We start from the raw sequence: 142276 nt of genomic DNA, 5'->3' as shown, positions 1-142276 counted from the left end.
GTCCAATAAACACCTCCCCAGGAAGAAATCCATCCCTATTCTCAAAGCTGGAGATAAGCCCCATTCACTACCACAAGCAAGACAGAGCCTACCTTCCACAACCCCTAAACTGGAGGTGCAGCCCATGCATCCAAGAGATGTGTCTTGCAACCTATCTAGTAGATGTTAAGATCATTCTTTCAATAACTGAAAGTCAAAGGTTCACCTAAGCCAGATGGCTTTATCCTCTGGAGACCATAAATGTCTGTAAAAAATGTTATAACAATCCGTTCTGTATTTGTTGAGATGTTTAATTCTGGACCAAAGTGGTGGACCGACATCTCCATGACATGTACATCTCTAATGCCACTAGCATGGCTAAAAACTTCTTGGCCAAGGTTAGACATAACATACTATATATACATAACATATTGTGGTTTGGGTTAGAAAACATACTGTGGTTAAGTTTAGGGAAGGATTGTGGTCATAAAACAATGTTGACAGCTGGTAGTAAAAGGGTGACGCAAAAGCAGTTGCTGGTGTCACCCAACCATCCATTCAGACCTCTTCCCTAACAGCTTTTGCGGTACCTTAACGACATCACTCTGCTACCACCGTTGCTTCTGACAGACAACAGTCATAATTCGCATGGCCACATGAGGTCCTTCTCAGAAAATTGTTAACTTTTAAGGCATTTGAACAAACAACCAGTGCTGTTTTTTGTGGGGACTGGTCTCCAAATTTAGCCAATGTCTTCCAGGTCAGGAATGTTAGATTGCCTGCTACCAGCTTTCAGGCCATGCCTGAGTGTTTGTGTTTGTATCCGTATGTGTGAACATTCCTTGCACGGCCTAGCATCAGAGCTGAGTGCACAGAGGGGGGTCAGTGGAGTGCTTGTAGACCAACTCAGTGAACCCTGGAAGTCATCATTACCTTGTGCTGAAAGATCACAGTGGGAGAGAGGGAGCAGGCTGCCTTCTGCCGTTTGTACACACACAGAACACACTTTAATCCAGTTCACAATGCCTGATCTATCCCATAAACTCTTACTTATCCATTGCGTCTTGGTACATTTTATTGAGTCATGTAATAAATCTGTTCTGTGTGGTTGGTTGGATTTTCAAGGCATACATTTAAGTGATTTGCTATGTCTGAATCCTAATTTCTTAAACTTTTGAATAGATGAATGAATTGAAAGTCCCCAAATTCTATGTGTTATAATTCTGTTTTAAAGATCATTGAGGAAGCTCCAAATAGATCAAATAGTCATTGTGATATATTCAAAGCTTCTTATATCTTACTATAAAGCAATGAGTCTCTGTCTGTCTGTTTGTATGCAGTATTGCAGAAACAAGTGGAGACAAATAAGCTCCTACAGAAGAAAAACAGCACCCTGCACAAAGAAGTGAGGAAGCTCAAAGCGGCTCAAGCAATCAGTCAAGAAAAGTTCTTAGCAGAGATCCAGGTTGAGAACGATAAATGTGAAGCTCTCCAACAAGAACTTGAGAAGCTGAAACTTTCAAATACGATCAATCTGTGGTATGAAACTGAGCTTGAGGCTGAAAGAGTAAAGAGCGACAGCCTTCAGGAACAGCTTGAGAAAGAGACACAGTCCAAAGCTGAAAAGGCCAAAGAAGACCTGGAGGCCATAAAGCAGCTGATGGCAGAGAAGAAAAGTCTGGACGAGGATATCAGGACCCTGAAGGACAACGCTTCTGAGAAAGAAAAGACGTATTTGAAAGACTTGGAGGACCTGAAAGAAAAACAGGTCACTAAGCTCCAGGCTGAGGAGGTCAGTCAAGGCCTCCAAACTGACATTGACAAGTTCAAGGAGAGAAGCAAGACAAGACCAGGAAGCAGGACAGGTACACCCTCCCTGATTTACCAAATGTTGAGGTGCTGACAGACTCTGAGGGAAGAACAAAAAGAAACTCTCAGCCTGGAAAAAAAGAAAATGTTCTATTTTTGATATAATTTAATAAAATAGAATCTATATTTAATATAATATAATATAATCTATATTTGATATAATATAATAAAATATAATCTATATTTGATATAATACAATACAATCTATATAAAAAGAATAACCAAAAAAGAATAATAATAACCAAATATTAAAATTTAAAATGCTTGCCTGTTCTGTTGTATTGTTTTTCATACAGGTGTGTTGGGTCTATACTGGACTCGTTTTTAAAGAATCTGCTATTTTATATATTTATTCACTTTTTCTATCAGCTTAAAACCTAAAACTGCTTAGCTAAAGTTTGCAAAAGATTTACGTCACGGTTAAAGAAAAAAGGCAGGATCGATGAGCAGCTGTGCAACATGTATGAAGCTCGAACCAGCAGTGGGAAACCTAAAACATATGCCTACCAGCACCTCGAAAGCAACAGCAGTATACTGTGTGTGTGTTTGTTGAGCCTAAAGCCAGTTTTCGATGTTATGAAGGCGGCTCTCTTTTAACCTGGCTATATTGCCATGCCAACTTGCTGCTGCAGACCTGACGAGAGCCCTGTATTACGGAGCAATTCTTCGGGCCCAGACCTCCCTGAGATGACTGGCATTCATTGGTACCATAAAAGCAGTGACGAAGCGATAAATCAAATGTTTAGAGTTTGGCTGTGAGAGAAGTAAATCATAAAAAATGTGGCACTTTGGTTTGCTTGTGAAATCTGGGATACACTCCCACACGAAATGCCTGACTCGAAGGTAGTGGTAAAAATGTGATCGAGGAAGGTGATATTTAGTTTGGAGCTGAAGGAATGAGGCAAATTATATATATATATATACATTTATATATAATTAACAATATCTCCAATTGTCACAGTCCAGAAACACTCATTGGACACTCATTGTCCATCAGCGCTGGTTTGAACAAGTGATTGTATGTTGGTGTGTACAAAGACAATTGGCAGTTCAAGGGATTTTTTGATTTGATTCGAAATCTTCAGGGAATTTGAGGATGAAGTTCTAACCAAGTAATTTGTAGGAAGGCTGTGTTCGAGAAAAAAACAGCACTGGAAGAGAGGTTCTTGAGACTGACATGAATTTGATTTTAAACCAGAGTGGGTACACAGCAGACCAGTCATCACCAGTGGAACCGCATTGCCAGAAAGGGAGAGCCCTCCCATTTGCAGCCCAGTAATAATGCCTAAATACAGGAAGGCCGAGGCCAACCCTGTTTACATTCTTCTGTAAGTGGGCTTAAGAGATGCGAGGGGGTTTATTTGCCCAGACAAACGAGAGGATAGTTGAATCTAGTCGTTTAAAGAAAGGCAGTGGTAGATAGATTTTGGAAAAGGTACAGGGACCTTTGAAGTGCAACCATTTTTATAGCATTGACGCGGCCAATAATGGAGAGGGAAGCAACTTCCAGTTCCTGATGGTAGCTTTTAGTTTTTCTACCATGTCCAAAAAATGTAATTTCAGTAACAGTTGGGGTTTTTTGGAAATGTTAAATCCAAGGTTGATAAAGGTTACCAATTTAAATGTCAGAGATTTCAAGAAGGGCTCAGATTATTCATCAAAGCCATACACTTGCTTTTATCTTGGCTAATTGTATATTCTGACAGTCTATTACTGATTTAATGTAGTTCAGTAGATTGGGAACGGAAACTACTGGGTTAGCTAAACAAATCAATAAATCGTCAGCACATACATTTTATTCATTTCATTATCAAATGTTATACCATGGATACACAGGTGACTCCTAATTCCTATTGCAAGAGGACCTAAAGCAATATCAAAAAGGAGGGGAGAGAGAGGGTTGCCCTGCTTTACGCCACAGTGCAAATCAAAAGGTTGGGATTTTTCTGTATTAGTGAGAATAGAAGATACATACTGGACTGGAATAAGTTATTTTGACCCACTCTAAAAAGTTCTCCCCAAACCCTATCTATCTGTCTATCTATGTCATCGTCTGTTGGAGAAAATCTAGGTTAATAAAAAAAAATACAAAAATCAGCTTCAGTGGCCTTTACTTTACTGGAATATAGTTCTGTATAAGTCCTTGAAGTCAGCATTTATCTCTTTTGGGTTAGTAACCACTTTACCTGATTTAGATTTGATCTCATGGATGGCTGGTACTCCGTTCTCCTCTGAGTATACTTGCTAATCATTTCTCTTCTCTATCCCCAAGTTCAAAATGTTTCTGTTTGAGTTTTAGTAGAAGGCTGATACATTTAGTATAGTATTATATTCATATTTCAGTTTTAAAATATGATTGTAATCAGACTGTAAGAGGAGGATCTATACGCTTCTTCAAGTACTGGGAGCAATTTTTCAATATCCATAAGATGATTTAAATGAGATGATACGGCCCCTTATCACAACCGCCCACAGAGTAGAATCAGAGACCTCCCCATTGTCATTCGTGGCAAGAAACTCATCTATACGTGTCATGTGAATGAAAGAGAGAATGAAAGAGAGGTCTTCAAGCAAGAGAGGGTTGAAGCTCCAGCTGTACTTTTGTTTAGACAGGATATTTTGAAATTGAAGTGAGACTGGGCTATGATCAGATATCAAAATATTGTGATAAGTCGAGTTGGTAATGCTGGGCAGTAATTCAGAAGATATGAGGAAATAGTCACTCCTAGTGTAAGACTTATGGACATGAGAGGAAAAAGAAATGTCTTTGTCAGAAGGATGCTGCAGTCGGCAGCTGTCAACCATGTTCCTTGTTTTAATTAAATCGTTCAAAATGTGGACCGAGGCCATGGCAGGAGGCGATTTCGTTGAGAGTCTCTCTAAGAACAGATCCAGATAACAATTAAAGTCACCTCCAATAATAACATTGGGGCTGGGCTGGAAGCTGGCATCATATCAAAAGCCTTAAGAAAGGAATCAGTATTATCAATATTTGGGCCATAAATAATATGACATTATTATTGGAAGAGAAATGATATGACCTGAAATCATTAGGTACCTGCCATATGGGTCAAAAGGCAAAATGGGATATTTTTTATAAAAAAAGAATAGCAACACTTCTGGCCTGGCGTGTAAAAGGCACTTGGAAAACCTGAAAAAATCCAGTGTGCTCTCATTCTGCGCAGTTCATTTGCACCGATATGCGTTTCCTGGAGAAAAATTAAGTCTGACTTCAACGATTTGAGATGCGAGAATAAGCGACCCCTTTTAATTACACGATCAAGACCCTGCACATTCCACGAGACCAATGACACTTTATTATTAATGCTGCTATGTGCAATGTTGTCAGATACTGACATAGACCCTGAGATGTTAACAGTCTGGCATCCACCCTATATAACACAGAACATAATAAAACACAACACATAAAAACCACACGCTACAGTCTAAAATAACACATTTAAACAAACCGTTGCCTACCCACCCGCACAGTACCTCCCCAAACGAAGAACAGATGACCCTCTAAGCACGGGACCGCTAAACGCACTAACTAAAGAAAGCTACAAGCAGCTAGCTCAACTCCACTGCCAATCATGGCTGAATGGAGTACATAAAGTAAATTAGTTACAGTCTCTCATAATGTCAAACAGAAATATCTGAACAAAAAACAATGTATCTGACTGTGAGTAAGAAAACCTTTTCAGGGCCATATTTATAGTGATTGGGGCCACCTGGCAATTACCGTCTTGCTTTACTTTTCACCTTTTTCTAACTGGGAATATTGGTATTGGCAGTGGAAGAAGAACTACTCAAAATATTTCTCATTTATAACTATTAATAATAAAACTATTAATACCGCTCAGTAAAAGTCCTGCATTCAAATGTTTATTTCAAGTGGAGATTAATAGAGCGGCATTGTCAGCACATTGTACTTAAATTTACTTAACATCTGTTCAAGGTGGAGCTTTCAATTCTAATATGATGCCTGACAGTTTAATGAATAATAATGCATTCATTCAATTGTTTTTCTTTTAGTCAAATCTGCAACATAACCAGTAACAATTCTCTGTAAATGTAGTACTACAGTGTTTTCCCCCGAAGTAAAAGTACACCGTAAGTAGTAGGCTATACAGCTGTGTTATATATTTTTTAAGTATACTTTGGGGGCTGTTTTGTAAGATATTTCAGGGTACAATGAGTTAGAAAAGTAACATAATTCAATATTTCTCATATCTAAACATCATTATAAAGTTACCGCTGTTTGGGGCACAAGGCCCAGGTTGCCTACCGTGCCTAACTACAAAGTCTGCCTCTGGTGTTTTTCCCCCTGGAACCACAATGTGTTTCTCCAGGGTTTCTGACCATGCATAGCCATGACTTCGGTGCGTGATGCAACTGTGTCATGGCAGGTGTAAAGCCCAAGACCGAAGAAAGCAAATTGTTGAGTGTGAAGTTTGTACGAGTGGTTCCAGAGAAAGCTGCAAGCAGAAACACCACAGGCGAAGCGTTTGTCTGAACAGGCATGTTTTGAACGGGTTCACTAGTTCTATCTACATATAATATATAACATTCACGTACGAGTTTGACGAATCTCCTGTGATTCTGTTTGCATATTAAGCAACCACAAATAGCATCTTGACAACTCTGGTGTAAACCTTTTTAGCCCTGCTGCTCTTGTGTAACAAGTTGAAATAAACTGTACCAGTACTTGTTGCAATGTTGATGTCTTCCTCCAGTGTGAACCTCTTGTTTGGCTCTAAACTCTCTATCAAGGGAGACCACATTGCATAGCGAGACATTTTTAAGGTCCAGGGAGCCTCAGCGCAGCGAGCTGCAGCTTAGTTTTCATGACATTGCGATGGTGGGCGCCACTCATCTTCATGGTTGCGGATTCCAACCCCCAATCTGCTGATTACGCTGTCTTGGCCATCCTAGCGTGCGTAGTCATACCTGTGGGTTGGATGGGAGCTGCAGGCAGCTAGTGAATTGAAGTTGAGCATTTCTAGTGTGAGAAGCAGCCCCGGGGTCTGAATATGGTCTTAGTGGAGTCTGTCACGGTAGGTTTGGTGAGAGGGGCAGACAATGGCTCCTCTGGTGCGTCTGTGGTTGTAAGCCTCTGTGGTTGGAGCTGATCTAGGCTGCGATATCACATGAATTGAGTTATCTTAAACCTGTGTGTCAGTGGGCTAATCTTTTTGTTGAACAGCTAGCCAGCCAATTTGTGTTGTGAGTTAGATTTAGCTGTAAACCCAAAGCCGGGCTTCTTTGCGAGACCTTGATGAAGTTGCTGTTTGGGCTCTTTGCACGGTTGCTTTGGGTTAGAGGGAGTTGGCCTGAGGAGCTGAAGATGTAGCAGACATGCACTGTGGTGGGAAGTATGTGGTAATTATTGTGTTCAGGACTGCCATCTGTCAACTCTCCCCGTTTAGATATTTACAGGGCCCGCATTCGTCCTGCTGGTTTGGTGGATGGGATTCAGTGTGTGTGTGTCTGATAAATGCATGCATGCAGTACACAAAGTGGTGCATATGGTGTGTACACCAGATTTTATGCCAGCTTCCATCCTATTATCTTATTGTCCAATTCTCCCCCCCCACCTCCCTTTCTTATTTTCTCATGGTTTATATCTCCTCTACAGATTCAGTTTGTCTTTTTCAGTTATTTACATTTTTCAGAGACTCAGTTATTCATTGAATATACAAATATAACTTGGTCTGTTTATGTGTGTGTGTTGTATGTTAGATTCCAAACATTCTCCATGTAACGATGTGCAAAGAATTAGATGCATTAGTATGTCTGTTTGAGGAAAGAGGGGATGAATACCCCTTTCCGCATTTTTGGTTTGTATAGTTAGTCTTTCCAAGAAAAACAAATAAGAAAATCTGTGGGGTTGAGTTTGTCTTCACTGTTGGTTTTAAGTGTACCTGTCATGGTGTGAGCTGGGTTCACCTCCACAACCTCCTACACAGTTTGTGTTAGAACTGATTTTAATATTTCTGTCCGTTATGAGCACCAGACTTTAGTAAATGGAAACAAGCTGACCAGCATTGTTAAGAAGGCAGGGAAGATATAGGTCGCCAATAAAAGCCATCAGATGACCTCTACTGCACAGCTGTATACAGGAAAGCCCTGCCAATCATAAATGTTCAAATACATCCCGTCCCCCCTGAGTTTGGGTTGCCTCCCTAAGTGTGACACTATAGAATACCCCCGGCAAGAATATCCCAAATGCAATTACCTGGTCAACAGATTCAATCAACTTCAATATGAGATCGTAGGCTTTACATCATTGGTATGAATGCGATGACTGTTGTCTTTGTTTTTGTCTTTGTTCTGTTAATGTGACGTTCTTATTTTGTGGACATACTTTGTGTTTATATTTTCCTGGGTGTGACCAAAAACAATTTTACTGCCTCGACTGAACAGTTTGTTCTGTTTTACTTCACTCTGCAGGGAACAATAAATAAATGAAGAAGGATTAATGATGACGTGTGTTTCTCTTTCTCTTTCCTGGTGGTTCTGGTTTCAGGAGGGAGCAGCTTTAGTTGCAACATCTTATTTATGGGATTATTACAATCCATTTAGCTAACAAAGATCTTATTTTACCAAGAGCTCAAGAAGCCTGTGAAACGGTTATGACGCAAATGAAAACAATGCACAAGAGAGACATAAGGGACAAGAAGAAAGGCAGATGGACACATTAGGCCAGTTTTACCAAACTTCTCTTTCTGGATGCCCTGCCTCTCTAGAGACTGGAGGGTAGCTACTTTGGTCTGAGATGGAATTTTTTTTAGCTCCACACAAGTCTGCCTACCATCCCCTCGCAGGCTGAGATGTACAGTGATGTCAGGGGAACGACTTGTGTCTCAGAGCTGCTCTTGGCAACAGGCCAGACAGGTTGGTCAGTAAACACGGCACGTAGCATGCTCAATGTTTGAAGTATATACAGCAGGCAAGGCGCGAGCAGTGGTCTTGGCTGTCATGGTGGGACCCTTGAAGGAGTGTTGTTATAGGAAGGGTCCCAAGCCACGGCATTAGCTCTTATTCCCCACAGCCACTCATGACAAACCAGGAGGCTTCAGATGTGGCTTTTCCACACACACAAGAGCAGAGTGGTTCAGACTAATATTTTATAGACCTGTAAAAACAGCACCATAAACACAGGCTTCACTGAGTTACACGTGGGGGTCTTGTCCTGTAAACCAACAACTCAAAGAGGCAATGATTTATGTGTTTGTGTATGCAGCCGTTAAAATTCTGTCATCATGATGTTGAGTGTTTAACCCCCATCTGTAAAATGAGGTGTTTGATTATTTTTAAGTGAACTCAGAAATTCATAAAATTCTGGCAGTAGGTTTTGCACGTTCATTGCGTTCAGCCTGGATGTAGTCTCCTTAGAACCGTGGCAGCGACGACTTTACTGACATGTCGGCAATGGTATATTTCCTTGAATGTCTGGTTTTCTCATGGCCATAAACTTTATTTGTTTGCTGCATCCCCCACTGGCCGACGTTCAAAATCACACTTTCTTAAATCAAAAATTCCAATTAAAGATAATTCCTGGAAATACTTTATAGTCGAGTGTTCCAAGAATATGCTGTTCCTAGAAAACTGGGTGCTGAATCTCAGGAACGCATCTAAAACCAAAATGTTGGCCAAATGGTTTCCACAGAAGCCAAATTTGCAAACAGATTGACACCGAGTCTTTTTGGACTATCAATAGAGAGCATTGTAGTGTGTGACGGGATGGTGAGATGCACAAGGGGAGGAGGACGAGGTGGGTGTCCTATAATGATCGCGTGGCTCATGATTCAAGTGCTAAGATGATTGATCCCGATTGAGCGAGCACTCTCCCTCGGCAACCTTTATGGACTAGGCGTTGGGCACTGAGGCTGGCATTGTTTTGTGTTTTGTGGCACACAAAAACAAGCATGAGAGCCACACCACATGAACAGAGATAAATGCAGTGAGTGCCTGAGGTTTCCAACGTGGCTGTGTTATATGAGTAAATGATTAATTTGCATAGTTGGACCCTGTCTCCTGTCCGCAACAGCACACTCCAAGGCCACACAGCTGGTTACAATTTGCATGCCCCCGCCACATTGTGATCCAACGGCATGTGTAGGAATCATGGCTTATCGCGGCAGTAATTCACTCCTTCCTCTCATGCCAAGGCTATTCTTGGCCTTTCTGCCACGTTATTTTTAGTCACGGCTGCTTCACTGGGTCATTGAAGTGGTCTTGACTTGGTGCGTCAGCTCAAAGCAATGTACTCTCGGTACCTTTGGTATGCATGCTACAGTGCAGTCACAACCTCTCTGGCCGACACAAAAACTGCTTTGTGTTGCTTTGTTCCTCATAAAAGCTACAGATGTTACCACTCACCCAGATGAGGTGGGACCAAGGATGCATCTGTGTTTTTTTAACTCTTTTTTAGCTCTTGTGTGACTGTTGGGTCGTGAGTGTATGTTTGCCTCTGGCCCTCAGTTCATCAGGTCTAAATGGTATCTTGTACAAAAAAATCTGGGCCCCATTAAAGCTTTGGTAAATGAGAACAAATAAAAATAGACTGGACAGTCTCTGATAAATCTACGTTTAAGTATGTCTTCTTTAAAATACATCAAAGTGGTAACTTATGGCACATGTGCTGTATTTCCCGGCTGCGACAGACCCTGAGGTGAACTTGCAGAAAGACGGATGGACCCCCGGTTCCTCATTTAAAGACATCATTCACTGTTCGCCGGGAAATGAACAGCGCATCCATGGGTGGACTGAGAACAACAGAGAACATGGAGTGCATCCCAGATTAACATAATGGAATTAATTGATCAAATAAAGTCCCTGAATGAGCTCACTCCTTTTCTGTTTGTTACTCACTGAGGTCCAAGATTACCTCACTCCATTCATCGCTTCATACCTGAATCTGAGCTCTCAGGTCACATCAGATAGTACTGACAGCTGCCTTTGTCTATTTCTGTAGCCTTTTCTTTGTTTAGCTCTCTTATTACTGTTGGGAACGTAGAGGAGCGTGTTTGGGTTATCAGCATCTAAGAAACTAAATTCTTGACATCAATATAATTATTAATGTCAGTAACAATTATTAATGATTATTAATAATAACGGGGCACCACCCTGCGAACAGGGACCAATAACCAAACAATAAAACTAAGTCTCATAATTAGCGTTCACTCATAATGTCAATAGTCTGATTACTATTACACATTCAGAGTGAAAGTGAAGGTTTAAGTTCGAGCACAGGCCACTACATCCAGTTATTATTACACACATATGCACAAGTAATCACAGACGACTGCTCTTTAAAATATAACAGAGTTTATTAAATCAAAATAATAAATGATCAAATCAAGTACTATCAAAATCAACAAACACTATCATACAATTATATATCTAATACCTAAAGTCAAATGAATAAAGTGGGGTAAGGATATGTATATAGATATATGTACATGTGTGAGTGTGTGTGTGTGGAAACAAAGGGGGGGGGGGCCTACTCAAACAGTGATGGTACGTAACCTAAAAAGGGGCGTGTGAGCCTACAAGCAAAGATGGCGGAGTCTATTGACCCGCGACAAGATAGCTGAGAGGTGGCTACGTGTAACCACGTGGGACGGCGCACAATGTGGGTTGGGACAATAGATTACGCGACCACGTGTCTGAGAGGTTCACCCAAAATCAGTGAATCTAACTATGTGTGTGCGGGTTAGTGGGACGAGAGAGAGAGAGGGAGAGAGAGCTCTGAGCGCGGTGCTCGGCGCTGCAGTGAGAATGTGAGGAACAGCTGATCACTCGTAAACTCTGCGGTCGGATTCTGAACCGACCGGTCACGCTTGTACGGTGATAGTTGCGGTTCTAGATCTCACTCACAGAGCCGATTTAAAGAAGAGAGAATAAAACCAAACAAAACAAAATAATCCCCAAAACAAAACACATCTTTATCACTGCGGTGAGATGCGAGTATTGCTCTCTTATCACCCCGAAACTCGGTCGGCGAGACGAGGCTCCGCCACCGTAGTTTTGGGCTTTGAAGTGATAAAATCACAACCTCCACATCCACTAGCAGCAACGGATCTAATGCAAACAGTTACAGCAGGAAATACACAATATAACGGGACTCCGTGGTCCGCGATGCTTGCGCAATAACACGTTATAACACGACAGTAACTTAACGTAACAAGATGCAGGAATAACAACGACATAACGAATAGGCTAAATTAAGCTAATGCTAAGCTAAGCTAGGCCCAGATACCAGTAACTCTTACTTGTAGAAGCTTCGTTCGGTAGGGTACGTTTCCCGTGGTGGGGATCACTCGGTCCTCAAGTAGCCGCTGGCTCTCGGTGGCGCGGCCTCGGGGCTGGCTGGCGCAGACTCGGCCTCCTCGCTGCAGAGAGGGGCTTTTTAACTTCGGCTGAGGGACGAGGTTTGGGTCGTCCTTCCCGGAAATCTTCGGCGAGGAAAGATTGTTACCTTCTGCCGGCGGTGTGTACACAAAAAGGGTGGGAGAACGGGGCATAGGAGTTATCCGTTCTCGCACTACAGGATCCAAAACTCAAAATAAAACACAGTCTGTTCGACCAGCGAATGTTACATGTGACCTGATAGGATTTGATGAGGCCGCGGTTCCTCGTGGATCTTCTTGTCCCCTGGACGAGTCCGGGGTGAAGAGAGCCTTGTGGATCTCCTTACACCAGCGGTGTCTGGACGGAAGAGAAAGAATTCTAGCTGTGCTCAGGCTTATAAACCAGGTGGCACAACCAGTGGGGGGCCCTTTCTTGGCCAATGAGGGACCAGCATCAGGTTTCTGCTGTGCTGGGAGGTGTAGTCATTCATCTTGGAGTTTTCCATCAGACGTTGTATGACAGGAAGGAGCATGGGTGCTTCTAGACTAGGGCCAGATCCCAACATTACTGTTGGGGTCAATGGAAACCAGTGGCAGATGGACAGTTAGTTCCAGGTCTTGAGATTAATGTAGATTAATCATTTCTAAAGATATTGAAGGAATGGTTTGATATTTTGAGAAATTGACTAGTTTGTAAATTAGAAGATTGACACCACTTTCTAATGTCTGTATGCTAAATGTGAAGCTACAGCCAGGACATGGTTAGCATGGTGTAGAAGTAAAGTGCTTGCTTGACACAGAGTCTACGGTATCCACCATTATGGAAATTTCCTTCAGGAAAACAATCAGACAGTCAGAATTTGACTCCAAATAGCTCAGAAAAACCATAGGTTGAGCAAAACCATGTCAAGGTGGGATGTGCTGGTAGTTAAAGACCCCCCCCCCCCCCAGAGCAGTACCACCCACCTGAGGTTCTGGGAAGTTTGGGCATGAACATCATTCATGGTTGTTACATGGTTGGAGCTTTTTAACCAATGTGGCCCTCGATTTGTTTACCCACTCCAGGTGTTCAGCATGCTCCCGAGCCATGGCAGCGAGCCGTCCAGTTGTGTCACCAGGCTGAGATTCAGTCCCCTAGTTCACATGCAGGCCTTGCTATGGTGCATTGTAGGAGCACGTCCGCTCAGTTTGGGTCCTCCGGTGCAGTCTTATTAGAGTCGTTGACCAATGTCATCTACCTGAAGGGTTGTTAATGCCTTCTGCCGTTTGTGTTGCTTTGGGAATAGCCTACATATTGATTGTTAATCGGTTTTTAATCAGTCATGCTTCATCCCCACTGCCCACTCGGGGCTTTTGACAAAGGTAGAGGTAGTTAGCCTACCAATAGAGGTTGATGAGGTTGGGAGTGAGTCAGGACAAGTCAATGTAATGGTTAACTCCCAAGCAGGGAAGGAGAGAGTCAAAGAGAGTAGAAGAGGAGTCCTTTAGTGTACTCTCTAGAGCTCAGTGGTTCTCCATAATGGACTTAGTTAGCCGCTATAACCAGGTACTAGTAGCGGCCAAAGACAAGCCAAAAACTGACTTTTGCACACCTTTTGGGCTATTTGCGTTCAACCGACTGCCATTTGGGTTGAGTAAAACACCAGGTACATTCCAGTGCATAATAGAAAGGATGTTTGAGCTCAGCATCGCCAATCACTCCTGTCGTTCCTAGATAACATAATTGCCCTTTCTTCCATGGTAGATGAGCAATTGAGCCATGGGTGCTGACCCTCACCGGTTACATTTCGTCAATGGCGGTGCGCCACGATCAGGCAAGGAGTGAAGGTGGCTTGACAAGAACACAACATTGTTTACAAGAACACAAAGTTCTTCATAGACCCAGCCTCTTAATTTTGCTCTCAAATTGCACCAGATTGATGCATTTAACTTCAACCTCCCAATACCTGATGCCCTAGTGCCGCCTTTGCCCAAAAACAGCCTAAAACAGACAGAAGCCAAATTACAGCCTAATTTGGGTCTTAAATCATTACACCTGTGTGTGACTGGCTTGGGCCTCTCCGGGCATTAATGTGTGTGAGTGTGTGTGTGTGTGTGTGTGTTTGAAGGGTTGTGTGCTGCCAACACTGTCTGGCCAAGCACAACACTGGCATGGTAGCAAAATGGCCATAGCGAGCACCTGGCAGCGGCATTCGGCAAGAGAATGCCAAGCTGAGGCGGCAAGAATCAAGTCTATGTAAAAAAAGGTCACACCCTCACCTCTGCCCTATACACTCCAGACTACTACACAACACAGGCTTGACAGACAAATTAGCATCTCAGTCTAGTTGCCATTAAAACACCAATGCATTCATTAAGGTACCTCTACAGCAACTGGTGATGTCTAATGACACTAGTTTCATGCTCATAACACCCACTGCACTCTAATCTTTCACGAAAAAAATATGCGGCGATAGAAGCATCTACTAAAGGCAGCTACATGTAAATTAGGAGAAGCAGCGGTCCCAGACAGACTGCTGGCTCTGGCCTCTCACAGGGCTCTGGCACCGATCATTATATCATATCGCAGACATTTTGCATTATTCAAACTGAGGCACTGAAATCCTTCCTGTGTGTCAAAATTACATCTTTACATTTCTTCTGGATGCACAATAACTATTTAACTGTTTTCTGGGAAATAGAATCACTGATGGATATTATTTGTTAAATCCAGTTTTTCCACCATTCATCACGGGGGCAGCAGTAATTGTGGAGGTTACAGCCGATGGAACATTCCTCTAAGGGAGGCATGATGGGGGTGGACAGATTCAGTATCTCTCCTGCGCTTGACAGGGCCTTCGAACTGCCCTCCATTAAAGCATGTGTTCTGATGAGTGATTCAGTGTGTCTATATTGGGCAGGAACTCGAAACAGTGACATGAAAACGCAGTTGGCAGCAGCTTCACAAATCCCACATCAGGCCCAGAGAAACCATAATCACCACTTTCGTTTTTCAGCCTTGTTTATTTCGAAGGCTGGGGTTACAATTAAGACCATTTGCCTTGCAATTACTGTGTTAAAAATAATAAAACAATTTCGGCCTACCTAAAATACCTGCATTTTGTGTAATGATTCAGGGCGTGCAAATTGAAATTGCACTGTTTGGACATTGTCGGGGAGCTGTGCGAAGCTGCCAGAGTGATAGAACTATGTTTATCTGGATGTTTGTCTACTTCTGGAGTGCTAGCACTTTGTCAGAATGCGGCCAAACCCTGGTCACAATTTTTGCCTGACCTTCATCGGATAATTTTAGCTGTGTGGATGTACAATGTCATGATTTACTGCAAGGATTCGATTTTCAACAGCCACAACGTAACTGAGAAATGTCTCCCGAGAGCCAGTAAGTAAATTCCCTTGTCACTATTTTATTATGTTCATTTGTGCACAAAGATGTTTATCGTGTAAACATCTTTGTCCTGTGATTGCCTCTCATCTCAGCCCTTGTGACTTAACTTTATTTCCATGTTTTTCCACAGTCGCAGCATTTTTATCTCCCTGCATCCCCTTACTATTACACTCACACGTCAACCCAAACTGTATCAATCAACCTTTTCCCCACAACGTCTTTTCCCAACAGCCCTCTGTTATCTATTAGAGGCCTTAATCCATCCACTCTTGTAACACTTTTAAGACGTTTGGCACTGGTGAGCGCCACGGCGTGTGTGTGCGAGAGCGGGCACGGATGCGAATGTACGCGTTTTATGTTTTTGATCCAGTTGTTGTGGATTCTTGTTCAGACTGTGACACATGTGCTGTTAAGATGAGAAATAGCGAGCCCACAAATGTTGTGCGTCATATCCCACACAATGCAAGCCATATAGGCACGAGGTCTGGCTGTGCCGTGCGGGGGAGAGCTCGCAGTGCACGGAAAGCTCATGTCTCACACCAAGCTCTGTGCTGCAGGCCCACATGCACTAATTAGACCTGATACACAGCCTGATGTGGGCTGATTGAAAACAGGCTCATCTAACTCAGGACAGGGTCCTGTTGCACAGCTGTGGGACGCCAGAGGGTGTCATTTTGTTTCCAGGCGCTTGTCTAAGGTCAGTCTCATGGTCTCCAGACAAATTTCTTTGGTATGATTTAGAGCGGGTAAACTGATGCAGATCTAGGGGTGTCATGCACCAACTTATTGATGGTGTAAAAGGGTGTGGTGGTTTGTGCTCTCACAGGGCTCTGCAGCTCACAACCAGCTGTCCATGTGGCGACAGCTTGAGCTCCACACAGAAATGAGTGGCATGCACCAGACAGCACAGGCTGCGGAACCATGCCAACCACGCCAGGCACTCCCTCGGTGCCTCTTGCAGCATGTGCCCTGTGTTGGATGTGCAAAGTTATAGTGTCTTGCTTGAGGAATGATAACAGAGAAACTCTAAGCCCTCAACTCTTGTTTTCTATCTCTGTCTCTGAGCAATAAGTACATGCATAAACAGTCTGATTTACCTGCTATACTTTCCATGGCTTCACTCATCACTATCCTCTCCGCCACACTCGCTCATAAAGTGTCAGTGGGGAGGTATGGAGAAGGCAGGACAATTACCCAAAGAAATGTTCAATCAAACATCTGGAAGACTCAGCCATGCACAATCAGGCTTTTTGCCAAAGCTTTACTATTTTCTATTGAGACAGTTTATGTAGGCCTATTCACTGTTGCCCAGCAGATTCTCTGTTTGGATGTGGATTCCAGGAGAATGTTCTCCAGCAGCTTCACTTCAATTACACATGGGAAAAAGAAAATGCCAGCATAGTTAAGCAGCTCAGACCAATAGCATCTAGAGAACAACTATACCCTTGTGATTTTACAGCTGGTTTGCAATTACAGAGTATTTATAGATTAAAAAAACACGACTTGTGTCAATGAAATAATGGCAGCCCATCGACAAATGTGCCTTTAGCAGCCCAACAGCTGGGGAGCGATTAAATGTTGGGTTTAACAGCAAGCCAGCTTGAAAAGAACACAGCGAGCTCATTGGGTTCATTTTTCCAACATATGTCTTTGTAATGAACCAAAATTTCTCTTTGGGATAAGAACGGGGCTTAAGCAAAGTGTGTTCCAATAACTTTCTCAATGAACCAGAGGTGATTTGACTTTCCTTCAACTCGCACACTATTAGTCAAAATATCACATTTCTGTTCGTACTATGAGGACTGTATGTACAATCCCTGTCTAGCAGAGTGGTTGACTTGGCTGATGGTGGTCACAACTTAATAATAGACAGTGGCTTTTATTTGCCAATTGCGCACATGCTAATACTGGCACAACCGATTCCCAAGCGGACACGGGTAGTAAATGAGTGAATACTATACAGGTGGGACAGCCAGCCAACCTGAGTTAAAGAGTCCAAGCTGCGTTCAATTAACTACTGAAACACAATTGTTCATACAATACTTTCACCAATATAACAATCGGTAACATCAGCTCTTGGTAATTGCACTCTTTCTCTCTTTTGAGGTTTTAGGTAATACCAGCCTTTACTGGAGACAGGGGCAAACAGCTGGCCTGGCTCTGTCCAAAAGTAACAGAATCGGACTTTCCGCACCTCTAATGCGAACTAATTAACGCTATGTCTAGTTTTGATTAATCCATACAAAAAAATGAAGTGTAAAAACAATATTTATGCAGTGAGTCACCAACTCATTTTTACACTTTCGTTTTTGTAGGGATTAAACAAATGAGCGACAACGACTTTGAGAGCTTTAGAGACGCCGGTCGGCAGATTTGGTCACTTTCGGACAGAGACATTTCCATCGTGCATTGCATTGTGGGACAATAGTGTTCACCAGTACTGTCTACAGTCATACATTTAGTGGTTTCAACTGCATACTGTACATCTTGTAATCCTTCATGCACAAGCATACAAAGAAATGTAGCCGTCGTAACCGTCTCCACCACAAAGTATGTTTTTATCTCATTATCTCTGCACTTCAAAAATGAAATGATTTTGTACGGAATGACTCACGTATGAGCCAACTTCGAGACGCAAGTCTGGTGTCAGAATGTGCTGATTCAGCCATTCTTCATCATACTGTGTTTGAAAGAGAACAGGCTCTGTTAGTGGCAGAGGATAAATGCGGAGAGATGCATGATGGGGGAAGTCAGTTTGTCCTGTGATTTATAACTACCAGTTGGAACTGCTCACAGCGGCACTGATTCACTTATACAAGTCGTTTCAGTAGCGTCAGCTGAAGCCAACAGTAATGATGAGCTACAGTATGCCGACCACATGGTGGATGCTGCCTCCTCAGACCTCAGACTGTCTGGACAGAGATACACCTTGCTGTTTCAGTGGTTAGGAATACAGGAGTGTGCCAAAAAGCATGAAGCCATTTTCCTCCTTTAATCAACTGACCTTCTTTTCTTTGCCCGCAGGTAATGGGGTTGATTCCGTTTGTGTTGTTTAACATTTCGTTCTCTCTCTCCATCCAACTCTCTTCTTCCCGTCTCTCTCCTCCTCCTCCTCCTCCTCCTCCATCATCCCTTTTCTGTCTCCCACTTAAAGCTGCTTCTCTTCTCTGTTGACAGCTTTGCTCGGCTGAAAAAAAAAAGAAGCAGAATTACTGAGTAAAAGGGAAAAAGAGAGCAAATAACAGCTCTTAGAATGTTTGGATTGTGAAACCAGAACATTAGTACAAACCATAATGGCTGGCCCAGAGAGGCCAGCGCCTCTCCAGAACTTCACTCTCACAAGCAATGATGTAACGCCAGCCATTTCATATACAGCATTCGCTTGTTGCACTCCTCAAAGTCTATATATACCTTCTTCGTCTACTCAAAATAAAGCAGCCTATGTTAGGCTGATGCCCTTTAAATAGCCTGTTTGTTTAAGATGAAGGAATTGGAATACAACTTTATGGTGGTGATAATTTAATGTTGTTTAATGCCAGCAAAGTACAAAAAGATGTGAGCTGTTTATCACAAAAATGATGAAAAGAAGAACATCAGAATGTCTGGGGAACTTGCCTGTTAGTGATGATGTTCTCCGCTCAGATACCCATAAATGACTGAATTCATGGACATTAAATACAAGTGACGCACTCAACTGGCAGGTACAACCTGCTGCGCTGTCCAGGATAGATACTTTTACTACTACAAAGCGATGTGTGTGTGCTTGTGTGTGTGTGTGTGTGTGGCACGTGTGTTTGTGGTGCCAACCAGGCCTCAGTGTATACGACGCAGCAGAATAAACAAGTCTGTCTGTGTTCGCAGTCTGTAATTAAAGCCGTATAAAAGTGCACACGCATGCAGTAACGGCACACGTCATGGCCCACAGCGGCTGTTTCCCTCAGCCCTCAGCATCGGCTTGACAACAGCTGACCTAAACCACCTATGGCTAACGTCTCCGCACAGACGTATATGAAACACAAAAACATGGCATAAAAAAAGCCGCACAGGCGTGGGCCACGCGGCTGGTTTGGACAGGGCTGAGTGTGCAGCGCACACAGTAAACGCTGCGTAATAACATCCACAGCCGCCCTTTACAGTCTTGCTTCAACAAAGCTGGATTCACAGTTTCACCACGGGGAGATTTGATTGTATTGGCTTATTCCAAAGGGTAATCAGACCTCCCAATGGCTCCACCACCACCTCAGCCATAAAAATAACCTAGACATGAGAAAAGACTGCATCATGCCAAACCCTGAAGCCAGATTTTTGGCTTAAACGTAGACCTGCTCCAGTGGGCGATAATCTACAGTGGGCTGAGCTCATAGGGGGAGTCAGCGTCAAGGCCTCCCGGCTCAAAGATGACAGCTACCTGTGCTGAGCGTCGACTTGATCTTTATGGGCATTCAAATGAATTCTGGGGCCAATGCAACACATTTCCCTTGATAGTAGGTTACTCTGTGCTCAGCAAGCCTGCTGTACATCCAGATCTATACACTCGACTAAATGTGTAGTATAAACTGCTCGCACTGTGAGTTGTTTATACTATATGTTACCATTAGTGGAAGAATGTATATGCTGACATAAGGCATGTATGTGTGTCAAAAAGAGGGGAGTGTGTGCACATCTGTGCATGTAGGCACATAAACATGTCTGTGCGCTTGTGTGTGTCCGTGTCACACACAAGCGCACAGACATGTTTATTTGCCTACATACATGCATGTGAGCTTGAGAGACTCTTCATTATTGTTTCTGACCAGATTTTGCCCTCTGGTGGTGCAACTTAGGCAGCAATGTTTTCAGCATCACCACTCGGCAAGTGAAAAGCATCACCAACAGCTGCGGACCACAGATGAATGGTGATTTTTTTTTCCCCGTTCAAACTAAGAAACATGCTTCAAATGAAAACTTTCGTGTACCTTTTAGCTTAAATTTGGGGATTTCGTTGACACACTTAGCAAAAAGCTGCAAGTAAGTAGCTCGGATGACCGCCTGCTGCAGTCAAGCATTACATGAGGGGTTGTTGATAGGGGTGAAGTGAATGAATAGCTCTACGCTCAGTTGTGTGTGTGTGTGTGTGTGTGTGTGTGTGTGTGTGTGTGTGTGTGTACTATGCATACATGTATGTCCGTGTGTGTGTGTGTCCGTCAGTCACCAAACAGATCCCCTCGGAGCCAGTGATGGTCCAAAAGTCCCACGCATTTCCCATGCTCACTCACACCAAGCAGTGAGTTCCACCACACTCTCTCACTCTTCTCTCTCTCTGTCTCTCATTTTCACTCCGTCATGTCCTCTTCCACTCTCCCTTTTCATTCGCTCGCTCCCGTTGTCACCGCTGCCATCATCATCCCACTTTGTTTTCAGCTGGTTTTCAGCCTGACCTCATCTCTGGGGGAGGATAATTACCAAATGGGGACACCGTGTTTTAACAGTGATTTTGAGGTCAGCGACTCACTCACGTTTGCAGGTCTTTTATGCTCTCGGCTGTGAAACTTTCCAATGTTCTTGCCCTCCCCCCCCCTCATTACCCCCTACTTCTCTGACCCCCGGGCATACATCAGTCCATAGTGAGATTGCTTTAGGAGTAATCAGTGTAATTTCTCACTGTCTGAAGAGTTGGCAGGCCTCTGTGCACTGCGTTTTGGAACATTGTGTCCATGCAGTGCTAGATGTTAAAGAGTGGTGATTGCGGAGAATGTGGCATGGTTTTGCAGAATGCCAGCCTATTAAGTTCAGCCATGCCAAAGCTATATTTGTGTTCCAAATGCTCTGCTGAATTACAAAGCAGAATGTACTGTACATTTTTTCGCATGAAAACAAAAGAACTGGCTCCAGTTGGTAAAGATAAAAATAAAAAATAAAAAACAACTACATCTTGCCCTCATAATCATCTGAGTTTTATGTGTGTGTGCAGTCGAAGCGGCTGCTAAGTGGGCCCCATACAGGTTTCATTAGTGTAACCTGGTTAGGGGACAGTGTTGGAGCAGGTGGTCAGTGGTAGATAGGGTAGAGAAATGGGGGGGACCCTGAGCAAGTAAAGCAAGGAGCCAACACGAGCTGCGCTGGTATTCCACTCACCTTGAGCATGTAAAACACTATCCCGGTGGAAGCAGCATGAGGCATGGGGAAAGGGGTCAAACTGTTCTTCCCTGCCTGGACATGGATCACATAACTGAAATCAACAAGAAGGGACAAAGTCAAGATGACCCTCATAGTTACCATCCCATTTTAGCGCAGTTTTAATTAAATCAGACACATCGCATGGACCCACATCCATCACTACCCTATTCATTCTCCACTAACACCCATCACTGCCCCCGAAGTGTCAGTTTGAAGGAGCAGCATTCAGGGAATGTTACTCATGTCGTACGTGCCTCGAGGTTGCCACAGAAATTAAGCACATAGGTGCAAAGAAATGCCAGTCAGCCTCTCCATGGCTCCTTCAGTCCAGCTCCTGGCAGAGCGCTGGCGAGGCCCGGGACCCAGGAATGCTGTGCCCATCTGTCAACACAGAGCTGCCTTCCCTGGCAGATGCCACAGAGAGGATTTTTGTAACCTGGCCCAGGGTGGATTTCATAACCTGCCCTGGCAGTATAGCATAGAGCCTTAGGGCTGCAGGAAGAGTATATGTGCTAGCATGGAGCTGCATACGTGAGTGTATGTGTGTGCGTGTGTGCGTGTGTGTGTGTGTGTGTGTGTGTGTGTGTGTGTGTGTGTGTGTGTGTGTGTATATCCAATGAAGCTGCTTCTCACCAAAGTGAGTTTGACTTCAGGCTGATAAAGACACTGAAAAGTTTACTTCTGCAGAATGTATTGAGCTGTCATCTAACAAATATCCACCATCTCCTCTGCTTATCTCTCTGTCCTGCTTTCTCCTCCTTCACCTCCATCTTCTCCTCCCTCTCTCATATCTCTTCCCACCGTTCCTGCTCTGCTCCCATGATATTTATAATGAATGGTGTTCTCTATGTGGGGCCCGAATGTGTGTGGTGGAGCCGAGGGAGCACCACCTGAGTGATGATTCTGTCTGCCCAAGTCTCTCTCTCTCTCTCTCTCTCTCTCTCTCTCTCACACACACAAGCACATATACACACACACACACGCCTGACCTGCTGGGAACACAGGGTCTTGCTGTATCAGGCCTCTGTGGCAGGGGCAATTAGAAAGGTCCAGACGGAGCACAAGCTCTCTTCTCATACTGTCCCCATTAGAGAGGGAGAGACAGGCAGTGAGGAAAGACAGGAAGAGGACACACATTAACATACTGTCTCTCGCTCTCTCACACACACACACACACACACACACACACACACAGTGCCCGTACAGTAACCTTACGCAGCCCTGCGCTTGCTAAGGTGACTTGGCATAATTTTACCCTTCTTAGTGAGTCAAGCCTCCATGTTTGCCATGTGTGTCTAAGAACTCCACTGTCAAATACTGAGAATAATGGGCTGGAGTTGGGTGAAGCGGCGTCCGATCTATCCAGACACAATCTCTGTGCCAAGATGACAGCACAATGATCGCTGCTCTAAATCTTGCCACACAATTAGAGGTGAAAAAATGGGTTCAGAGTCATTGAATGATGAGTTTTTGCACATGAAGTATGATGCCAACGACTTGGTGGCCTCCCTGGCAATATATGTGCGTCAAGGCTGTGTGTGTGTGTGTGTGTGTGTGTGTGTGTGTGTGTGTGTGTGTGTGTGTCATGTGGCACAGGGCTCACAGTTGAAAAGAGACGTGCACGGAGACCAGTGCTCTTTCCACGCCACCTTTGTCTCCACATGAATTATCCATCAAGGCCAAGAGTGGTAATCAAGCTGCTCCGGCGAGCCTTATTACAATGTTGGTCATTTAGCCTATTAGCAATGCTCTTACCTCATTTCTTGGTCAACTCAGATTGCATGGAAAACAGAGCAGTCAGCATGTTAAATGGGCTCAGGGAAGGCTGGGTGAGTTAAGGGCCATAAAGCGACGGCAGCTGATACAGCACACGCAGGCTCGCGGAGAGACGCTGTAAACCTCAGGGCACATAGTCGGTCCTGGGTCACTGCACAACTCTGGTACGATGAGCTCATGATCATGAAAACTAATATTTAAAGAGGGGACAAGGCAAGACATGGAGCTATACTGTATATTTACAAATAGGCTGAGCATTAGGGAAAATTACATAGCTTGCTAGTGTAATTTAGACTTGGAAAAGCTCAAATGAACAGATCACTTCAACACTTTTAGGAGACAATGCGTAGGTTCGTCTCACCTGCTGTGAAAACAGGAGTACAATTGCAGGAAGTTTCCATCTTCAAAAGGAGTTGCAAATGGGAAAACATCTGTTTTCTAACAATCTGAATATGATATAACGATGTGATAAAATATTCAATGATGGTTCCTTTATCCAAAAAGACATGTTCAGTTTGAGGTACTATTTTTGGAGCAACAGTAAATGACTGTGTTATGCTGCCCTCCTCTGGCCACTTTGTGTACTAAGTGTGCAGTAGATCACATGGCACTTGAAAAGAAAAGTAAAGAAAAGTAGTGACTGTACCGGGAGTTCACAGGTGGAGAAGATCCCCAAAATACCACAATTTCTAGCAACACTCCTACAGTATACAAATACAGTGAAATGAAACGGCAACCGGTTGAACTTAACGTTGCAAATACTGTGCAAGATATGAAACAATATCATTTTGACGATGCTTTAGTTGTATAATCTTTTCGGTTGCTCTCGAGGGAGCTTTCTAAAGTCTGAGGAAGTAACTCAGGTGATGTCATCGGGGTAATCTCGGGTTGGACTCGAGACTTCAATGGTTCTCATATAAATAGATGGACAGCGTTAATATAGTGCTTTTCTACATTAAACAAAGCGATTTAGCAGAGCTGCTTGGGGTTTAGTGTGTGTGCTCAAGGGCACTTCAACATACGGACAGGGGGAGCCGGAAATCCAACCGTCAACCTCGTGGGCTTAATGGATGACCCACTCTACCTCGTGGGCCACCACCGCATGTCTCCTTGCTACTTGTGTGACCCGGAAATTGATCTGCTCCATCATGAAGGATGTCCCGCTGCGGAGGGTTCTCGGAGACGTTTGAAGTGAGAATGGAAATAATCTTTTGAGGAAATATTTTATCAGACACATACAACTCAGGTGTCCTATTACTCAAAATGTTTAGATTTAATACGTGTCTGATTCAGCATCCATTCACCATCTAGTGCAGGGCAGCGACAGGATGAGAAGGTCTGATAAAACGTGCTATTGAATTATAGGAAATAGCACGTAGTGGTTCTGAAGCTTGACTCATACAAATGAGTAAAATTCAGGCCTCGGCCGCTTCCATTTTGAGTGCAATGCTAAATCACTGGAGTACCCCTTTAAAATTCCGGTTTCGTATCCAGTTTGCAAATGTCAACAGGGCACAACCTGTCCCTTAAAATCCATTAATCAGCTCATGAGCTACAACGCAGCAGTATCCTACCACTGACCTCAAACATCAGCTGTAGACAAAACTAAAGCAGCCCCAGAGGAGAAAGCTTCCTCGTATTTCCCCCGGGGGGGCTCTAACATCACCTTGAACTCAGCAGAGGACTGTGTGAAGCCTTGCCAGGCCTATGAACATGACCTGGGGAGTGCTCGTCAGGGGTGGAGGGGTGGGCGGGTGGGCGGGAGGAGGCAGAGGATGGAGCGAAGATGAAGGGGATGCTGCTGCCTCCATCACAGACAAGACAAACGACGCACAGACAGATGGCACTTGACATCGCTGCCACGTTCAGTTAGTTTCCAGTTACAACACGCTGACTCTGGATCAGCGGATGCTTAAGTCACACAATAAATGATACAACGTCCTGACCGCTGAGCGATCTTTGCCACAACAGAACCTCCGCCACAATCATTCGTATGATTAAAAATCCACATTTTCATCATAAACAGCATATGGTTTATGGATTAAGTCACAGTTTGGGTGTGTTCTTTCAACGGCCACATGGTGGTGGTGTAACTCATGAGGGAGTGGTGGACAGGACACAGGGCCAAGGGGCCAAAGATTGAACTCATCAGCTAGTAAACCACATCAGTCACGTCTAAATCAGTCAGTTCATGATATCTCCACCGCAGTTACTAATAGTATATGAAACATCCAGGGTGATGGAGACACAGCGTCAGACTGCAGTTGCCAAGGCCTGACCTTGAACTGAAAGCAAATTGGACAGTATCAACCATTAACTGACACGTGAGGTAATAAGGAGGCATACTGGGAAATATAATATATGATGATCTCTTCAACAAAGGATGGAACAACAGGTGGTGATATGGATTTACAACGTATCAGGGTCACACAAGAGCTGTCTGGTGTTATGACGTGACCGTAAAGGGAATCAGCTACAGCTAAAGGTTTATGTTTAATTTGAAGGGAATGGATTTCAGGTTGAGTCAGTTATGTTGTGTTATGTAAGTATAACTTTTAATTTGTATTATTGTGAGAAGAGGTCAGGCTGGAGCTGATTGCATTACATATAGTTGAAAAAATCAATAGGAAACATCTTTTTTTTATAATTGAATATGTTTACATCAAAACTCAGGATAATTACTGGCAGGAAGAAAACTGACTGATAACCTCAAAATTACATAAATACATATATATACACATGTATGTGTATATATACATACTTTTTTTTTTTTACCAAATTCTCTATAGAAATGCATTTGTCACATCAGACAATTCATCCAAAAATAGATAATATCCCACAATTCAATTTCCAATTGTATTTATTATATATTCATATTCTCTTTTGAAGATTGGTGCATTTCAACATAGTTCCCATTTGGACCCTAACACAGAATATGATCAGTCTGAATCATTGTATTGGTCCACAAGTTTGCATTATTGAATTGTTGGATTCTCCTTCTAACAATCTCATTTTGTTGGTGTTATAGGTTTGTGTTGTATGTTTGTAGTTTTTCTTATGATTTAATGTCGGATTTAGCAAAACAATGTAAGTGTTGTATCAAGATTGGTGCTCTACTTTTTGTCTTCTTAAACTATGAAAGAGTTTCCATTTGACTGAAAATTTGAATGTCTAGAAAATATGACAAATCGATCTGATGCAATTTTTTTTAAATAGAAAGCAATCGTACTGTCCACCAGAGTTTTAAATGCCAATGAAGTTTAGAGATTTTACAGATTTCGACATCACAGATCTTGTAACTCTATATGAACCGGGGTGTGTGGTAAGATCCTCAAACAGGTCCTTCTGGCTGTCCAGAGCTCCAGATTAAAGGCATCGGGAGAGGGCTTTTTCTTTTGGAGCCTGGAGACTTTGGATGAGCCTGTCTGGTCAGGCCAGTTCATTGTGTGTCCTCATTTGAATTCTGAAAACTCACTTTCTCTTTCTTCATTTGTGAAAAGTTTTATTTGATTTCACTTTATTCAAATGTTTTACACATTATTTCACTGGGTTATGAGACGTTTTTCTATTTGTATGTCTGTGTTCATTTATATACATTGGTATGATGCAGTCAAATACAATTACACATAATGTGTATTATTTTTTATTCATGTGTATCTATATGTCAATAGTTATATATATTTTTAAACTTATTTCAGGCTTATTTTCTAATGCTTTCATTGTTTAGTTGTTTTTTAGTTGGATTATTAGCCATGTGTTATTATTTGTATTTATTATTTGTTCTTTTAATCTTCTCCACAGTGTATCAGGGGTTGAAAGTGATTACATGTTCTCATGTAGATACTGTTGTATTGTATGGGGCTATATAGATAAAAGATGAATTGAATGTACTGTAGATAAAGATTTTGAGACACTTGCACGCTATATTTTAACATTTCTTGAGACTTTATTTATTTACTAGTTTTAGGGAAATGTTGGATTTTTTCTCACCTCTGACAGATTAGGTTTACTACTTGCAATTACATAATAAAAAATATTAGTGCACCTCATAAAATATGAGGTAAAACTGTAAAACTGTTAAGCCAATAGAACAAGTCACAACTACAAGGCCAACTGAAGGACCTAAAACATTAACAAGCAGCATACAATGCATCCACAACTCAACACACAGTCATCCTTCAGAACATGAAGTTAAACATTTCCCAATTTATAATTGTATACCTTTTATATATCAAACGTTTTGAAAGCAGGGACTGCATGTTGCTACAAAGTTTTACATAGGCCACTACCTACTGGTATTTTGAAAAGGTAAAGGTTTTTGTGGAGAAAGGGTAAAATCTTTGCTATGCCATTCTTAACCAGATTTACATCCAAATTAGTCTAATCACCAAAGAGTTAATGGATCTAAATCACCAAAAGGCCTCCAGGACAGAGAGCCCTTTTTAAAGAGGCGTTTTGCGCCACCAGGAAGGTTTAGGCAAGAGGCAAACATTTTAATTTAGGTCTCACACACACACACACACACACACACACACACACACACACACACACACACACACACACACACACACGCGCGCGCGCACGCACACACGGAGAGGCTCCCAACTCCGACCCTCAAAATACCCACACGTTCGTGCAGCGGAAGTTTTTAAGCAACCTTATCTGAAGCTTTATCTGAGTTGGAGATGTGCTGCAGAAAGACAGGTCAAAGGGGACCGCGGGGCTGCTGCGGGACGAAGCATTAGGGATATGAAACACATGCCAGACCTGTCATGTTCAATTTACAGTTGACTGAAAAGTTAACTCTCCAGCAGAACTGAGGACGTGTTCAATTTGGTGGATAATTTATCATTCCAGACGATTCATCTTTTTGAATTTCCCTTTAAAATAATAATAGAACACAATCAAACTTTACAGTCAAACCACTCAAAGCAGCGGAAATCAATCACGGTGAACACATTTTCCTCATGTCTTTTGTCCTCCCCCCCCCCCCTCCGACCCCTCCCCTGTGCGTTTACTTTATTTCGCCAATTATTACAGCAAGAGCCGGGCCAGTGTTGACTCTCGCTGCGCCTGAGAAAGATCGTCCAGCCATTCATCAGCTCTCGAGGCGCACAAATAGTCTTTAAAACTATAAACACCATCACTGGGTCGGAGACAGGGGGACCCATTTACCCCGTGGCTGTGCTAAACGCTGTAGATAAAACAAACGATAATACTGTCTGTCTCCTGTGACCGTCTCCACAGGCATTAATAGCAGGTTTAGTGCCAACCGTGCAGGGGGAAACACGTGTCGGCTACGCGTCATTGCGCACAGTTGTCTCCATTGTAATACCGTCCGGGGAAATTAGTTGTACTTTGTCATTTCTAAACCATACTTTATTGATTGCATGTTTAATTTGACATCTCATTTAACTATGAAGAATGCACGAATGCAAGGAGGCGGAAGTGTCTTTTTTTCCCAGTGGAATTTACAGCTGATTGCTGGTCTTGGAATTGAACAAGAAGTCAGTGAAATTTGCGAAATCAAAAGCGTAAAAGCAATAAAATTGGGCTGTTTTATCGGTTAAAAACGTGGGTGTCATATATGACACCGCTTTAGGGCCTGCAGCGTGGGTGGGAGTGTGTGTGCAGGTTTGTTGTCGTCTGTTATCACGTCCTGATAACGCAGACAGTGGCTCCAGAATCTCTTGGAGGCAGACAGCAGAGTGTGTCGCTCCTGGTTTCAGGTTCCGTGTTGAGGGACCCAAAACCTGTTGTCTGCTCCCCTCTTTCTTGGCGCTCGTCTGCTCCGTTTCCCATCGGATGAGGGACGGGCCGACACCCCCCAAACACACGCACGCGCACGACCAAGCTTATCAGACGCATCAAGCCCTTTTATAATTCCTCCCAGTGCCCTAAATGATGCACGTTTTGACTCATTGGTCGCTATTATAGATCGTTGATGTTCACGGAGTTAGATAAATCATTTCTCTTGCTACTTGAATGTGTGTGTAAACATCCGTCTAAATGGCTGGGCTTGTAGAATTTACTGTAAACGCATTTGCATTGTGCGTAATGACTGGGAAACTGAAATATATGAATCTAAAAAGATATTTATTAAGTTTCACTCAATTTATGAAGTTTTTGAAACAAGTCTATCCTCAAACAATGCATGGTTATATTCCCACCAGGATCAAGCTGATTTAGCAAATGCTTCTAACAAGTTAATTTGCTTTGGAAAGAGAGTAATTTGGTCTGGGCTGGTACATTTGGTGATTGAACGCATGTAGACGTACCAGACGTTACTTTACGTCACGAAATGGGAGTAGTACCAGTGGCTCCATGCAGAGTGTCCCACTGGCTCACCCCTCCCTCCCTGCGTCACCAGGAGGAGAGGGAGGCCAAGAAAAAAGTTTGGAGACAGGGTTGACATTCAAAATGCACAGTTCACTCAAGATCAGTCTGCTCCACCAAACTAATACTTAAATCCAGTAAATATTGCCAGGAAGGAGAGGGAGTTTGTTGACGTATTCTTTGTTACGTCCTATGACAGGTTAATAGATTTTTTTTTCCAGTTCTTGGCAATGTTTCCCAGCCCCAGCAGCACGTCCACTCCCTTCTCTGTAAAGGATATATTAAACCTGGAGCAGAGTCATGACGTTACGGTGTCTTCTCTGGACGTTTCTTCTCGTATGGACTGCTGCACTGTGCCGACCTCCTCCTCCTGCATGCTGGCCCGCCTGAAGCAGGAGCCTTTCCGGGACATGTCGTCCGCCGCCGCCTCGCTGTTTGCAGAAGACCTCCACGACTCCAGAGCCGGCAGAGGCAATGCACTCAACTTCGCCACTGCCTTTTATGGGAAAACCCTCATGGAGATGGATATAGTTAAGGATGGGGAATCAGACGCGTTTGAGGCGAAACGTAGAAAAGGTGAGCCGAGGAGGACACAATTTGATTTTGCAGGCGTGTGCAGAAATGAGGCCCACAGGCTCGTGCTCTTTTGATTTGTGCGAAACGCATCAGCAACTCTAAAGCAATACGCATTCATACATGATACACTCTTATATAAAACATGCTTCAAACCGGATGTTTTCAAAGTAAAAAAATATATAAAGTTGAGTTTATGGTTATCATTTTCTTGTAGACTTGCTAGATTTATTTTTCCAAAGCACATTGAATGCATCATGGGAAGCCAAGGGAACTGAATTACTAACATTGGCACAAATTAACAATAGGCTAAGTAATATATTACAACATATTATATAGGCTATTATTATTATTGGTCAGCAGTATAGCAAACATAGCTCTAGGCCAAGTGATGACAATAAATATCCATCCAGCCCCTTTGTTAACACAACTTTTGCAGATATATGTATATATTTTTTTCATCCTTTCTTTCTGTCTGGTGTGATCAGAGGAGTTCAGTCCTCCGACCGAGGCCGCGGAGGACATAAAAACCGACGACCCAGACCGAGCCAAGCCCCGGAGACGCAGGAAACCGCGCGTCCTCTTTTCGCAGGCGCAGGTGTACGAGCTGGAGCGCCGCTTCAAGCAGCAACGATACCTGTCCGCCCCGGAGAGAGACCACCTAGCCGGGGCGCTCAAACTCACCCCGACCCAGGTGAAGATCTGGTTCCAGAACAGGAGGTACAAGTGCAAGCGGCAGAGGCAGGACCAGAGCCTGGAGATGGTGTCCCTGCCGCCGCCCAGGAGAGTGTCGGTGCCGGTGCTGGTGCGGGACGGGAAGCCTTGCCTGGCGGGAGACACAGCCACGTACAACCCCTCCTACAGTATGGGTCACATCAGCCACTTCTCTTATAACAACTATCCAGCCTTCAGTAACTACACCGGCCCCAGCTGCAACACAAACTATGCGTGTAATTATCCTGCAGGCACAATGCAAACAATGCAAGGATCATCCAGCAACGGGAATTACATGAACTTTGGGGTAGGGGACCTGAATAATGTGCAGAACACATTTTCCTCCAGTAATGGGGTGTCTTCGTTACATGGCATTAGGACATGGTAAACTATTAAACACGTGTGTTGTGTTCCCTATTCAGTTTAACGGGATTATTTTATGACTGCATGCTTTTTTTCCCATTGTGCCAAGACTTTGCGGAGTTTGTGTAACTACTCTTATATTTAATTATTTACTTTTTTGTTTTAGTTATCAGCACAGTTGAATGATCTACATTTTTATTTATTTCAGTGACATTAGCAAAAAAAAAAAAAAAAAAAAAAAAAAAAAAACCTAGTTGGCAAACAGTTCTTATGTCAATTTAAAATGTCAAATAAAATCATTTCTTATTCTCATTTTATTAATGCTTTTTTTTCCTTCACACAATGGCTAAATATTTTACTTTTATTAATTCTACAAGGCTATTATTATTATTTGTCAATATTGCTGACATGCAACTATTTAATCCTAATGCTTTAAGTTGTTTAACGTAATAATTTGCCTCTGACTTTCAATCCCTAAATCATAAAAGAAAATATAAAAAATATAAAACAAAAGTATATAATATGTCATAGTGAACTATGGTCACATAATGCTCGAGCTGGACCATAAAACCTGTCGGCCCTCATGTGGTTTGTGTCTGGTTAAAATGTTCAAGTGGCTATTAGGACGCTTCCTTCAATATGCTTAAACAAGGTTAAAAGGTTGTTAAAAGTTTACACTTTTAACAAGCCGCTGTCAGCCGTGTGTTCGCTCTCCACGCATGTTTAAAGCTGCTGGGACAGAGATGGCTGTGAGCCGTGACCTTGACCTGCAATATATGTTATTAAATGAAGCTCTGCTGAGGAAATGCTGTTTTTAACAAACCTTTTGATTTTCATTTACTGTATTTTGTGTACAAGCATTTTATATACAATCTGGCAAAAGCCATCCTGACAGTCAGCGACCTTTTCTCTGTACAAATTCAAGATGTTACCTGATCCAAGATATTAATCTATTGTTGAACAATACTTGATTATTAAAGACTCCTGTTTTGAAAAAAATAAATCTGTCTTTGCTAAATCGTTACTGTGATGTATTTGAGAATTGACCAAGTTTAACGGGGCTCACAGTGAGAACGTACAGATAATGAATAGAACAGATAAATAACTGAACAACTTCAGCTGTAGAAATGACTACACGAACGTGGAGCTGGAGGGATTCTGTCTGGTTGTTTATGGCATCAGTGTGGGGCAGCTTACGCTCCCCCTGAGACCCCAGTCCACTTGTCCAGATACAAACCCAAACACTTGATTGACACTACCACAGTGCTAAATGCAAGAATAGTCCAATTTGCTCGACAGAGAGCCAGAGGCCTCGTCTAAGTGTGCAGTTATAAACAGGCTAGCTCTGCCCAACTGCCACCACTTTACAGGAGTAAGAGACGCTTAGTCATCTCTCAGGTCTCTCCACACACGCTCTGTCGTCCCATCTCTTTTTAAACAACACACGGTCGAGAAACATGTCAAACATCAAGCCAGACGACATTATGTTTATTGATGGTCAATATGGACAACATGAACACATATCAAACTAAATGGCAATGCCATGGCAATTGCAGAGGGTAGCAAGGTCATGTATAGCTCCTCTGGCCACCCTCTCCTCCGAGGTGTTGAAAAGGCAATGTCAGATAACAGCACCACACAGACCTAAAAATATCCCCCCCCCCCCCCCCCCTCACCCTCACCCTCCACCCACACTGGAAAAGGGAGAGGGGAAACGGGTCGGAATAATCTGCTTTTCCGGGTCTTATCTGAAGAAAGGCAGGGATGCATGCTGCTCTATCTCTGCCAGTGTGATGAACACGGCTGCTCCTCTGAGCTCTTCTGCTCCGCTGCAGGCCAGAGCCACGCTGACGCGGGCGGAGATGGAGGGAGGTGTGCACACTCGATTTTTGATTTTTTTTCTTTCTTCTGATATCAGGTGATGAAAAACGGTTCGGTTAAAACATCTGTTAGTAAAGAATATATATATATAGGAATATATCCTAATATCTTTCCCACAATATACGTCCTCAATATTGTGACATTTACCAGTACTGTTGATTAATAGTAATATACTACAATAACGTTGCTTAAATGACATGCAGGCCAATACAAGCTTGTTCAACTGAAATGAACAGCGGCACTTTGTTTTGTGATCATCAGATTCCACTGAAATTCTGTTTGCATTATGTTTCTTAGACATTCTTCTTATGAGATGAGTTTTACTGCATTCAGCACATTATGAGCTGTCACGACAACATCTGAAGTAAGGTAAGAGAATATTTTAGCTGTCTAAGAATTAATTTCAGTACTAACAAACACACACACACACAGTATGGCTATTAAAACAAAACCGTACTGATATCTTCCACAGGAATGTAAAAAATAAATGATTATTATCCGTCGTCCATTCCTCTCACGATTGATTTCATTAAAAGCAATGCACAGCATCACTGTCACACCAACCAAGGATGGATGTCTGACACATTTTGTGTCACCAACACGTACATTTTTTTTCCCCCTCACGAAAATGAATTATTCCCTTTGTATGTTGAACCAAAACATTCTCAATAAAAAAATTAAAAAAACACCGCACGGAACTAGAGGTTTATCTTCACCCTTTGTTGACAATATTTCAAAGTTCAGCAGAGTGAGCAGTCCACATTCCACCGAGCAGACGCTGGTGTGTGTGTGTAATATGACACGCGGCAGTCAGGGTTGTTTAAAATCATTGGCGCTGACCACGGAAAGTACAGTATGTGGTAATGGGAGAGCTCCTCAGAAAGGTACCTGGTCTATAGGAAGGGGAACAGTCTCTTCTTGAGGATGTAGAGAACTGTGGCGAGGAAGAGGGCGATCGCCAGGAAGATGAGCAGTTTATCAGTGAGCTCTCTGCGGTTGTACTTGGTGATGAGTTTCCTCCCGAGCTGGATGGTCCCCGTCATGGTCTTAAACTCCTCATTGGTCTCTTGGATTGTCCTCGAGGAGGTTGCTGCGAAGAAGAGATACACAGTTAACATAAATGATTAGACATTTAAGACGGTGTGCATTAACATCAAATCTGTAAATCCTTTTGAGTCTTCTAAAGTCGGTGGCCATGAGGATTTTAACCCAACCTAGAGTATGTATCCACTGCAGGCGACACAGTGTTAACACAGTCTTTACATCAGGTGTTTCCTTCACCAACCTAGTGACGTCATGGTCTCCTCGCTCTGCTGAACCTGCTGCGCCATCATCCGGCTGATGCTCATGAGATTCTCTGTAATGTCACTGGTGGTCTGGGCCAGGCCCTCTTTGGTCATCTTCCTGAGAACAAGACAGCAGACACAACTATAGAAGTCGGAGAACTAAATTAATGTATTCTATAGAAGGATGTAAAAACAATGCACTTTTCTCAATACAATTTGCCAAGACATTAAGCTGATCCCCGTCTCTGACTGCATCTCATTTAAGAGGAAGTAGCACACATCCGCTCACCTCTGCCTCACACCGCTATCTGCTCCATTAAGAAGTGCCTGCTTTTCCATATTGTCTATGGACAGTTTGCTGGCCAGGTTGGCTTTCCTCCAACCTGTCTGGTTACTGCAAGAACAGACATAAATAATATGTATGAATATTTTCATTAAGTAGACATTATGCAAGTATAAGCTGGCGATTTGCACATGCTTGTACAACAGTTCACATGTATACAAGTCAGGGAGTAGCAACATATTTTAAAATGTATAGACATTACCTCAGCATCTGTTTCCTGTGTCCCTCTACCTGACTGATCAGCGCTTGCTTGTCTGACTCTTTGTCCTGCTCCATAGCTATCTGCTCAAAATCCTGTCAAAGTGGCACAAATGTTTCCTGAGTTATTGATTATCATTGAAAGTGGTTGATGCACAGCCCATAATGGGGTTCTGTCGTGTTTGCCGAGACATTTTAAAAAATAAATAAAAAGAGTATTTCTTACCTGAATCCGCAACCTGAGATTGTGGAAACTCTTTTTGACGTCTGCGTTCAGTTCGGTCAGCTTGCTTTGAGGGCCTGAGCACTCAGTGACGTCCTGGTGAGACATCAAGACGAGGATGAGAAAGACAGGTGCATATACGTTTTTATTGTCACTGTAAGGTGAGGTCAGTGGTATCGACATGCTGCACAGTTACAGTGAACCACCATTGGGACTCTGTAAGCAAGAGGTGCATCATTCTGTTAGGTGGCAATAATCTGTCAACATGGGACACCAAATGTGCTCAGAGAATAAAGCAACTCTAGGCCTGCAATGGTCATTTGCATTATGGTCATTTGCAATCACAATTTCCCACAGTCCAAAGAGGCCTTGTTTTCTCCCCTAAAGAACAGTTCAAAAACGAAAGGTATTTGATTTAAAATGTTATATAATAGAGAAAAGGGTGAATAAATATTTTGTATTTTTGCTTACAATTACTTTTAACCATTAGCTGATTATCAAAATGTGTCTCAATTATTACAAACATACAAAAAAATAAATATAATAATAATTACTGGGAAAAGGCTAATCAAACTTGGTAAATATTAGTGTTATCGTTGATCCTACTGGAAATCAGTTTAAATATGAATCATCTCTCACTGTCAGAATAACGTAAACTTTAATTATAGCCAATTTACGACACTGGTGACGTCAGTCCAGTTGTCTTCTTTTACTGGCAGTTTTGATTTCCCATTTGGTACAATTACCTTATCAGTGAGGACATTAGGCACATTTCAGAGATACGCTGCAGCACTTTTGCTCTGCTGATGGCGGCAGCTCATCCTGAGAGAGCGGCTCGAGCTGCCGGTACACCGGCTGCCTGCAGCTGGGACCGGGTAGCACGAACGCTATCAGACAACAACACGATTCCTTTGAATGACAAGCTAAAACACCAGCGTGTATCAACGTGGCGCTAAGTAGTCTTACCAAATAAATACTCGCACCTGGATGAGAGCTTTGATTTCCAGGTCATATTTGAGTATTTCTTGTTCACATATTCGGACGTTGACATCTGAGGACGCCATTTTGCCAAGGTAGTAGGCTCAAACTACGGAAAGCAGGAAGCCTGTTTTGAACGTCGACTGTCAACTTTGTCCATACAAACCGAACCGTCACATTTTATGCTATTAAAAACAAACCAGCCTGAATAAAAAAACAAAAAACATTCTCTATATAAAACAATAAATAATTAGATGTATTTTATATGCAGTCTGAAATAAATAACTTTCAACAGCCTAATAATGACATATATGGTAATAAAATGCATACATCTTTACATGTCAACATAATGAGGACAAATAATCATATTTACAATGACATTACTGACTAGGAAAATGAAGTCCTAACAGTCAACACTTAAAAAGGTAAACATCATGAGCTCATATAATAGGCAACACAAATGACAAAAGTTACAGGACCAATGGTGCTGATTATTGGTTTATTATTAACAACTACCAAATGTATTACATCCATCACTAATATTATGAGACAAAACGAGATCACATCAAACACACGTCATGAGGCACGGTCATTCATATTAACAGTAAACAGGATATACACAACATATAAACCAAACAACAAGGTCGTTTTAATTTAACGTAAAGCACATTCAGTGAGATCTCCCTTTGGGAAAACATTTTTTGTACAAGGCACCAGTGTGGGCGTCACTCAGTAATCACACAGGGGTCTGAGTTTAAGGCGATTCAGAAGGAATGATCTCTGCATGAAATTAGGAGAAACATCTATTGGTCTGCAGCCATGTCAGGTCCCCCACCTGCTGGCAGAAGTTACAATAAACAAAGATTTAGAAAAACAAACAATAATCATACATTATCTATAGACTACACGTACCGTCTCTATGAGCTGAATAAAAGGCACAACATCAAATGTCTTTCAGAGGAGGAAGTTTACCTGCATGGTCAGGAAGAGGTCCTGGAAGAGTACATTACTGCCAGTGATAGTTCAGGTACCAGATGGTGTCATTGGACAGAGTGGGTCCAAACAGTGGGTTCAGCTGGGCCAGAATCGCTATCAACCAGCTGATGGACAGATAGGATATTAAGATCACGTGTGTCAATACAAAACAACTCTGCAACAAAACTGTGCAATTGAAAACACACCTTTTAAAGCTCAATTTCCTATTCTCTAAAAAAAAAAAAGAAGCTAATTCTGAATTTAGGCCCACATTTTCAACATCAAACTGAGGACCTTCGGGAAAATAACTTCACTTGCCTCCAACACTACTTTGTCTCTGCTGTGCTCTTTTGTCCATCTCACGTGACACCATAGTTCACCATATATTGTGAATATAAATAACTTATCACAAGACAGAACTACTAAATGGATGTACTAACCGCAATGACGAGCTTTGTTGTATGATGACACTAATGCACACATTAATATGGAGTAAAGGAGGAGAAACAATTATCTCCACGGTGTCAGCTATACAAATGTAGGTCCATTTGTGTACTCTGTTTTATTATTAATGATGCACGTTATTAATGTTGCAAACTAAGATTATGTTAGAAAATAATGGCCATTACAATTTTCTAAAGCCCAAGGCAACATCTTCAACAGTCCAAAATGAATCAATAATACAAAGAAAAGCAGCAAGTCTTTACATTTATAAAGTTTATTTATATTCATTTATAAAGCCATTTTTGCTTATCAAACTACTTAAACGATTAATGTTAATTATTATCCAAATAAATGGCCATAAATTGTATATAAATGGATTAATCGTGATCATTTCAGCGATATATATTATAAACCTGATTAAATATGTGTTATTGGTGAACATGTGTCACAACATAGTGTTAAAGAAATCCTGGTACATTTCCAGGATGATGATACTTACAACAGGTAGCAGCAAACTGCAGTCAGCACCAGCATCGTGACAACCACTCTGTGGGAACAGGAGGAACATTTAAAAGTGGTAAACTTAACATCTAGTGACTCTATAAATGGGTTTGAAACACATCACAGGCTGTTAACAGCTTGATCTCGTGATGCGAGTGACCAACAGGCAAATAAGGGAAGTTTCATTCTGCTCATTTTCCAGAGATGGAGTATATTTACTCTTGATCTAAATATATGTGAATAGACAGCATAGATGTGTATCAGCCATGTGTCAATAACCCCAGAATAAAAGAGGTAACAAGTGGCTGTCAAATTGGCTTCAGTTAGCTAACGCTTACTTTTACTTACTAGCGAGTTCAGTTCGCCCACAAGGTTTACATTTCATAAATCGTTCAGGTAACGTTGAGAAACCGTTTGTAAAAAGTATCGCCACTGTGTACACGGCGCAGCTACTTGTATCCAAAGAGTCACGGGACAACATAGCATTACAAACTTTACTTGCTAACTAGCTGAAGTGAAGCTAACAAACTCACCCTCTGTTGGGTCCTTTGGGGATAAACCAGGGCACCACTCCCCCAACAATGCCCCAAAACAGAGTCACCACGGACATAGCGATCACAAAGCCGAGGTCCGCCATGGTGGTGTTTTTCTTAAAAACCAACAATAACTCCGAAGCACAAACTTTAGACGACTTCAGTAGAGTCCAGCTGCCAGACAGGATCCACAGTGCGACAGAGAGCACGTATCACGTGACCATTAACCACAGAGGGCGGAAGTAAAATGAGTCTTTCTGTGTACTAGACATGGAAAACATCTGCTTAAAGATGCAACAAGGACAATCTAACATTATGTCCCCCAGTAGATCAGCGAGGTATTTGATGTATTATGACATTCAACAGTGAAGAGAAAGTAGTAAATTAGCTTGTACTATATCAATATCATTCATATTTTTCTTGGAAAAGTAGCAGAAGTTGTTAAACAAACTTGGTAAGGTATGTTGCTTGGACACTTCACTCGGAAATTTCTGTCACGTAGTATTTCATATCAGAGTTCCTAGAATTTGGGAAGGTTCAGTCTGTGGTAAAAAAGTGCCACCTGTCGTTCATTTTATAGAATTACAGAATGACTCGGACCACACAGGCAACAGGCCCCTGCTGTTAACAACAATGTGGCAAAAGATGACTTAAATCTGATTTACTTCTACTTTTATTAGAACCGTTACCATCAAATGTTAATACCGACAACATTTCAACGAATAATATCACCATGAACTTCCCCAGTTGATTACTTACATTAAGACAGCTACTTGTATGTATTACAAGTTTTCTGAAATGGAATGTTTAAATGTACAGATAAGACAATTGTATTAAATATGTGCTATAGATAGGAATGAAGCTTGAAGGTTTTGTGTTTGTAAGTAATGAAGCGGAGATTTCTCATTTAGAGAAAACGGTCTGTAAACATATGGATTGTAAAATTATATATATTTTGAAAAACACTTCCAAGTGATTTGGGTAAAAAAATGTTAATAGATCTGGAAAATGCAAATGAGGCATTATCTATATTGTTAGTTAATTCATTTTGAGATAATCTAGGAGAAATAGACTATTAAAATAAACACCTAAATATGTATTTTGAATGTTCTTTCCACTAACCTGAAAGTACATATGTTACGGAAGCAAAATAGCCCAAAATCTCAAAATTGATCAGAGCCTGAAAAACCTGTTTTAGATCGATACTCCCTTTTCGTGTGCGACCATAAAAAACGAGCAATTCAGCGACACATTCATGAATCCACCAGGAGCATTTCATTCAGACAACTTCCTTGTTTACCGATTTCTGACAGACTTTAACCAAGAGGCCAATTTCAATGAAATATCATTTCTATGCAAATATCACATCTGGGCCTTTGCATCATCTTGTCAGCTCAGTTTTGACATCTTTACGCCCAGACGGGTCCCGTACACCTCTGCATCTATACATGCACACCTCAGAGGAGCACAATTCATCAGCTTTCAATTAGATTCTCTGTAGAGCAAACTACTGCCGGCAGAAACTCATAAATAAAAACAGTTCCCTACACATGGCTGGTGCAACATTCATTTGAGCACTGGATTAACAGCAGTGCACTACAGTGGGCTACGTACAGACCGTTCATAATGATCAAATCTATTACAGGTGATGAACGTACAATAATCTTGGTGTAAAAAGTACCTCAAACAAGTTGTGCACGTTTTAAATAGAAATTCCTGGACCTACAAATATATATTTGACACCATGCACAACATTCCCACCTCCACAGTTCAAACAAGACAGACAAAGTATGCTCCATTTATACAGTTTATTGATACGAAAGATCATTTTCAGTCCTGCATCTTCTCAATGGTCTCCTCCTTGTATTTGCCCTTCTCCTTTCCATCGGCGCGAGACTTGGCCTTGCGCTCCAGGATCTTCTTGCGGTCCTTGTCCAGCTTTAGCCTGGTGATGACCACCTGCAAAGGAAAACACATAGCAGGTTGTTGAACAAGTCATAGAATGCCTCTTTGGCAGTAGTATCAGCCATAAAGAAAGCCAAAGAATGGCTGAAACTAGTTCTCAGTGGGCATTCTGCAGTCTGTTGATTAACCACTACAAATACACAACTTTAAATCCAATGCAACACAAATGGCACCACAACCTAGACGTGACAAAGGTCTGACATGTTTGATAGTTGTTGGGCTTTAATTATTTGCTCATGGTGTGCATGAACCACAAAGATGTGTATATTTAGATCACAGCATTACATATTGCTGTCAGTGGAGTTACCCACTAATGTCAAGTTCTCTTAAATATTGTCAAGTAAACCTTTTCACTGCAGATAAAGAGGCCACAAACAGGTGTCAATAACAATTATGGCTGAATTCCATTGAATTTCACTCTTTATTACTGGAGCACTTATGGCATATTGCGGAATACACTTAACATCGTACAAGGAAGTGTCTGGATTGAATTTAATATGTGGTCATATGGCTCAACGTAGCCAGACTTAGAGCGGAGTCAAAGGGAGGAGAACCGAGGTGGAAGCTAAGCTAACCCAGCTAGGACCTAAGGCTATTCCGCCACCCAATCTGCTCCTGGCTAATGTTCGTTAGCAGGATAATTCAGGCTAACCCAGCACCGGGAGGTTGGTGACTGTCCAGTGGCACAAGAGAGGGGCGGACTATTTACATCAATGATGCTAGGTGCTCAAACAGTCAAAGCTAACGGACATAATTTCCCTGACGTCCACTTTTTCATCTTAAGATGTCGGATATATTGCCATCTTTCTGACAGCCCAACACTTATTAAATTTGATCATGATTACAAAAATATATGTGCGCTGTACCGAATATAATGTTTTAATTAATTAAATACAAGAAAACATTGTGGTGGGGTCAAAAAAAGCCACAGCAGCACGGTGAAAAATGACAAACTGTAGGACTGGCAGGTTTGCTGCAGTGGGTTGAACAATAAGACTGTCACAGGGCAACAGTTCATCCGGTTAGTCAAGTCAACTTTGTATGAATGACCCAATATACATCTGCCTCAGGGGGCTTTACAATCTGTTAAGCAACCGACACCCTCTGTCCTTAGACCCTTGCATCAAATAAGGAAAAAAACATCCAACAGGCCTTTTGCACAGCCGACATTTAGGAGGAAAAGCACGTTACTAATAATGTGGGCTAAAGTCTGTCCCAGTCTCTCAGTGAGCCAACAGGCATAAGAAGAAGACCTACAACCTGAAGCAACTAAAATGGAATGCAGCCATCAATTGCTTTTATTATATTAAAACCGCTCTATTATTGTATTATCTTTTCAATCTGACCAAGTTAAACACTGCATATTTTGTTTTGTGTCACTGCAAGATCCACTTGGTGCTTCCTTGTTTCTTACCGTCTTTAAGATCTTAAAAAATTAAGTTGGATATTCATTTTAACAAACACTTCCTAGTTACGCACACAAAAATTCAAGGTTGATAACAAGAGAGCTCGAGTCTGGATTATATGATGGACCTATCGAAGGCTGAAAGTGGAGAAATAGTCGACAACCACTGGTAAGAGACGTACCATTTTATCGTTTAAGACAACTTCGTATTGCTGAAGTAGCTGCCTCACATATTATGGATGTAAATGTGGTGGAAAACATCAGAAACACTTCTCAATAATAAGCAGTCCAATACAACTCCACAAATGACTGCCTCACAGAACACCACAAACTTAAATCTGCACCTCTTTCACAGTGTTAAGAACCGAATAATCCCCATTTACTTCAAGCCTTTCACCTGATATACATGGGTTAAAAAATTAAATAACGTGTGGGCCTGCAATTTTTGTCTAATGATGAAATCTACAGCACAATTGTTCTACCGATCCCACCTCTATTGCAGAGTGCTGGTAAGGGCAGCCATACAACTTCTGAAGCATAATAAAAAACATCCGTTACTTCCAGGAACAATAGAAGAAAAGTAGGATACAATTCTCCTCAGGGAAATGGTGTTTATGCTGTAACAGTTTGTGTAACACTTGTTTTTTTACTTCACTCAATGAAATGCCAAACAGGAACAGGGACACATCTCAAAAGTGTGCGTCTTAACACGGCTAAATAGGTTGAGATTCATCGACTTTGAATAATACAACACATTACGCAAATGTCTTGTTCCTCTGAGGAAGGCACACCAATCTGAGGATGTACACGACCGTGTCTCACCTTGCTCGGGTGGATGCCGACATGGACTGTGGTTCCGTTGGCCTTCTCTCTCTGCACACGCTCAATGTAGATGACGTACTTTTTCCTGTAGACCTGCACCACTTTGCCAATCTGCTGGCCTTTGTAGTGTCCACGGACAACCTGTTTGTGAACAACACAATCCAGTCAAGCATGTGCAGCTTACTCTTTTAAGACAACTATGACAAACTTTCAGCGATCCAAAAGTACAATACCTGGACTTCGTCATCTTTGCGGATGGGCATGGACCTCACGTTGTACTTCTGGCGGAGCTCCTTGGAGAGGGGGGAAGACATGATCTTCCTCCTGATGTGTGAGGGGGCATTGAAGTGCCTCTTGCGGTTCTTGCGGCGGGAGGACGTTACAAATGGATTCAGCTTCATGATGCTGAGCACAAACAAGACATACGGGTTATTAAACAGTTGACCACATTTACAGGATTGAAAACATGCAGCCGTTGACAAGTCACTCAAAAACTGCTGAAAACGTTGAGCTACACAACGATATGAAGGCAAGTTAGCAAAAAGATGCTAATCTACAAACGCCAGTATCAACACGTTTGAGTACTTTGGGGAACTTTAGTTTCTCTGCACACCAACTCCCCTGAAACCTATAAAGTACCGTAATGCGACTAGCATTGCAGCTACTCCAACATCTCAGCTAACGATATTAAAACAGTAATTTAGCTGGCTAGCTAGGTCATGGCTCGACTTCAAATGCTAAACTAGCAAGAGGATGCTACTTAGTTAGCATAATATAACAGACGGACTGGAGCGTTAGCATTTCAGTGCCAACAGTAACTCAGAAACATAACCGAGCGAGTTGCAAACAAAACAGAAAACCCATTAACGGTAAAAGAGCCGAACATCAGCCGCTAGCACCGGGAATCAAGCACCTTCACTAACAGTAGCCGACATGCGGAGACTGGCGGACCCAACAGGGGCACTAAACAGTGAGAGGTTTAAACAAGCAATCTATCATCAATATGGGTTTAATATTGGCCGTATTTTAATGGTGACAATGTCTACGAGGTGTTTCGACGTTTATATGGATACACGGTGACACCAAAGGGAGGATGGATGGTGATAACTTTAGTGAAATAATCTGCCAGGAATTCTTACCCTGCCGTTTGCTCCTCTATGGCCGGCGGAAAAGAGAGTTACATAGTACTTCCGCTGGCATTAGTTCACACTCAAGTCTCGCGAGATGCACTTAAAATGGGAATAAAATACACACGAATTACAATAAATATATAAAAAACAAGCACTTACATAATATCATATTAGTATTTAAACGATGTTGCGTGTATTTCAAATTTCCTTATATATGATTATTTTTTGTTTTTACTTTTTTATGTAAAATTATTCTGCATTATTACCGCAAGTGCATTATTACCGCAAGCTAAAGTTTAAAGCATGAATTTCACGAGACCCATTTTTTAAACATCTTTCACTAGTTTTATACTTACTTTATACCTAGTTTTATTTTTGCGTCATTATAACTCTGGTTTGCTGTCCACGCAGATTACCACAAGATGGCGCCAACCCCAATTAATCAATAACCTGGTCAGTTGGAAACAAGTTTTGTCTATGATTCATCAAGTTCTGTCCAATGTTCATCACACACAATAAACTATCGCGTATTTGCTTCTTTACTCTCAGGCATTTTCCTACTACCACTTAGAATAAAGAATTTACTCTACAAACACAAATATACCGGCACATCACAGTGAAACCAGGAAATGTGTAAATCAGGCAGGCTTTTATGGATGATAGATTTAATAGCGGTCCAGATTCACGTGGGAACAACGTAATCATCCCTATAATTGCACTCCAATAAGCTGACACACAAACACGAAGGGGTGGGGGTGTTTACACCGGTAGACCACACATACATTGACCTCCCATCTGAGCGGACAGAAGACGACCCCCCCTGCGCTGCTGTCACTCCAACAACTATATTCACGGAGTAAACTGCCGACACGGATGCGGAGGTGCGCTGACATTGTGCGCTGTTTGCTCCCCGGGCAGCGCGCAGTTTCACCGGAGCCTGCCTGCCTGCCTGGCTGCGCTGTCTGCCTGCGAAAAGTGATGCTGTCATAGCCCCCTGCGCCGCGGACAGAGAGCCTCTTTCCCCTCCCGCACCACCCCCCACCCCCTTGGTTCCTCTCTGGCTTGCTGTCGCGGCGGCAGTGCGGATGTGGAGCCCGCAACGCAACGCTCTTCACCCGTCGGCAAGCATCGGAAAAGAAGATGAAATGTTTTTCCCGTTATCTGCCGTACCTCTTCCGCCCTCCGAGCACCATCCTGTCCTCCACTTGCCACACCGAAGGTAGGGTGGGACGCCGAAGGGGGGGGGGGGGGGGGCTGCTGCCACGGGCTGTGAGTTAATGCTTACTTTGTGCGTGTGACATGAATGTTTAGGCTGCTCCTCCGTCCCTGACACATACAGCGGGCCTTTACGTGTGTGTTGTCAGAAGTTAGATTGTCCAGCTGTGGGGCTGCTAACCCACTGCAGATGTTGTCACAGTGCACGAAGTTGTTGGAGCCATTCACAAATGTAGATGTGAGGAAAAGAAAGACGCAAATGACTGAGAGGATTTGTGTGATTGTGTGTCGGTCTGGGGCAAATAGCCCTCCTCGTTTAACTAATTTTGCTTTCCTCAGAGCTGTCGACACACAGGCTGCAGCACGTCAAGAGAGGCACTCAGTTTGTGGAGTTGCATGACAAGTGTATCACCCTTTCACACTTTGCTTCAAACTCCTATTGGCAACATGGGTGGCAATAGGCCTTTCTGAGACAGGATCAGACTTAATTAATCTGCAATTCACTCAGTTCAGAGGGGTGGAATTTCCTCCAAATGCCAAAAGCCTTACCATGTAAATACACCCAGTGTATACACAGTCATTGTGCTGAAAATGACCAACGTCGTGACAGCAATAAATGAGTTCATAAGAGCGGGTCCATTCATCCTTCTGATTGTGCTGTCAGACTGGGCCCAAGAGGGTCTGAGTGTTTGTATAACCAGCCATTTACTAGGTCATAATGTGGAGACTGAGCCACTGCATTATTTAGCTTTGCATGGTTGCCCTCCTTCCTGTGCACACTCTACCCCTCAGCCCCCTGGCACAGGAGGGAAGATAGTGTACAGTGAAGTATGTGGTGGCCAAAGTCAAGGCCCTTCACAGCCTGTAGAGCTGACCTATATACTGTATATATTTAGTAAACAGAAGGAAGACGTGGAAGTAATTTATGCACCACTTCCACTATCCTCCTGAGCAATTTTACATTAATTAGCCATTTCAAATATGATAACATTGTTCTTGATTTGTAGGAATTGAGGCCTCAAGGATTAAGAGTGAAAGATTATTTATTGACAAAATATTGAATTCAGTGTACGAAAGATAACATGAGCTTTACACAGAACTTGGAATTACAACAAAAGAGAAAATACATTCTGAACGACACTATGAAAATAAATATACAAAGATTTCATGAGGACATTTTGGGGTTGTGGTCTAAAGAAGGAAAGGCAAACTTTTCAGGGATTAACGCATTTTGAGATTCAGCCAACAAAGTGTAAAAAATGACAATGCACTCAAAACAATTATTCTTGAAGCAAAAGTGTAATACATTAAAGAAACTGGTCTTTGTCTTTCGAGTTACTTGTGACAAATTGTCACGATGACATGGTGTAATCATCGTGACAAAAACAAAAAGTGAGATGTGGTTGAAAGTTCTGGAAAACGTGAGTAAGCGCATCTTGAGTTCAAAACATTTTTTTTGTCAAAGTACCTACGTTCTTGTTAAAAAATGTTCCCATGTTAACAGCTGCGTCTGCTTTGTTGAAATGTGATATTTGAACAATGACTACACCACACTTTTTATATACATAGCCAAAAAGATTCTTTGCCAAGTCAAATGTTGAGATATGATCGTCTGAGTCACAAGTGTGAGGTCAACAAACACGATCTTCCTCTCCCGCTCTCTCCTCGTTCTCCCTTAGACTCTCATTCCTTCTGCCTGAGATAAGGGAGTGGTATAATAGAGGAAGTGATAGATCAGTAAACATGGAGCTGCAATGCTCCGCCACAGGGTGATACGTGATCCTGCGTTGCTCTCTGTGTGGAGAAATGCGAAACAGTTGAACTAAGAAAGCGAGTGAGAGACGATGAATCTCATGCGCTGGAGGCCAGCGGGGTGTGGTGACACAGCAGATGACCGTGGAAACATGGTGTAAAAATAACAGAGGCCATCTCATCTGCACGTTATCTACGGTTTGTGTTAAAAAATACGAAAAAGTAGAAGCCAGTAAATGTCGGTTTGTTTACGCTAGCAGTTGCGCTTCCTGTCTTGACCTTGCTACCGGGCTTCGCCTTTCCATAAGACCTCCTGGTCCTTGAGGAAGCTTCTCCGTGGGCCGCTGTAGCCCTCGTCTTTCCTCTCAAGCGGCCCCCTCCTTTCGTCAACATTTCCCAGCATTCATGTCCGGCCCAGCTGAGCCGAGATCCCTCCAGGGAAGAGGAGTATGAAAAATACATTATATAAGCCCCGTACTGGACCATATTGTGTGTGTGTGTGTGTGTTCTCTTTGTTTATCTGGACCATTGTTGAGAGCGGTGTGCCAGCATCAGTCAGATTCACCTGGGTCCAGTCTCTGAGGGATACAGCCAGCTTTTTGCTGCCTGTGTGTTTTATGTGTGTGTGTGTGTTTGGGTCCCTGTGTAAGTTTGAGTCCCAGGGTGGTTTTTTTCTGCTCTTTTCCCCCCCATTTCACATCGATCTGTCAGTTCTTGTGTGATGGATTAAGTCTTAAAGGTTTCTGATAGGGGTGTGATTGTGTGTGTGTCTCCCTTCTGCTGTCAGGGGAAAAAATACGAGTCCCCAACTGACACCTCGCCACATCTCACGCTGCCATCAATCAACGCAGCCAGTCCTGCCTCAGCTTCCTCCTTCCTGTAGTGTCTGAGGGCAATTCTGCGATACATCATTTGTTTGAGTGTGACAGTGAAAAGCAGAACAGAGTTGTGAATATTTAAGATTAGATGTGTGACAAGAAAGTCTCTGATTAAGCGCCATCGTCGACAATTGTCTTGCGGTGTGTATGTCTTTGCATTTTGCAGTTTTACCCGGCTGTATTATTTATAAGAAGAGCAGTGAGCTTGTCATGGCAGCGCCTGAGGGGGACTTCTGTTGGCATTTAGTCAAAGCATAACATTGAGTTGAGGAGGTTTGTGTGTGAGGAACGCAGCGTATGCTGGTGTGTATGTGTGCCGTTATCATACATCCTGCTGTGTTGTTGTTATCCTGACAGACACCCACTTCACAGCTCAGAACACACTCCTCGTAGTCGTCCCGTTCTCACATGCTGCCGGGGACAAACACCCTACACACACACGAGACAGCCACACACTCGTACACGTGACTGTTCTGTTTGGTCAGCTTTTCTCTGCAGAGGGTAGAAAGATGGGAGCACAACGAACAAAAGGATGCTACAAAGTATACCAAAGAGAGAGAGGGAGTGAGAGAAGGTGTCGGTCCAACCCGGTCCTCCTCTTTATATTTTACCACCCTGACAAGCAAAGTAAAACATTGAGAAATAGAATATCCTGAAAGGGGCTGGCTGCTCTTGATGTTGTAGTATTGCACTCCCTAAAGTCAGTGGACTTGCAAGAGAGGGATTATTAAATCGAAGCAGCAGAGGCAGAGATACCCTGACTTTTAATCTCTAGTATGGGACAAGCGCCAAAAAACACTGGACCCTATTTCCCATAATGCAACTCAATGTCTTTTTTTTATTTATTTATTTTTTTTTAGACTCTTTTCAGTAAAAGTTGCCCAAGCTGAGACGACATTACTATGACATCACTAGGGCTGTTTCCCCAGACTTTAGAAAGCATCTCCAGAGCCACAGTAGATATCATTCAACTGTTTTCACAGGCTGAATAGTCCTCTTCATGGCAAGTAAACTTAACTCGATGTGTACGAGTGGTGGATTCCCTCTCTAAAGTGGAATACATAAGCTCCTGTGATGACAAACATCTGCTCTGCCGGAGTGCCCTAGAGCAGGACACTTTCATGCCTACTTGCCTCAGGACTTCTGCTGCAGAGCTTGTGGTGTAGTTTGAAGAAAAAAGGGTTCCTTTCAAAAATGAGAATATAAGAAATGTGTTTCTGTTTTTTGATATTTATTTATACATTTGAAAAACGTATTTCTTTTTGCATTGATGAAAAAGGGTTATAATATGTGTGTCAAGGAGCCACATGAGGCGCGAATGTTGATCTGCATATACTTTCATATAAACTAAGCCACATTGTTGTAATGCAGTAAAGTTTAAAGCTGCATGAATCAAACATTTTATATTAACATCAGATCAATAACTGTGTGTAGTATGAAAGGTTTCCTTTGTAGTGACAAACACACAAAGAATTATCACATGACTCTGCCTTCACCCAGAGCTCTATGGGGGACTTTAGCGTCTTTCAGTTAATTGTTTTGGTTTTCCGACCAGCAACTATCTATCGCATCTATTGCAGGGCTGCCATGCCATATCAACTTTATAAAATGATAATATGCATTGTGTTTACAGATTGTTGCGATGCCCCCAATTGGTCAGATTATCAATGAATGTCGTTTTAAATTACCATAATGGTCATGTTTTCACTAAGTGAAGCACTAATCCAATAAACCGGACTGGTATCGATGCCGATATTGACCTTACTAAAAAGATAATTTATCAGCCAGATATGACCCTTCCAGTTCACATTAAGTGACGTTTTCTACACAGTGGTCATAAGATAATGTTAATAAAATGTTTGTGATCCTAAAAAGAATGCAGGTGTAATATGCTGGTAACCCTGTGTGGGCATCAACAGACTCCTTCTGTTTGTCATGGTTGTTCGTGTGGTTGGACATTAGCAATTGTTATGCCCCCGGTGGTGAAGCTCCTCACTGGTCTGTGAAAAGCAGCGGTTTGGCAACTACCTGTGTATTGCATCAAGCGTTCGCGATGCATGGTCTGCAATACAGCGTGTACACTCCCGAGGCTAACAGGAGGAGTTGGCAGTGACATGGGGATTGTCCAGTCCACATTGGGGCAAAAGGGAGAGGAATGCAGACAAACTGGCCTGTTTAGTCACATGTTTAGGTATAAGATTAGACATGGTTATGTATAGACATACGGTTAGCGGTGGTTAAATCTAAGTCGGGTTTAGTGTGGTTAAGGTCAAACTAAGGACATAGGGGAATAACTCCCAACAGTTAGGCTACTCCCCTTCATTCATCTATTTTACCACGTGATTATGATGCAAGTTTCACAAACAAGAATGTTCATATTGGTGAATTACATACCTCTGTGCTGCTCAAACATTTTCATACAGAAATGAAGGGAAACAAATGGCCAACTGTAAGGAAGGATGTCAACATCAAAGCCGATGTATGCTTGGGAAAATGGTGAGCGGCAACATGGGCTAAAACGTGTCCATTGAGTCACATTAGTTGGATCTCTGGGGCCTCGGGGGACGGATATGAACCTGACGTTCTCTTACACTGCGAGATGAAAACACCATAACAGCCCAGCCACTTTCTCACACAGCACTCATCCGCAGTCTCACTTTACCATCAAACACTTCCTGCCAGGTCTCCACAGTAAGTCTACACGAAAACAAGGAAAGAAGCATCAGTATAGTATCACTGAGACTCCCTTCACAGCCTACAGCCTCGCAGGAGTTAGTGTATCATTACAGCACAGTGACGCAGGTCTCAGTCACTCCTTTATCACCGTTTCACAATATGTTAGCACCAGTGCAAACGTTTCACCTGTGGCCTGTAACTCAACGGTAAGCCTCAGTGTTCAAGCCCCTTGTGTTATACGCCACCGACTATACTCCTGTTGGGAGCTATAGAGGCAGACAAAGAGGCTCCTTATCGAGCCGGACTACTGGGCCTCTGCTCGTGCTGGCAGGCTGCAGCAAAGAGACAGAGACTACTATTGGGATATATATATATATATATAGATCAGGATGGGCTTCCTCTCTCTCACACTCTCCGCCCATCTGTCTCTGTGGTTTTCATAAAGGATCCTGATGGGACGAGTGAGTCAGGTTGGCACTGGTGCAATAAAAGCCTTTCATTAAATCCTGAACTGCATCTTGTATTAATCGCCTCTAAAAAAAATAATATAGCAATGGAATATAGAGCAACTGACAGAATATTATTTCAATGTGATGAATTCATAGGTGTGTTGAACCAACCTATTAGTTTAGAGGCAACAATGGTTCGAGCACTCTACGCTTTAATGTTGATCTCTGTTCTTATTTTGCTTTTCATATAAAACCTAATTAATCAGAATTAGACTAACACAGTCTGAGGTATAACAAGTGCTCTGCATACCCAGGTGACACATGGATAAAAGGCTTTTTTTTGTTTGTATCTCAGCCTTTTTAAGTTGTGTGAATTTCAAAGAATGGACTATAGCTTGGATGAAACTTTAATGAGTTTGTGCAGCAGCAGCAGCAGCAGAGAGGATATACAGTGGAAAAGAACAAATCATGCTGGAGATAATAAAAGAAAGTGTTACAGCAACTTTACATATTTGAAAAATAATGCAATAGAAAGATAAAAAAAACTATTCAACTTCAGGCAAATTAACTTAATCTGTATATAGATCATCATGTGTGCTGATAGAGCATTTATACAGAATGATCCAGCATACTTTGACTTTTTGGAAGTGGAAAGATTGAGGAGTAGCTCAACTGTTTTGGCCTTCGTGTTTAGGAGGAAAATAAATGGATTACAAGATGGCGTTAGGTTGATCTTTAATTACTGATGACCAATAAGAGAGTTATGATAGGCCAACTACACAGCCCCCATACCCCAACCATATCCACAGGGCCATTGGCTGTGATCCAATTAGGTCTCGCTTTAGGTGCCGTTTTATAGTTTCCCAACATAGTTTTTCAATATCCCTCTGAAAATAGCCGTCCGTTGTTGCAGAGTCATCACAGCCCTGTTTACACAGAATAACCTGAGTAACAGGGTCGATACAGAGCAGGGATCAAACCAAAACAGTCTGGAGCAAAGATGGCTATAGATAGAAAGCTGTTTGTGAGGAGTTTGTTGTGTTTCCTGATTTGTCATCAGCACCATGGGCAGAGTACAGTGGCGTGTGAGAGACTAGAGATGCTACATCACTCCTCAGGCCACACTGTAATGAAGGCTTTTACTGTTCTGTCTGAATGCTGTTTCACACACACAAGTAATGGCACTGGATAAATAATGTAGCCTAATGCTACTGTAAGAGGCAGCAGCAGCAGTACATGAAGTACCAGTCTGTCTCTGACATTTCTTAACCCTGTGTGCGCACACACACACACAGTATAAAACAGCTCTGAATGGATGGATGGCACATGATGAGTCATAAATCAGCAAACCATGTCTCTGTCTCGTCTTTTTATATTGATGTGAGTCTCTAGTTTTAGCCACAATTTGTGATAAACAGCATCTACCTGCAGCACATTTTTACTGATTCAAACTGCGAGCCTCACCTTATTTTTAGTCGGTATTCTTATGCGGGAAAGGAAGCCAGTGAAGTTCCCCCGTGTGAACCTTATGAGTCATCAACTAGGCCAAAAACAGTATAATAGACGGTAAACTAAGATTCAGGAAGTGGTGTCTATACAGTTTCATATCGCCACGTGTTACACAACATCTCTTTTACCAAGCTTCCATTTTTATCTACTATTTTTTGTAAGAAATTGTTTTAACCATAAACTCTAATCCAGATATATTCCAGCTATACAGTATACAAACAATCATATGTGACTTGACAATGTAGATTCTTTAAACAGAGACTCTTCTGGTCCAGACTAAAATATCTCAACTATTTGATGCATTGCTACGAAATACAGACATTCATGCTCCCACCAGAATGAATTGTAATAAATGTGTTGATTACCTGACTTCTCTATGCCATCCATCATTGATTGAAATTGCATTATGTCCACTACTTTGGTTTATGCCCAAATGCCTATAAAGCTGACTACAGTCATCTTTAGCTGTACTGCTAATTAACAAATGTTGACATGCTAACACGCTAAACTAAGATGGTGATCATAGCAAACATACATTAAACAAAAACGGCATGTTAGCATTATCATTTTGAGCATGTTGTATTTAAATCAAAGCACCACTGTACAGCCTCACAGAGCCACTAGTGTGGGTGAAGAGATTTCTTTTTTATGTTTTGTCTGCAACATTTTACTTTTGGAATACAACTTGTAGAGTATTCCACAATCAGGACTGTAGGAGGGGTAGTCTGATTACCAGGTACTGTGATTAATCACTATGGATGTGCGGTCAGCTACAATGAGACACTAGAAGATTCCACTACCGTTTTTTATCCAAACACGAACATGTATTATCACCATACTCTACATTTAATACATAGGGAGCAAATATCTTGCCAGCCTATAACTGACAAGAATTAACACAATGTACAATCATTCTGACTTAACATAAGTAACTCAAGCATCAAGGTACCGCAAACACAAATAGGCATAAAAGCAAGGAAACTCACATTCTCAATCCGACAAACAAGTGTTTGGTTCTGCTGCAGGTAGTGCAAAGGTCTCACACCTGAACTCAATCCTGTGTATATATAGGCTGTGATCAAGCCGCGCTCCTCCCACTTCATGCTCCCCCTCAGACAGCTCCCCCTGCAGACCTGCTCTTCACAACACCACCATGTATGTACTGCAGCCATTCAACTCATTTTATGAGGGAATAAAATCTTTCTTTATAACTGATTGGATACTAAACATATCCAATTTAATGTTCATATTTCCATAGAATTGAAGGCATGGTCTTCATTGTTTAGAATTCAGGCCCATGCCTCAAAGTTTAATTTTGTACACAATTCACACGTGAATTTTACAAGCTGTGATGATAAAAAACATCGAGCCAGGTGTGTGGCTCGCAAATATAGCAACTGAATTAAATTAAACAAATTGATTTAGCAATGAGCCCTGTTGACCAGCTTTGTCTCAGTGGAATTTAACCAGGTTTTAAATCCCACCAATGATATTGTAAACAACAGCGTCTCCCTCTTCTCCAGTGGGATTATGCAGACGTGACTGAATGAGACTCTGTGGGATCAGTACTCGACATATTCACAAGCAGGCTCCAGAGACAGAGACTCCTTTTGCTAATTTCAGTCAGAGGCCAAGGACTCCAAAAGAAAACAAAAGTGCAGATTTTTGTCACTTTCGATCACAAATGAAATCTAATAAGTCTAATAAATACTTTGGATCAACAATGTGTGATCTTAGTCTGGGCGCAATTGTTGAAATACATAGAGAGCTACAAGTCATTCACTCCAACCTCGACATATAATAAACCAGATCATCTGAAATAAAGATAGTTATCCATCAACATTAAGCACCAACAACAGCCATTAAAATGAGTGTAAAAAGTTACAAAAATAATTGTGATTTTAGAGTGCCAGATTTTGTGCAGCTAAATTATGATTGGATACTGAAGGCTGATAAAATATGGTTACTCAGTACAACAATAACCTGGCATTAAATTACCTCTAACAGAGGTAGTCTCATTGTAACTAAAAAAGGAGGCGATAGGAAGAGCTTTGATCCCATTCTGTTACATAAAAAGTGCTTTGTTCAGTTTGTTCTCAACCTTGGCTCTCAGTGATTAGCTCCCATTGATCCAAATGGCTCTGTGACCAATAGCATAAAATGTGTTTGGAGGCCTGGTGTGTGACAAAGTACAATACTGAGCCTAAATTAGGTTTCCCACCAGCAGCCAATTTAACGCTCGGAAATTACTTACAGTAGATGTTTTTGAGGGACACGGCCTGGCTCGACCGGGCCAATCTGTCATAAAAGCATTATGGTTTTTTTTCTATGGTTTGTAATGACCTACACATTGCCTCATACCAGGCCTGCTCAAAGCGACGTTGCGCAAAGCTGGTTTTGTAGTCGACCCTTTGGCAAAACTGTACTCACAAATAAAGCAGCTCAGGAGAGCAGTGTCACTACGGAGATTTAGACGGCTGCAAACATTTGGGTGAATTTCATTGAGCCCATCTGGCCTGTTTGAAAGTGTTGCTGAGTCTAAGAGAGGCAGTCAGGCGGTATAATAGAGAGCGTGATGGATGCAGGGGGAGGGGAGAAGATGAGAGTGCAGATTTGGGGGGGGGATAGGAGCTCTTTTCCGGCAGAGTTGAATCTCAGGCTTGGCTGCGGCACAGTGCTCTGCCTGTTTTCATACGAAGCACTCGGCTCTGGCTCCTAACCAGCATCGACCAGCGAAATGCTTCTGAACCCCGCATCCCACCCGCACACTCTCATTCTCTCCCTGACATTTTGGCTCCCCCCTCTCTTCCCCCTCTTCATCTTTCTGACTCTCATTCCCAACTTCCTTCCTTTCACCTTTCACTCGTTCTTTTAGATTTTTCTTACCTTCACTCTCTTTTTATTCACCCCCAGTTTGAACCCCCCCCCCAAGCCTTCCGGTAGCACAGAGAGGTGTGTGGGTCAGGGCCAGAGCCTCCAGGTTTCTATAGTGATACTTTGTATCCTGATGTCATTAGTATTGACGGTGTGCAGCTAGGCCAAGCTGTCCTGGCACAGGGGCTGTTTACTGTTTACCCCAAACTTAAACCATTCACTGTGAGATTTTTGTGTGTGTGTGTGTGTGTGTGTGTGTGTGTGTGTGTGTGTGTGTGTGTGTGTGTGTGTGTGTGTGTGTGTGTGTGTGACATCAGAATTCAGTCTGTCAAATTGTTCTATTTCACATTCAGATAGGGAGGGATAACGATGACTAGGCAACAGGTAGAAAAATAAAAGTTGTTAATTTGTGATTTGTCTGATGAAAAAGCTCTCGGTGTGAAGCGCCGTGGTGCGGTTCCAGGAGCTGGAATTGCACCAGGGAGAAGCTTGGCAAGGTGGAAATGGCTGTTTCATGAAGAAACATCCCCTCTGTCTGCTTGCTCACTGTATGATTACTGAAGTGTGTCTGTAGAGCACAACTCCCAGCACGACTCGCTCCTCGTTTTTTTCTGGCTGCTTCACTGGCTCGTCCGTCTGAGGAGATGGGCGCCTCCTTAGCACCACTCCCCTCGGAAATGTACATGTGTTCATCTGCTCGCTCTTGTGCCCACGTGTACGACGTCATACGTCTGCTCCCACATCTCCACTTCCTATAGATTACTGCAGGCGGTCATCTGGCAGGTTGTTGCCGGTGTAATTAGTTCTGCTCGGTGTCTTAGGCCAGGGGTGGACAAAATATGGATCCCCATATTGATGCTGTCACATCACATGCAGGGAGAGCACATCTACAATGCTCACTCAGGACACATGCACAGCTTGTTCCCGCATACATAAATAAAAAGCTTCCGCATCCTCCTCTGGTGGTCCTTCATGTATGATATAATAGCTAAAGATTGTCTTGGGATGCAGAAAAAACTGTTGATGCATTGATTGAAATGTGAACTGAGCCTTGTCCTTACACACACACACACACACACACACACACACACACACACACACACAGAATGGTTTATTTTTGGGGACAGTCCATGAGAGTCCAACCAAAAACCAGAAAGCAGATACTATATTACAGCTGATATTTGTTTATCTCAGATAAATCAGATACGTACAGTTGTAGCCCTTCAAGGTTTTAGAGAGAGGAGGGCAAAGACGTGTAACAAGGGTTCCCAAGCTCTTACTATTGCATATCCACACTGGCATCTGCCTCAAAAGCCCAGTGTTTTTGCAGTTCTATACGTTGCCTTGCCTTTGATTTGATTGATTTATTCCCTGGAGTTTTCCAAATACGCCTAAAATGTGATTTTAATCTAATCCCAACAAAGTCAGGAACCATGACAGCTTGTGAGTAGTTCTGTAAGTTTGACCGGCTGACAACTAGCTCCTGGCCAAGGTTAACGCATGTTTTTCATGCGTCATACACAGAACGGTGATCATATTACCCAGGTTCAAACATGTAATATTCCATTTTGCCAGATGGTGGTGCTCTAAGATCATCACTTTTAAAGCTGAAGGGAGGTTCATGTCAGTACGCTCAATTTCATTTACTCTATGTGTATGTATCTATGTGTATGTAACGCATAGATACATAAAGGGGATTTACTTTATACTACACATCTGTATACTTCATAATGTAGATGGTATGAGATTAGATCCCATTAAGACTTTATAATGCATGTTATTTCAGTGTTTCATATTACCTGTGTATCATCTCACAGCACGATTAACACATAGATGGGTAGATCACTTTTGCCAGTCAGTCTCCTCACACATGTCAGAAATGGCGAGTCCCTGAGGCTACTTTGCAACAGATATCCCTCATGCCAGATCAATACATTGAGCAATAACAATGAAGCCCTGTTCAAATGAGAAACTGTCTGGGTGAGCCAAGCGACATGTCCCTATTAAAACAAGTGGCATGATTTTATCATCACAGTGGTAGGGTCTGATCCCACCTTAAGCTCTTCTTCAAATGTGTGTGTGTGTGTGTGTGTGTGTGTGTGTGTGTTTAGTTGAATAGCGTGGATGGACAGCTTGCCACCCAACAGTCTATCTGTGATCCACGCTGGCAGCTGCTCTGCAAAATGGGATTTTCCTGGAGATTACAGCCTTTAAGTGTGACACGCTTGCAAGTGTTTGTCTTTGTTGTTGACGGAGTGCGTGTGAGGACTATTGTAATAAAGCTGTGTGTGCTTGTGTTTAAGTGTGTGTGTCTTGAGCCGAGGTGCCCAGAGAGCATGTTCGGTTGGAACATGACTGAACTCCCCCTGGCACGCTGTACGCAGGAAAAGGGAGTGGACATGTTCAGAAGTGTGGTCAGATCCACACTGCTGCTGTTCTCATTAGCACCATCAACCCTCGTTGAATAGATCTATCTTGTGGATATAGCTAGAGTCTATGGATGGTGGAGAACAAGATGATTTTACTGTTCAATATATACATTTTGTATTGAAATGCATTTGAAAGCCATGGTCATGGTTCATGACCAAAATACCTGCAAATCTAATGACATGTCCATCAGCCTCATCTGTGCTTTGTGTGCTAATTAGTAAATGTTAGCATGCTGACATGATATCTGTAAAAACATCAGCATGTCATAATGTCATTGTGAGCATGTTGGCGTTAGCATTTAGCTCCAAGTGCACAAAATCTGCAGTCTCCATGGATTTTATCATTTTAATTCAGTCTAGAGTCATATAATATGTAGCTAATACGAAATATTTAAAGGGAAAATTAATAAAAATCCTTAAAATTTCCACTGTGCTTTTACAATAATTTCTGACAGTATATACAAATAAAGACAATGTCGTGTCTCACCAAGCATCATGTTTGAATTGATAACGTGACTTTTGGAATTGGTCCACTTCCTGACACTGATAGAAACATTAAATGAGTTTTTGTTTGAGATACGACAATTAAATTAGTTTTATTTAAATGTAGGGCTTATAGATATGGACTGTAAAAGCTCCTATGGATGCTTATGGGTGCTGTTATCATAAGAGCTTTCCCATTATTTTATTCAATCTTTCTGCAGTCTATGAAGCAGTTAAGACTGAGCTGTGCTATATTGTAAATTATTAGTAACATTTGTTGGGGTGGATTTTCCCTTTAACCCATTTTCTGTTTGCCTCAGCGTCTGCTCTGTGAAGAGCTGTCCGCGGTCCTGAACATAAGCTGTGCACGGATCCCTGGTCATGTATGGGGAGGTGGCTTTGTAGTCGCTCACTAACCTGCTTAACCTACTTTCTTCCTCCCGGTCTTTCGTCTGTCCACAGAGAGGAAAGTGCTGTGGGACAAATACGGCATACTTCACAACACACACAGTGTCCGTCCAAGCTTTCCAAGCAGCACGGAACGGTACCATGCTTTGTTGTATTTCAGTATCCTTACCCTTAATGCATCGCTGATCATTTCGCCAATGAAATCCAGCTTCACTCCGAACATGAGCTCCTCATGTTCGGCCCATTAACCCAACTGGTAGAAAACGTGTCGGGACGCGCTTGAACCTTCATTGAGATGAATATGACCAAAATAACGACATTTTAAGATCTTAATTGTCCAATTATGTTGACAGCTGTTGTGCTGCATTGCAATGCCAGTTCAATTGCAGTTTCCTAGCAACCAGAGAGGTACAATGCAATGCTTTTCTGCTAAGTGGCATCATTTCCTCTCAGCGAGATGAGACTGTATATTCACAAAACAAATCTAAATCCGCCATGTGTGCTGCTTCTTCACCTTTTATGCTAATGTTTCCGACGCTCTACTGCTAACACTGTAATACAGCAGAAACAATCGCAAGTGTGTGTGTTTCGTGATAGGGCGCCCGCTTATATAGACATCCATATGTGTCGTGGGTATACCCTCGAGGTGTGTCGGTGCCTAATAAAATAGCCGTGTTTCTGCAAACAAAATCATTTCAGTTGATTAATGTTCATCCAAGATGCTCCGTCCTGAGCTAATCATTGTACATGCATTCTTTTCAATTAATTAATTATCAAGGGAGGTAGAGAGAGGGGGAAGGCTGGGGGAGGGGAAAGGAGAGTCAGGGGGAAACAGAAAATCCAATCCTGCTGGCCTGACGTCTCCGAGCAATGGAGCATTAGTCTCATCCTGATGTAATTGGAATGACAATAAGAGTAAAGCCCGCTGATTTCGGGACAGCCTCTAGGCTTGATTTAATGCCCCCTTCCAAAACTATACAGCCATCTTTTTATCTTTCTCTCCTTACCCTCTCGCAGGCCCCTCCGCTCTCTTCTGTGTTCCTCCCCCACCCTCGCGCTCCGCATTCACCAGCCACTGCCATGCATCTCCATCTGCACTCTATTAACAGAACAGTAGCTGCATTTTACAATATTTCAAGCCAGAAGGTTATAAACTCTCACAGAGCGCGTATTTCTTAAGCATTTTACTTACTCCGTATGGCATTCACACACTTCAATGGATGTGTTTTACTCTCACAGAGGTTATGTTTTATTACTGAATTAATATCTCCAGAGAGGAGAGTGCAAAAGAAAGGGCAGACTAAGCAGGTGTATCCAGGCCAGGGTGCTGCATCCCCGGGGTTTGCTGCTGCTCAGTCCCCCTGACAGATGGACGGCCAGGGCAATCCTATTACCCCCATGTGTTTACCTCCTCTTAATGCCAGGGTGGGTTGCATGGCTAATGGAAGGCAATGAATGTTTGAAGTGAGAATCTCATTCTGCTGAATGATCCCCATTTTTTTAAATAACTGAGGAGATCTAAAAGCTGTGGACAGGCAGTGAAAATTACAACCATGATGACTTTTGTAGCTCAGCCAGCTTGTCTCACTGAGGGATGTCATATTAAGTCAGCTCAGCCACTAAATAGGCTTTACTGTTGATATTTCACATGGGGATTTCATCCATCCTTGTCCAGCAAAGATGAGAAAGTGACTTTTTAAAAGTCTCATCCCTAGCTTCAACAATCTGGACTCAAATTGACGTATTATATCACAGCACAGTAGCACACAACTCACATGCCATACTGTGGCATTTATGAGTACCCTGACCTGTCCTGAAGATAGTAATATATGTCATTGCCAGACTGAGACATTTAGTGACTGTACAATAAACCTGGAAATAAAGGGAGCTAAAGACAGCTTTCGATTGAATCTGAAGACAAATAGCGGGAATGCTTTATTTATGACAGTATGGATTATTTAGCCATGCAAGCAGCTCTATGAATGGCAATATTGGTTGGTTCGTCGATCCACCACTTTTGAATGGATTGGCATGAGATTGCGCACAAACATTCTTGGTCCCCAGAGGATACTGACTTGTTTAAAGTTTATGACCAAATACCTACTAATGTACTCTGTTGTTCAGTGCTGATAATATAAGATTACATTTCCACATAGTCCTACCCATAGACACTGTCAAACATGCTACAGAAGACGTACCATATATGTTTATGGTCTATTTGTTTCTGGAAAACAATTGAAAATCAAACATTCATTCAAATCATTACAAAACATTACAAAACATATCTTTTTGGGCAAATTTAGTAGCATCTCTCGTGTTCAATGGTATCTGATACAATATTAGGAACTGATTTGCGTAACAAATGTGATTATTTAACTGTTTAACTGTTCCATTAGTTATACCATATGCATCTCAAAATATGATTAAGTATATGGCTCTTAAATAGATATTGTATTGATTTATCTTTATCTCATATTTGTTGGATTAACTGGAGGACAGGAGGTCAATATTTTAACCTATTTAAACCGGACATTTTCCCGGGGTCGATACAGCCAATGACTGCAATCTCGAACTATAATGGAAATGCAGTGAAGGTGGATTACAACATGTGCTGTATGGTCAAATATCTATACCCATGTGTACATGTGTGTGCTGCTTGGTATGCAGACAGCGTCTTTGCTGCCTGTAGCCCCACAACGGCATCCCCAGGTCAAGCAATTACCACACATCAAGCAAAGCAATTGGGCATGACTAAAATATCATTGCCATGTGATCGTGTCCCTATGTTTGGGCTGCTAGAGACTAATTTAACCCACTTTGTCCATACGATCGAGGAGAATTGAGGACACGCTCTCCAATTCCGGTGGCCCCCCGAGCATTTACTGCAAGCCCGACACGCAGCAGCTGGGCTGTAGACGTGCCGTGACTGGTCTCCTACCCAGCGGAGTGGGAGACGGGGTGTAATGAGCAAGAGAAGTGAGGTAGCAGAGGAGTACAAGTGGCAGGAGGAAGAGGAAGGGAGCATTAAATGAGCCATGGGGTGCAGAAACTTGAGGCATTTCAAGTGAGGGATCTCAGACTATGCCTGTATCAACTCACTTGCAAGGTCACGTGGATCGATTTGAGAGTGAGTGGTTTTCCGGTCACGGTTGTTTCTCCGAGATGCTTTCCATAGGTATATGAGCCAGGTTGGTCACATATGGACTTGGCAGGAAAGAGGGGGGAGAGAAGTGGAAGGGGTTAAGGGGAGAGGAGATTGGCATATATGCACAGGGAATGGGACAGAGGCAGGGAGGGAGACGGCGATTGATCCCAGGCTCTAGCTCCGAGCAGCATTTGCCACTTATTCCCTCATTATACAGTCAAATATCTCGGTGCCTTTAGCTGCCACCCCGGCTCTTCATCTGTCTGTCTCTCCGCCTCATATTTTCCCCCACGCCTCCCGACAAAATCGGACGAACCTGAGCCTTTCATCCATGCGACTTCATTCTACTAGATCCATTGTTTTCACTGATTTCATTTCAATTTCATCCGGTCTTGCTGCTCAGCTGAAACTTAGTCTTTTGCGGAAGAGGAACGCTCTGTGCTTCTTTTGTCCTTGTAAAGCCTGTTTAAATATTGATAGAGATGTGAAGCACCGCTGAACACTCGGTCAGATCTGAGAGGGTCAAGGATGGCAGGGTTTCCCTGCAGATTTCATTAAGGGGGCAGAGGACTGTAAATATGGAAGCATGTGAATCACAGGCCCTCGCAGACGCTCGAGCAACCTTCATTATCCCGCTGCATGGATACCGCCCTGTAATGTATTCCGATGGAGATGGAGGTTGGGGGGTGATGGGGTGTAAAATAGCATGTGTAGGAAGGCCCTGTTTTTCAGCTACGAGCAGCCTGCCGCCCTCACAGCCAGATACCCATTAGTGCAGGAGCAGAGGATTGGATGTGAAAATGGTCCCATGGATTAGAGAGCTAATGCATTTAGGAGAGGGGGCTTCACAATCTCTTTATTGCCGCTGCTGTGTGCGTGTGTGTGTGTGTGTGTGTATGTGTGTGTCTGTGTGTGTTGAGGCTCGTGCAGGGGAGATACCCTGTCCCTTTGTGGACCCTGAGAGATTTAGGGTAAAGTGAGTAGATAAGGGCAGGGATGCACTGCGCGCACAGCCACACAGATGCAACGCACACACACACACACACACACACACACACACACACACACACACACACACACACACACACACACACACATACACACACTCGTCAAAGCTTATGGCTTGACCAGAAGAAGGCTTGTTGTGTGTGCTGTTAATAAAACTCAGCATGGAAATGAGATCTTTCCAGTAAGAGGCGCAGACGGCGGCCCTGCTAATCTAATTAATCAGCGTCTGGGATTTCTCATTTTCTTCTGCCCTCGTTTCTGTCCCTCGTTGTTGCTCACCAGGCTTCTTCCCTTACACAACTCATCCTCTTCGCCTCTCTCCTTTGTGTCCCTCTCTGCCCGGATTTCTCTGAATCCGAACTTCACGCCCCAATCTCAAGCGTTGGGGCAGAAATGTGCCACATCATGCACTTCCTAAAACACATCTTATAAAGCCTCTGATGTCCTCTCTCTACCCGTTAGCGGCTGCTCTTTGGGAGGCATATAGAAAGTATGGGCCCAGTGCTCAATCTGCTGGCTGCGAGGATGTATGGATGCCTCTGCAGCAGGATGGAGGGATGGTGATCTACCGGGCTTAAGAGGCAACCTGCTACCAGACCAGAAGGAAGCTGTCGGCTTTACACCCACCAAACCTTGTAGGTGGTAATCAAGCTGTGAGCGAGCAGAATATGAACTCTTCCTCTGTGTCTGTGGTTCGAGAGAGCGTCACATTTGCTGCTTGTGCTTTTTAAAGAGCCAGCCTACAGGCAGCATGGGAGGGGCCCTCAATCGCTGAAGCACAGCAGCAGAAGCAGCACAGTGGGTAACTACAGTCCAGCTCTCTGCTCTGCGCACTGTGAGTCAGCTGAGCTGCCGGGATCACAACCGCCGATGAATGAATGACTGGGGAAGAGAGAGAGAGAGAGAGAGAGAAGAGACCCTGCAGTGTTTGGATACGGAGAAGGCGAACAGTGCTACACTCTGGGGACGATGTGCGGAGCTGAGAGGCTGACATGGAAATAGTGAAGTGATCGGAGCAAGCTTGTTGACGCATAATCCCGCCCGCCCCGCTGGCGCTGGGAGGGGGCAAATCTACCCTTCCTAAACTCAAATCCTCCACAAGAGATTTACGAAGTGCGCTGCTGCTGCGGGTTCAGCCACCATCAGGACATTTCTTTTTTTTCTCTTTGACCAGTTGTGTAGTGAAAATCAGCATAGTTTTAATATTTTGGGGAGATGGATATGTCTCTGAAGCAGGGGACCTAATGCGCTATCGTTATTAGAGTATTAAATCCACTGCTGGAATCGGCACTGTCACTGCGCCGCGGACGGTGGGCGGTTGGATGCGCCCTGAGTTGTGCACAGGACCTGCCCGTACATCATCATCATCATCATCATCACCATCACAGGTATTTGATCGTGACTGTGTTGATTACACCGGAGATCTGGAGCCATGACAGGCCCCCCGCTGGTCCGACAGCCCGCCTGCTGACGGTACCGGGCAGGATGGGATCAGGTCTGCCGCTTTCAGGATCCCGAACGAGCCGATTTATCAATGGAGGAGGAGAGTGACACCCGGAAAATCAACAACAGCTTCCTTCGCGACCACAACTATGCAACCGAAGGTATTTAAACAGATGATGTTGGGAGTTGGGACTCATTTTAAGCTCTTTTACCGCCACATAAAATAACCCGAGGCTGCAGCTAGAAGGATGCTAATATCACAGCAAAAAGAAGTCACTGCAAAGGAAGATTAAAGGAATCAGAAAAAAATTACTATTGGGCAAATATCACGTAGGCCTATATAAATGGTTTGGGTGATAAAATAAATATATTATATTAGGCGTTATAGCGACGCTGTTTGGCCCATAATGTGCGTAAATGCGCATTTAATCACCTCAGATACAATGTAATCTGCTATCAGGGTATTAAAGGAATATTCCGGTCATGGGTCATCAACATGGAGCTTGTAACATAGCGTGTGGTGTCAATAGCAGGAGATGATGAGGTGGCTTCTCGTCACGCCTGCTATTTTGGGATGACCATCCTGACCGAGGGGAATCAGGGCTTTAATGGAATAAAGCCTCCTGTACTTCGGCATCTGCGGGCTATGTAGTATGTGATCAGTTCAAAATGATGCAATATTGATGAAAGAAACGTGTTTTCCTCAATCTGTGTTCACTTGTTGAAATAATTAGAAAGAGAAGGTGCCCTAATTTCAAGAAGCAGTACAGTAAATTCTCTCTCTCTCTCTCTCTCTCTCTCTCTCTCTCTCTCTCTCTCACACTTTTTTTTTACATGCTTATAACTGGAGCTTTGAAAAATAGCTTTTTTTTTCTGCACCACCACAGCTCTAAAATGTACGTGTGTATTTCCTCTTCATTGATCACACATCAGCCCCTTGATGAGCCTGTTAACTAATTGATGCAAAATAGTTCCCTTATGTCAGTTCCACCAATCAGCTCCACCTCTGCCCCACAAGCTGCTTTAGATCACTGGTCAACATGAAACCAATTTTTACCAACATAACACTGTCATACATCAATTATATTTGGGTCCCCATTCACTGATTATAATAACTTTATTTAATTATGCAGATTGATTCTAAATGTTAACTGATGTGCTGATTAGAAATGCTGGTAATAAATTCAACTGAGTGAAAAACGGACTTGCTTTACACAGGCCAAACATACTGGCATGTGGTACGTGGTACATTGCCTCTAAATGACACACCAATACTTATTTTGCCAGATTAATACAAGATTTCAATCAACTTCTGTCGTGTATATGTTGATGTCTATTTTCTTTCCATTTAGCGGTCTTTATTGATCAGTTTAAAGCACAGTTTTAATCATTTTAAATAATAGTCTATGCAGCACTGGGGCAGCCATCTATTCTTTCATTTCAGCACCCAACCATAAGGTTTGAAAATCTGACAAAACAGAAACATATTTCAGTTTAAAATATGAAGGAGCAGCCCATAATTAAACAACCAAATAGCACATCTTCACAAATGATCTAAGTATTTTGATAGAATAGATTAAATAGAGGGGTGTGGAGGGTATACAGAATGGCTGTGGGAGGGTTATGTGTGGCTGCGGGGGTGGGGGGGGGGGGGCTCAGGTTACTGATGCCACTGCAGGACAAGTCGAAGCTCAGAAGACAGTAAGTCTCGTTCTCACATCCTGCTGCTTTCCTCAGTGTTTTTTTCCCTCTTAATTTAAATATGGGAGAGCATCATCATTTGCTCCGCTCCTGCTCTTACAGATGATTCCCTGTCACTGCTAAACACACTGTCACCGGTTCAGAGCGAGAAGAAGTGAAGTGGGGGGTAGGTTTGGGTGTGATGGATAGTTTTGTTTGATGTGGGCGCTGAGATGAAAAACAGGAGGGGATCTTCCTCTTCCAGCTTCTTCCTGTCTCTCTGTTTCACTCTTCCATTCATGTGAGCAGGAGAAAGTGTCTGGGAGTTGCCCAGGGTGTAAAATGTGTCCCCTAAAAGCAGAGGACTGTCTGGTCTGCGACCCATCTGTGCTTTTCAAACAAGGAACGTCTACTTTTGTTATTTTTTATTGCTGTAATTTACGACTGATCGTCACACCTCATATACCATGAATGAGTGTGTGTGTGTGTGTGTGTGTGTGTGTGTGTGTGTGTGTGTGTGTGTGTGTGTGTGTGTGTGTGTGTGCGCCCATTCACACGCTCGCATCCCTGTCCCCTAAAGTGAAGTCAGTCTGAAGCCAAAGATCATACATCCCAGTGTCTGGGTCCTCATAAATTCACCAAAGTGCGCATGCTCCATCAGGCCCGGTCCGTTCAGACCACACACAAACACACAGTCTCACATACATACACAGGTCCCAGTGGCGGCGGGCTGGTATGGGATTTCCCTCAGGCCGTGCTTGCCCACAGCAGCAGGACACTTTAATGATGTCACATTTTAATGATGTCACTCGCGCTGACCTTTGGTTTGCACCAATCCCACGCCTCAGTGGGTCTGTGGGCGGCTACATTGAGTTGATGTGTATGTGCGCACACTGTGAGGAAAGCTGTGCTGGTCCTCCATCGTTGGAAATAATTTTTAAAAAGTCTTCTCAACCGTAATGCAAAAATTTCCAGATTCATCGTTGCTGTCTAGATGAAAGAAAATGGCATTACAGTCTGATTTGCATTCGCCAGCAGCCTGCAGATGACACGTTGTTAATGGTGATAAAATGAATGGTGTGTGTATCACTGCAGCTGTGTATATCAGTGTGTGTTAAGTCAATGGACTGTTACGCTGCTACAACATGAGTTTCAGCTCATTTTCATAATCTGCACCTTGGATGTTCCTTTAATGGATGAAATTGTCACATAGCACAACACCACTTGGGGTGTAGAAATGTAAATGGCTTCCTCGCTGTGAGGCAGCGCCCTAACCTAATGTCTGCTTTGGTATTGATTTCTGGTCCTTTACAATTTAGCTACCGGAACAATGACCTAAAGATCTATTGGTAGGACATGTAATCCCTTCCACCTTCTCTCCCCCTTCCCCCTCGTTTCTCTCATTTTCCCTGACTGCTTATGTGTTTGTCTGATGCGAGTACAAGCTTGTGTGTGATGTGACCCCTCTAGACCCGCCGAATACTGATGCAGTCCCGCAACATAGAGCGCACAGCCTTTACTGCAGCTGCTGATGAGAGCAGAGCACCGCCTACGGTTGCCTGTGCCAAGGCAAACGGCCTGGGGCCACACTTTAGGACCCCGGCATAAAAAGATTTAGCCCAGCATACCCCCAGGTCCCATCCATTATTCACTGCGAAACACTCAAAACGCCCGAACCCCGCCTCGGCACATAGCGCAAGAAAGATAATGTCCTTGTGTGTGTATGGGGGTTTGTGTGGGGGGAGGGGGGGGGGGGGGCGGGCGTGTGCTTAATGGCAAGCTGTGAAGTTGGGGCGAGTCACACTCCTTATTCAGCAGCTGCTTTCATCCCCCTGATTAGCTTCTTATTAAGTCTGCAGCTCGATGAAAATTTAATGAGAATTTGTTAAAGAATACCCGCGGTGTTGCTACTGTAGGATGATCACAAAAAAATATCCTATTTCTCAACTATGATAGATGTACTGGACGTGAGTCATTCGGCGCAGTGCTAGCCTGGAGGGTAAAGCACTGTTTGACCTTTCTGGACTATGTTTTGATAGCTAATTCCTGTGTCTTGTCGAGGAAGCAGCGTCACTCGGACCCTTTCATGCTTAGGTGATAAGGTCACTGTTCAGCAGCCATCTAATGTTTGATTCCCTCCAGCCTTGACAACAGGAAGATGAAAGGGATCACACCAAAGCAACGCAGACAGATAGAGAGGGAAGAGACAGTTTTTGTTTTGGTATTATAATTCTATGCACCCCCACTTCCCCACCATCCCCCTCCTGCATCTTCAATTTCTAAGAGAATACCAAATAACAAGCATTTCAAACGATCTCGCTTGGTATTCATGTAAGCGCATGCAGGAATCGATCGCCGAGTTCACCGCTTTCCCCCACTTCTTCTCGTTTCGCCCTGTCCTGTCCCGTGTCCGTAGTCAGATGTGTGCCACGCCGACGTGTTAATGAAGTGTGAGAAGTGAAGCAGTAACACGTCTCGCCCATTTCATGCTCAACTCCCTGGAGTGTGGGGATACAGAAAAGCAAGCACACACGTGCACACACAAAGGAAAGACTATATACACACACACACACACACACACACACACACACACACACACACACACACACACACACACACACACACACACACACACACACACACACATTCTATCTCATTCTCAAGGGGCTGATCCTGGAGAAATCAGGTTAATTAGCTTGTTCACTCCAGATCTTACAAAGAGTCATGCTCTTCAGATGAAGAGAGCTGCATTGTGCTCTGTTGCTTTGTGTGCAGCTATTAAAGCCTAATAAACCCTTAATCATATGGCCGGGCACCGGACCAGTAGGTAACAGGGTTTATTCAAAATTCGATTGATATACGTTGTTTGTGGTGTGAAAGAAGCCGTTACCAGTCGCCTATTCGAAATGGTGAATCGAATTTGTTATACGTGTGTGTTCATGGTTCTGAAAAAAAGACAAAGTGCAGATTGATTCATATTGGAGGGACAAGAGCGGCGAGTGAAAGAGAGTGCGAGAACGGACCTGAATTATCCCCCGGCCTGATCCTTTGACGCAGGCAGCTCAGCACAAGTGCTGTAATCCCTCTCCTCTCCACGTCTACCGCTAACAAAGCATTTACACGACACCATGTTGCTCACGTCCCTCCCTTAACCTGGAATTATTGCACACCACTGACGCAACTAGCTTTCCATGCAGTCACACCATTTTGAGTGTGACTGTCTTACACAACCCTCCAATGCCACAGGATCAAGCCCTCGGTTTGTTTATTTGTTTCTTTTCCACCCCTGACAGGATTACATGTTGTCTAGAGGTTAGCCAGGGTGCTCCTATTTTGGTCTTTGCTGTAGTCTGTACTGATGAGACACACTGTACGATCTTTTATCGACCTACTTACCTCCCCAGACTTCCCCCCTCTTTTCTTTTAGTGGCCCTCCCTGTTATGCGTGATAGATGTTGCATGCACAGGCGTCTATAAATACATTCAATATCCCCACCCTGCGTTTCTGGCTCCTCGTGCACGCTTTTCATTCCAGAATCAATGCATATCTATGTTTCCATCCAACGGGTTTGAGTCTCGATTCTATATTGCATGTCGAAGGGGAGTTATTGAGGGTCAGATCGGTGGACAGAAACAGATAGGAGCCTGTGTTATTTCAGTCGTATACACAGTTGCACACACACACACACACACACACACACACACACACACACACACACACACACACACACACACACACACACACACACACACACACACACACACATCACAGCAGCCGGCTTTGTCTGTGTTATTACTGGTGATGGATGTGTGTTATCTCGAGCATCCCTCTGATGCATCAAGAAGCGCTGACCTGTCTGTGTCAGACCTGGCTGGCCACAGGATTTATGGGCTTCATCTGGTTATGGTCGGCTGATGAAGCTGTGCATGAGAGATAGAGAGTGTGTGTGTGTGTGTGTAAGTACACATGTGATCAGCCGGATCACCAACCTGCTGCTACTACTACTACTGCCAGTTCACTTGGAACCTTCTGATGCTCACGTAATAGAAATCGGATCTGGTGGCGAGCGAAAATCACGACAGACCCCGCCCACATGCTAGTCAGCTTGTTTCCTTTAATGAAAGTTTATTTGAAAACACTGTACGTTGCCATTTTGACACAGTTCCATCAGTGACTGAGGTGTTAATAGATTGCCTCGTCTGCTTTGAATACATTTGCATGAGGAAAAACTCGTTTGGGGAAGCATTCCATCACGTTACTCGGGAGTTTCAGCTTCACTGGCTCCCACCGATTCTTCATTCAGCGAGATGATTGAAGGATGTGTTCGTGTGTAAACTCGTTAAATGGCACCCATCAATTGCTGTTTCTCCGCAGTGACTTAATGGGTTGATGATGAGGGGAGGAGAGAGGGGGAGACTGAAAAAAGTATGGAGGGCAAAAAGAGACAGAAAGAGAAGAGAAGATTCGAGAATGCTGACTGCAAAGCTGATTCCATCCGATTCACAGCAGTGGCTTTGGTCTGATGGTGTTGGTGACCATTGTGTGTGTGTAAGTGTGTATGTGAGTGTGTGGAGGGGTACTCCACATATCTGTGCATGCAGATACAGAAAGAGAGATAACTACGGCATCTGTGTGTGCAACAACAATATGGTGCGTCAGTGGGGTACTCCATGGATGTAATTAGGTCAGAGTGTGTCTTGTCTATGAAACATTAATTAGTTTCTAGATTCAAATATGATTAGGATCCCCCCCCCCCCCCCACACACACACACACACACCCACACACACCTCAAGCCATTATCAACACATAGACATAAGAATCCCTCTGGTGTCTTTCACGTCAACAATTAAATGAAACAAGGGAAAGACACACACACACACACACACACACACACACACACACACACACACACACACACACACACTCATATATTCAAAGACACTTAGTCATTCCCACAATGCACAGCAGCTTGATGTGAAGAGACGAGCCCGTCTACAGGGACTCTGTTGTCTGAAGTTGTGTGCTGCATTGAACAGCGCACACTCCCCCAGATGCAATAGCAGGTTTTCACTCTATTGCAGCACTCGCTCTGTCTGCTGAATTACAGCTAGCATCAGCAACTAAGTCTGAGAGCTATTGGCACACGCGCACACACACACCCCTCCGACTGCCGCTAGAGATGGAAACGGTCTCCATGGCAACATTCCCCTCTCCTGTTCAGCGCTCCGCCAGTAGCAGGTCCACTGAGGGCGTGGGGGGGGGGGGGGGGGGGGGTACAAAACAACAAGCTCTTTCTCTTTCTCTCTCTGTCTGTCTAATATTATTGTCACTGTTAAACAGAGGGCTAGCCTCTGCTGCGATATGTGTGTGTGTGTGTGTGTGTGTGTGACAGACATTATGCTATGCCTTTTTAGCCCGGGGCTGTATAATAATTACAGTCACAATTAGCCTCTCCTAAATCCAGGCAGATGTATGTCTTTGAGGAGGAGAGGAAGAGCTACCTTAAGGGTAGGTGTCTGCTATTTACATTTGGAGGATCTGGAGCTATGCAGAGACATCGAAAACATTTTGGCAATGGAGTATATATATATAGCAAATATATCATATTGCTCCTATATTTTTGTTCCCCTTTTCACTGCACTGCATAGATTGAAAGTAGAAAAAAAAAGTGTGCTACACATGCATACACATATATCAGCTGCAAAAAGTGAATGGTTTCAAGGTTTATGTTTTTTAATGAAGGAGCAAGAGAGTCACTGAGCAGCACGGGGTCTCGCAGCCGGGAGGAGAGAGTTGAATGGCGTTATTAGTGTGGCGGCAGCGTCCTTTAAAAAGCAGGAGTTCAATTAAATGACACAAATTGGCTCACTTCAGTCAGACGAGGGGTTGAATTAGTTGATATCATGCAGTGACTCATTCAGTGGCGTCTCCTAACCTATATTACACCAAACTAGGGTATCTGTGCCGGAGACTCCTCTGTGATTTCGTCACGAGATTCCCCCCTCCCTTCCCCTGACATGCTTTTTCTAGAAGTCACTCTACCAGATCTCACTGAAAGGTCTTTCTTTCTGTCTGACTGATACCTTGACAGCTTTGTGTATACGTCCACACTGACATGTTCTCCCCCTCTCTGCTCTGCTTCCTGTGTTGCAGCTGACATTATCTCAACGGTTGAGTTTAACTCATCGGGGGAGCTGTTGGCCACCGGGGATAAAGGAGGCAGAGTGGTTGTCTTCCAGAGGGAGCAGGAGGTAGGAAATGCCAACAATGCAACACTAATTATGCTGCCCTTCTGCTGAGAGGGTTTGACAGCCCTGAAACATTGAAGTTGATGTGTTTACTTTTAGATAACTAGCTAGCAAAAGGATAGCTAGCTGTAAATTCAGCAGCAAATATCTAAAAACCACAAACAACAGAAATCTGAAAGCTAATCATCATTATAATCATTATAAAATATAATCATTATCATTATAAACTCATGTTACATGGAGTGGCATTGTTTAAAACCACCTAAATGTATTCTGAATTCCAGTTAAGATGCCAAGGTTTCCAATAATACAAAGAAATGTGTGCAGATAGTGCATTGTACATCTAGCATTTTACATTTCATTTAATGGAGGAGCCATAAAGATATAGCATCTTGGAACTGGCTATTAATTCAATATGAATGTGCAAAAACACTGTAGCTGCTATGGAGTGCTAGAACAAGCAAATAATGACAATAAAACAAAGCATACAGTATGTGTGTGTTTACGCTAGCGGCTCTATGGGGCTGTACTAGGTACACATCAGAGCTTTGCGCTAACGCTAACATCAGCATGCTCATACAGTCACAGTGACCATGCTAACAGGCTGATGTTTAGCAAATATAATGTTTACCATGTTCACCATCTTAGTTTAGCGTGCTAATATTTGCTAATTACTAAACACAAAGTGAAACTGAGGCTGATTAGACAAATTTAGTTTGTCACGTTTGTGATCATAAACAAAAGTATTATAGATTTGACCTGATGATGGCTCAAGCCGCTAACACGGCTACAATATTTGATCTCACTTTGAAGCTACTTAAGGGGAAGTTTAAGGAGACTGGAATGTATATTCATACCAACCAGCAATGCTTTCTTTTTCTCAAACGTTGCACACCTTGTTGAGGAATTAAAGTCCTTTTAATAAATTTGTGGGGAACAACATTTAATCTTGTGGAGTCAACAGCAAACAGGTCAATCTCTTACCATGTTTCTCTTCTTGCAGAGTAAGAGCCAGCCCCAGCGGCGAGGGGAGTACAATGTTTACAGCACATTCCAGAGCCACGAGCCAGAGTTTGACTACCTGAAGAGTTTGGAGATTGAGGAGAAGATCAACAAGATCAAATGGCTTCCTCAGCAGAACGCCGCCTACTTCCTGCTCTCCACCAACGGTCAGTCAGTTAGCTAAGGCGGCCCCCGCTGCTGTGGGAAAAAATGGTCAACGAGACCATTAATCTGTCATGAGAACGTGTTCAGATGTGGGCAGAGTGTTGCTGTTACTCAATAACGGTGTCAAGTAAAGGCATGATTCATTTCTCACTTTGCAGAATGGTCAGATATACAGCTGATGTCAGAGATGTTATTAATATCACATAAAAATGTCTTTTTAACCGTGTTTTCGCTTGACTGAGCAAGTGCCACCAGCAGAAGCGTTTCAGATTGAGAACTTCATGCATGGCTGCCACAGCAGGAACACACACACACACACACACACACACACACATATCAAAGCATGTGCCACCACACGCCATACATGCACGCCACCTCAAACAGACACACACACATCAGCGAGAGAGATGTCTTGCAGATTGTGGGCTTCATGCATGGCTGCTACAGAAGTGCTAGTGGTGGCTGGAGCAGATGGAGGAGGGTCCTGTGGCGATGGCCTCGCTGCTCTGACACCAATATTCACAGCGGAAATTAAAAGAGAAAAAAAAGAAGGCAACAACCTGACTGCTGCCGCCATCCCCCTCTCCAGACAGACAGAGAAGATGGGATGTAACTGGTGTTTGTGTGGCGCAGAACTGAAACGCGCCCAGATGGCTTTTTCAGGGGGGAGCGTATACTGAAGCCTGGAAATGTAGTCAACATATAGATTGATATCAGTGACATCAGAATGTACACAGGAGCTGCCATTCATCATTCCCGCTGGCTCCAGACCAGATACATGCCAGATTGGCCGCCCAACCCCCTGCATCCATCTTGTGTCTGAGATTCACTGTAGTGAGCCATGATCTAACTGTATTTTGTGTTTGTGTGTGTTTGTGTGATGTATCCATTCCAGACAAGACAGTGAAGCTGTGGAAAATCAGCGAGAGAGACAAGCGTCCGGAGGGCTACAACCTGAAGGATGACGATGGACGGATCAGAGACCCATCGACAATCACCTCGCTACGGGTAAAGGGGTCATACATGACTATCAGGTCTAACACCACCCTAAATGTCACATGGAGTAAGGGAAATGGCTTCTAGTCATGTCTAGCTGGTGTGTTAAATGTTCTGAGTCAAATATCAGGTTATGAAATTCCAGATTAACCTTAAATGGAAAGAAAAACAAAAACAATTCAAGCGACAGTCTGATGGCCTCTTGATGAGACACCTGGGTAGCTTAGCTTAGCATTACGACTGAAAACAGGGAATCAGCTAGCCTCTCCCCACATGGGAGGTGAATTTTGTGACCTTTGGAAAGAGCCACGCTAGCTGTTTCCCTTGTTTCAAGTCTTTATGCTAAGCTAAGCTAACTGACTGCCATCATTCATTTTATAATTAACACCTGCTTGTCCGACTGGGACATGTCAAAATGTTTTCTGTGACAAAGATCTATCATATGTTTGCACATTGATTAGTCCAAATACGTACAGCTCAGATAAGCTGATTAAATATAAATTGAGCATTCGGTCATTATGCTATGATAGCCTTTAATCCTACATAAACTTCTTAGCAACGCATTCTGTATGACTGCACCGTATCTGTCAAAACTGACACAGTTTTCCCTGTAATATATGCTCACCTTCAATACTGATAAATGACACTCACACCAGCAAACACACAATCATTGGACAATTTTGAACTTACACTGGCAGAAGAAAGTGAGAATGAGTGATCGATATGTTCACTGAGGTGAAGACCATGAAGGGATCATCCTCTCTGCCCCCACTCCCCTACCTCTTTAATTTTCACACAAAGCAGGCAGGCACGTAGCACAGTGTGTGTGTGTATATGTGTGTGTTTGTGTGTGTCTGCCATAGTAGATTAGTGCTGTGTTCAGCGTGTCTGTCCCTCTTTGTCTGGCTGGCCAGGGGATCATAGCAACCTGGAGGACAGGCCGGGACTGTGGCAATCCTGTTTAGAGGCTGTGAAATCTGCACATTGGGGGGGGGGGGGAAGGGGAGGAGGAAAGGGAAGAGCCTCGAAAAAATTATTACAAAATGTAGCCAAAAGAACAAACAATAAAAAAAACTCTTTGTTTGCATTGTGTAAAGTCTATGATTCAGTATCTCCTTAAAACACAAAGGATGTACTTTTTTTGCGTTTTATCCGATTGTTGCTTTAAAAGAGGAAAGTGCTTTAAAATGATGTTGTGAATAGATTTCTAGGGAATATTTATTTATTTTCAAAGCAGAAATATCTAATACTAAAATATTCGGCTTCACATTTTGTGAGGAGGAGAATCTATGAATCTTTCGAAGGTGCAGGAGCCAGCTGAACAGTGTAACTGTCAGTGTTCGGGGTTATGGGTTAATACGGTCCGTGTCTCTCTGGACGGCCGGTGAAAGACATGGAAATGAAGTGACACCCATGGAGATACAGCAGCCTGCTGGGCTGCCATGTCTTTCTGTCAGTGCCAGCAACGGACGAGAGAAAAAGAGAAGAAGCAGTCGATTTGTTCTCCTCTCTCGCTCCCCTCCCTTCTCTCTTTGTCTGTGTTTTATCTGGCCAACGGGGGGCTGCATGCAGACTGGGGCTGGGTGGCTTTGAAGCCCGAGCAGCACTGTGTATGTGTGTGTGTGTGTGTGTGTGTGTGTGTGTGAGTGTGAGCTCGTCTTAATTCTGCAGAGTTCAGTTATCATTCCTCAGCAGGGCCTAGCGATGCCCCCGGGCCATCTCTCCTTCCACCTCCTTCGCTTTCTCTGTTTTCTTGCTTTCTCTTACATGCAAACATGAGAGCAGGAGTGACGTCTTCAGCACTTTCATGAGACCTCATATTCACACACACAAAATTCATGCCCAACATGTGCATTTACATATCTGCAGATAAATATACAGGAAGGCCTCGAGGAAACCAGCCTCAATGAACAAAAGATACTGGATCAGTGTTATAAAACCCATCAAAGCTTTCGAGATGAATTTCTTGCATATTCTTTCTGTGTTTCTTTACATGTGCTCCCCACCTAACTGACCTGTCTTTACCAATAGGTGCCGGTGCTGCAGCCAATGGACTTGATGGTTGAGGCTACAGCCCGGCGTGTATTCAGCAATGCTCACACTTACCACATCAACTCCATCTCTGTCAACTCCGACCTTCAGACATACATCTCCACCGACGACCTCAGGGTGAACCTGTGGAACCTGGAGATCACCGATCGCAGCTTCAGTATCCTCTCACTCGGCTCATCGGTGTTTGGGAACTGAAAATGTGGGGGAAAAAGGGACGAAAAGTAACCATGTAATTCAAATCTGTTTGTACAGAAAATGTAAGCTAAATACTGAGGGTATACACAGTGTTGGTCTAAATGCCCACAGTAGGTGTCTTAAGATTGTAGTTGTTCCTTAGTGCCTGTCTCTCAGACATTGTGGACATCAAGCCAGCCAACATGGAGGAGCTGACGGAGGTGATCACCTCAGCAGAGTTTCATCCCCAGCAGTGTCACACCTTTGCCTACAGCAGCAGCAAGGGCTCAATACGCCTCTGTGACATGAGAGAGGCCGCGCTCTGCGACAAACACTGCAAATGTGAGTACAAGTAGAGTGCATCATGGGAAAAATGATAAAAGAGTGACGAGAAAGATCAAAAAGATTTCTTTATAGATTCTTTAAGTGAAAATATTCTATAATGTTAACTATTATTTTTATCGTATGGTGCTTCATTGTGTATTTTGTGGCAACTCAACTCAAGCGTTGATTATTGGATTTCTTTTTTACAGTTGCTTTATTCATTTAACTGTTTTATATTCTGTATCATCTACATGTTGCTTCAAAGCCTTCTATCTAGCAAGTGTCTGCATAGAATATCCCTTTCTGGGATAAATAGTTGAACTGTATCAAATTCAACTACAGAATCCCTTTAATTTATTTTAATGATGGTCACATTCAGTCAAAAAGACATTAGAGCCAGTCTTCTGAAACCCACTGTGTGTCATTTGAGTTTTATTGTAATGTAGCTCCCTTTCCTGGCCATTAAATCCCCTAAAATAACACAAAGAACTTGACCTCAGTGAAGCTGAGTAGTATAAGGAGGATTAACTCAAGAAGAACAGAAGAGAGTGCTGCAGGTTCATCTAAATCTTTAAATTCATGAGAGTGATGGAAGTGGGAGAACAGAAAGACTTTTAACATGGTTCAACATGGTGGCACCCCGGTTGCGAAATCACACTCGTTTTTTTCTGCTTCAGCTCCACCTTTGTGTGGCTCAATATGCCAGGATTGATAACCCATCCATAATTCTCGCTGTGTGTTTCAAACAATGAATGGCCTTTTCTAAAGCCAAATGAATAATGAATACATTGACATTTTCTCTAGAAAATCAATGGCTTAAGCGCAATCGCATTAGTCCCTCATGGACACACCTTGTTAATCAATAACGTCAGTCACGTCCTCAGACATATTGATGCGTTCACTGGACCATGCGCTAAAGCGGCCTGTTGAATTTCACATGAGCAGTTATTTGCAGGCGAAATGAGTATATAAGTGACGTGAAAAGTTTGGAAAATTGGTGTTAATTTTAAGTTGTGGTATTCACGGCTGTTTTCATATCGACATGTGCCATTAGGTGCTTTCAGTGCGCACACGCACACATGCACACACACACACACGCTGAGCAGGCAGGTGCTCTCGTTAGCCTCAGGACACGGTCTGCTGATACCGACCTACTGTCTCACTGCATGAACGCTGTTGTAGCTCAGAGCGATGTATTATGCCGTCCCTCCCACGCATGCACTCAAAAACACAGCTTCTCCTTCCCTTGACGTACACACACACACACACACATATACACACACAAAACCTCCTGAACCTTCCACATAAAATACACAATCATATCACATCCCCTCCCATACCTGTAAACCTGAGAGGCTGCTGGTATCAGTCAGTGTTAGATTGAGGATGGATGGAGGGATTGGGGAGGATTGCCAAAGCGCTGAGCCCCAGGACAGAAAGAGAGGGACCATGCCGACTCCCCAGGGACCCTATTATACACCCCTGGAGTGGGACGGGAGGGAGGGCAGGGACACACACACATGCATAAATACATGCACATATTGCACTCACACCCACTTATACACAAACACTCACACACACACAAATCCAGCGGGGCCCAAATGGGCCCAGCACTTTGACATTGATTTGTTTTTCTTATCCCTTCCTCATCCCCCCCATTTTTTCATCTCTCCCGCCGCATCCCTCGGTAGACTCCCCATTGACACATCACAGAGCCATTCTCCAGGCCTCAGCTGAGGAGGAGGGGAGGGATGGGGGAGAATGGTGGGGGCATTTTTGGAGCAATGGAGAGGAGAGAGGGGAAGAAGAGGGGGGGGAAGAGGAGGAGGAACAATAACTTGACAGCTAACGATGGAATGCCTGGCTCTTATCCCCAGCGTGTTGGCCTGCACACAGATCAGCAGCTGCCAGAATCAATATGAATCATAACCAATATTTACCCAGCATGCTGACCCACGACTCTCTCCCTAAACACACAGAGAAATAATACCGGGAAGAGATGCAGCTGCTGCAGAAAAAAACCCACATCCAGGCATTGTTGTGGCTGTTATTGTTCGCTAGTGACGGCCCCCACCACCCAAACACAATCAACTTTGTTTTATTCTCGCTGTTTTATTCTCTCGAATGATGAAAAAGTCTTGCGGGAGGAAAAAAAACATCTCTTTTAAGCAGCGACCTCCCGCGGTGTAAACCGTGTTTTCTCTGTCAGATGATGACTGCCTTTTGTTGTTTTTCTCTCGTAGACTTTGAGGAGCCAGAGGATCCCTCCACTCGCTCCTTTTTCTCTGAAATCATCTCATCCATCTCTGACGTGAAGTTCAGCCACAACGGGCGCTACCTGATGACAAGAGACTACCTCACTGTCAAGGTGTGGGACCTTCAAATGGAGAACAAACCACTAGAGACGTACCAGGTAAGCCTTCGTCTTGCTTTAAAGTGCCTGTTGGACAGTTCGAAGGCTCCAAAGATAATCCTAAATAACAGCTAGGCCGGGATCAAATCAAAACGTATTGATTTCAGAGTAATCACTCAACATAATCCTGTTTCACTGTCACCCTGCCAATCCGTAACCGTGTCATCTTCTGCAATTACCCCGGGAGGGCTTATTGAGCCAACTGTTCTCAAAAAGACAGATAGTGGCGGTGCTGATGCAACCTGAAGGGCAAAACCTCCCACTGTGTGGTCACCGGGGTCAGATCCACCCTGTGGGATCAGGGGAAGCCATCTTAGTGCAGGTCATGATTGATAAGGCTATCAGCTGGGCTCAAGGGATTCTCTGTCCAATTCCACCTGCTACCTAGCATCTTAGCGTGGCTCACCAGGTCTGCGAGGGATTATTGAAACTAGAGCATATGGCAGTGCAGCTTAAGGTTATATGGTTGTTCACTTAAAAAAAGGTAATGTGACGAACTTTGGGTGCTGGGAAAGTGTGGTCGTGATCCAACAGCCACTTCATGTTCTGATTTGTTTTTCAGGTGCATGACTATTTACGAGGCAAACTCTGTTCTCTGTATGAGAACGACTGCATCTTTGACAAGTTTGAGTGTGTCTGGAACGGATCAGACAGGTGAGATTTATTTATTATCCATCCATCCATCTATCCATCCATCCAACTATCTCAATAACCCGCCGCTCTCCTCTGCTCCTCCTCAGCGTCATAATGACTGGCTCCTATAACAATTTCTTCCGAATGTTTGACCGGAACACTAAACGTGACGTCACACTGGAGGCGTCCAGGGAGAACAGCAAACCCAGAGCAATTCTGAAGCCTCGCAAGGTACAGCACCGCTCATCAATACAAGTTACCGGATTCCTAAGACATCTGGATTTGTTCTATATTGCCAGGGCCTCAACTTGGCTTCAAATGAGTGTTGTCTAGATATCCTGATGACTGTGAATCTTCATAGATAAGCTACAGTATAATTATGATTATATCCAATCATATCCTGTGTGAAATCCATGCACTGAACTAGCTGTGATTACTAGCACGAATGTGAAAAATAAAAACATTTAGAAATGAAATAAAAAACTTTTTACTAAGTTTGTTTAGCTTTAATTACTCTATTCAGAAAGAGTTGGATTCATCAACATCAGACTTTTAGCCTCTCTTGTTCTTTTTACATTGTTTATCTTACTTTTATTTAACAACTAGCTGGTGAACATTTAGAAGCTAAAGAGACAAATATGTCCCTCAGAGGCCAAAACAGAGCGTAAAGCTTAACACAACTCCAAATGAATGCCAATGTTGCTCTGTGTCTCCTGGATGTGTAAGTTGGCAACTGTTTGCCAACTTCTTTGCCACATCTACTTTATGAGGTGATATTATATCAGTGTTGTGTTTCACAGCGCGTTCTGGTGCCCCCAAGTGGGCAAAAATAAATAAACACTGCTTTAAAAATCACTGAAATCTTTGTGAACTTATGCGTTAAAAATGGTGCAAACTCATAACCTAAAAGCATATCTATCCCTACTGTTGTCCTCCAGGTGTGTGTCGGTGGGAAGCGTCGCAAGGATGAGATCAGTGTAGACAGCCTTGACTTCAGCAAGAAGATCCTTCACACTACATGGCACCCCCATGAGAACATCATCGCAGTAGCGGCCACCAACAACCTCTACATCTTCCAAGACAAGGTCAACTAAAGAGCAGTCTGCCCCTGCTGACCCCCGGCTGGGTTGGAGAAAGAGGGATGGAGCCCTTACATACATCCTTCTCCTCTCCCTATGTCTTGAATTTTGCCGCTCTGCTGAAGAACAGCGGAGATAATTATCCAGTGACAGAAATTGCGGACGGTGTGAATTTTGGGAAGTGGGGAAATTGATACAACCTGGATATAGCGTGAGGAAAACGGCTCCTCAGAAATTCGAGAATGGACTTTCATTCTTCAATTTGACTTCTAATTTAATTTATTTAGCCGTGCGGACACCTGGAGAAGTGAATCCCGTGCATTAATGCAACGAGAGGATTGCTGCACGAATGACACGATGTAGCAGCCCTCCGGACCCCGGAGAAAGGGGTTGGATGTGGGTACACTGAACATTAAGCAGAGCACACCGACAGAAACCTAGCTTACATGACGGTGGCTCGTTGTCATGTAGCAACAGTGCCCCCTCTCTTTCAACCTGCTCATGCTACAGTGCATGTGATCAACCCTGCGTTTTGGACAGTGCAACCTGCTGCAGAGTTCCTACAAAAGAGACTGTTAATGTCTGACCCCAGAAACTGAGTTGTGAGCTGTGACACACAACATGGTCAGTCTTTCAAGTACCAATTCTGTGTCTCCCTGGTGAGACTGCTGTAGTCTGTAATGTGAATGAAGCCCTTCTGGGCCGTGTCAATGGTTTTATTTAACGCTGTTGTTTTATTGAGTCCTTCGCTCGGTCAATGAGTCTGTCTAGAAGCTGTGGTGCCTTCTTTTGGTATGTGGGGGTTTGATGTAGTGGGAGCGGGATGGGGGGGGGGGGGGGGGGGGGGGGGGGGACTGAGAAACAAGGCAGGAGACTGAATGTTTCAAATGAAATGTTAACTTTTTTTCTTTTGTTTTTTTCTCTTTCTCTTTATTAAAGAAAAAAAAAAAAAAAGCTCCACTGAGGTCCGAAGTGGGAAAAAAAAGAGCTTGAAGCGATGTAGTCATGATTACGTTATAGCACCGGCTACATACTTGTGAGTTCAGGGGGAGGACGCTGTGATATGTACAAAGTAATTGTTGCTCTTATCACATTGCAGTCAGTCTGTCAGTTTGCAGGAGACACGACAAAGCCACATTACATTTTTACATTTGGATTGTACCGAAAATGATCTGTAGATGGTAGAACCGTAAACTATTCATGTCAAAATATTGAGATTTCTTGGAGCAACCTAATGCTAGCAGGCATTGCTCTTTTTCTGCATTTGTTAGATCTGATTCTGATGACACTGACCACCTGCATATAGATATTTAACATCTACAGATCATTTGAGGCACTATGCAAGTAAAATATTTGGCTTTGTCCACAAGAAGCCAGTTTAAAAATGTTTGATTTCAGATCGCTGCGGTGTCTGTCCACGTTCCTCTTCATGTTGACGAAGGGTAACGTGGAACAGTAGCAGGTTTGTATTTCAGCATTCGGCTCTTGTCAGTTTTGGAGATCTTCATTTGTCTCAGATTTGTTTTAAGAGCCAACTCCCATAAAGAAAAGCGGTCAAAGGTCTAAATGAACTCTGTGAAATCAGGGAATTATTAAGTGTGATTCCTTTCAACGGTAATGTCTTCTAAACGACCTCCTTTGTGACACTTCTAATTGAAAAAACTTTTATAGCTCAGAATGTATTGAAATGCAATTAATTACCATGCAGTCTTTATGCTTACTGGACTTTCTTTGAATAAAAAAAGAATAAAGATGTGCAAGTTGAAAGCCTGCGTTGTTTCACTTCCTGTGTTAATGCTGCCGAGTACATCAAATGATTCATTGCTGCTTGTGGTGCAACAGCGCCCTCTTATGGATGAAGAGTAAGACATATAAAGGCATTCTGGCTGTTCAAAAAAAAGATAAAAAGGTTTTCATCAACTTGAGACAGTTGGTGGTTGATTTCAAATTACTAGCCACTGTCACAATTGTCTTAATTTCTTTAGCTTATTCATGCTTATTCATATTATACCAATTTACCATTATAAGAACAGAAATCCAGCTTCCAAATGCAGGTTGATGACCAACTTTAACAGCTCATATAACAAACTCAAATGACAGAGTCCATCTGGATTGCTGGTGGATGCTTCAGATGATATATTTCCCGTACTGCCTGTAACAAATTTTAAAATGCCTTTGCTATAATAACAAAACATATATGTAATCAGCACTTAAGCATTAGTATCTCTTAACTATAAGAAAAATGCACTCTAACGATGACTAATTCACAAACATTAACACAAATTAGAAATCCGACACGTTCATCTGCTGTACGGTACACACTATGCAGAGTTTTTCTAATTGGCCCCGAGAGGCTGTCGTCGACGCACAGTTTGTCAGCTGGGGACAGCAGCTGTCAATCAAACAGCGTCTTTATAACCAGCCGCAGAAGCTGCATCACCGTGTCTCAGGATAAACCAGGGGACAGACAGGAGCTCTGCTGTGATTATTGATCGACAATCGATACCTTCTCTGATGCGATTATAGTAACAGGTTTAGATTCAGAGTGCTAGTATTGCTAGATATATCAAATCTCAATTTTGAGCCCTTACATTTTGGAAAATCTTCTATCGAGAACCTTTTTTCTTCTTCTACTAGCTGCCTTAGACTATTCCTATTATTTCTTCTCATATTAGCTGACTATCTTTTTTGGAAAAGATGGATAAATTGAGTGGAAACAATGTGACAGTGGTGAACAGCTCCATAGACAAGTGGCCATTCAATGAACGAGGCTCACAGCAACACCTGGAGCCTGAGGAGCTGAGGGTCCTGGTGCCAGCTATTCTAGGAGTCATCTGTGTCTTGGGTGTGGCTTGTAATCTCACCGCGATGGTCATCTTGTTCTCCAACGCTCATAGGGGCAAACTGTCTCTCATCAACTCTCTCATCTTCAACCTGATGTTTGCTGACGGACTGGTGCTGTTGTTCACGGTTCCCTTCAGGGCTGCCTCCTACTCCAAAGCCAGCTGGAATCTGGGCTGGGTGGTCTGCAAGACGGCCAACTGGTTCCTCCAGTCCTGCATGGCAGCGAAGAGCTTCACATTGGCTGTCATGGCCAAAGCGTGCTACCAATACGTGTCCAACCCCACCAAGCAGGTGAGCATCCGACTGGGCTCCATCCTGGTGGTGTTCTTCTTCATCTGGCTGTCCGCCTGCTCAGTCACCGTCCCTCACTGGCTGTTTGCCACGCTGCAGAGAGAAACCCGCGGGCTGGTTTGTATGCTGATGGTTCCTCCTGAAGCCCGGGACTTCATGGCTGTGTATGTCAAAGCATACCCCCTGGGGGTCTACTGTGCACCACTCAGCTTTGCCCTGGTGTATTTCTTGAGGGCTTACGGCCAGTGCCAGCGCCGCTCCAGTAAGACTCAGAACCTGCGCACACAGATCAGATCCAAGAAGCTCACCTTGATGTTGTTTAGTCTGACTGTGGCCATGGCTATTCTCTGGCTTCCGCAATGGGTGGTGTGGGTTTGGGAGCGTCATATCGCAGAGAAGGAAATCGAAGGACCTCAGCCCCTCATCTCCTCTCTTCCCCCTCTTCTAACCCTCTCTGCCCAGCTGCTCACCTTCTGTCTGTCCCTGGTGAACCCTCTCATCGTCCTCTTCCTCTCCGAGGAGTTCAGAGAGGGCTACAGGGGGCTGTGGAGGCGCCTCACCCTGCGCAAGCAACCTCCACCAAAGCCAAAACCCGGACCTCACACCCCTACATCTCTCCAGTCGCCTTGCCCCAGACCAGAGACTTCTGGCCAACTGGGGGGGGAGAGGAGCCTTCGGTCAAGCTCCAGCCAGGGTCCCAGCAGAGAGGCTCAGCCCCAGCCGGAGCAAGGAGGAGAGAGAGACGTAGACATGGTGAGCCTCAAAGATGGCATCGTTTTGCCTGATGTGGAGCAGTTCTGGCACGAGAGGGAGTCTGGATTGCACACAGAGGAAAATGACCCTGTGCCGTGGGAGCGCCAGAAGGAAGAGGGGGAAAAAAGAAACCACCTTTCAGCTGATCTTTAATACAATCCTCAGACAGCAGCAGCTTCATCAACAGACCTTCATTTAAGAATTGAGGCTGCTGCTGAGTGCTGCGCCGTAAATCATTTGTATTCTGTCAACTGTGTTTATATTGTTCGAAGGTAAGACGTGCATTCAGAGTGGAAACCCAGAGTGGGCTATAAATAGAGCAGTATCATCTGTATATACGTATGGTGAACATTATATAATATTGTCTTTCAATTGTGTTTTTACGAGGAAGAACTAGATTATAGTGCAAGGTGGCTTTTGGTGGCTGTGAATGAAAGCCTCTGGTAAGTATGGCAATGTGAATTCAATACTCAGTAATCTATATATATATCTTTTCAGTGTAGTGTGTGAATTAATATTGGCAATTACAGATTCATTGAATTACTCGGACACACATTTTAGTTTATGTTCTTAACGACTGTTGTGTGCTGCAAGAAATCCTCTGGGAAAAATCTTAAATTTGCATCTTAATTGGAGGTAGATGTTAACACCTAAATGTATTTTGATCAGTGTTTACAATAAAGACAATTCTATAAATGTTGCCTGTGTGTGATAACATTGTTCTGTGGTGTCAAAGATTATATAGATTGGAAGGGAGATATAGAAAACCAACAGCTTTTCTTTTTTATGTATCTGTGTTCAGTTCAGTCTGGAATTTTTGTGTAATTGTTTCAATCAATGACACACACATACACACACACACACACACTAGTACAGTAGAGTCTTAATAAGATGGATCATTAACGGATGGTCTCCTGCTGACATTAGGTTATTACATATATTTTCATAAGGGCATTCATTACAATTGCCAAGGGTTCTAATTAGAGGAAAAGAGCTTTCGTCTGAACTCAGACAGTCGTGTCAGTGAACTCACCTCTGTAGGAGTCTCATAAGGAATTCTCCATGCATTGATCTGAATACGCATAACAGGTTAAAACCTCACAATTAAAGGGATAATCAACATAGAGGAAACTGTGCCTGAGCTGATCTGGGATCGATTTTACTGTGTGATGTAACAGCAAACCCGTCTTTGATGAACATTAAAGCTACATGTAAATAGTACTTTTCAATCTAATCAAAGACCAATACTGCACATTTTGACATGGTGTAAAATGTATAAGGCTGGCATAATAAAATGTAAAAGTAAAAAATAAAATGAGAAGATACGAGTCATCCCCAAGTTACCTTACACCTCTTTTTACTCCCTCCCCTCCCTTATGACATTTTCCTTTCATTAATCATTTATGTTGACCTTTTATTGCTAGAGGCAAGTACCTCAATCAGAGCAACACTTAACTATATCAACCCCCATCAATCCCTCGGGTTGTGACCCAGCCATAAACACCGAAGGCAAGAAAATATGCACTCATTGTTGGACTGCAGTTTTAACCTTCCCTGTTTAAATAGAGAAATGATGAAAGGTCATTGTACAGGAATACCACAAAAACAGTAACTGTGAACATTAATGATACTATCTTTAAATACACTATGTGGCCACTATATACAGCCGGTACTGTTTGGCACCTCTGGCATTTACTCTGTTAAATGAGCCAGTAAATCTGCAGTTGTGGGATTTTATCCAATTTAAGTGTCAAGGCCTGAAGCTCCTAATCACTGGTAAACAACGGGAGCAATCCAGGCCATCCTGTATTTAAGACATTAAAAGCTGCATGCCTCTGGTCCAGCAGCCCCAGTGTATTCACTTGTTTTGCCTGATTAAACCAGGAACAGTGGGCAAGCGCTTGACTGGCAAATCCTTTGCTCGCTTTGTACCATCATGCACATAAGACACACAAGACATCTCTCCCAGTAGGAAAAGAGCAGGTATAAATGATAACGTTAAAGATGGCTGATCCACCTCAGCTGGCCCATTTCGACACTATGGATCAGGGGCTCTATACTCCAAGCTCCTTCCGGATGTCTGGGTTCCTCATCCTATCTCTAAGGCTGAGCCCTGCCACCCTACGAAGGAGGCTCATTTCAGCCGCTCATTCTTTTGGTCACTACATAACGCCCATGACCTTAGGCGAAGGTCGGAACGTAGATGGACTGGTAGATTGAGAGCTTTGCCTTCCCGCTCAGCTCCTTCTTCACCCAGTCCAGCCGCACCGAACCACCCTTTTCAATCCCACCCTTCATTGTAACCTCACTTGTGAACAAGACCCTGAGACACTTAACTTGGGGCAATGACTCACTCCCAAACCACAGGGTACAATCCACCGTATTCCGAGGTACTGACTCTCATCCCAACCTCTTCGCACCCGGCTGCAAACCACCACTGTGGGTGCTGAAGGTTACGTTCTGATGGAGCCAACAGAACCACATCATCTGCAAAGAGCAGAAGTGCAATTCTCATTTTCATGGACATGCGATTGTCCATGAATCGGTGACAAGGGAGACAACCCTGGCAGAGGCCAACATGCATTGAAAACATGTTTGACTTTGTGATGAACAGACACAGCTCTCACTTTGGTTAAACAAGGACCGGATGACTCGTAGCAACGACCTTGTTATCCCATATTCCCGCAGTACCCCCCACGAGACTATATTCTCTATAGTCTCTTTCTCTATAGTCTCTTGGTTTCTCTATGCTTTATTGCATTGTTGTAGCTTATCAAAAGAAAGGGGGAGACTGTGCAAGGACAGTCAACTATCAACTACCAGTTGATTATTATTATTTATTAATCTCAGCATGCCCTTGTGTAAAATAGCGCTTACTGCCTATATATTGAGGCCACTTTGTATTTGTATATTCATATCTATTTGCCTCTGGCTTTTTTTTTTTTTACGATAATTTCGTTTATCTGTGTTTGTCTTAAAGCAATATTGTCAGTAGGGGAATTTCAATACCACCCAACCATACTGGCAAGCTAACTTTACCTTCACAGGTTCCCTTTGTTAACAAGCCTCATGTGCGGGGCGCTTGGTAACGTTAACATTTTGCCTCATGGAGCTATGAAGAAAGAAGTCACCCTAGTCTATTGTTAATGTTAAATTAGTTAACCCTAACGTTACCAGTTTATCAACAAATTAAAAATAACCCACCTTGTGAGTGAGAGAGGGTGAGTCAAGTAAAATCACAGTGTGATCGGACAGTAGATTTATGCTGGCTAAGGCTGGGCGATATGACAATATGTATTGTCAAAACAATATAAAAATATTTTTCGTAATGGTTTTTTATTGTGAATCTAGGGCCGAGCTGCTTTACGGCAATATTTACGTAATTGGGGCGATGCTTCAAGTTCTGATCCTTACACATGAAAGCAAACGGTCCAAACAAGAAGCGCTTGTACCTAAACGGAGGACATCTCTGTCATTTGGACCTGGTTTGGCAACAAAACGTTAGATACTGAACAGAAAACAATCTGCGAAGTTTGGCACACGCCGGTACCCACAACAGGCACATTTGTAGTGCAGGCTATCCGTCGTCATTAACCAGCACAACAAACCTTTTTTGTTCTTCATCTTAATGACGGACTACACAGATATGCGTCAACACAATGTTTTGTTTGTGGCTACTTGTGTAGGAACAATTTCTCTGTTGAACGTGATCCAACGGTTAATAGACAATATTATTATAGACAATAATAAAATGGGTAGTGGCATATTTTCGATTGGTATGAATCCCACTACATGTCTATTACTTGTACATTCCAATGACACCAAATGTAAACAATGCAGAATGTAGAATGTGGCTTTACCGTGTGGCTATTCCATATAGACTATTCATTTATTGAAAACATGATATACATATCAGTTATCGATTATTATTATGATACTGTATACTGCGACATAGACCTAATCATGGGTGTACATCTTTATTTAACAGTATAATGTTATGATGGTCAGTTATATCATTTATTAGCAGTCAGGCTAAAGTAATTTGAAAAACTTCAGGGAAGTCTAATCGTGGTTGCAGCCATGCCAGCAATTGGGTCTCTTGTAGGTTTAATCTTGCTTTAAATCTTGTTTCTCTAGCTGTCTTGCCACATTTAATTAATTGTATTTTCGTGCAGCTGCGAGGAGAAATTTCTTTCTGGAGATGATGACTCTCTGTTGAGAGTTTCACCTGCAGCACCGATTGTGCACTCACAAGAAGATGGCAGGAGAAAAAGTGATGAGCTGCAGTGCAAGCAAGCGTTTGAATTATCCTGGAAACAGGAGTTGAGTTGGGTGCCCAAGGATACAGGAAAAACTCCAACAATGTATTGCGCAGTTGGCCACAAGTTTAAGATAAAACAGGGTTGTTTTCTGAAGGCACTTGGAAGTTTCCGGAAAAAAAAAAATCACTGGAGTTTCGGGCTGGACGATATCGCTTAAAAATGAAACCCCTGCGATTTTTTCACATCACATGCCATTTACAATTTGAATTGTTTTTTTTTTCCCCCAATTTAAAACAAATTTGGCTGACAAACGACAAAGTAATTATTAACTTTTACCAAGTTCCATGTTATATCCATTTTTTAAACATCGTCCTAAACCATGACTTAAAATGAATCTATCTCCCAGCTATGCTGGAATGCTAATAAACAAAACAATCTGTATCGGGGCAAGTTGGTTTATGGTTAGATGTCTACTAAACTTTCACTGACAGCTCAAATGTATCCATCTTATAGCCTAGACGTCAGGTCTACGTCTTTTAAAGGCAAAATTGCCTGCTAGGATCCCAACTGTTTTCGGTTATTGTGTCAAATTCGACCATGACCGCCTGACAGACAGCTCCCTCACGCTTTCCTGTTAGTTCAGTTGCACCGGTGAGGACAGGAACATTTACAAATGTATCACACTGGCAGTGTCTGAAATCCCTAATTCACTATTTCCTCCACTATTTTACCCATAGAACTCACAAATAATCGGTGCATTTATAGAAAGTTAACATGGTCCTGCGAATAGGGACTGATTTCAGCCACAGCCTCTGTGTAGTTTTGTGAGTGAAGCACAGCTCTGCCCGGATACAACTTGAGTGTAATCAGCAGAATGCAGGTGTGCAGGGTGACAAGGCATTTTCACAGCTGGACCTCGTTAGGTCAAAGTGCGACTAACGACTTTCTGTGGGCAAGTTGCAGGTCCTCGCAAACTAACTAACTAATTATATAGTTGGAACACAATATTCTACATTGTATCAGTATGTAGATGTTTATTCTTAAACCCCCTGGAAGAAGTAGTAGTAAGGCATAGTACTGCTAAGATGCATATACATTGATGCATCAGCTGATGTTTGCTCTTAGTTGGTATTGGTAAATGTTTTTTTCTGCAGAATATTTAGCATCTCCAATAAAAAGTCTACTTGTAAAAAAGTCATAAGGAAGAGACCGATGATGAAGCTCAGGATAAAAATAAATCTTAGAAGAAAGGAGGGACTGATTGAGAGAAAATTGGTGAAGAAACGAGTGTGGTAATCAACATTACAAGTGGAAAAACAAGTCAGGCTTAATTAGGTCATTATACAAAGCAGGGGAGCTTTCAGCGGGTGAGATCCTCTCCTCACTGCCCTCCTGGCTGTGCTCCCCTCCCACTGTGAGGGCAGGCGGGGGTGTCACCCCTGTGTTTTATCTCTCTCAGCCAATCGTCATCTCTAATAAATGAAATTTCACAGGAAGTGACATGCCAGCTAACACTAATTATACTCAGCAGGAGAGGCTGGCTGCAATTAAGCCACTTGCTAAAACCTTTGCCTGCCAATCCCACGTCTCCCACTGGGGCCATGTCCACACTACTACGTTTCCATTTTAAAACGCATATCTTTTGCTACGTTTACACTGAGCGTCCACACCAGGCTGTGTGGAGCCTATGTGGAGTTTTAGAGCACCGAAAACGGATATGTTTAAAACGCTCCCAAGGATGGATAAGTTTGAAAACCTCGTAGTTGGACAGGCCGAATTGCATAAGTTTGGAATCGATGACGTAGGGTACATTCCAAGTCTCTTAATTGCATCCCCATCTCCCTCACTTGCATCCTTTCCTTGCGTCTTAGTCCCTCCCACCAGGGATACATGGAGAGACGCAAGGAAACCATGCGAGGAAAGAGGAAACGAGGAAATATTTTTTAAGAGACATGAGACGTCCTTTCCTCAGTTGCATCACGTGAAGCGACGTCTGTTTCTGATGACGGTGCTGATGATCACAGCTGTGATCAGCTGTCAGTCAGCTTTAACAGCTGGAGAGACTTTTGATAAGTTTGTGTCTGTACACATCACTGCACTTAATAATAGTAACTAATAATACTAAAAACAAATAGACACAGTAATCATCTCTGTACTTAAGACAGATAAGATAGTAACTAATAACTAATAAAGACACAGTAATCATCACTGTCAGAGTAGAGGTGTGTTCTCTCTGTAGCCTGTTACCTCTTTAACAAACTGTGTTCTGTTTATAAACGCAGGATCGATTTCTACCGGCGGAATGCGTTTTACTTATTTCTGATTTATTTGCCTCTGCACGTTTTGAAATTGTGATTGTGATCATTATTAAACAACCCAGAATATGATTATGGTTTCTCTTGAACACTGGAATTAATTAATTAGGCTCCATGTTTCAGGTTAAATTTAAATGACAAACCAGACACTCAGGAATGATCAGCCTCACGTGACTGAATGGAAATGATGATCAATTATGTGAAAAGTTCTCTCTGACTTTAATTGTATCCATAATAAAAGTTATTGAGGGAAATATCAGATCATGAAAAGACAAATCTTTCTAATAAATGAAGAAAGTTGTTTGTGGTCCTTTTGTTGTTCAGTCTACAATGAACATATATTTAAACCAGACGGTGAATCAGAAAACTAATCAAATATAAACTAGAGTTTAATCTGCGATCTGTCTTCACTGTTTACATGTTGAAAAAAATCAGATCAGTCCGATCGGCTGCAGCGTCCGATCACATAACTGATGAACAATGAGGGGGCTCTCCAGTACTACAGCCACCAGCAGAGCTACGCCTACGAGTGTGAGAACAGACAATAACAAAACCGAGGAGAAACGAGTGAGACGTGTGTTTACCACATTTATTGACCGATAATCTAGTAAACTTTGATTTCTAGGTGTTCATTTTAAAGTAAATTTGATGTGAGAGAGAGACAGAGCAAGACCCGTAGCCTTGCAACTAAGTTTGAAAAATAAAACTTCTAAAACTTTCCACGAAATGTCTCCGTTTGAGTTTATAGAGGAAGTATCAAGCCCGACCTTTTATTTTTAAACAGTACTATAAAACGTATTTTTTGTAATTTAGCAACAAATCTACCTGTTTACACTGGCACCTGCATTTCCAGTCGTGCTAGTATGGACTGAGATTGGTGTTTTTGTTTAAAACCCCCGGTTTTCAACGAAAACGTATCGGTGTGGATGTAGCCAGAGTCACAGCTACCTTCCCCTCCCTTTGGACGATCACCTGGCTCTGCAGTCTGCAAAGTCAACCATAAAAGTGTGTGTGTGTGGCTGTTTTTGTGTTGGAGGAAGGTTGGTTCAGGGGGTCTGGCCTTGGTATTTAGCAGCCTTTTGATTAGAATAAATCAGAGAGCTTTCATCTCAGTGAAGGATGTGGAGATGTAAAGGGCAGGCACCTTTCGGCATTTCCAACAGCGCTAAGAGGGGATGTCATTTACACATACTATACACTATCGATTGATAATCGATCGTTTAATAAGCAGAGGAAATGCGCTGTGACATCAAAGGCCTCCTAAACAACCACAAATAAACAAGGAAGTGATTTGAATGTACCACTTTTATTTGGTAAATAAATGTCCCAAAGAGAACTAGTTACCCCCAACTCTGCTGTTGCCTTCAGCTTTACAGACCGTTTTAACATATATTAGCTCATTATTTTAGTTTGTGCCAACTAGTTATTTGGATCAGTCTTAAGGTTGCCGTCTAAGTGGAAAAGCTGTGATAAACCCACTGCACATCACCTGTTATCTGGCACCAACCAGCAGACAGGACAAAGTTCACAACAAGCAGGTGAACAGTGCGTCACCATTTAGCAGCTAAAGGGTCAGTAGTTGGTGGACACTGAAACAGAACTAAACGTCGAGTGACTGATAGACTTACATTCTTCAGGTGGCCAAAAACACGACTCCAAATGGATGTCAATGCCGCTCTGCTTCTGCCTCGTGTCATAGACTGCAGGTGAACATCAGCAACAGTTTGCTCGCATGTTCGCCATATCAACATGATGATGTGATGAGTCCATGTTGTGCTTCCAGGTTGTTGCGCTGCTCCCAAGTGGCCAGGATGTGAATTACATTTAACTCAAAATAAAAAACGTTGTTTTTTTTCTCCCAATATATTATCCAGAAACCACAAAGTCCATGCAATATTCAGCTGTTCAGGAATTATTATGGTCAAACAATTGACCTATTTTAACCAAGCATGTTAGCAGAAACTATAGAGCAGAGAAAATAAAAAACGTACTATAGTGCAAGACACAGGCTTAATTTTTCACTTTTTAACTGTACTGTCAAACACTAGTTTAACATTCGTACAGACCTGTGACGAGCAGCAGCAGATCTTTTGGCTGTGTAAGATTTGTCAGAAGTAGAACATACTGTATCTATAAAGTGTTCTCCAAAAGAGCCCTGTATGTTAAAGTCATTGTACGTGTGTGCATGAATTGCTGCTTGCAGCTATATTGAAAGGTGTAACAATTCCAATGTTATTCATGCACTAATCCGCCAGCGTTTAAATCGAGGTATGAACAAGCTTACAAGCATTGACAAAACAAAACCGGTTAAAATGTATCACATTTTTTTTTACAACATTTTCCCATGTGTTTATTTGAATTCAAGTTGAAGACACAGTGTTGCACAGTGCCAGGGTTTGCATAGATCTGATAAGAAGGTAAAACATGGCAGCTGACAGACTGTTTTTACATATTACAGATAAAACCAGGTCACCCCCCCCCCCCCACAGTTTTTAACAGTACCTCACATTAATTACAAAGGTATCACTGTAACACAGCATGGAACATTTAACTTAGTCTTCTCAGATAGAGGAGTAACTTTAGAGCATTTTGGTCATTAGGGAACTCCCACTGAACAGTTTCAGTAACATTGTCGGACGAACATGCAAAATGATTCAAATTGATGGTGAAATTTTGATGTTTAACTGACACATGTAAATAAAACTATGGTGACATTTCTTTTTTTTTAATCAATGTGAAATGATTTGAAATGTTGCCATGGACAAAGAGGAATTCATCGCTGATAGTAAGTGACATAACTAAGAAACAGTGTGGGTTCAAATCACCTTAAAGTGATGCATCACCAAAAATCTTCATCAAATACTCACCTTCTGCAGGCTTTTTTGAGTATTTGACACTAAAATGATTGCTCAAAGTGCAAGACAACAGTATAAAACCACTAAAAGAAAACTAATAACAAACAGACAAAACCCTAACATTCCCTGCTACATGTCAGATATATCTCTCTCATCGTAAGCGTACATTACAGCATGCATGTAGGCCTTTCACTGGTCCCATTTAGTCCAGTTAAAATCCCATTCTTATTCACACATAAGAAGGCTAAGCACTTCAATATTGGCATCTTTTCTTAATATAAGATCTCCCTTTACAGCTGATGCTCTTAAAGAGACACCATGTCTAGTACATTATGCTACGTTGTAAACATGAATTTCCCTTTGCAAATAAATACTCCTGGAACAGTTTTTCAACACTGCTGCACACGTGGAACAACTTCACATTCCCATTAACTTTTGGGAAAATAATAAAAAGTTCTTAAATTCACAGCGTTTGCTGTTTCAAGTTGTGAAAGCAGACACATAGCGCTAATTTACAAAACACATATTAAGCATAAATCTTAAAAGATTTAAGACTTAAAATGTACTCATTGTGATATATATACTATGACTTACTGTGATTCTAGCATTTTCCCTCAATACACAAGTGTAAGTGCACTGTAAACCACTCAGTGTCAAGTATGCAACATATCCTACAGTGTCCTTGTCAGCCGCTAATATTCAAAAAGACAGTTTGCGCCAGTCCATTGTTGGATGTAAGTGGTGAACTCCAACGTCTCCCTGAGCTCTTAGTTTCTATAAGATAAAAAAAGAGAAGTTAACAAGGAGTTTGTACAGATTTACATTCGAAAACGGAACCAGATAAATTACCTGTTTGGCATTTTCTGTCCAGCAGATGGAGCCAACGCAGCTTTCCCTCTTTGCAGGGCGTTACTGGTCACCTGCAGGCCTTTCGTTTGTTGCTGTTCCTGCATCCAAATAACAAATCAGACATTTCACACCCAGTAAACTAGAACAAAATTGGTTTTATTCAAACACATACAAACCTACTCACCCCTGATAGTCTGTTGACAGGACAAGGTGGTGGAGGTCTGTTTGGGGGTTCTGGTCGGGGCTTGGGTACTACTGACTGCTGTGGGTGGGTTTTGGCGTCCAGGAAAGGTAAAGGTGGGCGTCCTGAAGGTGGTGGAGGGGCCTGGTTTCGTCGTTGCTCAGTGAGCTGAGCCGATTTAACCGAAGGTGGAGTGTAACCCTGAGGAGAGTATTGTCTGTCTACAGGCTGGATCTGGGGCTGAGGTGTTTGGTCTTTCTGCACTGCAGCATACGCAGGGACGGGAGGAGGCTTCACTGCCGGACGCACGATAGCATGCCTGGACCGAGTTGAGCAAGCTGGGCTCGGACGAAGAGAGGGCTTCCCCTGGGGAAGAAAGCAACCATAACAAAGTTCAGGGGTTTCCTCTAATATTCACAAACAATAGAGAATGGCAGTATTGTCTGGGTCATAGTGGGCTTCTTTACCAGGTGGTCTGAGTCTTGTTTTTTAAGCAAGAATATCGGGTTTGCGTGACCGCTCACATGGCCCTCGACCGGGACTGAACAACTGAGGGTGAAAACACAAATATTTGTGTTTGTAGTATTTTCACATCCACACAACATAGAAAGTAAATTGTCAGCAAACTGCTCTTCACTATAATGTGGAGGATTGGTATTTTACCCTCCAGAATACCATACCTTGACACTGGAGGTGGAGCAGAGGTTTTCAGTGGGTGGAGTTTATGTCTGTAGCAGCACCAGAGTCCAAAAGCAGACAAAAACACAAAGAGAACCAGGGGAAGGACCACCAGGACTGGGAGGAGATTGCCTGTTGGCAATAGAACATTAGACAATAGTCAGAAAATTACATCATTTCAAAGACATATTCTAAACTGTCAGTATATGAAAAAAGTGTCTCACTGTGGCTGATGACAGGTCCACTGTTTACACTCCCACCTGACCCCTTCTGGTCACACAGAGGAGGAGCCCAGCCTGCGTCACAGTGGCAGTTATGATTGTTGTTGCACAGCTGGCGAAGGAACACATTACACATTCAAATTACAAGAACAAATGTTTTATTAATTACATTGACATGCAGGTTTAGAAATGAACGACACTTAAGTACACTAGAGAGGTACGTCAAAATCATTTTGAGTGGAAAAAAAAGTCCAAGGTTCAGTGGTGACTAAGAGCATTTAGGTATAAATAAATTTAATTGTTCTTGACTTGCATTTTCTGCTACTTCATACGTCTACTTCTCTGCATTTGAGAGAAAAATAATGTCCTTTTTATTCAAGTTACTTTACATATTTTTTTCTGATAATACTTCTGTACTTTTACTTTGAGCAAGATTTAGAATGCATGACTTTTACTTGTACTGGGGTATTTTTACTTTCATATATTGCTACTTTGATTAAGTAAAAGATCGAAATACTTCTTGCACGACTGCAAAGCTTTTTTATATTAGTGGGCTGGCAGCCACATCTTCCAGCACTCTTTGGAAATTAATCCTCCCAGCATCCTTCCTCACACACACACACACACACACACACACGCACAGAAACCTACCCCGTGTCCATGGCACTTGGCATTGCACTCATCAGCTCTGAGGAAAGATGCATTGCGGCATTCTCCATTAAAGCAAATCTGTTGAAAGGAGTGGTGCGAGGATGAGAGTCAGTGAAGGGGTTAAAGAGTAGTTCCTATAAGGGGTACAGTTTTTCTTTATGAACATCACAAAGACTGGAGCCACAAAGTTAGTAAATAACAACAATTAAATGTGGCTTTCTGGCAGGTAATAGACAAACCAACATCTCAAACAGAGATCTAAAGCATGCTCTCTGCCACAACAATAAATTCCATTTATTAAATCTCACTGAGTCAACACCACACTTGGTGCCCGTCATGACCAGGCCCGGGTCCAGAGTGTCACCCTGCCCCTCCTCGTCCCCCTGCCCAGGCTTGTACACGTGTGTTCCCATACACTGGATCTTCGTGTTGCCCACGCTGACGGTGGTTTCAATGCGCACAGCGCTGTTCTCAATGGGCTTGGAGGCTGAGGTTAAACACTGGATTTTCCCACATTGAGCATCCCTGGCAGAGACAATAAAAAAGGTTATCATCAGTTTGGTGAGACTGGTCATTCTCAGGAAATGTAGAGGAACTAAAATGTGATAGATGAAGTGCATGAACCAAATCGTTGAGATCTTCACCTTTCCTTACAGCTCCTGTACTTCCCAAACAGATCTTTGCCACAGTTCCCGTACATGTCCCCAGCTTCATTTACCTTCTGAAAACACAGGTCAGGGGCCGGGCGGCCATCTGTGGTCGGAGGAGAGAAAGTGCACAGAAACACATGAATAAGTCTGCACACACACACACACAAAATAACACACACATGCAGTAAATGTCTGCACAGTGTGTAATGTGACCACCTGATGGAGACCAGATGGCATCCCTTACTGTTCAGTGTGGCTCCTGTGGTACTACAAAGGCTCTCCAGGGAGGCTCTGTCATAACGTGAATATGGACACTGTCCAATAACAACCCCTAATCCTGTGACCCACTGAGGCGTCTTCTCTAACTCTACCCAGCATATCAAATATGAGATTGTTTGATGGCTAAAATGTTGTGCATGTACATTAGTGACATTTAAACTGAAACTGATAATGCGTATTTTCTAGAATATTGCATCAATAATTCGTCTTAATTTGCAATTAGACTGCATTAGTTTTCGCCAGGTGTACCCAATAAAGTGGAAACTGAGTGCATACGCATGTATGAAATATGCTACATTTACAATGCTGTATACGCTGTGTTGGAGCCATAATGTGGTTTTGTTGTTTTCTTATGTCTTTGAGGGAAACATGGGGTGTGTACACATGCAGTCCTGACATTGAACAGTGGGTGGCACCTTAACCTAAATGTGCATATATGTAAGTGCCTGGTAATGAGGATCAGGTGTGTGTGTGGACGGGAAGCTAACAGTTTTTGACCGTGTCAAGGTGTCGTGTCAAGGTAGCGTGTCAGCCGGCACGTGAGCTAGTTTCAAGGGCTTATACTATCCTCTAAAGTATCCTGTATTCTGTTACGGTGCCAATATGTATTTGAATAAAAGGATCAACGGATCTAAAGAAAGACAGCGCATTGGACATTGAAATGTTTGTGGAACACGCGTCCGAACAAGTTCTCCCGTTCGCCCTCCAGTGGCTTTAAAATGGATATTTGTTAAAGTCACTACACGCTGCATGTGATCAAACTAGACATACCCCCTTTTGGGACAAAAGAATAATAGATTATAAGCATTCAGTTTACCCACCTTGTCCCCAGAGGGAGTGACACTGCTGCTCCAGGGTCAGACACATGCCGGTGTAACAGTAGGCCTGCCCGTCTACACACGACGTACCGTCCACCAAATAGAAATTAGCAGGACAAGACTCCTCCTTCCCATCGCAGTACTCTGGCAGGTCACACGAGCCAGAGGGAGCGCGGCACAGCACACCTGGGCTTTTCAACTGGACAGAGACGAATAAGAAGGAAGAATGGTTAGGAAACACACTGAAGAGGACGACGACAAGAGATATGAAGACAGAATTAGAGCTATAACTCAATTGCTAAAATGTTCTTCACATAGTGAGAATCAGCCTAGGGGACACATCCATCAGGGGACACATCCATCATGGGACGATCATCAGATTTAGATGACCGTGAATGTTAGATGAATGTTAGTACCTTGCAGTCATGACAGCAGATGCCATGGGCGCACTCAGCTCCAGCTTTCAGAGTGCAGTTGTTGGCGTTACAGCAGGGACTTTTACACTCCTGCACAAAGAGTGTAGAGTCAGGAGTCCTGGTAAAAACATACAGGGAAAATATGTATGGCAACATTCAAGAGACACAACACACCTCTTCTTCTCCACAGTCACATTCTTCTCCATCCTCCAGGTAACCGTTGCCACAGCGCTGCCCTCCATACATGGATCTGGTGTTTGGCAGGTTGAAGAGACACTTCCCTCCTCCAGAGCTCAGGTAGCTCTTCAGCTCCTTCAGGTTGCAACCATTGAACACACGTGGAAATGGATGCCTGGTTCGTGACAAGGAAGACGCACACAAACACATTATGCAAACTTTATTGTAATCAAATGTCATCTTTCAAATCTTCAGTTTTTCTCTTCCATATTAGTTTAATAGCGGCCATTCGTTTGGCTGTAGGACACCTGCGTATCGTACCCAGTAGCAGCAGCCATGATACAACCTCCGTCTTCGGGCTTCGCCTGGCAGCAGCCTGCACTGTCGTGGCTCATGCCGAAGTTGTGGCCCATCTCATGTGCCATGGTGGCAGCCACACCCACAGCTGACTCCGAGTGGTCCTATTCAAAAAGAAGGGTAACAGATTACTTAAAGATCTGTAGAAAACGTACATAACATACTAGAGTATTACGCTATATTAATCTGGGATACACTTTTGGTTTTTAAATGTTTTCCCCACAAGTACATTCGGCTCACAATCTGGGATTTGCGTCTTGCTCAAATCTACGTCAACACACGGACAGGAGGAGCTGGAGATCAAACTACCAACCCTACGATTACTGTCTTAACCATTGTACCACCTGAGTTGCAGCCACCCCATCTGGATTAATGTTTGTTTAGACTCTTGTCTCTCACCGTGTTCACTCCACCGGACTGGTAGTCGGAGCACATGGCTTTGAGAGGTGCCAGCCCGATGGTGGTGCCTTGGAAGCCCTTCCCCCTGGAGACACAAAACGCCACTGGTGATTAGTTCCAGCTGGACAACGGCCCACAGGGATACAACTGGTGATAGTTATTGTCTCACACAAGATAGAATCAATTGAGAGACCCCCCCCCCCCCCCCCCCCACGGGACAGGAGGCTAAGAGGAGATAGGTGGGACACTAGCGTTGGAGAGGGTGCAGAATGACAAATGGGAAGATTAGTGGGAGAGAGAAACACTCACGTGATGAGCTGAGCGTTGTCGTTGGGGAGCGTGCGGAGCTGTTTTCCTCTCCAGGACAGGAATGCTGCCAGGGTGCTGTGAGGGTTGTCTGAAACGTTGATCATGTCATGGCTGTTCCACACCTCCAGACCGATCAACGCCACACGGATGCTCAAGGCCTTGTAGTACTGCGGGTGTGAAACGTCACAGAGAATTTGACTTATCACTACTCAATATGGGTGAGATGAATCTGATGAGTCTTGATTGTGGGTTTCATGTTCTGCATCAGACGCTACCTTGTCAACCAAGTTGGCCGCCTCCAGTAATTTCAGTTTGGTCTTCTGGAGACTACTCCCATGCTTCTCAAACTGCAAACGACATAAACCACATAGTACACAGAAATAGACACACACACACATTTCTTGCTAAACCTCAAAAGGGGACTTGAGACGACAAACAGGATATGATTCAGATCTTTATATTTACCATAACTTGCTCTAAATAGTGATGGTGCAATTTACTGACATATTCTATATTTAAGTATAAATTTATAATACTGAAATATACATTTTATGCTGCATTTAAATAGCTCATAACAGCTTCACAGCTGACATTGGGCGAGAGGCGGGGTACGCCACAGGGCTGAGTCATATAGAGACAGACAACCATTCACACTTAGATTCACACCTATCTACAGCGTGTTGCTATCATGATCTCATGATACCCGTCCTCCCACATGTAATGCTGTCATCATTTTTATTTCCCGTCTAGTTAAAATGTGGCCAAATCCACAACCGCGTCCTCACCTCAGCCTTGTCTGCCACTATCAGCAGCTCCACGTACTTCATATTCTGGCTCAGGTCCCTTTTCTCCTGAAAACAGGTGCAGAATATGTGGTGACAATATTGTCATGATTTTGTGTAAAACCTGCAAAGGATTGTGGGTTGCAGGTGATTTTGTCCATTGTCCTGTCCCAACTCACCCTCGCACTCCGCGATGACATCATTCCGTGGATGAAGTCGTCGAGCCCCTCCTCCTGCTCCCCGTTGCCACGGTGATGCAGGCAGCTACCTCCGGGAAGGCGGAGACTCTCGGCTCTGAACACGGCGTGCTGCTGTGCACCCGTGGAAACGGGAAGAGGCTCTATCAGGTAGCTGACGCTTGTGTTCAGAGAAATCAGTCCCCTGGGGAAACAAGACACTGCTGATGGTTCCATCCAATCACAGCTCGAGGAAATCAATGTGGATCGATGAGCCTGTCTGTGTGTTTGCACACTGTGGCATACTGGTAAATCTATAGCAAATATTGTAAATAAATCTTAAAAACATCAGATTAAATGAAATTTCCAACAGCTATCCTTCATTGGGATTCTTTTTATTTGGCTGTGGTGGTTTTTACGGATGGGTGGAGCAGAGCGAAGTGTCTAAAGCTATTTACAGCTGTTTATAAATGAAAATCAGCTGGGGCAGACAGAGCAGTACACAATATTTTGGCTTCTTCACAAAACCCCTCATAAACACAGATGTCTATTCACAAACACGCGAACATGCACGCAGCAGCAGGTCAAGCAGCTGTAGCAAACATCTGGAGAGGTCAGACGCCCACATGTCAGTGTCCCTCTATGCTGCGTTTGCATTTCTCCAGAGAATCTACATTAGTAGGAAGACGTATTCATTCAGTCGTCCTCCAGATGCAGAGCACTGAACCCATGGAAACACACATGGGGCTACGATTTCTGTCAGTGCTTTCCAGTTCCTCCACTGATGCCGGTGTTTCTAGCCGGAAGGCTCAGCTGCCTTGGATCGACACCAGCAGAAATCACAGGATCTCCATTCTGAGCTGTACTCGATGAACCAGCTCACGGGGCAATGACCTACTAACCTACTGGACATAACTGTTTCCTGTTACCTTATCTACTCAGCCATGGCTTGATCACAGGCTGGACCGATGTGCAGGCTTTGGTTCTTTTCATCTACAAAATCCTGTTCACAAACAATCTGAGGATTCTTTCCGAGAGCTCTTAACTTGCTCTCAAAAATTCATAGCTAGGATTCCCAGCTTAGGGAAAGAGTCTGATATATGCATTTTTTTGTACTGATCTTAATATGGCAATAACCTGATTTCTTAAAGGTTGTGTTTAGGAGAAACCTGGTTTATGTAACCGGGGAAGGGGATTATCAGCTAGATTTCTTATGAAGAAAGAGTTTCTAATTAGCTAATCAGCATTTGTGTGTGTTATGTAGACAAGTATTTTATCAATGACTTAGAAAATAGTAAGAAAATTACAATGTATCCATTAATTGTGTTTTGCTGGCCCAAAATGAAAAGAACTGAGGCAGTAAAATTAGCATTAATGGAGCTAAAAGCTTCCATTCATTGAGCGAGCTCTGCCAACACATCGTTAGTAAGATCAATCACAAATACCTTCCCTCCATGATTTATTCTGCAGCACTAACTCCGGGTTTATGCGTATTGGGAAAACTTTCCTCTTGGCTCCGTTTCTTGCGGCTCTGTAATCCTTTGCTGAAGTAACGCTGAAGCTACAGAGAGTGCTCTTCCCTGCTCTTAACTCTTGGAGCTGTCTTAAAGAACAGCTTTTTACTTTTAGAGGGATTTAGTCTTATGGGACACTTCTTAGAATTCTCAGAAATGTCTTTCACCATTGGGACCAACTCGAAATATTTGAAAACTTTATGAAAACAGCCCGTGGTGGAGTTTCACTTACCTGAGTCCTGAGCATGTGCTCACAGCAACACTTGAGCCTTTCATGCCCAGAACCTCCCCATGGTAGAAACAGTGTCCCTGCAACACAAAAACAATTAAAGCTCAACACACGCACAGTGATAAGAGAGACGGTCATCCAACCAGAAGACCTTGTTATGTAAGCATAAAATGTAATATTTTATGACCATAACGCTCGTTATTCTCCTGCCATAGGATTTGATAAACTGCATTTGTATCCATTTCTCTTCTATGATCACCTACAGCTCCCCACTGCATTTTAAGAGCATCAAACTGTCTCGTAGACTTACAGTGCTGGCAGGAGAGGAGGACCTGCGGGCTCCATCGGGAGTGTACCATATTTCCTGATATCCAGGGGCCAACAGCTGCCTGGTGGAAGATGGCACACAACTCAGAGGCAATTTGCAAGAGAATATATGTAGCGTCTAACGTTCAATCTCCTGAAACAGCAGCAATATGGTGGAACAATGGTGAAAAGTGAGTAAAAGCTGGGGCAAACAGAGGAGATAGAAGAGGACAGATTCTCTCCAGCATCCCACAGCTCATAAAACATTCACTCTGACGGAGACAAAACCAGACCGCTTTAAAGATTTAGACAAAGATCCTCGCAGACATACGAGGAATAAAGTGGAAAAGTTTTGGGACTGGAACAAAATCCATATGTACCTTTCACAAATTACCCTTTTTACTTTCTGTAAAAGTATTGCTCAAGTAAGAGATGGTAACTTCCCGATGCTGAGAGTATATTTGGTGGTATGCATTGGTTTGACAGGGCTATTATTTACAAAAGTCCTCTTTTTCTTTTCTCCATTACTGGAATTTCTCCATTAGTATACAATACAGACTGTGCAGGAGAGGCTGATAAATCAGGGAAACATACACATACCGAGAGAAACATTACATTCCTCTTACTCTCCATCTGTGTATGTGATTGAGTGAGTGTCTTCAGACTCGGGCCGTTTCTGTCAAACTTCTGTCAACCTACCGGCCCAATATTTACATCTCGTACAGATGCTTGTTTTCCTGTCTTTCTCCTTCCAGCTCCGTCTCAATCCATTCTTCCTGTTTTCATTCATAAACTCTGCCTGACTCACAGCTGGTTTTCTTTTGCTCCGTATCGCTAAATCTCCCCCTACGGTCAAACTCGGATGCATCAAACAGCCTGTAACGGCAATGGAATCAAGCTCTAGGGAAACCTACAAGTATCTACTGGTGCTGATCGAAAGACTGGACTTGACTTAAGTCTCAAATAAACACAGACAGACCCCAAGATGTCCCACTCATCATGTATCTCCACCTATTTTCCATTTTAGCTTGTGGCTTCACCTCAGGGTATAGCTATGTATTCTGTTATTCCTTTTTCATATTTGCCAGATAGAATTAGTGAAAATCAGTGGGGTAAAGTTAAATTAATAGTTCAACATTTTGGGAAAAGTGCTAATTCTCTTTTTTTTTTGCAGAGAGTTAGATGAGAAGATCTATCCACTCTCATATCTGTCCATTAAATATAAGGCATCAGCCAGGAGCTGGCTAGCTTAGCTTAGCATAAAGACTGGGGGAAACATCAAGCCTGGCTCTGGTTTCAGTGACTCTGCAACTTTTTGTACGTATTAAAGAAATTATATATAATGTGTTAATTAATGAGCCTAAGGGGTGATTGCTGGATTTTTTTTTATTGTTGTAAAGAGCCAGGCTAACTCTTTCCCCCTGTTTCAAGTCTTTATGCTAAGCTAGGCTAATCAGCTGCTGTAGCTTCATATTCAGCACACAGACATGAGAGAGGTATCGATCGTCTTATCTAACTCTCGGCAAGGAAGCAAGTATAAGTGTGTTTTCCAAAATGTCAAACCATTCCTTTAAAGGATGATGAAGACAAATGAAGGGAAGATGGGAATTTTTCTGTTCTCTTCCGTCAGATGCCCCGAAGGAGACAAGCCACTTGAAACAATGACAGCCTGTTGATGCAATCAGCCACAGAGCAATACAAAGACAGAAAACGTCTGCTTCATCCTTTAACAGATTACCACCCTGGGGTTGGGAGACTGAAAAATGATCAGTCAGCGGTAATGCATCCGGCTGACTCACCCTAAACTGGGTAACCCCCCGTATTGTGATTTGACCTTCTAACCGCATTTATATCTGGCCTTCCTCAAGTTTTCCTGCTTCTTCAACTCCCCGAATATTCCCATCATGCACTCCTCTCGTCTGTGTAACCCTCTCTGTCGCTTTAAAAAGGCAGAATTAATGGCAGAGTGGCTGATGATTGATTGAGCTTTACCCGGCTGCTATATACAGGAAGGCTCCCTTCTTCCATGAGGAGACGCATAATGACTCTCTCTCCTCCATTCTCTCTGATTCTCCCATGCCAGTCAGCAGCTGAGTACACCCATAGACTGTATAACATGCCGCTATGTGACATATAGACACAACAGGCTATTAACAAAGCCACTGTCACTACTGAAAACCTAATGCCAGCTTAGTTTTGTCTTTTTCCCCCATTACTAAAATGCTGATGAAAGGCTACTGTCTCTTCTGTGGAAGGTTAAATAGAGTTAATGCCTTCTCTGTTTAGGCAGTGAAAATAACTCCTTTGACATGACTTTTTAATGCCATAGCCACTGAACTTGTGCCAACTGGTGGTTTATTTAAACCGTAAAGAACTGAAAGCTGAAACAATGCATCTGTCATCCAGCAGACACGACCACAGGAACCACCCAAAATAACTTGCAGGTGCAGTTAAACTGCGTAGTTTCAATTTGACTAACCAGTGTCTCCAGTAGTAAAAAGAAAAAGAGTATAGTTCAGGTAAATGGAGTTAACGGTGCGATAAAAATATGAGGACAACTGCAATGCACATGCAGTTAAGCATGATGTCATTAGTTCATTGCTACAAAATGTATGTAAGAATAGGAGCAGTATTGATCAGTGACAGTGGAGAAAAGCTTGTTTTGACATGAAAAAGTGACATAATGCATCTTTTAACATTTGATCAAGATCAACCTTCCTGCTCAATATCTTATTGCTGCTCTGCATGCGTGTATGAGTCAAAAAATGGTTGTCTTAGTTGCTTGCTTAGTTGTTGCTTCGTGTCACTTGCATGGCTAAATGTACCGAATAGTGGATATTGTTGCTGTATTATTGTACTAATTGTACTTATTGTTTTGCTGTTTCTTGTTGCTCTCCTTGAGAAAGCTTTTTTTGTTGCTCTTGCTTTCTTTAGGGTGTCTGGTTGTCGTCTGAGTTTTCACCAATTTTAACCATTACCTGCCAAGTCTAAAATGAATAATTCACATATTTGCTTGCTAGCTGTGAGTTGGTTGAGACAACTGATATCACTTTCACATCTGTAGGAGAAATATGAAGCGACAGTCAGCTAGCTTAGCAGAAAGACTTTGAACAAGGGGAAGCAGATATCCTGCCTCGAGCAAATGATAACGAAATCTGTCTAGCAGCATCTCTGAAGCTCACTGAGTAACACCCTTTATCTCATTTGCTTCCCCGTACAAAAACAGAGATTTAACAAAGCCTATAATTCGGTTTTACGCGGGTTACACAGAGGACTACTTCTTGGCCGGGTGCAGTGACCTCCGAGGATCTTGCTGTCACAGTGACGCTGCTGGCAACCAGCTCCAAGAAGTCACTGCGCCTGGCTAAGAAATAGTCTGTCATATAACCCCCTTTAACCCACAAATTATTAGGGCCCGAGCACCGACGTAGTCGGAGCGGAGGACCTATTGTTTTTCGATTGTTTATTATTATTATTATCGTACCTGTTTCGTCGCAAAAAGGAGGTGCTTGGGATAATGGAAATTTTTCGAAATTTGGCACGCAAGCCATAATTTGCGAAAATTGCAGTCTGATTGGGGTGTCCAGCTGCGGTATTAAATATTGGCTCGATAGCGCCCCCTATTGAGTAGCCCCAACACCGGGTTTCACCTAGCTGTATGAAATTTGGTAGGTATGTGGATCGTGATGGGACGTACAAAAAATCCTCTTGGAATTTTTCTCTAAACCAAACAGGAAGTCGGCCATTTTGACTTTTATGACGTTTTTGGACCGTTTCAAGGCGTCGTACTTTAACGAACTCCTCCTAGAAATTTAATTGACTTCAGATTTGGTCAGTATACTCTTGAGACCTTGGCAGTGAAAAGTTACTCAAAGATCAAAAAGTTATCGAACTATGTGTCCGTGGCGTGGCGTCAAAAAAACACCATTTGACGCGAAACAGGAAGTTGTTGTAACTTGGCCATACATTGTCTAATCTGCTCCAAATCTCTCATATGTCATAACATCCTGACCCGGAACACATCTATATGATAATTTAGAATCATAGTAATAGTGCCACCTAGTGGCAACTGGAAGTTGTAAGTTGTGTACTTTGACATCCTGCTCCTCACAGATTAATCAGATCCCTCTAAAATGTTGTCAGAACAGTCTTAAGACCTTGATAATGCTTCATTGTGAAGATTGTAAGAAGTTGTTGAAGGGCGGCGACGTGGCGGCTTGGCGAATTTCGATCCTTCGCCATGAACGAATAAACTGATGTAACTCAACTCCACATCATCAAATCTTTACCAGATTTCACATGTTTGATTAGACTCCAGGCCTGAAGACATCTGCAGGCCAATTTTGAATCATAGTCATAGCGCCACCTACTGGTAACAGGAAGTTAAAGTCTTTATACTTTGGCTTGTTTCTCTTAGTAGGTAAATCAAATCAACATCAAATTACTTCCACACAAATGTAAGAAGTTCATAATACCAGTTCATGAAGCTTTTGATGTTTCGTCCAACGCCGTTGCCATGGCGACGCAGTCTTCGCCGTGAAAAACGAAGGTAATTTTGAGAGGCTAAAAATGCTTGAAACATAAGCAAACTTGGTGACCAGATTTAAAGGCCAAAATGTAGTTATATAATATGATTTTATTGGTTCAGAGTGGCAAATCGGCTCAATAGCGCCCCCTACAAAATTTCGACGAAGCAGCCCTCGCAGTATGTTTGACCTAGATGTATGAGATTTGGTAGGAACATGTATCACATACGGACTTAAATAAAAGTCTCTTGGGGCCATGCTCTAAACCCAACCGGAAGTCAGCCATTTTGAATTTGATATGAATTTCTAGTGTCGTTTTTGTCATTTCCAGGTGCTGCACTTTAACGAACTCCTCCTAGGGAAGTAATCAGATCAACTTCAAATTTGGTCGGTACAGTCTAAAGACCTTTGTGATGAAAAGTTACTCAAAGCTTGTTGTTTCGTGAAAAGCTGTTGCCGTGGCAACGCATTCTTCCCCATGAAAAATTAAGGTGTTTTTGAGAGGCTAGAAATGCTCGAAACATAAGCAAACTTGGCATACACATTTAAAGCCCAAAATGTAGTTATATAATATGATTTTATTGGTTCAGAGTGGCAAATCGGCTCAATAGCGCCCCCTACAAAATTTCGACGAAGCAGCCCTCGCTGTACGTTTCACATAGATTTACAAAATTTGGTAGGCACATGTATCACATGTGGATTTAAAATAAAGTCTCTTGGGACTATGCTCTAAACCCAAACGGAAGTCAGCCATTTTGAATTTTGTATGAATTTCTCGTGTTTTTCTTCCATTTCCAGGTGCTGTACTACGAACTCCTCCTAGGGAATTAATCCGATCAGCTTAGAATTTGGTCAGAACAATCTAAAGACCTTAGTGATTAAAAGTTACTAAAAGCTTTAGGTTTCATCCAACGACGTGGATATGGTGTGATGGCCATTTTACATGGTTCGCCATCATCCATCAAGCTGTTGTAACTCGACTGTACTTTGTCAAAACTGTCCCAAACTTGACATGCTTGTTGACTGTTATGGCTTTAGGACTTCTGCATGCCAATATTAACTCATAGTCATAGCGCCACCTACTGATAAGCACGGACGTAAGCAGGATTCTATAATTACAGCGGCCCAAACACTGAACTTATTGAAAGGGTTTGTGGGCACACCATGAGAAAAAGACTTCTCTGATCTAAATATGTGCAAACTAAGATGCTTGGAGAGCAAAAGTTAGATAACAGTGGAATCTCAAACCATATCCGTGGGCATTAGTATAAATGATCTGTCCAGAGCTTCTTCATGACAATCAGGTAAAATGTTACAATGAATGCTTCACACTACAATCTAAAGTTACAGAAGAACTTAAAATGAAAACAGTGTTAAATTAAAGTGTTCAAGTAACAGCAAATGGCACTACTGTTTTGTTAACTTTCATGTAAGTCCAAATACAATCAGCAGGACACTGCAGGGAGTTGAACCCCATCCCAGTAAACTGACAGTCTGTTATGTTACAAACACTGAAGCACATTCACACACATTCATTTTCTTAATGATCTTTAAAGGCTTACATTTATGATTGTATTGGAGGTACACTCAAAACATTTGAGGCTTAAGACCTGGCAACATGATCTTGCTACGCTGCTGGTCTACGCAGGAAATATCTCACTCGTGCACGCAGTGTATGACGGTCACAGAAATGCATGGCCAGAGTCCTGCTAGTACCCTCGACGTGCGTGAAGTTGCGAGGGCCCGATCAATGCTGCTCGCAGCTTTAATTGTTTTTAGACTTTGGTGTTTTCACGGATTAAACAAACAATATATGGTGTTAATCAGCTTTAGAGGTGCTGTTAGGAGGAGTTGGCTGAGTTCCCCTGTTTCCAGTCTTAATGCTAAGCTAAGCTGCTGCTGGCTGTAGTTTCGTATTTACCGTACAGACTTAGAAGTCTGTCCCATCTAACTCTCGACAAAAAGAGTCAACCCTTGAGTCTAATTGCATTCTGTGAAATGCTGTGAGAGCTTTCAAATCAAGACTGCAAACATCTGTGTGCGATGGTGGGAGAGCGCCACAGAGTTTGGACTTAGTCCAGTGTCCAGACAGATGCTGTGATTGAGGAGCTCAATACTGGCTGAATCAGGACTGTCTGAGGCTGAGACAAAGGCTTGGTTCAGCCTCATGAGGGGAGAGAAGGGGTGGGGGAGTAATGCTAATGTACTTGGAAGATAGTGAGGGGTTGGGGGGGAGAAGTGGACGTGGGGTAATGCATTAGGGTCAGTGGGTCGCATTCTCTCATAGGATCAGATGACATCACCGCACGCGGGTGGAGGGAGGGAGGGAGAAAGCTGACGCAAAGTCAAAGTACCACTCTGCAACGGATGATGAAGAGGCTTTTATTGCACAGGGAGGCCAATGTACTGTGGTGTGAAGCCCTTTGTGTGTGTGTGCGAGTGTTTCCCTAACACACAGGCTAACACACTGGCCTACATTAAGACATCAAAGCAGATGGGACCGAGCCACTGTGAGACTAAACATAGAAACAAGGACAAGGCGAATGCATCCCTGCTCTCTGCTCCCCAGACCTGTGATCCATCAGGTCTGAGCTTCCAACCTTGTTTGTGTTCCTTTGGGCTGCTGCTGCCATGTGTGTGTACAAGTGTGTTTGTATGTGTGTCGTCTGTCTGCGTGTGGCCTCAGTCTCCCAAACCCTGACCGCGGCGAGCGTGTGGGAGATGCATATTTGCACTAGAGCCCTAGGGAATATCTGACGAGGCGAGGAAAGAAATGAGAAAGAATGGGGTGCTCGCTTTGAGAGTGGACAGTGGAAAACGTACGAGGTGTGGACGAGGTGGGAACAATGATGTGCGCATTTCACAAGGGGGTGCTCAATTCAGGTTCATGCATTTTAGGGTGTGCAGGAAGGGCATTAAACAGAAGAACAGAGGAAAGTCATGCGGAGGAGGAAGCAAGAGCATCCACACGATTCATATCTGAACCAAACGCACATTACTCACACCCAAACTGACCCCGACCGTCGCCACTTTCCTCTTTCCATGACTTCTCTCACCTCAACCCTTCTACTCCGGTCCATCATTTTCTTACACCGTCCCCTCCCCTTCTCACTCACTGTTTCCTGCACTCCTGAGTCAGCAGACTGGCCGCTGCCTGGCTCTTAACCAAATCAACCCTCTACGGGAGCACCTTAGCCTTTCATTAAGATAAAAGCTCAGGCAGACACACACAGCGATGCTCATACAGACCACAAAAAAAAGAGACCCACACGCACACACGTTGACAAGAATGGCTGGGGAGGACATAAATGGAGTCTGTGCTCCACTGGGAGTACTGATGCCCACAAACATTCAGGGCTATGTCTTTCTCCAGCTTTTGATTAAGTGATACATTAAGTGAAGAGTACTTGAGGTGGACTGGAATTAAAAGGGAGAGAGCAAAAAAAAAATAAAAAATGGATGTAAAATGCAGGAGAGTAAACAGAAAGACAAGATCAAGACCATCTCACAGCTGGGTTGGGTTCTCCCTTATCTGCTGACTGTCAGAGTTACAGTTGCAGGGGCAATGAGGACAAGAGGGAGTAGCCAGGACACAAGAGACGGACACTGGCAGCATTTTCTCTGGCTTCTCTCCATAATCAGACATCGATCTTCAGTGACACAAACTGCTGTCTTCTTCTTCTTCTCCACATTAGGTCAACAGAGGATACATTAAAAAAAAAAAAAAAAAACAGTAACCCAGTCTGGGATTTGCTGTTTAGTCTCGGAGAGAGGGGAAACACTGGCTGGTGGCGGGGTGAAATGGTAAACCTCAGAGTTTATAATGTGTCCTCAAAGAGAGACTCTTTCTTTGCAAGCTGTGAAACTATGTTTTGTGAGGGGCCGTGTGAAAATGATTGGGGTGGGGAGGGGGGCTGAACTTCATAGTTCGATGTTTAAAAAAAAGAAAGGCCCTCCAAAGAGTTTCTAAAATCTTTAATTAAAGTCCCGACTCATATAAACTTAAGATACGTTACCCAATTGAAAAGGGTGTACAGTTAAACACTTTGTATGTTAGTGGAACAGTCATTTTCATAATATCCACCAAATTGCACATTTTGTTGACCAAACATTACAGCCACTACATTTCTGAGGCAAAAAGCTACCGAACTTAACCGCTCTGTCAGTGACTGAATGAATGAACTAGCACAGCCGACAGCTTTGTGCAGTTCAAGGGAAGGCTGACATAAAATATAAATCTGGTAAAGATGTTGAAAGACCTGCACTTCTAAATAAATGCAGACTACCCTCCCTTTAGAAAAAGAGAAAGAAAACACATGACCCCTCCCCCCTTTCATGACCCCCTCTTCCCCCAATACTGACTTTCGTACAGTCCCGAAGTGAATTGTGGCATAAAAACATACAAGTACTTGCTTAAGTGAATGAAGCACAATAGAGTATTTAGATGACTTTTTTTATACATCAATAAAGCTCTCAGACACAGTGCATTAAAGGATCAATGTCAAGGAAATGGAAATGTGTTTCTTTCATATGAAACTATTAATTCCTAACTATTTTTGTGCTTTATGACAATTAACAGTTTTATTTCTCCAATTATTTTCCTTTGTTTTTTTTTACAACAGTCTACCACAGTACTATATGTTATATCATATTTCATTCTATTTAATATATTTTATTCCAATACTTTAACTACTACACTATTGCATTATGTCTTATATTCTCATTTGTACTTGATTGATTGTGATTTTCTCTTTATACATTTTGTATGAGCACTGTTGGAGGGAGCCTGAGGACAAAAATGTCACTGCCAATGACTGCTTCACTGTAATTGTGGTGCACATGACAAATAAAAAGGGACTTTTCACATCACCTCACTCCTATTCTACGGAAGTGTAGAAGTGATTGTCACGGGTGAAGCAATTCAGCTTTCCTGTTTCAGGAAACCGTTGAGAAGTTGCACAAAACAGTTTTAAAATACATTTGTCTCGCTTACTACTGAAATTAATTGGATTTTTTTCTACTGCACCGTGTTTCATCTTTCTTAGAACGATCTACAAATATTGATATCAGTTAACACCTTAACACCATCTCTATTTCGTGTTGAGGAACCCGAAAAAGTTTCATCAAATCTATCTCAAACCAACTTCGACTTCCCTCGTCTCTGTCCCTCTCTTAACCCCACACACACAGTGTGTGATTGATTAAAATTCCTTGCCCAGGAGGAAATCTGACAGTGTGACCACCTGCTGGAGAGGGAGAGCAGGGGGGCAAATCCCTCAGGGGACGTTTAGTCAGACACAGTGGAGTCATGGTTTGTTAGTGTGCCTGTGAGTGAATGAGTGACAGACAGAGAATACAGTTGATGGTAAAAAAAAAAAAATGGACTCCATTTCTAATGTTCTTAAAAGCTTTCCTTTTCACTTGTGTGCTGGCTCAAATCCAAAAGGGATAAAACCACAGCTCTGTAGTCATCACAGACGTCGCCACTGCTCCAGTTCTCCCCGCCGTCCCACCCAGCGGCCATGCCGTCCATTAAACGAGATAGATACTTCCTATGACCATCCCATTGTGGCTGGACAGGAACCGCTCCATCAGATTACAGGATGTCAGATGCAGACGCAGAAGTCTTACTTCCTGTTTGCCCAAGGCACAAGGATCGGGTGTCAGCCCTCTGTCATCAAAAAAAAACCATCATCCTCCTTTCCTCCCTTCATCCCCCTCTCTGCACCCACAAGGCCACTGACCTTATAAATGTACTCTGTGACAGCTAACATCTGGTCAAATACACGGGGCCAGTCGGCCCGTCTTTGGGGGCGTCTAAGAAGACTGTACACAAGCTCAGTGTTGGAGATTCTCAAACACTTCATTCAGTCACATGCAAACAGGTTGATAGAGGCGACTATTTGAATTCGTTTTTTGGAGGCTTTTTGTCTCATTTTGGTACCTGCTCCTGGGAGCGCTCAACTGCACCGAACGTTACCAGAGACATTACTACTTAAATCCTTCGTATGAAACACAAAGGAGCACTTAAATCACTCACTCATTTCTCTCCAGGTGCAGTTTGAGCTCCCGGCCCTCGGCTGAGATCAGAACCTGAGCCTCTGCAGGATGCTGGAGGGGGAAAAAAGAGATTGCAGGAAGTGGTCAAAAAAAAGCGTACTTACATTACATAAGATTTTTTTTTAAATCAGTTTTCTTTTTTATTATTACAGATTCACCTCTTTGCCAGCAGACCTCCTGTGTCTGTAAGGATGCAGCCATGTGGGATAAGTAATCTCATAACTCTGTACGTGATCAAGGATGCTCCTCAGGGAACCCTGCTTATTTTCTCCTGATGAAAAACAGAAAAAAAAAGGAGGAAACATTTCAAATGACCATGTTGTGGGTGGTCTGCAGCATATGCACTGAAATTACCTTAAATTGATTTTTTTTTTTTTTTTCACTTAAGCATTGGATGATTCACTTTTAACAGAGATAATTACGCATGCCCAACAAGCACGTTGCATTTTGAAACTGGAAATACATTCCAACGCAATGTCGATCTAGTTTCCCCCGAGACATGCAGGCTACAAATTCGGGGAAACAATCAGACTCACCGTTGTAAACAGCGCCTTCAGACAGAGCAGCAGCAGCCTCGGCACAGTGGAGGAGAACTAGGAGGCACAGGCACAGAGAGGGCTGCACGGCATCGGCAGGAGGACGACGCGCTCCTGGACGCATTCTAACAGCAAGCGGCTCCCGATGAATCTGCTACACTGAGACATACATGTGCGGTTAACGAGCCTCGGGTGTCTCAGACCAGATTGAGAGGACGCCGCCGCTGCTGCTCGTCTGAACGAGATGCCTGCGGAGTCCGCGGGGCGCTCATCTCTCTCTCGTTCTCAACCACTCCCCTTCATCATTATTACTCACACACACACGCACGCACGCACGCACGCGGAGAGGGACAGTGTGCTCGCGGGCTGAGGTGAGGCAAGATAAGGAGGGATATGATGAAAAAGGTACGAGTGAGCGACACTGACATCCTGATGGAAGAAATGGGGAACAATGTGGACCACTTTTTTTAGCTTAATCTTAGGCATTAGAAAAGGAAAAAAACGCAATTAATATTTGTGTGTATATTTTTTCATTCTTAATCTATAATAATGATAAAAGCAAGCATCATTAAACGATTGTGCAACGAGTTTCATAATTGAAGGGGTTGTTTAAGGACTATCTGCATTTTTTCATCACCATTTCTTAAAGGGGTATCCTAGCAATTTATTATCATACTTCGATTAAGTTGGTGGACTCACAAGAGACAGATTAAAAAAGAAAAGAAAAGACCGAAATATCTCCACTTTTAGTCATTACAGTATGTTTCGAGTGGAGATAACCCTGAGGACATCACCGCATCTTCAGTTATCTTCTCAGACCACTGAAGACATTATACAACCATTCTCACCACCGGAGTAGTATGACAATTAAACCAACTTTTTTGTGTGGAATCGAGTACATTATTAATTATCAGAATTCATTATTATAATGCTGCATTCACCCAACGTTGGCAGAATGAGAAAAACAGTAAAACTTCCTTTTATTCTGAATTGGGAGTGTTCACGCATTATTCCAAAATGGTTATTATCCCAACTGATGTAATATGCCTTGTAGTCACACCACTTAAATTGCCTGAAGTATTTGGAAGGGTTTCTTAACAAGTGAAAACACTTACAAACGGGTAAATAACCTTTTGAGTTAGCTGAATCGATTGCATTACAGCACAATGGATTTTACTCAGCTGTTCGTTAGTGGCTCTGCAGCCATGTTGGCATCAGTTTGTTCTGTGGTTCTTTTCAACAAGTGGGCGATGCCGTCTCCTTGGCCTACATGCACATTTTGTTTCCACTCGTTTGCTCTTAATTGCAGTCTGAACACTACGATGTAAAAGCAGCTTACTTCTCAGGGGCTACGTGACGAATCACAACCAAGTACAGGAAATATTTTTCAAAGAGCTATTTAAGGACAGTTTTATTGAGGTTGTGTCGACTTTTTCCCTCGTTTTTTTTTCTTTCCCAACCAGGATTAACTTCAGGCCCTGCAAGTAAACACATGCCGTCTTTAAATAACCACACCACTTGCCTCAACATGTTCTGGTTACTTAGATACCTTCTGTACTATAAGGTCGTATGTCGAGTCACGTGTTGGCACTGGTCCAAGTGAACTGATCTAAGCATTCAGTAAGAATTTCTTTAAGAAAAGAGCAACTTCTGCAATCAGAACCTGTTTTTGTACACCGTAGTTCATTTAAGTGCAGTGTGTAATTGTTCACGAAGTTATTATAGAGGTCTTATTAAAACAAATGGGCTTTAGAGAAATCATTTGATCCCAAATGCTGAAGAACTGAGAGTTGGATCCTGGTTACATAAAGTACAGTAGAGAAGCTACACGATTTTCTTTTTTAAAAACAAGGTCAGGAGACCAAAAATACTGTAATCGAGCCTACTACGCAGTATCAAAATACAGTTGGCTTCTACCATTCCAGGAATCCAGCAGCCATTCATACTGACCGGGTCATTTATAAGTGCAATGATAAATATGCCACAGAGCACATGTCAGAGGGCTGGCGTGTACGCAGCAGGGTGTGTGAGGTATTCTTAGCACTGGTGACAGTGCAGGCCGCCAAATCCATTCACATCTCTAAATGGCGTCCTGGCTGCAAGACAAGGCCACTCGGTCCTGCCAAGGTATTGGTTCGTGCTCCACTCTGCTCATTCCTGGCTCAGATATGCTCTTTCTTACTACAGACTAAGTGATATTGAACACTTTGCAGATAGGCTTCCGGAATCATTTAAAATTCAAAGATTAGGAACCTGAACAAAAAGAAGAAAACAAAACAAGATAAAGAGAACAGTGGGGTCAAGAGGTGTCATGTTAAAAGAAAGATGGTGATGGTAGTATTTAAATGATATTCATGATATCAAATGAAGATATATTTTTGGAAAAGCAACCTTAGTAGAGCATGACAAGGAGTGGGAAGACCTGAGGGGCAGAATCAGACTGCTGTGTGTGTCCTCAACACCCGCTGCTAAAAAAGATTATGAAATCATCTGCTTCCCTTTGAGCATGACAGGCATTATCATCAATTTAAGCAGAAAACGTCCCACTTTAAGGCAACATTATGATTGAAGTTTAATACGTAGAAGTATGAATATGTTCCGGCTGTGAGAGAGTAATCGTACAGAGTCAACCATCAAAGGCTTCAGTCTCGGAAAAAACGCTCTTACGAGGGATCCAAGGGGCCCTGAGCTTCACGGGTAGCATGCTGTTTGACACAGTTGTTCATCTACATCAGTCAACATCAAGCCGCTCTATCATATGTCCACTGCTCGCATGGCTCCGCTCAGTTCAGTCATGTTCTCCTGCAGCAGCACAGGAGCCGTCAGCAGGCGTCGTCCTCCAGGATGTCCGGGTGCTCCTCCCAGAACTGCTCTCCTATGATGTCGCCGTGGTGGGCGTGCACCCGCCTCCTGCTGCGAGTCACGGCCACGTCCTCCTCCTCTCCGTTCGGCCGCTTCACGCGCTTGGTGGCAGTTTCATCTCGCTGGACACAAACAATGAGGAATATTGGTAGTACAGTTAAAGGCAACCTGGAGGACAGCGGTGTCACGATTCCATTTCAACATTTTGTTTCATGGTGCTTTCAACAGTCAAAAAAAGCCACTGGATCCTGGCAATCACGTCCTGCTATATTTGTCGTGTTGCCTGAGGTGGCGTGTGGTACCTGTGCGTAGCATATAGCCTACAAACTTTTTTTGTAGGCTTTTTTATTCTGTCAACAAAGTGTTCGTTGTCTACAGAACTCTTGGGCAAGGCAAAACATTGCCCCACCGGTGACCTCAGGGAAGCAGGAAGAGTTTCCAATTCTGCTGTAGAATGGAAATGATGACGACACCCCTATTAAAGGAATAGTCCAACATTTTGGACACATCAGACACACAGTTTCCACACTTCAGGAAGTCCACTAGTCCAGCACATAAGCCCCAGTAAAACCACAACTTCATCTTCTCACACTTCTGTTTTTGTACGGACTAAATAAGCAATAAATAACGTTGTAATGAGACTAGTAGGTGTTGTTATTTTTTCACAATGCATAATATGTTGAGGTGATGTACATGCAGCACTGCAGCATCCTGTGTAAAGCACAATGATGCTCACCACTTTTCATAGCATGCCATATGTTTCTAAACCTGCCACGTAGACGTTCTTTCTTTCATTTGACTATGTATGAAGATCTAACAATAAAGTCTTGTAAGCTGCTTGAGTTTGTATTTATTCCTTCATAGTGAATATTTTGTCATTTGACAATAAAGTACAGTTTGAATGTGTTACCTGTAAGCAAGTGGACTATGAGGCAACTTTGACCAAGAAAATAGAAACCTACATTTTTCTGGCCAAAAATAACAAAGTAGTAAATGAACATGCACAGGAGAAACAGTAAATGTTAAGTTTTGGAGTTGCAGCTTTGCACAAGTGCACAAAACTCTCTAAACTCAACATTTTCAGCTGATACTTGTCACGCATACAGGAAGAAGCTCATGGCAGAGAGCAGAGGCCCAGACAGAGAAGCCATGTCGAAGAAAAACACTGACTAATGTAGACGTAGATGACGTGTGAGGCGGAGGTGGCTGCAGTACGGCTTTAAAAGCCTTCATCACACGTTGGGAATCAAAGATATCCAACAGGAGTTATCCAAGTGAATCCCTCTGTAATAAGCTCTTTGTAGCAGCTCACCTTTTCCCAGATGAGAGTGGTGCCTTTCCTGTGGAGGGCAGACTCGGTGTTGTAGTTGATATCAAACTCAGAGAACAGGATCTCGTTTTTGTCTGCAGCTAATGTTCCCTAGAGGGAGACATCACACAGTTATACATATGGATGTAAAGATTACAAAAATGTGTGTAAACAAAAATCATCTCATACGAGAGGCCTCACTGACAAAGTCATCTCAGCCACACCACCATTAAAACGACCACACCACCCACTGGTTCTATTGTTGTTTGAATGAGGAATTCCATCGAGGAGATGATCTATAAGGAAGATTATCTTTGACTTGGGCAGGTTTTTTTTCCCAAAGAAACATTTGTAAAGTGATAAAAGGAACTAGGAAGCATGACGGGTTGATGGGACGACTCGCGGACATTTCCACAACTCGTCACTTCCCTCAGAGCCCACCAGAGAACGAGGCGACTTCAAGAGGACAGCTGTGTCAGTCAGTCAGTCGCATGTGTTCATCTCCAACGAGAATAAACCAGAAGTAAATAATGTGCTGGCCGTGTTAATACGCATAAAGAAATGGGCCAATGAAATGCAGTCACAGCTGTACCTTTATATGCATCCACCTGACATCCAGAAACATGGCTTCTTGGTAACATAACAAATATTTATATGATCAAAGTTTACCGACTAATAAGTCTGTCAGTGTATATTATGTTGTTTAATACATAGTTATCAATAAGGGGAGCAGCTGTGTGTTTGAACTTTATTTGCTGCTAAGAATATTGTTTATTTTATATATATTGATTTATTTACATTTGTTGTTGGCATTGAAATAGTATAGTGTACAATAGTGAGTTATTTAAACACGGCTGCTGTTGCTGCTTAGGAAAAACGATGCGTCTTTTTTCTGATTTATTGTCTTTTTTTCCCTCACAAAATAATAAAAAAGAACCGATAAGCAGTATCGATAAGAGTACAAGTATTGATAAAACCCCAACGATACCCATCCCTAATAATGATATGAATCAGAGAAAAGAGCTTTAAAGCTGCAGCAGAAAATGTTTAGTCTATTTATTTGATCAAAGACTTAAACAATAAATTGATTGTTTATATTGTATTTGATTAATTTCTTGTCAATTGACTGACTAATCAGACAAAAGTGGCTTACAGTTTAAAAAAGAAAATGTTGTGCATCTCATCTGTAGCAAGACTGAAACATTCATTGTGTGTAGACAGTAATATGTCTTAATAAATGTATTCATGTTTTATAAACTATAAATATGCAGGATTTGTTTTTAATGTTGGTTTGGAGATCTCACTGTTCTTCTCTTGTTCTCTTTAAAGATTTTCAAAAGGAATAAAGATCAAAAGAAGAGGTATTCCCGTTATCATAACACACAGTATATCTGTATAAACACATGCATCTGTACATGTACACACAAACACATATTAATCACCTTTAAGCGATCCTCTGCCTGGGCTGTGGTGAGTCCCCCCTTTTGTACTAAAGTCCAAAACACTGTGTTGTACAGATTATTGATGTGACCTGAAAGACACAGGAACACGTGTGCAGTCGTCAGCTTCATGAACCGATGCATCTAGAAGTCAAATGCACGATCTGTACAACAGTCAGCACTTACAGTCTGCTTGCCTCCAGCTGAGGTAGTCTCTGAGGTTGCGGTTGCTGGGATACAGGACCACGCGTCCGTCAAAGCCCGGGGGGTACAAGAGGGGCTGCTCCCCGAAAAACTCCTTCCAGTAAAACACATATGAGGAGGAGAACTGGGAGGCCACATGAGTCATGAGCTTACTGCCAGGAGAGAGAGAGAGAGAGGAAGAAGTTAAGTGAAAAGCGTGAAAAGCTTGTGTGGGAATGGCGTTGGACGAAACATTGGTACCTGGCTCTCCTCTTAAACCAGGTAGAGGTCCTCTTGAAAACAAAGCTGAACTCATCACTTTGACCATAAGCAATACTGACGTCCTCTAGTTCTTCCATGACAGAGCGTGCACTCCGGGTCATCAGGCCCAAAGCCCGGTTATCACTGGGCTTTATAAACTTGTGCTGCTCTGCAAACCTGAAACAAAACGCATGAAGAAACTTAGAACAAGAGAATCGTGTACATCATCCTATGGATTGGCACACAGCTTGAAGAGGAAACTCACTTGTGGAAGTTGCGCCCATCCAGTCTCACAACAATGTAGCAGTTTCGGAGACAAGTGTCATCGGTTTCAAAGTTGCGGACGTACTCAAACTTGCTCTTGGCCATGTTGCTGGAAGCCGTAAAAAGACAGGCCAGAGGTTGGACAACACAAGACCGGACACGTCCACCGAATCTGCAGGCCTTTCCAATCAGCATGAGGGTGCTCCTGGAACGAAAAATCAATAAGCGCACACATAATGTACTTTACAAAGAAATTTACAGCAGGATCAATTTATTTTAAAAAAATGAACCCATCACATGAACACTTCTTAATGCTGCAATATTCGTATCTCTGCTGCTTATTGATATTGTAATTGTGTGCTATCGCCCACTATCCACAACAACCATATTATGACATCGAAGCCAATTAAAAAACACATTTAACTCATGACGGGGCTAATAATGGGATGATTACTGTTACAAGTTCCTCTGACCATCTTTAACATTGGTCATTACTTACACTTGGATGTCTTGTGTTGTGCTAGTCCTCTGCACCCGCAGTACGCAGTAAGTTAGCTAACGTTGCTCCGTTTGTTTCATGCGTTAATATCTTGATATTTCGTAAGTTACACAAACACCAATATTCAATATAGAGTAGAGTAATGAAGCAGTGTCGACGACTGATATCTACATTTATCCTCAGACGGTTGTCGGGTCACACACGTTGGTTTGTGTATAGTCCATCAACGAATTATGTCGTAGTGAAGCCGTAAACCACCGAACAAAGGTTCCGGAGCACAAGCCTGAAATTAACAAACAATTAATTAAAATCAAATAGCGTGTTACTTTCAGTTGCTTGTTCACCCACTTTAAACGACCATTATCATACAAATTAATTATTGTGCTGCTACTTCGGAGTATATGTATATCAAAGCAAGCAGATGTATCATACTCATGTAGGAGCTAGAAAATATAACCGGTGTTTTAGCGCCATCTTGTGGTTATGGAGAGAAAGTGGAGACCAAAGATCGTGTATGTGTAAGATGAAACACGTCGTACGTTTAAGATGAAACACGTCGTACGTAACTGGTCGGCGGTTTTCTGGGGAAATTCGTTGGGATTGTTTCATGAATGCATACCTAACTAGGCAATTACTATCTAAATATTACAGGAAATAAAACATAACGTTAGATAACAACACAAAAACGCTTCCCGGATTGAAAAGCTCCACAATAATTGCGTGCTCGCTCGTGTCTCTGACGTTTAGGGTCTCCTGAAATAGGTGCAGAGTGTAACCTCAGCCTTTAACTGACGGCAGCTACTTAACCAGGATTATTCACTTTACCGTGTGCTCGTGGTGCTCATCTGCGGCTGTTTCAAACATGGAGGAGAGAGAAAGAAAAAGTGCAAAGTCTGACATTAAAGAAACGGTCGCTTCAGGCTGTTCACGAGCGCCACCAGTACCGGAGCACGAAGCGGCGGCGGGCAGCAAAGCCGGGGACGATGACGCAGACAAAACGGACGTCTGCTCTGATAACTTTGACCCGCTCTTGGCCTTGTACTCGCCGTCGGTACCGCTTCCTTTCCCAAATATCAAGGGCTTCAACAATGTGGCGGCGTACGAGAGTTTCATGAAGGGCGGCCGGGGCAGAGCCAAACCGGAGAACGTGGAGAAAAGACGACGGAAGGCGATGAAAGGGGTGGCGGACCCGGAACGCATCGAGAGGCTGAAGAAGCTCATTGTGAACAACCCGGTGTCCGAGAAGGGGGAGAGCAGCAGCGGCACTGCGCGGAGAAAGAGGCAGAAGCCCCAGAAAAACGTCCTGACGAGGATGCCCCGTAGGTTCAACAACCACCACTAATAACAACAACGTCAGCACATTAACCCTGCTTCTGTTGGGAGTGCAAGTGCTGCACAGAAGTTGCACTCAATGCACAGGGCCTCTCATAATAATAATAATAAGTTATGACCCAGTTATGGTTATGACTCCTTCATAATATTTTCATTTCAGACACGTCTCAACCCTTACAGTCACTTTACGGCAGGGCATCGTCCTGCTCTTCAAATGGGAAACCACACATGTTCCATTATTACCTTGAAGCTGAAGGCACAATACAATACACAGTCGTGTTGTGAATATCTATAAACATGAGAAGATGGGGTCAAATCCCCATTATTCTGAGGCTATGGTGTGATGCATTTGAATATTAAGATTGACAGTGAATCCTCACAACTCAGAAGCTGTAACCAGAGATTCTCTGTTCATCATCCAATAGAAAAGTCCAAATCTAGTTCTAGTTGCATGTTGAGCATTGCTCGGCGGAAATGTTTTTGCTTGTTTTTTCGTCGATCACTTATTGGTCGTAGAGACGGTCGAGTAACCCGTTTGGTCGCGTGTCTTCAGTGTGCACAGGCAGTCCGTTGGGCGAGCTGTACAGATGTGTCCAGGAGAGGATAAGAGTCAAAGTTCACATCAGGACCTTCAAGGGACTGAGGGGAGTGTGCTCCGGCTTCGTCGTGGCCTTCGACAAGTTCTGGAACATGGTGAGCTCTCGCACTCGTGTCCTTGTGACCGTGACGTCTTAATATTGTCCTCTTCACCATTTGTTTTTATTTCTCCTCACCAGGCAATGGTAGATGTCGATGAGACGTACAGAGAGCCTCTGCTCGGAGAGGCGTTCTACCACGAAAAGGCCCTCACCATTTCACGGGTACGCCCTAATTTTCAATGTATATCTGACCGGAATACATTACTTGCATTACCTGTGCAGGGCACAGTGAGGTCCGTTACCCTGCTGAGGACTTGGACGTGTGCATGGAGCTCTTCATCTCACTGCGGCTGCTCCTTCCTGTTTCATTGCTCCCTGAAATATTTAAAACTGATCGGTTGTCTCAAAAACATTGTCTTGTTTTGTACAGACATTTTTGAATGTACATGTAGCTGTCAGTGCCAACATAAGGAATGCCTTGTGTTTCTTTTCATATGAACTAGCAGCAGTAAGAAGCATTGTTAGTATTCGCAGTAACAGTGATGCTGGATTACATGCATGCGCCGCTTCTGTAAGTAGTATTACTATAGAGAGGCAATTAAAGGATGTTGGGTGTAGTTGAAAAACAAAAAAGGACAACCATAAATATTCGAATCAAAATGTGGTTTGATTTCACGTTAATGCGACTGACATCTCTGTGCAGCTCTTTGAGAAGCTGAAGCTCCAGGAGAACCCAGGAGGTGATGAGCCAGCAGAAGCACAGGAAACAGCCGGCGAGCATCGGCCGGCGAACCCCAAAAGTGCCCCGAAAAACCAGCCCGCTCACCCGACCGGCGAGAGAGGGGACGGCGGGACGGACTCCAAGCTGTCCGACGCTGTTGGAGTCAAACGGGACAAACGCAGAGTCTCTCTGAAGGCCCAGGGCCCCGAGGCGTGTCCGAGGAGAGACTCCCAGACGTACGGCAGGGTCCACACGCGCCACATCAACCAGCTCTTCATCCGGGGGGAGAACGTGCTCCTGGTTAACCCACAGCCACTCTGCGTACTGTCCTCGGTCTGATAACAGAAAGCTGGGCTACAAACAATTAAGTGGAACATCTGAAATGAACGGCCAGAGATTCGATTTCATTAGATTCAGGGGAATCAAACGAGGACTAATGTTGTATCATATTGATATGGAGGTTTTTCTCTGCCCACCAGAGAAAGGATCTTGATTTTTTTTTTTAAGGAATAAAAGCTTCTCACTTCTAATTATAGTCATTTCTTGTCTTGTTTTGTTGTCTTGACAGCCACTCAATTTATTTTGACACAATAACTGCGCGTGTGTTATGGTTATTACCCAGCAGGTGGCAGCATAAATGCATTAGTGCCATCTGCGGGGCCATTGTCATCTCCGAGAGCTTGTCCCTTTATGTTGCTTTTCCCCGTTAGTTTGAGCAGGAATGACAGCGCAGTCTCAGCGGACTTCATAAATGCATTATGAATAATTGAGTTTGTGAAGCTCGAGATTGCAGATGGCACTCAAAAGCTGTCATTTGTCTTGACGTCTCAGATTGCTTTTACTCTTTAATGGGCACATTACCCATAAAAGCACAATTTACTGCATCTCATGGAAGTTGTAAAGATGTTGCTTCCTTTTTTTTTTCTTTTCCTGTTTGAAACCGGCAGAGGTTACTTTTGGATGATGAGCGGCACAGAATGACTTCATGTTGCGATGTTTCTGGGTCTGAATGTCTTATTTTAGTTTTTCTTAATTTGACTGCAGAGTTTAATTGACCCTCTTTCTATATATTTTCAAGCCATAAATGGGACACATTCTAGCGGTAGCTGTTCATATATATATATACTGTTTTCATATATATATATTATTAGTGTAGCCCATTTAACAGGCCTCCTCTCCAGAGAGTGGAAAATGGGGTCAATTGTTTAATGCAAGCTGTGTTTTAGTCGCGTTTGTCACACCAGTGTGTTCCAACAAACCTCGGTACACTACGAGAAGGGCACAGCACTGGTGGTGAAGAGACGCGCCGCAATTAGACTACACAACCTTCCTCCTGAGTGTGTCACAGAGTAATCAGGGCAAACTGTACATTTCATCAGCTGAATGATATTAAAGGACAAAGTAACATTTCTTTACGTTAAACTTTATCAACTGCACCGGTCTCAATGAGCCTTATTCCAGTGAACGTGTTGGCGGCTCCATCCCATAATGTCTTAGTGTGATCTACTTTCTGCTCCTGCATGTTCACTTTGCAGTGGCACCCTATGGATTTGGTATCCGGCGAGATCATTTATCGTCTGATTTGCTACATTCGTGGCTTCCTGCCCTTATTAATGTGAATTGTGCATATTTACCGTCGACCTTTCTTTATTACCTCAAACTACTAAGTTCACAAACTCGCATTAACTAAATGTAATTTCAAAGTCGAGCGCGGCGGCGTCCCTTTTGCTGCTTGAAGCTCTTTTGAATGAGGCTAATGACACAGCACACCAAATAACACACACCATTAACACGTTTCAATCAACTGTTTAATGTTGTAGATAAAGAATCAATGTGGAAATCAAATCGAAATGGGAACAATGCAAAATTTCATTTTCTCAAAGGATTTTCTTTTACATATGCTAGTGTTTCAGTAACAATCCCATTTTAGAGAAGATCAAATCAATTCCAAGTACAAAATGAATAAAACAAACCTCTACTGATATATTTTAGAAAAACAGCAAACAGATTTTGGTCATTTTAATGCTTCAGGCTCCGACGCAAAGGCTACTACGTGTTAGTGTGCTCAGCCTCCGAGCCCTCGGGAGAGTAGGAAAGCTTCAAGAACCTCAAAGCTCTCTGGGGCTGCAGAACCCACCGCCTTCTCCTCTGGTCAGTGAATTATTCATCTAGTCGTTGACGTACTAAAAAAATGTTAGGCAGCCGAGATTTACTTATCACTCATTACAAGGGTCAGGAGGCAACCACCGGCAGGCACTTGAACCGCTGAGGAGCGTTGTGTTGTACGTCTAACAGATCAGCGAGCTGGTGCACTGTTCATTATGCGCTAACCCCCACACCACTGACCTACTGGGGGAGTACCGACTGGCAAAAAGCGCTCCCCTCTCATACATCTTCCGGTTATGACGGCAGCACGGTTTCTGAGATTGCTGTTTTAAAAAAAATGTGTAAAAGACGGAAGGTGAGAGGGCCGCATTTACCGAGATGAACGTTTAACAGCTGGACGCAATCTGAATAACAGTCCGTGATTTCATATATATTTCAACCTGGGCTGTTCTGAAGTTACCGCTGACCTGCGTGTGCGTGTGGGACGAACAAAACGGGGAGCGAAGTAACTACACGATTGCATCCGATGTCTGTACCGACGGTACGGGTGGCTTGAGGCATTAGCACAAACACAGATGTTTGTACATAGTACAGAAGCTCCGGTCTGATAGCCGGCCCCGGCACTGCACACGTCACATCGTTTCCTTCTAAGAGGTTTGAACTGAAGAGGAACAACAAAAAAAAAAAAAAAAGGCAAATGTCTTTCAGGCACTCTGTGCTGTAATTAAGAACCCACAACCCCTGTATGAGGCCTTTTCTACCTACTGATTATCTCATTTGCATGCAAACTGATTATAATAGTCTTCATAAGTAAAATATAGATATATATATTTATATATATATATAGCAATAAGAAAGGCCACAAATGATGGTCCGTTGAAGGAGAAACTCCTCAAATTAAATGGATAACCTTCACTCCAAACACTCCATTACTTTCACTGCAGCACTGACGGGCCACATCTAGAGCGTGTGGACACTTCTGTACAAAGACAAGGTGTCAATGTGCTCCGTTATGGGTCGGGATTGGTATCAGATTTGGTCTGCGTGATACGACTCTTCACACTCGCACACCGCCTCTCGTAAAGGAACTTCATAACTTATCGGCAAGGGCTCCAGATTTCTATTTACAGGTCAAAGGAAGAGCAATGACATAAAAAGAGGTAACTTGATATTCTTAAATGTACATTAGAAAGTTAAAATGGCTGATCATGTTATTCAAAAAAACATTCTGTAAAGTTAAATTATGCAGCTACTGATATTGTTTTGCTATTCTGGTAATTTCATTTGATTGAGGTTATAAAGCAAACCCCCCCCCACCCTGACATTCTGGCACACTCTTCCTTCTTCTCACCGACTCTTAAGTAACCAACAAGGCACATTGCCATCGGTGTGAGTCTGACTACCACTCTGACAGATCGCTGGTTCAAACACAACACAAACACGTTCATTTAGATCCATATCACTACACAGCATTTCTAAAAAAACAACAGGAGATTGCAGGGTATTGGTATTGTGATAGTTGACATTATTCAAGTACTCTTTGTTTGCAGCTCATAACAATCCTTTACCAATGGACGGGGAGAGAGAGGGGGAGAGAGAGAGAGAGAGAGAGAGAGCGAGACAGACCACCACATCTTTTCTCTCCAGTTCTATCACTTTCCGAAGTTGCCGAAGTCAGCAAAGGCGTCGTGTTTGGGCTGTTGGACCATTGCAGGGTTCATCCCCATTCCCATCCCCATGGCCATGCCTCCTTGTGGCATCCCCATGTTCATGCCCATCCCCATCATGCCCTGGTTGGTTGCCATCCCCATCATGCCCTGGTTGGTTGCCATCCCCATGCCCATTCCCATGCCAGCACCAGGGTGCATCATGGGATTTACAGGCGGTTGGACTGTTGTAGTTCCGAGGCTCATACCGGAAAATCCCTGGGAGAGCATGTTGGCAGGTGTCTGGTTGCCTGGAAATGACAGAACAAAAACGCAATTAATAAGAGGACCAACATTTTAAAATCTCATTTGACTGAGGGGGGGGGGGTGCTTTTGAGGAGAGCCTGGTTACGGTGTCACCATTTAAGCCAGATCTACCAGTCCTCTCACCGTGTTGGAGGGTGTTGAGGGTGGGCTGGCTTTGCTTGGGTGGGAGCGCGCCCGGGCCCAGGAAGTCCAGGCTGATGTTCACCGAGGGGTCTGACCAGGTGGCAGGGAGGGCTGCTTTGGCACCGGCACCTCCAGCCATTCCCTGCTGCATAGGCAGGACGGACTGCGGTTGAAGAGGACCCCCCATGTTCTGTAGGGGCTGGCAGAAGACAAGAGACGAAGTTAGACAGACGCAAAGTTAGAGAAAGAGCTCATCCAAACTAAAATCACAGACGTACACATAGATAACATGGATAACAACTCCGACACTGAAATACATGATGAGAAGTTGCAGTTCTTTCTTATAATTCAAGGCCTTTCGAAACTCCCACTTAACCTCAATACTGTCAGAAATCAGCTTCTGTCTGTCTGAGCTCATTAAAACATCTAAAGGAACTCAAGGGGAGAGGAGTGGTGGGCGTCGTCTTAGTGAAACAAAGAATGAGGTTTTTTTATTTTTAGGTCAACAACCTTTTAACATGGAAATACAGTCGACATCCACAGGCTTTCTTTGGCTTTTTAATGTTTCTGTAACTCAAAATTGATTCTTCTCATTCTGTGTGTCAGTAGCAGGAGGAGTGGGTGGTTAGTGGGCGGTCTCTGGGGGGGGAGACGAGCATCTGGTGAGGCTGCCTGTTAACCCTCCGCCATCATGCTTGTCCTCTATCGCTCAGTCACACAAGGCATGTCTTCATTATAAAAAGGCATGCGGAGTAATGTGGTTCACATCAGGGAAAACTGCGAGTGAATGTTTTTTTTAAATCGTTTAATATTTGCACTGGGACACTACTTTAAATGTAGAATTTCTTGGATCGTTTGACATCCATTTATTTCCTGCTTCATACAATGGCGTGACGTGGTTAAAAGGTTCTTTGTCGATATTACTCGTAGCGCTCATAGTTGATGGCCAAGGCCAAATCAACAAGCCCAGATTCTATTAAAAAAAACACATCCAACAACTGGGTACATTTAGGCGTTGAGAGGCAATAGATATGCTCGGAATTTCAAATTTATCACCGTTAACAATGTCTGAAGTGGTATTTAGTTACGCGAGTCATTCTCTTGGGCCAATACTGATATTAAGAGAGATTTAAATCATCAAGTGTTTTTATCAACATAATATGCTGTATTTTAGTAACCAACACATATAGCTACGATAAAAAAAATATGATCCTAAAATGTATCAGTCTGCCTCTGCATTCATAAAAACTGAATTATAAAGTGCATCGTTATTTTCCTGAGGATATTTTGTTCCCAGCTGTATAATTTAAGCACCCTTCATGAGTCTTGTAATGATATGTATATAAATAAATGATTAAAAGGAGGATGTGTGTGCCTGATGCGTGTTTGGATGAGTGCAGTCATGCATACCTGTGACCTAGACTGGGGCAGGACGGTGCTGCTCATGCTCTGTGTGCTGCTCATGCTAAAGTTGAGGCTCTGGGAGGAGCTGAGGGACTGGGTTGGCCCCATCAAGTCAAACAGGTCTGCTGAGGCAGGACCGGAGCCTGAAGCCGGGGCGGGGGCGAGGGCCGGGGCGGCGGCAAGACCTGCCATGGCTCCAAAAAGGTCATTTCCACCGGTGTCGACAGTCTGAGCAGATGCTGGCATCTGACCTCCGGGGAAAGCGTTCCACTCTCCAAACTCTCCATTACTGCTCGAGGAAGGTGCTGCTGCACCAAGAACGAGAAGAAAAAAAAAAAAAAAACAGTTGCATGAATGTCTATGTTTGCCATCTTAACAGTGATGTTTGTGTTGTGAGCTGCAAACAAAAGTCACGAAAGCATCTGGACCCGTCATATCAATTAAGAATAAACAATCGAGTCTTCCGCAAGGCCAGTCTTGCTTTATCCGAGGCATTCTCAGTGACCACTGGTGCCCCACGTTTTAAATTTTCATTGAACTGGCCCTGCTTGTTGTCTCCATCTCTCCTCTCAATCTCTTTCAGCTCCCTCCACCCCCACCGACGTCTTCCTCTGTCCCTGTCTCCTTGTCATCCATAACAGGAGTTGATGTGTGTCTGTTCTTGTTATGCAGAGCAGGTAGCAGGCTCCATATGGCCGCGGCTTCTCTCTGAATATTCTAGCAGTATGGCTGCAACAAGCACAGCACACACATGCACACACTAACGCAAAAAAAAAGAAGAAAGTCTTGAAACCAACCAGATACTGAGGCGAGGCCGCCGGAGGCAGCAGGTGAGGAGAAGTCAGCAAATCCACTGATCAGGTCTGCATGGAGATAGAGACACAAACACATCAATTTTAAACAAGCGAGCTCCAGGTGTCATTCTACCATAGTTAGCATTCCTTCAGTGTCAGAAGTGTAGGGGGGAAGGGGAGGGGTGGTGGCAGTGGATAGGTGGAGAGGACCAAACATCTGTTCAGTGCTCCCGCCCTCTGCATTCACCAGGGACTGCTCCAAAAACATCTGGCGCACTTAGTTCCTATACATCAAGTCCCTCCCCGTGCTGTCCGCAAAAATGTGAAGCTAGCATCAGCAGCTGGGCACCGTCACTGCAGAGTGTAGTCCTGCAGTCACTGTGGAGTTACTGGTGTCTAGCTTGTTTGCTGAGAATAAGTAACATATTTGGGGCTTCTGGAAGGCGTAGTTTTGCTGGTGTCTGGTATCAGTTGCATTTCTGGGGTTTCAGCATAGGAATTGATCCAAATCTTCTCGGGTGAGACAGCAACAACAAGCGCATTTCACAAAATGTCAGGGTGTTACTTGAAGTTAGTGACATTATACCTGTGGCGGCCGGCTGGCTCGGTGTGGGGTCCACCATAAATAGGTCAGCTAGGATGGTACTGGAGGGCTGGGGGGCTGCTGGCTGGAATAAACAACATTTACAAAAAGGATCAGGGTCCATGCACAACTATACACGCATCAATAAAGTTGTATCTTCTATGTTGGCATGTGCTCTAGCTACCTGTTTGGTGGTGGTGACTGGGCTCTTATCTCCCACATAGTGGGCTGCGGCTCCAAGGTCTACTGTCTTAGACGGGACCCCTCTCTTCCGTGTTGCTGTAGTCTCTGTTGCTTGGACTATGTGTACACTCTTGGTGGTTACGGTCTCCTCTTCATCTTTGAATTCTTTTCCTGACTGGCCATTGTGAGACGAGCGACCCCGGTCCTCCTCGTGGTCACTATGGAGACAATAACGGCCCAGGTTGAGGATACAGATCGTCTTCGTGTTTCCATGAAGGAACAAAAAGAACCAAAGTACAAACCATGTTCTGGATGAAGCCTTACTGTTATCTACAGTTATTTGTACTTTTTTTACTCTCTTTGTGGCTATTTATGGCCTGATCAGTATTTATTTTACCATTTCATTTACAGGTATATTCACAATGTATTTGAAAAGTTTGACTTGTTTCTCTAATGTGAAAATAAAGGGCCTATTGAAAACAACGCTCAAAAAACTGATTGAGAGAGAAATCAAGTGTCATTTTTTCTATTTTTGAATTTCAGCAGTGGGGGCTTCTCGTTTGTCCATATTTGGAACATGGTTTGAACCTTTCAGCCCCAAATGGCACTAAATATAAATAAGACAACTTGTCCGTCTCCAACCTAAATCGATCCGGTGAGTCGTCTCTCTCCTTCTTCCTAAATCTGCTTATGGTGTCGTCGATGGTGGTGCCGATTTTGTCGCTGATCTCCCCCAATTTCTCACTGAAGGGGAATTGCCCTTTATTCCTCTCCCAATCGTCGTCCCACTTTCCCCGGCTGTTATCGCTGGAGTCGTACCTGTCCCCCGCTGGAGGGAAGGGATCCAAGTAGGTGGAAAAAGAAATAGAAGCAAGAAAAAGAGGACATGAATTGAATTAAAACCCAAACGTTTTTGTTGATCATAAGTCCGCTTAATATTACTCAACTGAGAACTTACAGTATCGGTACCCCATACTGTCTGAGGATACCCCGATGAATTTGTCTTTGTTCTTCTTGGACTTTTTCCGTTCATCCCTTAGCCTGTCGTCATCCTGGACAAAATCTACCGTCTCCTTCACCTTCTGACGCACATTCACACCTTGGTCCTTCCCGTTCTCATCTAGAGACACAGAAACATAATGAATGAATCAGCAACTCTTTGTGTTAACTTTACAATGTATTCAAACCACACACAGGCAATAAATAAGAGTATCGGGAAAGTTGAAAGTTATTTTTTTGCAAAGTGCACCTCAAATACACACATGGTTGGGAAGAGTGAAAGCAGCTTTAGAGCTCTGTGTGTATGTGTGTGTGTGTGTGTGGTTTAAGGGTTTGTGGACTAAGCAGTGCTTAGGGCCTCTACTCATTCATTAAAGCTCACACTGAAGCTATTGTTAATCAACACTAAACTCTACAATGCTGAGGTGTGGAGAGTGTCTCTCATAATCAAAGCAACATTTAAAAGTGTTTCATGCTGAGCAAGTTATTTTTAGGTCCTCCAACATGTACAGATGGTATAAATGAGAGACATAATACAGAAGGATACCTTACCTACAAAGTGGTAGCTTTCTAATGATCTGAGGTCATACAGGTGTTCTCTGGTACTGGTAACAACCCTCTCTGATCCATTCCTGATGAGATGGGCCAGCAGCAGCAGGGACTGAGAAACACACAACAAGTGTTGAGTCTTAACTTGTTATGGGAACGATTTGATTCATCGCAACCCTCAATTCATAGCACGTTAAATGTGTGAAGCATCAGCTGTTTCTATTCAACGTCAACTGTTTTTGTTTTGTGAATTTTTATAGAAATATTATTCCCGCCTGTAAGTAATGAGGAGAAAATGTGACGTTAAAGTTAACATATGGCTCTGAGTTTTAGGTGAAATCACAACTGTATTTGTTGCTTAGGCCTTCAAGCCCTGAGTTGTAATCGAGCGAGTCTGTTTGTGGGATGTTGCAACAGTGCTGCGGCAGACCTTGTAGACTCTCCGCCAGTTCTTCTTGTTATCCCTCAGCATGCGGGCCCACAGCATGTTCATCACCTCTGGGAACTGCTCATACATGAAGGTGGCTCTGATTACATAAACATTGACAGAAGAAAGAGGAAGACGTTGTACTGTTAGGGAACATGTTTTAATCTCCAATGCCTGGCAAACAACAATTGGAGTAGTTAGTCTGTTTACAGCGTTTGAAGAAAGACTACTTTGTACTACGGAGTCCTAGGAACCAAACTCAGAAAGTATTTCAAGAGCGACAGGTTCCTTTGGGACATTTGTGTCTGTGTGCCACTGCAAGGATCAGCTAGTCAGCTACATAATTAGCATTTAAATGTCACTAACAACAGACCATCTTAACACTTCTATCTCTGCCTGAGTACTGACTGCAGCAGCTTGAATGAATGCCGTACATGTTGGAGCAGTTGTGAGGCTTGTGTTCAGTACCGACTACAGTGGTACGGTAGTTTCTGGCCGGCAAGAAAAATACTACCTTGGAAACTTCTGTGGTCAAATGTCAAAAACCAAAGCTTAAAATGGGTTCCTGTGGTTGAAATGGAGGGGAATTTCCTAAAAAGTGTTCCTGCAGTCAAAAAGAGCTTTAAAAGGAATACGTTAACCCCAAAAATAAACCATTGGTATATCAATTATTCACCCCGTGATACCTTGAATTCGTGAAGAAAAACTTTATTTTTCTCGCACGTCTCCACGGTGAAAGAAGAATACAAAAACAGAGAAAAGTCTAGATCGAATTGAACTGAAGTAAATACGATCAAAGCCTCATTTACCCAGCAGTATGCTCACTACCGTCCAAACATGCATTTTCACTAAACCTTACTTTATAAACAATCTTGTCCGGCCTTTTTTTTAGCTAAAATGCGTGTGTTTGGGAAGTAGTGAGTATACGACTGTATAAGTGAGACTTGATTATAGTGCAGGAGCTTCGTGAGAGTTGATGCTTTGACAAGGTTTTGCTGTTGTTAAATGCGGCCCCCCCATTTACTTTAGTTTGTGGATTCTTCATTCACTGGTGAGGCAAGATTTCTTCACAAATTCAAACTAACAGGTTGTGTAGCTGTTATACAAATGATCATTTAGGGGGAAATCTTTCTGCAGTTTGACTTTATGAACAAATACCCGCGGTGCTTTTATCGAGTTGTCCTCACCTGGAGATGTCACTCATCAGTTGTCCCGATGGTCCCCATGCGTCGTCATTAGTGGCCTCTCTGACTTTAGACTCCACCTCTGAGTAGTTCATCACCACGTTGGTTCTGTGCAGCATGATAAAAGAGACACATCACTTCATTAATCATGCCTATGTTAAGTATTCTGCATGGCAGTTTACAATATGTGGCCTCCTAGATAACCACAACATGGACAACAGTAGATGAAAGGTTCTCTTATTAGAGCCACGCCCAGACACTTGTCCTTTCAGAGGCTAAAACGACAATGGGACAATAGGGACTGTGTGTGTGTGTGTGTGCGCTCTGAGTCTAACCACTCATCAAAACCAAAGATAGGAGACTAAACAAGCAAACGCAAATCTGTGTTCAAAATAAACACATGAATGAGATGTCAAATGGAGCAGAGTAAAACTGTGGGCGAGCTCTTGCTTGTTGACATTCTAAGAAAGTAACACAGAAATAAAAAGGGAAGTTTATGAGAGGAAACCAACAGTATAAATGGTGGCTCACTAATAATCTCATGTAAATAGAGAGCTTTGTTTTCTAAATTGCGTAGTCAACAAAGTTGGCGGGTTTGGCAAATATATTCAGAGTCCTGATTTATGTATTTTATTGCATCGTCTCACATTGTGTTGTATTGTGCTGTACAATAGTGTGTGCTGTCGGATTGTATTGATGATATTAAGCCACGAATTTGTCATAACCTTCCGAGGGGCTGTAGACAAACATTTGCTCTCTAGCCAACTCCGGCACATTTACATTGAGGTGGAAATTGAGTCGAGTATGTGCAGCGTATAGCCAAAACCTTCTCCATGGCTACTGGCCTTGGCGCAATCATTTTGTATTCTATAACCTTACATGAGAATTGTTTCTTACAGGACTACAGACGTATAATCTATAAAAAAAACAGGCACCTTATTCCAAATAATTTAGTAAGCGCCGTTACAGCTTCAGCCAAAAACAGCCTTCCTTCCTCACTACTGCCACGTCAGCAATATAATGTGCAGGGCCTGAGAGAGCAGCATTGAACTGATGGGTGGAGATAAACACCTTCGCTTTGGTTATAGAAAAAAGTTGTATTACTACTGCAAGCAGCATGGTATGGTTACCACTCAGACAACATACACTCGTTTGTTAAATTTAAGATGATGATGATGATGATGATGAGGACCACGGGTTACAGTAACTTTATGTAGGAGAAGATCCTGGACAGACATTATCCTGTATCAAACTTAATTATGACGGCATTGTTCTTCATATTACTCTCACTTCAGCCCTGGACGAGACTCTATCTGTGTTTCAGTATCAGTCATGTGTTAGTTCAGGTTTCATTTAGTTTTGAGGAGTCTTTGTGATTACACTGTGTGCTATGCTACTAACTGCACTTATCCTGGGTCTCTCTATCTATGTTACCGATCCTGCACAAAGCTACATGTTTGCACGAATGACAGGCAAAACACAAGAGGATATGATATAGTAGTGAGACTTCTTATCTCTTCGTAGTTGTGGGCCCTGTCCTAGATGTCAGCCAAATAAAACGGAAGTTGTGACACACTATCACACAGATTTCCGTTAGATTGCTGTAGTGCGTGATGTTACTCATTAATCCAATTGAACCTTATTCTTCACATAACAAATGGTGCTTCCATTCATTGAAAGACTTACTTGAAACAGGATAAAACATTTGCTTGCATGTCCTGCCTCAGCAAGAGTCTCACCTTAACCATTAAACAGGAAATGTTGTATTATGCCACACTGTTGGTGTGAATGACTCCCAGCTTTGTGACACTGTATGCAAATCATTTATAATTTGAGTCAATACTAAAAAAGGGACAATTTCTGAATGTTACAAAACAGCTCTTTCAACACCCTTGATTTCAAAGAAACTGGGAGGAAATTGAAGATGGAAACTCCCATCCCTTAAATCTTTAAAACTTGCACCTTTCCCCTTTTTCTCTGTCCTGGTCTGGGCCCCTCTCTCTCTCTGTCTCTGTCTCTCTCCCAGTAACCCATGTTCCAGGAGGTCACACTCCAGGGAGACAAGTGCATTCATCAGGAATGCCTTCTTGGATGGACTTAAGAACACCATATTGTCTCCCTGGGTCTGCAGAATTAGCCATTAAATCTTTGAAGGGAGGAAAAATTGTGCAATAACCTATAACCCTACAGTGCAGGAGAACATGCTCACGTTTAGTCAGCAACTGTGAGTAAACCAGCGTTCAAAGCAGAACAAAAGACATGCTATCCCCAAGGTGTTACCTAAGTTCAGGCTTGGCTGGTATATACTTGCAGGTACATTACTGCTGCTAGCCATGTACTGGTGCTTGAGTGCACAAGCACCAGGGATTCACAGTGTACATATGTTACATGTTTTTTTTTGGCACCGTCTTTACATTTTGCCTGACAAACTCCATCTTAATTCCAATCAAAACCTGGTGGCAAGTACAGCAATTGCTGTGTTGGAGCTTATATCATCAAATCCTTGAACTTAAGTTAGCAGCTGGACATCCACCAACAGGTTGCAAAACACTGCAGGATCACTGGTCACTGGTTAATAAGTGCTCTGTTGTGACGCTGTCGGCGTCCTACATCGCAACAAAAGCTAATATCGCTTAACCACATGTAATCTAGTGATATAACAAACATGTAAAAAGAGCGCTGTAACGTAACATTGCACATTGTTATAGTTGCTGCATCAGTTGTGTAGAGAAAAGCTGTAAAACGCTCTGTATTATGAGGTAATACGTTCGACATTTAGACATGTTGAGGTCTTTGTTAAAGTTGTCTTGCTAGTTCCACTATAACAGCGTTCTAGGGTATAAAACAAACAAAGCAACTCCATGTGGTGTTACTTTGTTTATCAACGGACTTAATCTACAGTACGTTATTGCTACTTTAGCATGAAGTGTAACGTTAACTTAGCTACAAGTGTCAACAATCATATAGGAGAGTAACGCATGTCGATACTCAGTGAAGCTTTACAAATACTTCCAGACAGTAGTAGCCAAGCAAGGGTGGTACGATTATGTGCATTAACGTATTAACATGATAAAAACTGCCCGCTGATTATTGAGCCCAGGAGCTGTCAAACTAGCTTAGCTGGCTAGCCTGGTCGGTTAGCCACCTAGCCAGCAGGCTAGATAATTAGCTAGCTTGTCGGCTAAGTGAGTTAGCTTACACTGTCGGACAAAATGCTTAAACAAAAAGCTAAAGTGATCTCATAACAGTGTAACTGTTATCCCACACTAAACAAAAGACCAGGCAAAACGACAGTCACAAAGAGAGGACGCTCTTAAGACAAATAGTATTTGTCAAAGTCAGCTAACTAACTAACTTGCTAGTAGCATACATGCTAGCTAACTTGTTCGAGTGACGTGACGTCAAAGTTTTGAGTACGTGTCTCTTTCAAACAGGTAAACTACAGAAACACACAACGCGACATGGACGTACTGTAGTTGGCAGATACTTACGCTTTGTCAACCAACTCCCGAACCTTCCACATGTTCAGCATCTTGGCTCCGTGAAAATGGGCTTTCTGCCTCGGACAAAACCCTTTACTCCACACGAACACCGCAACCAAACCCTGAACTCTGTAAAGTAAACTCTTCTTCACCTCTCTCTCAAGACAGGAGGCGCAAACGCACCAACAGGCAGGAAAGGTTACTACGGGAAATGCCGATGTAACGTCATCAAAGTTGCGTAAAGCAGCATTGGAGTTGTAGTTCCTGATTAGCGTCCGGGGCCTCAGTATCTCGCATTGATACTGTATGCACATTAACCCTTTTAAATGGTTTTAAAAAACAGCCGTCAACTTCGTACACAATTAAAACCAATTGTAGGGATATAAAACAATAGAGAAAACCAGTTGCCCGAGGAAATATTTAACTTATTTGCATTTCCGAGGACCTCTGCAATCCCATCAAGGTTAACTGGATTAAAAAGAACAACAGAAAAATCCTATTATAATATAAATGCCATTGGCCCTGGTTGGGAAAAGTAGTCCAACAGCATTACCTGAGGCAATTAAAATGTGGTTTTGTATAGGTAGCAATTGTGGTTTCTGTTCATGTTAGTGATGCATACAGTGAGCATTTATCCAGTTGAGTATGACTGATATTCAATAGTGTTGTGTATTGGTAGCACTGTAGATGTAAATAAATAACAAGAAATTACAGCACAGAAATACCCAAATATGTTCGCGGTTATTTTAAAATGGTAAATACATTACATCGTTTTTCATCAGAGCGCACTGACAAGTCTATGTTTCGAAGTGACTCGTTTATTTAAAATATATATATATATATACATTTTAAGGGATCTTTATCAAAAAATGTGTGTTATGTGTTTAAAATCTAGTATCGGTCGGGTTATATTATCCAGAAAGGACCATTTCTAATGTTTTATCCTCAATTTATTATTTGTGTCCATTTTGAAGTTATAATCGTTGGCTTTCACTTTACACTACTAACTGTTGTTTATTATAAAACCTGTTGTTTTTGTTTGTCCAAATGTGTTCAATCTTCCTCAAAACTATAGTCTACATCCTCGTCTGCAGGTCACCACCCTGTGTGTTCTCCATCCCTCCTCATCTGGCATTCAGGCATGCTACAATGACCCAGTGATGCTGTGTGACAGGCCAGGCAGGGCACTGGCTGTTTGTGTCAATCCAGATCAATCACTCCCTCTTCTGGACGGACAACGTCATCAACGCGCAGAAAGGTCACAGGGTGTACTCAAGCCAGGCCCGATGTGGTGAGCAGGGAGGTCAGCGTAGCAAGTGAACACCCTTGACTGACTGAGCATCATCTTAAACAGACACAGTCGATTCATGAGGAAAAATAAATCGACTCTCGGTCGTCTTTTTTTTGATTCTCCTGTGACTGGGCGTATACAAAAAGTATTAAGACTGTTTGTCGTATTGATTTATATTCCAGTGGGCAAAATAAGCCCTCGGATGCCCTACTCTCTATTCTCTAATGATACGTGTAAATATGGCCCACGGCTTACACTTCTATAGGAGAGCAGGAGGAAACAACACAATAGCCAAAATACAACCCATTTGAGAAAAAAACAACAAGAAACAGCACTTAACAGCCCAGAATGCACTGCACCCAAGGGAGCAACCTCAATTACTGTTACACGTCCGAAGAGGAGAACTCCAGGAGAAGTGATTGCCGGGATGGAAATGGCTCTGTGTGTGTTTGTGCATGTGCGAGTGTGTTTTTGTGCGAGTGTGTGGGTCGGAGGAGGATGGATGGAAAGGCACTCAGTAAAAAGATCTTTCAGAAACACTTTGCCTCGGTGACGTTGACGTGAGCTGTTGATTGACATGCACTTCTCGACAGAAACCAGAGCTATCAACCTATCTGCCACACATTAAGAATGGCACGGTCCTCGGGGAGGGGCCTAAGTGGTAAATGATGTTGCTCAAGACACTCTCTGTCAACAATGTGTGTGTATCTGTGAGTGTGTCAGTGCTGAGGATGGCAAAGTATTCAATCAAAGCTTTGATTGAAAAACTCTTGTGTCCTTAAAGATTAGAATTCTGTACACTGATGTATAGGATGCATGTGTGTGTGTAATCAGGGATGAGTCTGTATGTGTGTGTGTGTGTGTGTGTGTGTGTGTGTGTGTGTGTGTGTGTGTTTTAAATACAGTATGTTATAGAATGCAGTTTAGTGTGAAAAAATGGAGTTAGCAGAAAGCTTAATTGCAGAAATCTGATCTCAAACAATATCTATGCAGTTAAATAGTGCTGTCAAAGCAAGCTTTGGAGTTTGTTTTTGTTTTGGACAGTTTAAATTTAAAGAAAGAGAGAGACAAAAACATCCTCTGCAAGAAATCTTGTAGACCCACTTTCTCTCTTTAGATATGAAAAAAAAAAATGTCAGCCTTTCCTTGATATTTCATATTTTATAGCCACGTTCCATTCATCATCTTGCTCCTCGGTTGATCGTCAATTTGGTCTACCGAGACCAAGTTGTCACTAACAACTTTGGAGTGGAAGGAGATGAAAAAGTAAGCCGGATAAACAGGCTGTAATTGTAACACAAGCAGCACTAGGGGGCACTCTGACTTTTCTGGTGCTGCAGACGGTTGGCGTATTGCACAGAGGGTGAGTGTGTTCGAGGTCTGTGCAGGCGTGAGTGTGTGTCAGTCAGTGCGACCACTGGGGGTCGAGGCTGTGTGTTTACACGGCTGCAGTTCCCATGACAAATGTGGTCAGAATATCATCTCGACTTGGGAATGTGCTCTACAACTCCGCTATTATTCTTTCTCTGCAAAACATGTGCTTCAAATCTTTTGAAAAACTCTGTGCTTTTTTTTTCTTCTTTTTTTTCTTTTGCAGTTTTACAATGTCATTAGAAATCAATGTTTTTTGTTTTTCACATTAACTATGAATCAACAACTCCGCCCATCTTTGTGCCCACAGAAGAGGTTCTGATCTGTGGAGTCACTGGCATGGGGCCCGGCTTCCCTCCTGTCAGAGCGAGGGGTTCTTTCACTGCTGTTATTGTTGGCCCTCTTGCAGCCCCGGTAAGATCTTTAGTCCTTTTCCCAAGCGATATAACCCCCACACACATCACACAGTATCTGACCCCTGTCTCCATGACACATGACAGGTCCACTGTGGTGCACGCGTGTGTGGGCATGTGAGCGAGGACTGATGTTTGAGTGTGTGTATATGCTTTCATGTAAATGTGTAGTAAATATGTGCGCGTAGAGCACGGATGTGTGTGCAAGTGCACGGAGCATATCTGTCTCACTATGTAAGTATTGAATTATGCTAAAAACAATGAGGCCGCTTGTCACATGTTCAAAGTCGCACAGACAACCCGCTGTGATCTCAAACCACATACACAGATGCTCCTAATGGGACTAAAGTAGCATTCGCATTCCTGTGGATAACCAGTCTGTTTATTTTACTCTCTAAACTGGACTAGATTGCCACTTTTCATGGTGAGAAAAATGATAGAAAAAAAAAATACAGGGGGGCTGATGAGAGAGGCTCCCACCACAGTTTGGAGCTCCAAAGCCAACTGTCAGTCCTGCTTAACCGGCAAACATCAGCGGCCGTGATTTAGGGGGGCAGTAATTCAATGTATAATGGAAGTTGATGCGAGTGTGCGATTACTCCGCAAGTTAACACTGTTGTTTTCTTATTCCCCTACATGAGGAAATGAGCTGGGCGTAATTGTGAAGGCTTATGTTTATGACTCAGGGTGTTACAGTAAATCCTGTTGCTTTATACGTGGGCCAGAAAGCCCACGTACACGCAAAGAAACCCACACAGGTATGCTCAAGTCCTGAGAGCATCTGCTCCTTTACAACCAGATTGAATTAGCAATTACAGAGAGTAAAAAACTGAACAAAACATCTGGAGCTGTAAGCAGCAGAGGTTATAAATCTGAGAGAAAGGGTGGGGGGGATATGAAAATGAGCCAAAGTGAGATTCTCAAGGACAGCGTCTCCGATTGGTCCATTAACATGCCAGGGGTGTCAAAAAGGACCCGAGGCTATGGTAGAAATGGGACAGAGCAGAGGGCTTTAGAGGGCATATGGAACACCAGTGAATGGAGAGGTAGAGAGTACAGCACAGCAGAGGTTCCAGTGAGATACTGTAGGGAAGTGAAATGCAGTCAGTATTGGCAAAGATAACACAACTGAGGAGATACGTGGATGTTGTTTGTGTCTTGAACCTCCACACAGGAAATCACCCCGATAAGCGGAGAAAAGCCGTGGAAAAGCTGAAGGGAA

General features: G+C 43.0%; 10 protein-coding genes across 16 annotated transcripts; 4 read left to right on the top strand and 6 right to left on the bottom strand.

The window, feature by feature from the left end:
* Positions 1–30089: 30089 nt before the first annotated feature.
* On the top strand, positions 30090–31687 carry nkx2.5 (NK2 homeobox 5). Its single transcript, XM_076104007.1, has 2 exons — positions 30090–30435; positions 30921–31687. Exons 1-2 carry the CDS (start codon positions 30090–30092, stop codon positions 31532–31534), a joined length of 960 nt encoding a protein of 319 aa, XP_075960122.1. The 3' UTR covers positions 31535–31687.
* Positions 31688–33211: 1524 nt separating this feature from the next.
* On the bottom strand, positions 33212–36763 carry LOC142962581 (vesicle transport protein SEC20-like). Of its 3 annotated transcripts, XM_076103154.1 has the most exons (6): positions 36424–36763; positions 35375–35536; positions 35222–35313; positions 34966–35070; positions 34676–34794; positions 33212–34480 (listed from the first exon to the last, which is right to left on the bottom strand). In XM_076103154.1, the coding sequence occupies exons 1-6, from the start codon at positions 36502–36504 to the stop codon at positions 34284–34286; spliced, it is 756 nt and encodes a 251-aa protein (XP_075959269.1). In that variant the 5' UTR covers positions 36505–36763; the 3' UTR covers positions 33212–34283. The 3 variants fall into 3 exon arrangements, with proteins under 3 accessions (XP_075959269.1, XP_075959270.1, XP_075959271.1); XM_076103155.1 differs by lacking the exon at positions 34966–35070; XM_076103156.1 differs by lacking the exon at positions 34966–35070 and having other exon boundaries at positions 35444–35536.
* Positions 36764–36898: 135 nt separating this feature from the next.
* On the bottom strand, positions 36899–39091 carry atp6v0e1 (ATPase H+ transporting V0 subunit e1). 2 transcript variants are annotated; one of them, XM_076103158.1, is made up of 4 exons: positions 38872–39091; positions 38337–38384; positions 37391–37518; positions 36899–37256 (listed from the first exon to the last, which is right to left on the bottom strand). In XM_076103158.1, exons 1-3 carry the CDS (start codon positions 38973–38975, stop codon positions 37425–37427), a joined length of 246 nt encoding a protein of 81 aa, XP_075959273.1. In that variant the 5' UTR covers positions 38976–39091; the 3' UTR covers positions 36899–37256; positions 37391–37424. The 2 variants fall into 2 exon arrangements, with proteins under 2 accessions (XP_075959273.1, XP_075959274.1); XM_076103159.1 differs by having other exon boundaries at positions 36899–37253.
* A 1573-nt stretch (positions 39092–40664) lies between these two features.
* On the bottom strand, positions 40665–44292 carry rpl26 (ribosomal protein L26). Its single transcript, XM_076103157.1, has 4 exons — positions 44203–44292; positions 43297–43468; positions 43064–43204; positions 40665–40830 (listed from the first exon to the last, which is right to left on the bottom strand). The coding sequence occupies exons 2-4, from the start codon at positions 43462–43464 to the stop codon at positions 40702–40704; spliced, it is 438 nt and encodes a 145-aa protein (XP_075959272.1). The 5' UTR covers positions 43465–43468; positions 44203–44292; the 3' UTR covers positions 40665–40701.
* A 716-nt stretch (positions 44293–45008) lies between these two features.
* Positions 45009–82043, top strand: ppp2r2ba (protein phosphatase 2, regulatory subunit B, beta a). 2 transcript variants are annotated; one of them, XM_076103152.1, is made up of 10 exons: positions 45009–45412; positions 72298–72395; positions 73396–73561; positions 74455–74567; positions 76587–76764; positions 76959–77123; positions 79349–79518; positions 80081–80172; positions 80259–80382; positions 81090–82043. In XM_076103152.1, the coding sequence occupies exons 1-10, from the start codon at positions 45334–45336 to the stop codon at positions 81243–81245; spliced, it is 1341 nt and encodes a 446-aa protein (XP_075959267.1). In that variant the 5' UTR covers positions 45009–45333; the 3' UTR covers positions 81246–82043. The 2 variants fall into 2 exon arrangements, with proteins under 2 accessions (XP_075959267.1, XP_075959268.1); XM_076103153.1 differs by lacking the exon at positions 45009–45412 and adding an exon at positions 64422–64623.
* A 1884-nt stretch (positions 82044–83927) lies between these two features.
* gpr151 (G protein-coupled receptor 151) lies at positions 83928–85271 on the top strand. The gene has a single exon (XM_076103794.1). It carries the CDS (start codon positions 83928–83930, stop codon positions 85269–85271), a length of 1344 nt encoding a protein of 447 aa, XP_075959909.1.
* Positions 85272–94017: 8746 nt separating this feature from the next.
* Positions 94018–115489, bottom strand: adam19b (ADAM metallopeptidase domain 19b). Its single transcript, XM_076102853.1, has 23 exons — positions 114665–115489; positions 114287–114399; positions 114109–114179; positions 103547–103625; positions 103240–103316; positions 101497–101698; positions 101321–101386; positions 100811–100882; positions 100536–100702; positions 100227–100311; positions 99792–99931; positions 99468–99645; positions 99294–99383; positions 98881–99076; positions 97775–97883; positions 97439–97655; positions 97131–97208; positions 96483–96591; positions 96261–96390; positions 96048–96129; positions 95584–95946; positions 95400–95497; positions 94018–95324 (listed from the first exon to the last, which is right to left on the bottom strand). Exons 1-23 carry the CDS (start codon positions 114786–114788, stop codon positions 95318–95320), a joined length of 2853 nt encoding a protein of 950 aa, XP_075958968.1. The 5' UTR covers positions 114789–115489; the 3' UTR covers positions 94018–95317.
* Positions 115490–117211: 1722 nt separating this feature from the next.
* On the bottom strand, positions 117212–122768 carry thg1l (tRNA-histidine guanylyltransferase 1-like). Of its 2 annotated transcripts, none has more exons than XM_076102857.1 (8): positions 122307–122768; positions 121653–121764; positions 120984–121187; positions 120719–120895; positions 120461–120630; positions 120278–120366; positions 118839–118946; positions 117212–117648 (listed from the first exon to the last, which is right to left on the bottom strand). In XM_076102857.1, coding segments are annotated over exons 2-8 (912 nt in total). In that variant the 5' UTR covers positions 121655–121764; positions 122307–122768; the 3' UTR covers positions 117212–117486. The 2 variants fall into 2 exon arrangements, with proteins under 2 accessions (XP_075958972.1, XP_075958973.1); XM_076102858.1 differs by having other exon boundaries at positions 121482–121764; positions 122307–122765.
* Positions 122263–124702, top strand: lsm11 (LSM11, U7 small nuclear RNA associated). Its single transcript, XM_076102856.1, has 4 exons — positions 122263–122800; positions 123367–123506; positions 123590–123673; positions 124155–124702. Exons 1-4 carry the CDS (start codon positions 122344–122346, stop codon positions 124509–124511), a joined length of 1038 nt encoding a protein of 345 aa, XP_075958971.1. The 5' UTR covers positions 122263–122343; the 3' UTR covers positions 124512–124702.
* Positions 124703–125962: 1260 nt separating this feature from the next.
* Positions 125963–138174, bottom strand: clint1a (clathrin interactor 1a). Of its 2 annotated transcripts, none has more exons than XM_076102855.1 (12): positions 137989–138174; positions 134501–134605; positions 133317–133413; positions 132890–132998; positions 132297–132458; positions 131981–132167; positions 131340–131556; positions 131159–131240; positions 130576–130641; positions 129785–130083; positions 128375–128573; positions 125963–128235 (listed from the first exon to the last, which is right to left on the bottom strand). In XM_076102855.1, the coding sequence occupies exons 1-12, from the start codon at positions 138027–138029 to the stop codon at positions 127931–127933; spliced, it is 1869 nt and encodes a 622-aa protein (XP_075958970.1). In that variant the 5' UTR covers positions 138030–138174; the 3' UTR covers positions 125963–127930. The 2 variants fall into 2 exon arrangements, with proteins under 2 accessions (XP_075958970.1, XP_075958969.1); XM_076102854.1 differs by having other exon boundaries at positions 129785–130086; positions 137989–138173.
* Positions 138175–142276: the final 4102 nt, after the last annotated feature.

The sequence above is a fragment of the Anarhichas minor genome, unplaced genomic scaffold, assembly GCF_050575085.1.
Source record: "Anarhichas minor isolate MPS153535 unplaced genomic scaffold, ASM5057508v1 ptg000028l, whole genome shotgun sequence".
Taxonomy (NCBI): Eukaryota; Metazoa; Chordata; class Actinopteri; order Perciformes; family Anarhichadidae; genus Anarhichas; species Anarhichas minor.
The sequence above is the reverse complement of the archived record's forward strand: the minus strand, read 5'-3'. Positions and strand labels throughout refer to the sequence as shown.

Excerpts from the sequence above, each read along its gene's own strand:
- nkx2.5 (XM_076104007.1), top strand. The coding sequence starts at position 30,090 with ATGTTTCCCAGCCCCAGCAGCACGTCCACTCCCTTCTCTGTAAAGGAT. Across the intron at positions 30,436-30,920 it reads TGAGGCGAAACGTAGAAAAG|AGGAGTTCAGTCCTCCGACC; the intron begins GTGAGCCGAGGA and ends TGGTGTGATCAG.
- LOC142962581 (XM_076103154.1), bottom strand. The coding sequence starts at position 36,504 with ATGGCGTCCTCAGATGTCAACGTCCGAATATGTGAACAAGAAATACTC. Across the intron at positions 35,537-36,423 it reads AAATCAAAGCTCTCATCCAG|GACGTCACTGAGTGCTCAGG; the intron begins GTGCGAGTATTT and ends ATGTCTCACCAG. Across the intron at positions 34,481-34,675 it reads GGAGACCATGACGTCACTAG|CAACCTCCTCGAGGACAATC; the intron begins GTTGGTGAAGGA and ends TCTTCTTCGCAG.
- atp6v0e1 (XM_076103158.1), bottom strand. The coding sequence starts at position 38,975 with ATGGCGGACCTCGGCTTTGTGATCGCTATGTCCGTGGTGACTCTGTTT. Across the intron at positions 38,385-38,871 it reads CCCAAAGGACCCAACAGAGG|AGTGGTTGTCACGATGCTGG; the intron begins GTGAGTTTGTTA and ends CTGTTCCCACAG. Across the intron at positions 37,519-38,336 it reads GCAGTTTGCTGCTACCTGTT|CTGGTTGATAGCGATTCTGG; the intron begins GTAAGTATCATC and ends TCTGTCCATCAG.
- rpl26 (XM_076103157.1), bottom strand. The coding sequence starts at position 43,464 with ATGAAGCTGAATCCATTTGTAACGTCCTCCCGCCGCAAGAACCGCAAG. Across the intron at positions 43,205-43,296 it reads GCAAAGATGACGAAGTCCAG|GTTGTCCGTGGACACTACAA; the intron begins GTATTGTACTTT and ends GTTCACAAACAG. Across the intron at positions 40,831-43,063 it reads TCGGCATCCACCCGAGCAAG|GTGGTCATCACCAGGCTAAA; the intron begins GTGAGACACGGT and ends TTTCCTTTGCAG.
- ppp2r2ba (XM_076103152.1), top strand. The coding sequence starts at position 45,334 with ATGAAATGTTTTTCCCGTTATCTGCCGTACCTCTTCCGCCCTCCGAGC. Across the intron at positions 74,568-76,586 it reads CGACAATCACCTCGCTACGG|GTGCCGGTGCTGCAGCCAAT; the intron begins GTAAAGGGGTCA and ends CTTTACCAATAG. Across the intron at positions 76,765-76,958 it reads GATCACCGATCGCAGCTTCA|ACATTGTGGACATCAAGCCA; the intron begins GTATCCTCTCAC and ends CCTGTCTCTCAG.
- gpr151 (XM_076103794.1), top strand. The coding sequence starts at position 83,928 with ATGGATAAATTGAGTGGAAACAATGTGACAGTGGTGAACAGCTCCATA.
- adam19b (XM_076102853.1), bottom strand. The coding sequence starts at position 114,788 with ATGCGTCCAGGAGCGCGTCGTCCTCCTGCCGATGCCGTGCAGCCCTCT. Across the intron at positions 101,699-103,239 it reads AGCACATGCTCAGGACTCAG|GGGACTGATTTCTCTGAACA; the intron begins GTAAGTGAAACT and ends TTGTTTCCCCAG. Across the intron at positions 96,592-97,130 it reads CCAAGTGCCATGGACACGGG|CTGTGCAACAACAATCATAA; the intron begins GTAGGTTTCTGT and ends TTCCTTCGCCAG.
- thg1l (XM_076102857.1), bottom strand. Across the intron at positions 120,896-120,983 it reads GATGGGCGCAACTTCCACAA|GTTTGCAGAGCAGCACAAGT; the intron begins GTGAGTTTCCTC and ends GTTTTGTTTCAG. Across the intron at positions 118,947-120,277 it reads AGGCAGAGGATCGCTTAAAG|GGAACATTAGCTGCAGACAA; the intron begins GTGATTAATATG and ends GTCTCCCTCTAG.
- lsm11 (XM_076102856.1), top strand. The coding sequence starts at position 122,344 with ATGGAGGAGAGAGAAAGAAAAAGTGCAAAGTCTGACATTAAAGAAACG. Across the intron at positions 122,801-123,366 it reads CGTCCTGACGAGGATGCCCC|TGTGCACAGGCAGTCCGTTG; the intron begins GTAGGTTCAACA and ends GCGTGTCTTCAG. Across the intron at positions 123,674-124,154 it reads AGGCCCTCACCATTTCACGG|CTCTTTGAGAAGCTGAAGCT; the intron begins GTACGCCCTAAT and ends ATCTCTGTGCAG.
- clint1a (XM_076102854.1), bottom strand. The coding sequence starts at position 138,029 with ATGCTGAACATGTGGAAGGTTCGGGAGTTGGTTGACAAAGC. Across the intron at positions 132,459-132,889 it reads AGAAAGCTACCACTTTGTAG|ATGAGAACGGGAAGGACCAA; the intron begins GTAAGGTATCCT and ends CTGTGTCTCTAG. Across the intron at positions 131,557-131,980 it reads GACTCACCGGATCGATTTAG|TGACCACGAGGAGGACCGGG; the intron begins GTTGGAGACGGA and ends TTGTCTCCATAG.